Here is a 143,867-nt window from a genome sequence, read left to right as displayed (position 1 = left end):
TGTGTCTAAACCTCACTGTGATTGGAGACAGCGTGGTAAGATAGTCAAAGATTGACTCCCTGGACTCCGTTCAGAAGATTCCTAGGTTGGATGATCACTACTGGGTTATGCCATGTTTTTGCAGCCGTAGAAGGCAGGCATGTAAGATATGAACAATATACGATCGATACTTGTCGACAACAGTTACATTACAAAAAGAAATGTTGATGCTGGTTAGTAGTTATTCTGTGTCTTATGAAGCTATTATTTAACACTGTAGATAGTTTAGTTCTATAGTTTAGTCATAACACAGAAATATAACATTTATTTCCATTGTTTACTGCAGAACTAAAACCAGGTCAATGATTTTAATGTCAATGTTCATGTCTATTTAAGTAGACCAAGATAAAGCTACTAATAGAAGAGTTTATTAAACACAGTAAGTTATAAATAAATAAATAATAGCATTTTTGCTAATAATTCTTGCTGTAATTGTAATTCCATTAGAACGTCCCTGTTTCCTGTTTCTTGGAAAACCACAAGTAAAAGAAATCCTGTATTAGGTGATCAAGTCTAGTGTTTTTAATATATGTCCTGGAATTGTATTTATTCTTAATTTATGATAGGTTAGTTTAAATATTTGTACAATTTATGTATCCAGAGTTCATCAACATTATCCAGGTATTCTGGGCAAACTTTCTCGCCAAGCTGGAAGTGACTGTAAGGATATTCTGAGCAATAATGATGAGAACTCCTTGTCTTTCAGAGTATTCAGACTCTGTGTGTGGTGTAAGAGCTCCAGGTTTACTACAGAAATGACTTAGTCCTGCGGCTTTCTAATAGAACCCCTGAGAAGGAAAGCACCGGATTTTAGACTTGTTTCCTTAAACAATGAAAAACCCATTTGGATAATCAGTCCCTGGCCAAGCCTTGTCTTTCTATACAATCATGCCTGATGTGCTAAAACAACTTCTAAACATCTGGAAGAGGAGTGGGATTTAACCTTTTCTCTCTTTCTATATATGTATAAACATTATTTTTGGCATTTCATGTATTTTGTTTCTTTTCTGCTTGTCCTTCTCAACTTACCGATCACACTATCTGTATTCGCTCTCCATCTCTCCCACACACACATACACATGTGTGTATTCTGACACACGTATCTCTCTAAGAGTCTTGATGACAGACTAAACGCTTTCACTCCTGAGACAGAAGGAGCTGAGGAGCAGAATTGCTTGTCTCAGGTTTCCCCTGCAGTGTGTGCTGGGAGGTGAGCCAGCTCCGTTATATCATTCTCTGTGTTTCCAGTGGGTTTTCTTCCCCCCTCCCCATCCCCCCCAACTCTGATTATTAAATAACATGGTTTCCTCTCTGCTACTGTGTCTCACCCCCATCATTGTGGCTGATATTCACTGGTACTGCTGAGGCGGTGTTTTCCATTCTCTCCCACAGAGAGTTCTGGAAGAACTGTGCTTTTCTGTTTGTACCATGCTGATTGCCTAATAATTGCCTTGTAAAAAAAAAAGTGAGTTTTTTAAATAATTATTTTGCGATAAGTCTAGACTTATAGGCCTAATACTCAGGGTAAATTCGATTTTGTTTGTCAGGTTTTAATTCCAAGTCATGCCACAGTTTTAGACAGGAAAAAATACAGCAAAGGCCTGCTGCAGTAAACGGAGCAGCGGCAGCTACAGCCCATTTTCCAAAATCTGGTCCGGGTCAGGTGCAGTGGCTCCTGTAAAAGCTGCAGCATGGTGGCTCCCTAACTCATTGTTTTACCATCAGGCCAGGAATCACGTGATCCACTTTGAAGTGACAGAAGCAGTGTCTCTAGATGTGTCTGGTCTGCAGAAAAAAAAACCCAGACCAACAGTACTTCCCAGTTTTACACCAGCCTTACTACACACACACACACACACACGCATATACAGAGCAATGTTATTTATTTATTTATTCTTTTACACTTGGTTGAGATGGCTGTTTAATGTGAACTAGGTTTACTGAGGGTGTCTCTCACAGCAAGGTCACCTGAGGTAAACAGTGAGGGGATGTCATTATGCATTAGCGTTGTTTTCTTGCCGCTTTTTGACAGCTTACTTTGGCGCTGCCATTTATGGTGTGTGTGACAGGAGTTTTTAAAGCACCTCCACAGACTTTCACTTAGCATGACTTCAGTTTTCATTTCAGGAAGAAAAAAAAAAAAGGCGGGGCAAAAGAAAGAGAGAAACGTGAGAAACTCTGCACCAGAGAGACTGATGTAAATGACAGAAAGAAGAAGTCTCGCTTTTATGGGGATGAGGAAATAAGTTCCACTTTTAATCTGCGTGCAGTCTAAAAATAGGCTCCTCTTCTCTGTTGGCTGCCCACTGGGTCATTCAAGTTAAACGAGTCTGGTCTTCTCTAAGAGGGAGAGACTATATGCATGTGTGTGAGTGACTATGAGTGTGTTCACTCACTCGGAGACAGTAGGAGGAAACAAAGCAGCCAGGGAGAAGCTGAAAGGCAAAAAGCAAGTGTTTGTAACATCTTGTTAGTGGTGATTGCTGTCAGAGCAAGCTTTTCATACAGAAAGATGGATGTTCATTTTGGAGTTTCTCCAGAGCTTAGTAGCTTGATAAAACACCTTTTGCCCTGAAGTCCTAAAGGCTTTTGTGAGCCTACAGCAGCAATAAAAACAGCTAGTGCTTAGAAACATGCAATAACACAGAGAGGTTTACTGGACCATTGGTGTGGCAGAGCACTTTTTCTCACTTTCTTTGACTATCTCTTTCTCTCTCTCTGTCAGACACACACAGAGAGAGAGAGAGAGAGACACACACACACATCTCTATTACTGTCAGCTTTTTTCAAGGTTTTCTCTGTTGTTCTTGTCTCCTTTTTTCATTTATAGACTTTCCTGGTGTTCTCTTTTTCAACAAGTGGATAAATGGAAAAGACAGGAGTGCCATTGTTTATTTTCAGAATGGGTGGAGCAGCCATATGCCACAGGATTTCACATGGCATTAATGGAAAAGGCCTGAGGTCTGAGACATACTTCTAACCCCCAACCCCCCCCCGCCCAAAAAAAAGGTTCGAGGGAAACATACCTTTGAAAGAATCTATAGCAAGGCTTCCTGGCCCCTGGCAACTTCACCTCAGAAAGTTGCAGAGACCCTGATGACCCTTAGAGCTCAGTCTCCATGTACAGACATGAGCAGCTCTGGGAAGATAATGGGCTTTAATGGCCTTTCTCCATTCCTCTTCTTTCCACTGAACTGCACAGTAGCAATGCTAACCACTTTTCCTCTGAGCCCAGAAATTCCATCATCAGCAGGAGCTGCTGAAGACAACACCACACCTCCTCATTTCTTTCTTTTCCACTTTCACCTTTTCTTTTACTCCATCCTTCTTGTAGTTCCAGCAATTACATTCCACTCAGATATTTGTTCAGACAACCTAAAATGCAGTGGGTTACCTGCCAAGGACACAATTACGCAGTACACCATTACTTTACATAGAATCAGATAAGCACTGCTGATAAATGGGTTTAAGAGCTTTCAGGCAGTAGTATAGAATACCAGAGGTATGCTAACACAAAACCCACCCACCCCCACCACCTATATCCTCTCCAGAAGGTCAGCGGTGCCTCTTTAATTCCAGCATGACATCACTTTTCCCACTCCGACCAGAGGCTGTGTTCTTTTACAAGGAAAGATCAGCTGGAGTGGCTGGATAGAGGGATTGCATCACCAATTGGCACTGATTATACAACTTCATGGGCTGGCAGCAAGTATGCAGCTCACAAGTCATACATTTGTCAACACAGTCTTAGACAATGAAACAAGTCCTTGTCTGGCAAAAGCACACACCTAGAACCCTTCAGCACAGCCATCATCTGCAACATCTGAGTTTCTTTTCAAAGCAACGACTTTTTAGAGTTTATCAAGCGGATAGGTTTTGTCTTGAGAAATTCTTTCCATCCACTTTGCACTAACCCCTTTAAGGGCCACAGAGGAGATGTCATTTTTATGTTTTCTGAGGTGCTTTTGCTTTTTTCACATTTTAGAAAGCTTTTATAGGCTTGTATATCATTTTCATCTCCTTCAGAAAAACCTCTCTAAACAGATTCTTAAAAAGACAACCTCTTCACCTTGAAAATCTAAAGAAATGCAAAACAATAACAGAAAACCCTTAATAAGGGTGCTATTAGAAGTCAAATCCATGCTATACTTAATATCCATTCTAAATGCTACAGCATGCCTGAAAGTACAGTTAGCAGCTGGTCGAGCCAGTGCGAGAGAACAATAATTCAGAGACTTAAAAGCTTGGCAACCCTAAGGAATTTGTTCTGCGTGTTTGTGTTTATGAGTTTGTGTCTTTTAGTTTATTTGTGAGTGTGTGCTTGTGAGAAAGCAGCTCATTCAGAGTGCGTGCCCAACCGTGGGCAAACCCAGGCTCCACCCTTGTCCAGTTAACAGTAGCCTGCCTCAGCGCTTTATGGTCATGGGATTTAAACTCTGCCAACCTAAATGGAAGGGCATGCAGCAAACCATGGGTGAGGCTGCACTGTAGCCACTAGCAGGGGTAAGAATGGTTTTTCAGCAAGGCGGAGAGCAGCGGTAGAAGAAGAAGAAGCTGAGATGGAAAGGAGCACAGACCCTGGCTTTTCACTACAGCTAGTCCCTCTAATGGCCTATGACAGCGTTTCCGATCTCAGGAGGCCCACAGCCAAATGGTTTATTCATCAGAGGCTCTCTCGGGTGCTACAGTGGTATGGTCGGTTCACATGCATGAGAGAGAGGCGTAAATTACACCTTATATTCCCCATCTCATGCTCTCATTCCTAGCTTTGTTTGGATGAATGAGTGAGCTGGCTTTCTTTTGCAAAGGTCTCTACAGGAAATCACTGAGGTAGCACAGTCGATGAAACCACACCAAGTTTTATTTTGGTCCCTTAAGAAAGTTTGTAAAGACAAGGTCAAATTCAGATTTAGGGTTTTGATAACGTTAGTGATGAAAGATGAAACAGTCATATGGAGTCATATTTTCAGACCTTTTTTTTTTTTTTTGTCTACAAGCCATTGCTGCAGCTTTACATTTGTTTGCCTTGGTTATGATATTCCTGTAACCTTTGGAAAACGTGACCTCTACTCTCCTATATTTCAAACTTTCCTTTCCGCTTTCTTACTTACCAAGGCCTCTCTCTTTTCTTTCTTTACTATTCCTGGTGTGGTAGATGGAGAGATTACAGAGGAATGTAGGGGTACTGTTTCCTCATTTTAAACATAGACAGGCTCTTCACAGCAAACACGCAGACACAAAGCTTCTTTTCACCAACATTTCCTTTTTGTTGTATACCTACCACGGTGAACTGAGTCTAAGTTGATGGACATTCGATCACATGATCTTGTAGTACCAGTGCTATTGAACAACACATACAAACAGTACAGTATAGTATTACCCGGCAGCTGAGTGGGATAGCTTGGTACACAAAAAGAATACTTTTTAATATGGCTTGCAAGTCAAGAATTTGAAATTTTCTCTGGGTTCTCTTTTTGGCAAGTGGCTCAAAGCAACCATTTGAATATTGGTATCTTTGTAAATGTTTTTGTTTTAGCATTTATTATTCTATTTTGTATATCTAAACAGGAAATCTACCATGGACCTTATATTTGCACCACAAGATCATTTAATTAGGTAGATATTCTACGATTTGCACGGTTTATGAACATAGAACAGATGGTCTGACTCTGTCAGAGGTAATCAGAGTTGTGTGCCATTTTCCAACTGTCTGCTGGAGACAAGTGCTCGAGCAGATCTGCTTGTGTCCAGCTGTAAAAATAGGAATGGAGAAAAGGGAAAGTATGATTCATGAGCAGAGGGATAGAGTTAAAGTATGCATTACAGATTTTTTTTGGTTGTTGTTGTTGTAGAAGTAATCAGACTTCTTTCTCTGAAGCCCCAATCTTTATCACTAAATGATACCTAGACAGACTTTCTCTCTGGTGCTGTCCCATGAACTGGAGTATCTACAAAGCATCCATGTTGCAGGCTGGTAAAGACAGGTGATATGAGATGCTGCTGTTATTTCAAGATTTTGATCTTATTTTGGATATAACTGGCTGAATTAGGAATGTGAATACAAAACATATAAACCAGTTAAGAACCAGTACCACATGATGCGATCTGTGAGAATTATACAATATATGAAATGTGTTGCACATTCTAAATGTTATGAAGGTTGACATCTGCAATTATATGAGGTTTGCTATCCTGTTATCCACATATGAGAAACTGTCACTCAGGCTTGATCTCTACTTGTTTCAGAAGGGGGCAGTATTTTGTGGGCAAGAGTTTGTTTTCTCTGTCAGTTCTATATAAACCTTCTATTAAGTACCCTTGAAAGGCTACATTTTCTATAAGACCCAGATTAGTAAAAAAGCAAAGCTTCCAAGGTACACAGCCCTGTGTGCCATACTTTGGCTTGGCAGAGCATTTCACCCCACACACAGGCCACAGAGGCCAGCCGGACAGAGGACACTTTCTCCAGCCGGTCATCAGGTCCATGCTCACTGTTCCCAAACAGAGATGCACCCACAGGGGGCACAGACCACGTCTCGCCCCTGGGCACCTAGACACACATTCAGTACAGGCTCCTGTTTGTCATCAACCAAATGGTCCTGAAGGAATGCAGAAAGATGTCCAGCAGGGCTAACAGTGGAATATGTGGAGGGTAAACAAGAGATGTGCTGAATTAATTTACTCTTGATCTGAGTTTTGTGGCTCTATTTGTACTACAGTGACCCCAATGAAATGTGGTTCAGGTTTCTTGATTTTGTGAGTATGGTTACTGATGATCTAAAAACCACAGTCAATTCAAATTGAATGAGCCACTTTTAAAATGTGCCTAATGAGGATCTGGAAGTAATGGGAGTCATGTCTTTATGGGGCATGAGTAATGCAAGGGCAATGTCAAGGCAGACCTAGAGTGAGCTCTGGTTCACTGTGGCTATGGCCAGTCCCTTCTGAATACAGTTTCGAATGTGAAGGGCTGTCAGGATGGATAATCAATAAAGTGGATTAGTACCAGTTCTGTGTCAGACAGTCAGAGTTGGTTCTCTGTAGCAGGGCTTGAAGCTATGAATGGCCCTTGCAATGGCCCGTACAGAGCGTCATTCTTCTCACGCTGATGCAGGACTGACGTTCGAGGGGAGTTGGGTGTAGGCTGGATGTTTTCCCATTCCCCCAGGTAGCAGCAGCCGTATCAGGTGCTCTTTTAATGAGTTTAAAGCTGAATGAGGGAGTGTCCAGTGATCATTAAAAGTGTCATAGGACAGTAGTGAAAACAAAAGTGCAGGTAGAAGTTCTTACACTACTTTCATAAGATGAATGAAAGAGAGATGAAAAATAGGTCCAGACCTCAGTCTATCCTGTCATTAATGCACCAAGGTTTGTTTGTCTTTGTAGTTATTCACCCACTTTGCCATTTCCCCAGGAATCTTAAATAGCCCTGGCTTCTTGTCCCACGTTGAAAAGGGCCTCTGCATAAATACAGCTCTTGATGGTGCCTCAATCTCACATGCCTTGTCCCATGCACTGTGGTCAGCACCATGTGGTGATCCTGGATTCCAGGAATAGCACCTTAATACCTTCATCCTCCCCCCATATCTGCCACTTTGCCCCTCTGTTTATGTGTCCTTTTCAAATGTTACTGGGATAGCCGCAGTCCACCATCGAAGCTAACTTTGTGACATTGTCCCAGTCATTAGTTCCTCCGAGATCCTGCTCTTCACAGGAATCTGCTGGCAGCTCTAGGCATCTAATGAGCCTAGTAATACAGCTTATTAACTCTGTAGGATCTCTAAAACACACACACATGCACGCATCTACACATGAGTGTGTGAATGAGAGGCCTTAGATGTCCAGCAGGATAGAGAAAAGCAAGCATTAGCTCTCTCATTGATCTCAGGCTTTTCACAGGGGGATATTTGTGAATTTGAAAAATAAAGTCATCCTGGAGCAGCAGAGGAAGATGAATAGGGTTCTGTGCTGGGCTGCTGGGTGGACTGAACCCCTCTGTTTTGGGTTGTTTTTCCCCTCCATCAGAGCGGGTACACTAGGCTGCCTGTGCAGAGAGGGGGCGGAAGCAGGACGTGGATGTGTAAAGTGATCTGCAGACCCGCACAGAGCCCCTTTTCAGCGCCGGCTGTTCGCCACGCTGCTGCGACACATCAGGCAGTCCTTCGTCCACATAAACAGCAGCTCACATCAGGGACATCCCAGCATGCACCAGCACCCCGCCGCCAGCCTCAAAGCCTCACCATAAGAGTGAAAGCTATTCACCAGAGGGACTGGCAAACTCACTGACCAAATTTTAGACCACTGAAATACAGCAATTCAGTGTAAAAACAACCCTCAGGCATTTTCCAAATGCTGAAATGATTACATTAATTATGCTTATTATTTTCATTCATCATAATTCCTCAGGTGGGAGGGTGAATTAAGAAAGCTGAGCTTCAAGCTGTTTCTCACTCAGGACGATATCTGCGTTCTCTCCAGGTCTGACAGCTCCTTCCTCTTCTGAAGGCTCCCTTCTGCTACTGTCATTCCCTTGATCAAAATCTTTCAGCATTCTGGGTGTCAGGGCAATGTGAAATCATTACATTTCAGCAGAGGGGGACTCTTCCAGGTACAGTAGTAGGCTATTATCCTGGGGTTGTTTAAAAATGCTTCTACAGAGAGGTGACCATGGGTTGGGTAATTAGTCTGTGCCACAGTGGAATCCACAGCACTGCCTCCATCAGTTTCCCTTCATTTTTGTTTTAATTGCTTTAGATATTTCCAAACCATTACCATAAAGTGGTTTGAACAGGATGCATACCACGTGGGCTCCCACAGCACAATATAAACAATCACAATAAAAGGATATAGTTAGAATCAGAGAGCAGTGGGTGCAGAAAAGGCACTGGCTTGGTGCTGAATGTGTGAGCCCTTTGTGAGAGTGAGTCTACTTGTTATTGTTTCCACTGGTGACTGTAGGTTCTTGTCTGAGGTGCCTTTATGCTGCCTCTGTGAGAAATATGCTAAACGCACACGTACGTGAAAATATGTGGGTTTGGTTTGTTGTTAAAGAACTATAGAGTTCAGTGAAGTTTAAAGTTTTGAGTAGAAATAAGAATTGAATTTTTCTGTCTCGGGTTCCTCTCAGGCAGAAGAATCATTGATTTACATTTTGGGTTTTTTGTTCTTTTTTTTTGTGCCAATAGCAGTGTTAAGAGACTGTACACTTGTATTTTACTGTCTGACTCACAAATAGCACATTATGTACTGATAGACTTAAAAAGGCTGAGTTATAATTGAGTCATTTGGACATTTCCTTAGACTATTTAAAGTTACTGTGATTTAGGAAAATGCTAGTACAACGTGACTCACGCATTCAGTGCCTGGAATTCCCTTCTGCTTTTGGCTGGCCAACTACTGCTTTTGGCCTTGCAGGAAAAACTTAAATAGAATGTGCCAAATAAATGAAATAATGATGTGACTGCAGTGAACCACTCATCGTATTGATGGCCAAAGGCTGTTTTGAAACAACAAAAATTACATTAATACCAATTTATTCCAGAAAAGTTAATATCCAGTCCTCCTTTATTTATATATATATATATATATATATATATATATATATATATATATATATATATATATATATATATATATATATATATTCTTAATTGCCTTTAAACTGCACACATATACTTAATGACTTAATGTGTCCTCTTTTTAAACTTTGCACTCTTGCCCCTGGTTTTTAACCTTGCACCATTGATGAGATCACTGCTTTCAGAGTCTTCTTTTCACCTCGTAGTTCTGCTTACTTTTACAGTTGCAATAGCAGAGACCTGACCTGTCTGAGCCCATTCGCCCCTCCCCAAGCCCATTCCAGCTCTCGCTGCTCTGCCCGATGCTATCACCTCACTGTGAATAAGGAAACAAGAGAGAATGGGGATTAAAGTATCCCTGTTCATGCATTATATTTAAGCAGCAATTCTTTTGGGACTGGAACATATGAGAGAGCCTGAAAGAAAGAGAGGTAAGAGGTTAGGTAGACAGGCTGAGCATTAATCAGATGATCCTGTCAACTTAATGGGAAATGTCTGACTTCCAGCCCATCATTCCTTTCATCTCTGCTTTTGACAGAATATCACAGGGCCTCTTTGTGTGGGTTTGAAAGTGTGTGCATGTGTTTACATTAATCACAGTAAAGCTTCCCAGTAAAGCCCTGATGAGTTTGGTATTAGAAGCTACATTAGCAAATGTGTACAGATATTGAAACATATGCAAAAACAATTGAAATGTAGCAATATAATGTTTTTAAAATCTACATGTGAAGGTAATTACTTATGTTGACAGACATTTGTGAAATATAAAGAAAGGAACTGGAAGTAGAGTGCAAGGCCAGAGTTCTTCAACCTGCAGGCAGGAAGTCCATAAGAGTGAGCCCAGGGTGCCTCCTCCCCATATATCACCATATACCTGCCACTCAAGCCGACATCGTCACACCAACACCCCCCACACACATTCAGTATAGAACTAAATTAAACCAATATTTCATGTGATTTTCCTTTGTCTTTAAAATAGTTCTGTCTGTCTCTGTGTGCTTGGTCCTCAGAGCTAAGTTAATCAGATATAACTTCTAATCACAATTCAGAAATAATTCCTGAGTGACATAATTGGCCTTTGCTGAGCTCTTTCTCAGATGATACGCGCAAACAGCAAAGCCATATGGACAGGGACGCTAGGGCGCAGTTTGGCAGTGAGACTTAGGCCATCATTTTAGCTTAGACTATCCCTAAATGAACTCCATAGTACGCTTTTAGTGAAACAGAGTGAGAGAATCAGCGTTCTTCCTTCACACAGTGCTGGACTGATGTCGGCTTTGGAGGCTGCTGAGAGGATATGGAAAGAAATGGAAGTAAACACCGGCCTTAGCCAAGCTCCTAGAACCCACATATCATCGATCAGAGCCAAGCTTCTAGAACTTTTTCATGTCCTATGACAGATGGTGCCTCTTTTTTTCTCTCTCTCTCTCACACAGAAAGTCTCTTACTGAGAGCAAATAAATGCAAATCAGGGGCCAAGATCCAGGTCCTGCAATGGATGAGTCTGATTTTAACTTTGAATTAAAGGCCTATGGCAAGATAAATTGTCAGCTATTAAGATGGATTTCAGCGAAGAAAAGGCTTGCATATAAAATATTACTGAACAGAAGATGATGAACATATGAAAGTGATGAATGAGCTAGTTAGGTAATGTAATAAATTGCACTTAGTACAAGGCAAAAAATCTGATTCATTCTGCTTGTTTCAGCTGACTGGCCTCATTGTCTGCGTCCAACACATTCTGGACCATATATGGGTTGAAGAAAAGATTTTCCGTCCATACATTTGTACTGTTTGAAATCGCAACTAACAGTCTGCTCCAGGCTAGAGCATGTATATGATACTAAGCTTTTCGTGGAAAAACATTACACAGAAGACTAATTACTTAAACTAAGATAATCATAGTTATTAAGAGGTTAAAACAAAACAACTGCCATTTCTTTAAAATATCCTGTCAATTGAGTCATCCCTTGTTATAAGATCATTTTCTTCCTGCTTGCTCAGGTCCTGAGTAATATTCCATGAGCCTGTAGGCATTTGGGAAATTGTGTCAAAAGTGGGAAAAAATTACTTTTTAAATGCCCCGAAACAAAGATTCCATCATGTTTGTGGAATGAGGTGGTTAGCAATATGGAAACAGACTGGGTCAAAAATGTACTGGTAATAAAAACTGTCTGAAGGAAAGGAAAAGGGGAAACTTAGGAGGGGGTACGGGGAGCTTCTGGAATTACACACCCCCATCCCACACACACACACATACACACACACACACACACACACACATACACACACACACGCACACATACACACACACACGCACACATACACATTCATTTTGTCTTACTATACTAACTCTCCTGGTGAGGACCCTCTACTGCCAAATTATAATTATTAATGTAAATGATTCTATTCTCATATCTTACTCAAACACAAACTTTAAACTCTGTAACCAAATGGAAAGCTTTGGCTTTGTTTGTTGTTGTTCTTGTTTTTTTAATAAAAGCTACAGTTTTCATTAAAAAAATAAGTTTTCATTGAAAGCCAAATGTCCTCACAAAAGTAAAAAAATATCAGATATTTGGTCCCCAAAGGGATATAGAAGCATGCCCACACACACACACACACACACACAAACACACACACATTCTAACCACATTTTTGGGAAGGAGGGTGTTTCTACCCTGTGGTGGCATGTGGATTACCATCCAGGTTCCTTAAATTGCATCCCAAAATAGGCCTATAACCTCTGATAAAAACCTCATTCAGAGGTCCGGCAGAAAGCTAAGTAAACTTCTCATGCACATTTTGCGCAAAGTGATATAAATGGACTGCTTTGCCACTTCAGCTCTTTTTAATATCTATATATCAAAAATGGCAGATTAGACAAATTTCTTTCCACTGCCCCAGAATTAATCTTTTATTTTCACTTTTAGAAGAATTGGCTGAGGCCAGGCACAGTTTGCCACCCGCTGCTGACATTTCTCAAGTCAAATATTCTTGAAAGGCAATTTGCTTGGATAATAGATGTTTCCTAAAATAAAATGAAGTTCGGTCTTCAGAAGGTTGGTTTGGCCATAGGTCTGCTGTCAACGTGCCAGGTATTTCAGGGGGTGAAATCCCTTCCCTTGGCCCATAGCGGTGTTTGGGAGTGTGAGGGACGCAGTTTGAGAGATTTAAACTGTTACCTGACCCATTCTGTCTGAGGATTGGGACACAATCTGGACACAATGTAGGCAACTTTAACCCTTCCAGTTTTACTAATCCACACACACACACTTTTTTGCTCTCATCTTTAACTTTCATCAAGGCAAATGGCATGAGAAGATAGCTCAGTGTACCAGGTGTTTGGAAATGCTGACGATGTCAGCAAGGTTACCCAGCATTCCTTACAGGTTTACAGTCGGATGAAGAGGGCCATTGTGTGTAAAGGTTTAGGCATCTTAAAGATGCAGCCTTGGTATTTGGTTGAGCTCCCATAAGTGGACAACGTTTTGCTTTTCTTCTTAATGTGGAGTCTTGTGGCACATACTGTATCCAACAAAAAACACACGTGCTTACATGTGCACTACATGTGTGTGTGAGTACTGACGGTGTATAAATGTGTAGAATTCTGTGGGTATTAGAAATGGATGCTTTAGTGTTTCAGTGTGTCAGATAAACAGGTGGGGTTATTTTTTTCTTTTTCACTGGCATTTGTGTGGTTTTGTCTCTCAATGGAAACTAAAGGATGGATCTAAATGCTTATTATTTATATTTTATAAATGCCAAGTAGTGTGTTTCAGCACTGGGTTAAACTAAACCCATATTTATCAGCACTTAGGCTGATGTAGCTACTTAAACAGAGTGAAATCACGTTCATTAGCTAATAACAAATCATTTGGGGCCCCAGGAGTTCACACCTCAAAGCTATAAAGACAATTTATGCTTCATTTAAGCCTGAATAATGGAAAAGTAAGTGCTCGGATGCCATATGCAGCATTAGATAAACAGACTGCCTGCAGAAAGATCCTTAGAAATGATGGTAGGATGATCTCAGTTGATAAATGGCAAGAGAGTCTCTAAGCATAACAAAAGCACATTTTTTGCTTTAGCTTACACTACATACAATGGGAGGGAGGGGGGTCGGGGGGTTGGTTAAGGAAAGCTCAGGAAATTGGCTTTTCACTTTAGTTCTGCTTTTTTAACTGTGAGAAAGAATAAGCAAGGGAATATGATTTAAACAGACTCACAAAACACTAACTAACACAAAGACTAGAGGGCAAAGACAGATGAAACAAGATTGCATTCACACACAGAGCTTGTTTACATTTCAGTTTGTGTACACACATATGCTCGAAAAGGAACCCCCCGTTGGCCCAGAATGGCGTCTGGGTGGTGTGTTTGGTGTGGCCATATGGAGCTGATGGTGGTGTGTGGTGCAGGCTGACTTGACACTAAGCCTGAGGAACACACAGCTTTGCCTTAATTGACTTATAAAAGTGCTTAAAATTCTATTTTATGGCACCATTTTAAGACAACGTGCATAGAGTGTGATATCAAGTCATACTTAGTAATCAAATGTGTCACAGGCACAGGCCTTTATTTGCTAGCCAAACTTCCATAAACTTTAATCTGGCTTGCGGAAAAGCAAAAACAAAAAAGATCTGACTGGCTAGATATTTAAATTTACACCAAATAGGCAGTTAGATAGAATGACAGACCTAAAGCTTTAAGATAACCTAGCTGGCAGGAAACCTGGCAGCCATGTGCTTATAGATTTGGATTAAGAAAGTCAAACTGACAGTTGTGAAGATATAAATGAGCCTGCACTCGTTGTGCTCTGACAGCTGTGGATTTGGTGCTACTTCTGATAGGCCTCTGCGATCACAGCACTGTAAGAACTCTGTGCTTTGTTGTTAGAGACAGCTTGCATCCTCTCCACCACTTTTCCAAGGGGCTGGCTGACCTGGACAAACAGTGAATGGGGTATGATATATGGATTAAGCAGGACTGTCCAGGGAGTTCCCACAGGGGAACTTGCACGCTTTCATTCTGCTTTCAGAGAAGAGCAGACATACTGCCTTTGACTGCAGCTGGAGCTGGAGAGAGGATGTGACTTTTCACAGATTGATCCAAACCCAGGCAGAGCTTAGTCTCCAAACCAATATGCTAAATACCAGAGCCGAGCTGAGGACAGGGTCCTGGAAATAGGGCTCTTTCAGAAATGCTATAAAAATCAATACAGCTTAACTTGCGGGATCTTTGCTGAAGCCATTGTCCCTGGAAGAAGTGAAATGATCTGTTTGTATTAAAATGGTTTTCACTGCTCAGGTATGTCCTTTGTATCTGTAATAATAAGGTCTTTTCTAAGCCACCGTACAGGACTGAAATCACAGCCGCTAGGATAATGGGCCATAGTTGCACATTTCAGATGCTATCTGAGCTTTACTGACAGCATTCACAGGAATTCGGCATCATACAGCAAGGTCATAATGTGAATAAAAAACTGTTTAGTAGTTTTCAGGGTTACATAATTCTTAAAAAGGGCATCTCAATAGCAGAGGTATTAATTAAATCGTTTGCCAAAATTCCCATCATTAAAGATTTTATGGCACATTTTTATACCGTTATAATCTAATTTATAAAGTCATTTACGCATCATGATATGAATTTGCAGATGCATCACATTCGTCACCATTAAAAGCATGTGCTTGTGAGAGTTGTTTAAAATTACTTCATGATTTTTGGAGAGTGGAGAGGAACAGATAAGTTTTATAACACAGAAATTTGGCTGTTTCACTACTTTGAAAGTAACCTCAGGGCTGAACTTTTTTTCCATGGCAAAAGGAGGATTTGACTAATATTGATGACATTACTTTTGAGTCAAGTACGGTCATGCTATCGTTTCTTGTAGCATCTTCCCAAATGACTCTAAAGTGTTTAAACTGTTCCTTGCTACGAACAGATTCAATTAAAATTTGATTATATTAAACATTAGCCATTTTAAATATATTTTAGACCTGAGAAGACAGGTAATATATGACACATAACACATCATTTAGGTTGAGATCTACCTAGTAGATTGATCTATCTATCTATCTATCTATCTATCTATCTATCTATCTATCTATCTATCTATCTATCTATCTATCTATCTATCTGTCTATCTATCTATCTATCTATCTATCTATCTATCTATCTATCTATCTATCTATCTATCTGTCTATCTGTCTATCTATCTGTCTATCTGTCTATCTATCTAGCGTATTCCTGCCTTGTGCCATAGTTCCCGGGGTGCACTCCAGATCCACCGTCACAATAATAAATTTATTACTGGAAAAAGAATGCTTGAGTGATATGAATGTGGAAGATGTGTGCTGCCCTATGGTCTTTTTCATCTCTGTTGTGAAATAGTCTTGATTTCTGCCTTATGTGTGCAGTCAGCTTCTTGGACCTTGGTAACTTGCCAGAAACTCACACGAATAGACCATTATACTTAACTTTATCACTAATTTAAACTTCAGCAAAAGCTGAGCCAGACAGCAGTAAGGTGGGCTTTTGGTTAACCATCATATAAATTCTGCTGCTAAATACTTATAGCATAAGCACAAACTAAGCTGCAGGAGGCCAAAGTAAACTTGGATAGAAGCAGTGTCTGAGATGTCTTAAGAATGACAAACACCTGTCCCATCTCAAAACTCACAACTTATGAGTATCACGCAATCATTCACTGCAAATGAAAATAATAAGCCTGAGATATTTTCTATGGCAAGCTAATGATTGACATGGAATGTAATGAATTCCTAGTGTTTGGCAGAGGAGCAGAAGAACAAACAGAACTAAGCCCTGGTTTAAGAAGCAGTATATTGAATCACAACAAGAGAAGAAAAAAAAAAATCACAGCATTTCACAGTTTACATTTAAAGTAAATAAAGATGGGGTCATTTTCACACCAGAATAGTTATCTGACAGTTCAAATCACTGTTGTCAGTATAAGTAAATTATTACATATACTGTCAAGAACAACTGGCAACTTTTTGAACAGCTTTCGAAGAATACCTGGCAGCATATTTTGAATAGTCGTGCTTATTGACAAGTATAGGTTTGGTGAATTATTTTTATTTTATTTTTTTGTATTTTTATTTTTTTTTTTTCAAAACTGATATAATACTGCCCTCTTATGGTGAGATATGGTTATATGGAAATATGGCTGTAGCTCCACAATTCTTGACTTTTAAAGTAAATGTTCAAGTGGCAAACACTACACATGTGTAGTACCTTTTTTTTTAGTCAAACATGTCATGTAAATTTGGTCTTAAATTTTTATTATTATTAATTTCAGTTTAATTCTGGATCAGTGTATTGTGGGTGCAACGAGAATTGACAGTCCTGACATCCTGTTTCTTTATCTTCTCTCCTCTCCCTCCAGGGGTTCAAGATGATGACAGATGATCAATTGCTTATTGATGAAATGAGGAGATAAGAGAAGATAATATAATCTCGTTCTTGCTGCTCATTGCCACTGGAGATTGTTCCAGACTACAGCAGAATGTCATTGTGTGACAGACTCCATAGATAAGGAGCAGCCTGCTGAATCAGCCACGTCGGCATCATGGCAGGAGAGGCTAAACGGACATATGCCACCAAAGAGCTGGATGCAGAGAATAACCCGGAAGAAAAGAAGCTTGCAAGTGAGCAGTTCAACGAGAAAGCGTCGAAAGGATCCCCTGAGCACTTTCAGAATGTGTGTGTGGAGTCACAGACTGTTAACAATAATACTAAGTTTGTAGAAAAGGAGAAAGACAACACTCAACAACGTGAAGCTGTTATCCGGCCACAGCAGGCAGGAAAAATTGATTTCAAGTCACTACAGAACCGTTCGAACTTTGCCAGTGATAGAACATGGCCTAATGGCAAGGTCAGTCCTCAGTCTCCCAGTGGGAAAAGTCGTATTCGGGATAAGGGGAAAAAGTCAGGAAAAGCAGAGAGTGCTAAACCACAGCAGCTGTGCAGACTGAGTACTACCAATTCACGTTCCAATCCCACAATAGGGATAGCCTATCCACAGCAGAAGCTTTCACCTCCCAAGAAGCTGGAGGCTAGCCGTGGCCCTGTATCAGGCAGCTACAGGTTTCATGTACCAAATATCCCAGAACGAGAGGCAGAACTGCAGCAGGAGGAGTTCAACCTCAACCGTTTCCAGGAGGGCTCTAACCTCATTTCTCCGAACTATACCTCACAAGTAGTGGGCTCTGCAGCAGGGGGCTCTTCTCACCAGCACCCAGCAACAACTGCACCTCAGCAGCAACCTGGTGCATTGGAGACCAACAACACGCAACCTGTCAACCAAATGCTTTTCCCTGACTTTCAGCTGAGTGGAGCTGACATGTGGCAGTCTCCTGACAGGGCTTTCAGTAATGCTAGTTTTGGGGTCCCATCACAAAAGTCTACCAATGTTGTGGAAGTGAACAAACCCAATAGCTTTGTCCCATTACCTTTTCAGTATGGATATCCATTGCTGGATAATGCAGATTCTTTTCCCTGTGATCAGAACCCACAGCCGCAAGATCTGATTGAAGCATCTTTGGGTTCTAACCAAGTGATCCAAAACTCATTCTCTTTTCAGACTTCTGGGGAGGAGCATGAGGTTGTGCAAAGCAATGCAAAACTGAGTTACGAACAGTCAGAGGACAGGCAATATTCTTTACACTCCAAACCTCCCCAGTATGTGCAGACTTCCCATGCTATACCATCATCTGTGCATTGCACAAGAAACATAGGTGATGGTGTTAGTAATAGTGATAGCAAAGAATCAAACAATCAACAACCAGAGAAGAAAAAGGGTGCTTTATCTGACAAATCAGATAATTATTGTCCAGTAGACTCTAGGGATATAGGTGCTACGGTAGGGGGCAAAAGAGGTTGCCATTCAAAAAACAGTACTTCTACTCAAAGAATTCTTGTTCAAGGCAGTGTACATCACATCAGAAATATTGCACAGAGTCAAGTTCCCCAAATACAGTTTTCAAAAAAGAATTACAACAGTTCCCCAACAAATATCATCCATGTGGGCTCGGCACCACTTGATAAAAACAACAGAGTAGCACAACCCTGGGAAGGGCCCAACAAAGCCTTCCCATTACCTTTAGATCAGAACTCCACCACGTACCCATTTCAGTGCCAACCTCCCCTTGAGCAAAGACAAAATGCAGGAATTAACAGCCGCATGCCCTGGCAACAGATCCGTCTTACTGCAGCCATGCCAAACCAAAACAGGATTGAGCTTTCCAGGCAACTTAGTAATCAGCAAATGGCTTTTTTGATAACTCCCTCTGACTGGAAAGAGGATAGCAAGTCTCAAAAAAATAGCACACAGAAAAACTCTAACGAATTTCCCAACAATAAACCTAGTGAAGCTTTTTCAAAAATGAGGCAAGACAGTGTCAAGCAGGGATGCAGTACAATATCACCATGTCAGTTTACAAATAAACTGGAATCAAGCCAAAACCAAGTTGGAGATGCCAAAAACAAGTCATTATACTTCGCTGTAAATCATGCGGTGCATGGGTCCACACCAAGGACCCCCAGTTACCCCCCATTACATGGTCCGTCTATGGAACTAATGATGGTGTCCCCGTATGATTCACCCTCACATTCACCCATGCAAAACCAAATGGCTAGCAGCACATGTTCCTCTCTTTCACCAGACTCTACTAGCCCTGCCAGCAGCAGCTCTGATGACAGCCAGAAGGCATCTCCATCTCAATTTTATAACCAGGCTCAAAGTAAGGCATCGCTAGACAACCTGAGTTCTAATCAGCATCACTACCATTCAGATGTTTCCCACAGCCTGCGGTACAACCAAGAAAAATCCAAAGACAATATTGTGAGTTTTTCTTCAAATATCAGACAGGGAAAATCTAATGTGGAAAGCGGGAAAGGTTGCTTGGACAGCTATGGAATGGAGCAGCGTCCACCACCACCATATTCAGCTCATCAGCTATTAGCTAGCTCTCTAGCCACAGCAAACCTTGACCAACTGGATGTACTTCTCACATGCAAGCAGTGTGATCAGAATTTTAACAACCTGGCTTCTTTTCTTGACCATAAGCAATACTGTGGACAGCATACATTTGCACAAAACGACTTCAAAGATATCCGGAAAGTGGAAGATACACGAAAATTTCATGCAGATCACACAAAGGCTATTTCATCTGGTACCAATTTTGCCATGTCACGGAGTTCATCTGATTTGCAGATGTCCCTGCTAGGGCTTAACAAGAATGGGGAGATAATGACTGACAGTGTAACCAAAGTTGAATCAAAAGATGATCCAATGAAACTCATGCTGCCATCTGCACCACTTCCTGACTTAGAGATGGAAGATGCTAAGTTAGACAGTCTCATTACCGAGGCATTGAATGGCCTGGGTTATCAGTCAGACAACGCAGAAATTGATAGTAGCTTTATTGATGCGTTTGCAGATGATGAGATCACCACTACGAAATGCTCATCTAGTAGACAGACTCTAAAAACCAAAGACTCTGTGATGCATGAGAGCCGGAGTAAGCATGAATTCACATCCAGTGAAAAATCATTAACACAGCAAAAGTATACCTTTGATGCTGACTTTGACTGCATTACTGCTGAAAGCAAACATGCTGATGTTACCTACAAAGAAAATAACCGGGATTCGGATGCACATAAAGAGGGTACCAGAGAGGAGACCTCTCTTGTAAAGAGGGAATCCACTTTGGAGGAATCTAACACGCGTACAGAGTGGGTAAAAGAGACACAGAAGTCGGATAAGACAGCAGATGAAAGTGAGCTTGGTCCTAGGTTTCTCCTGTCCAGAAAGTTTTCAGAAAGAGGTGGACTTAAAACTTTACAAAGCATCACTCCGTCAGTTAAAACGCCTACTCCTCAATCCCCATCTGCCACTAGGAGTTCCACACCTCAGAAGCCAATTGTGAAGGAGAGGAAAAGAAAAAGGATTAGTGGAGGGAGTTGGAGTAAGGAGCTCATTCACAAAATAGTTCAGCAGAAAAATAAGCTTCATAAGCTCAATGTAAAAGGCACTAAAAACATGCAGTTCTCACTTGTGATGGAAAGGGTCACGCCCACAGTACAGAATCCTACGTTCAGGGAGTATGATTACATCTCCGATTCAGATGAGGACTGTGAGCCTGTGAAGATATCCAGCCAGGGACGCCTTAGTCAGAGCATCCGTTGCAAGTACACATATACAAAAGAATGTAAAGGAAGAATAAGAGCAGATAAGAACAGGGAAAGTCCATGGAAGCAAGACAAGATAGAGAGTTTTGAATTGAAGAAAGCTGGAACTGTCTCCCCACCTTCAATAAATGAAATATCTGGCCATCAGAGGGTGCGAAGACGGAGCAGCAGATCTTCAACCAGCAGTGAACTCAGCACATCTGTAAGTGTCTCTAGCGAGAGCATCAGTAGCCCTAAAAGCATTGATCGCACAGATTCAGACTGTGAAAAAAGAGTGGAGATAAGGAAAAAAGACCAGGAATCCTTTGATCAGGAAAGATCTCCACAAAGAATACTAAAAGAGTCAAGTACATCATTAGCTTTGACCTTCACCAAAAACACAAAACATTATAGCACTGATAAGATTCTACTCTCTGAACTCAAAGACAGTTTTACTACGTCAAAGTGTTCAAATGTCATCAGTACAACAGAAGAGACTGCATCAGAGCACACCTTGACTAAAAGTACTGTCAGCCTTGCAAGATTCAAAACCACCAGAGTAGAGGTAGAGGAAAAAATGGACCACTATGGCTCTGAATTGCGAATTGCTGCAAACACAGAGGAGGCCACACCACTCAGCAAAGACTACAAAGATTACAAACAGGCTAGCATGCATCTCAGAAGGACTGGCATAACAATGAATTCAGTGAAGACCAAAAATGAAATCAAAAAGGATCAAGCTTCATCAAAGGGAAAAACATTACATAAGAACAAAGAGTCGCACCAAGATTCAGAATCCTCACCGACTTCCTTTGACACCTTTGGTAATGATATTTCTGCAATCAAAGAGACAAAGACTGATCCGAGTGACTTGTTCTCTGAGCCACCATCACTTTGCAGTTCACTCATGGATGAAGTGTGTTTATCTTCTGCTAAACTTAATGATGCACTCCCACAGAAGGACAGAGCCTGTCTTATGCCTTATACATTAGAACACGAACAGAGTCTTATGAAATCTCCCCTTTCATTCGATACAACATCAATGTTTGACCTGACAGTTGGTGGATTTGACAATAACCTGTACCCAGATATTCAACTAACCAAAGAAGGCTTCAGTCCAATGGAGACTGCAGCTGATAAGAAAGAGCTGTTTGAGTCATCCTTTTCACCATTACTAGAGCAGAGAGATTGGAGCCTGATGGTTGATGTGACTCCTGAACTACCAGATGAGATTGCACAGTACAAAGAGGATTCAGACATAGCAACTGATAAAAAGACCTGCTTTAATCCAGTCCCTTTCACACTGACAGAGAAAATAATGGACTACCATCCAAATCTCAATGCGTGTGTCTCTGACGATGAGCTTGAGATAAAGAGAATTGTGACAGAACTTGAGAGCCAGCTCCAGTCAGCTAAGCTAAGTAGTCCTTCTCCACTTGACAATGAGCCACCAAAACACTTGACTATGAGTAAGTTTTCACCATTAAGACTGGATGATCATGAAACTGAGAGTGATCAGAGTAGCATGGAGGTGGTTTGCCCATCAGAAAGCTTAGGACTTGCTGCACCAACCGACTCCCACTCAGAACTTTTCTCTGAACCTGACCTGCCATGGTCCAGTCCAGTTCAGTTTGGTTTAATGGGTGGACAACAGTGCCTTCACACCCCAACACACTCCACTGTGACAGACACCCCAATTCATTTAGGACCAGAAACCTTACATGTAAAGGGTGGTGCAGAACTAAATATTCTGTCCACAGAGAAATCAGCAGAACTAAGCAATGAGGAAAAATCTGGGAGCAGTGATCCTCTGGGCACAGCTACAAACAAATCAGAAGAGATGATTGAACAAGAAATATACACAGAAAACCTCAAGAAAAGCCTAGAAGTGATCTCAGATTCTTTGTCATCGGGGCTGGAATCGGCTCAATCATCTGTTCAGCAAACAGAATGCAGCAAAGAGCTGGAAAAAGAGAATGATGATAAGACAGAAAAGACTGTGTTCCCAGATGAGTCTGAAAAAGTGGACTCCAGATACGCTGTGGCAGAACTTACTGAGTGCTCATCAGATTTAAATAAAACATCGGAGGAGCCACCCAAGCTTATTTCAGCTGATATTTGTGAGTCAAATGTAAGTAACAAAACAGAAAACTCCAGTGATGTTGAGAATAATGATGTCAGTCTGCATGACAAGGACACACAGGTAAATGAGCTACAACCTGCGAGCACTTGTGTTTCAGTCAACAACTCTGAAGAATCAAAGTTGCCACCTGTTTTATTTGACCATAAAACTTGTGAACCACCAGCAGAGACACGGAAAGTTAATCCTGAACCAGAAGTTCAGAAGTCTAGAAGAACCAAAGATTTTAATTTAGAGGAATCTCCCAGCAATCCAAATGCTTTGACAACACTACCAGATGTGGTAAAAGATGAAAGCACAAAGTCCCTCCAACGAGAAAGCAGCCAAGCAAAAGAGATGTTCATAGAAACAAATGCTACCAAAGATTGCAAAACCATGCTTGAATCTGCATCAGTAAAACAAGCTGATGAAACTGAAATTGACAAAGTGGAGAGAGCAAGAGATAATGTAATGCCAGATAATGCCTCTGTCCTTGAGAGCATTAAGTCTCCTCATAGTGAAGGTGGCAAGTCACATGAAATTCTGAGAAATGACACAGACACAGTGAGCCCTCAAGAGCAATCACAAATGGACAGAGTGGCTCAGAGCTGTGGGGCCACATTGAGAATGCCATTTTCTGATGCACACAATTTATGTGGAGAGAATGCACAAATCGATGGGAATGAGGATCCAAAACTAGAATCTATACCACCAATTAGTCCATCACCACTGGTTTCTCCATATGTTCCTACAAAGAATTCATCTTTGCAAGGAGAAAAGAGTCTGTTATCAACTTGTTGGACCAATATCAACATAATTAGCCCTACTTTGATTGATGAAACGCTGAATTTTAAGAGTTCTGCAGATGTGGATGTTGCTAGGTCACTGCATACATGTGAGTCATCGAACACAGCTACAGAGATAAATAATTCATTTGCTTCCGATCTCAACTTTGCAGAAACAGCAGAAAGCAAAATATCTAGCCCCAGAACAATGTTAGCTGTGGACAGCATCTCCAAGCAACCTTTTTACGAGGCAAATGAGAAATCAGAAATATTGGATGTTACCCAAAACAAAGACCCGTTGTATGAATTCAAACTAAGCCCAATGGATTATAGCGAAACACATTTCACTAGCTGCAGCCTAAGTTCTGAAACTTTGAATAAAAATATTGATGTTCAGTCCAACATTAAGTCAAGCCCTAAAGACAGCCTCAACCTCAATGCTTGTGCACTGACTCTAAATACGCAGCTATCGTCAAATTGTCGTCTCAGCCCAATACATGTTCAAAATGAGCTTGAATTAACTACCTATGATCACTTGGTCAAACTGGACATGCCGCATTTTCATGACGCTGCAAACCAAAATGATATTAAGTACTGCTGCATTTCACCCACCAATAATCACCATGTGGAACATAGAGCTTCAGATGATACAGAACAACTCTCAAAACATCACCAAGATACTATAAGCACTTGTCACGTTCCCCTTGATTCTATTGATTACATGGACTTAAACATCAATCTTCTGAGGAAGACAGATGCTAAGAATGTGGAAAGTGAGATAACTACATTCAAGCTTGATGCATTGCCTCAGAACCCTGTTATGTCCAATGTTCAAGAAACACCAAATCCTAAAGAGCGATTACCAACCGGATCCATAAGTTTCATAAGTGTGACAAAGCCGATGATGGGACAGTGCACAAAGCAGTCAGAAGTAAAGTCCTCACCGAAAAAGGGTGGCACACAGAATGCAGTTCAAGGGAAATTTCAGTGTGAAATATGCTTGATGTACTTCCGTACTCTACCTGGACTTAAGCGACACAAAGCCATGAAGCACACCGTTAAAAGTGAAGTAATAACTGTCCAAAAGCCACCTTTGAACAGCCAAAGCTTTGTGCCACACCCTGTAGATAAGGAGCTGAAAGATAACATGAGGATCCTTGATCCAGTGGTGTTGCTGAATCCCAGCACTGATGCCACACCTGTAACACATTGCGATCTAGCAGCTCTGAATTCAGTATTTGAAGGCAAGCCAAAAGAATCACTTGTTTCCAAAAGTACAGTGAGTAATGACAAGGAGGACATGCCTCCAATAATTGAGAAAGCAAAGAAAAATAACAAAGTTAAAAGAAGTAAGAGCATGGATGTCGCCAACGAAGGGTTCATGCACAAACTAGTGAAGAAAGACCCTTTCCCAGACGAATTGCTTAGTATACTTAAAACAGACATATTACAGGCCATTTCCCCCGATTTTCCCACAATGACACAACCAGAATGTCCCAGGTCAAGTGGAAAACTGAGTACAGCTAACAGTCCTAATTATCAAGAGGTGAAAGTCACAGAAGACATTCAGTGCATAGAAAGTGCTTGCATTGATGAGCAAGAGATAACAGCTTTGCCTAAGTGCCCTGAAATGTACCACCATGCAGCTGAAGCAGACAATACCACAGCAAAGCCAGAGATTTGTGCAAGCCTAAATGCCTTAGAAAATAATGGACAGGCAAATGATACAATTTCTGGGGAATATCTTGGCATTAAAGAAATCTGTGATCCATGTGAGGATCCTTCAGTTGCGATCAAAAGTGAGACAATGACTTATCCCACAGATGAAAGCAGTTCCCACTGTGAGGGTTATAAAGATCCACCAATAAGCCCTAGTGGGCTGGGCACTGACCTCAAAGATCTCTTTGATGATGAAAACACATTCTCCCAATTATTCCCAAGGAATGATGAAATGAAAAGGAAAAAGTGTGCACGTGTTTATGGTAAAAGTAGCAAAAAGCAGAAACAAATGCTGAGCTTAGTTTCTGACTATACTGGCTCAAACACGTTTTCTGATAACAATGAGGAGTATACGAAAAAGCCAGACAACGTATTTGCTAGCAGTCTGGAAGAACATTGTGAATATGAAACTATATCACTTGATGATGCTAAAATGCTTGAAATGTGCCATAAGAGCACGCTGAAAAGTTCTCCTCAGAAAGGTTTTCCACAAGATGTCACAACAGATCATCAGGTTGGACATGAAGACACTCAAGAGGCTAGAATTGGTGACTTTTTATGCCATACAGAAGATGACATTCTACAACCTGCAGTGAACTTAAATGGATCTGAAGACAGAAATATAGACACAGGGTCAGATGCCAAGGAAAACTGTAAATCTGATGAGCCTTGCCCTCTGCAGTTGGTCTGTGTTCAAGATAATGTCCCTCGATACCCAAGCATTGACATTCAGAACTTTAACACCACATTTCAGCTCCCTGAAATGCCACTGTTTGAGTCTGAAAGAGATATGTCTGTGGTTGAGGCCATTGTGCCCAAGAAATCACCCAAGAAAACCACAGAATGCCGGAATAGAAAACGTATTGAGACTGGACTGAAGCCCAAGGACAAGCAGTACAAATGCAAAGTGTGTTTCACGTGGTTCCTCACATTAGGGGAGTTGGACTTCCACAAGCTTTCTCACAATCCTTCACCTCCTCCCACATGCTATATGTGTGTCCAGCGCAAATTTAGCTCCCGTGAGCAACTTCGAGACCATCTGAGGGAGAAGCATGTCAAGAATAAAGCAGGTGTCTGGACTTGTGGCATGTGCTTGAAGGAAATATCGGATGTGTGGATGTACAATGAACACCTGCGTGAGCATGCCACACAGTTTGCTCGAAAGGGTCAGTCTCAAAGTTCCCTGCTGGACATGCCAGGCTGCTTCATGCAGGAGAATGCTGTGAAGAACTTCATATCTTCAATCATGCAACATCAGTCGAAAAAGTCTATCAGGGGGGAGAATGCAAAATCATCTAAGGAGGAGAGGAAAGCTTCGACAGATGTCTCTGGAGTAGAGCAAAAATCCTCAGACACGTGTGAGCCTGAAACAATAAAGAGCAAAGTAGGAAGTGCTGGGGGAGGAAATAAACATAGTATATTCACACCCCTTGAAGTTCTGCCCAAAGCAGACACTACCCCGAAAAATGTTGAAATGCATCCCAACTGCAAAGATCCCTCACGGGACTGTCACCACTGCGGCAAGCAGTTTCCAAAACCATTTAAGCTTCAGCGACACTTGGTGGTTCACAATTTGCAAAAGATTTTCATGTGTCATAAATGTCCAGTCTCATATCAGCAAGCAAAAGAGCTTAAAGATCACCTGAAAAGTGAACACGAGGAGGTGGATGAACCCGATTCAAAGCACACTACCCTGTATACGTGTGAGCTCTGTGCTGATGTTATGCATGTAATTAAGAAGTCCTTCATCTGCAGTACCTGCAACTACACTTTCTCTAAAAAAGAACAGTTTGATCGTCATATGGAGAAACACCTGGCAGGTGGCAGCAAGATATTTAAGTTCAGGGGGGTGGTGAGACCCTGCAAGTCCAAAGAGGATGAGTTTGATATGCCAGCAAATAAGAAGAGGAAGATACTGCCTGAGAATTCTCAAGAAAACAGTTTGAACATTAACAGCATTCAATCCGTACACATACAACAGACCACAGACATACAGGGTCTGAAACCAGTCACAAACAACTCATGCAACAGCACTGATGAAGACAAACTGCCTACTGACACAAATAACACAAGTGTAAAAATTGAGGACGTGGTAGAAGATCTTTCTGGGGCTCTGGAGCAGCATCAGTCCCAAATGACTTCTGCTGAAAACACCCTTAACACAAAAACAACGACTAAGGAAGAAGATAATGAAGACTTGCACATGACACATACACATGACATTCCAGACACAGATACCAAAGAGGTTGGTACAGATTACAAGGCTTCTCTGAATGAGATCTGTGATGTTAAAGTTGAGGATGACTGTGGAGCAACTCAGACCACATCAAAAATGCCAATTCCAAATGAGAGTAATGTCCCCAATAACAAGATGAAAGAAGGCAACGATTTGTTAGATGCAAATGAGAAGGAGTGCAATTCAGATCTGTGCAGTTTGCAATTTCCTAATCAAACAAGTAAAAGCGTGCAAAGCAATCAAACAGAAGACCTTTTGCCTAATGTTATCAGACTGCCATCACTATCCAACGAGATAAATCACCTGAGGCGGGACCAGATAAATGAATGTGCATCTACTGGGAATGAAAATGAACAAATCATAAACAATAATGACCAGTCCATAAGTGTCCTGGGTAAAGAAAGAACATCTGTGAAATCAGAGGAAAACGTTAAACAATGCCTTGACAATAGCACAAAGTCCGAAAGCATTACAGTTACAGATGCTGCAGGTGTAAATCAAACCAAGATTTCCCTCAGCTCCGTTCCAGCTGAAGACAAGGACTGTGTGAAACTGAAAAAAAGGAAAGATCTCAAGACGTTGCCAAGTTTGCCAAGGACAGCACCCGCTGTTACACGTGAGAATCTTGGAATTGACCCAAAAGTCAAAAAGAAATTTCGGTCCAACAAATGCGAGAGAGCGGCCGGTCAACGGAAAGGCGACATCTCTGCTGACTATCCCGTGCTCACATCAGTAAAGGATGAAATGACCAGTAACAAAATTGTCTCAAAGCACAAAACAGGAACTCTGGACTTACAACCGAAGAGAGGCTCTGACAATTTTTCACCCAAGAAAGAAGAGCTTGTCCGCCATTTGAACTGGGATTGCCGAGGGAAAAAAGGTGTGCCGGGTAGAGCCATCCATTCTGCCACCTCCAAGGTGTCAGTAACCTCTATGAGCAATTCATTTAACAAATCCCGTCCCAAGCTTGGGGTCAAGTCTGTAGATACACAATCTTATCATACTGCAGAGTCACATAACAGCCTCCTTAGCAAGCTATTTGGCCAAAGACTCACTGGTTTTAAGATTCCATTAAGGAAGGACACTTCTGAATCCATTAACTGAGAATTTGATGCTACTAAGGAGGAGGGAACTACGCTATCCACTAGTTGATCAAGACATTTTCTTTTTAAAAAAAATGAGAATGAGATTGTATGCCCCTCCTCTAAGAATTGTTTTTTTTTGTTTTGTTTTTTTGTTTTTTAAATAGTCACTTTATTACCTTGTATCTTCTTGTAAATGTTTCATGTGATGGCGAGGACATGTGATAAAGTTTATAAATATGAAATGAACTAGCTGGTTTGCCAGCCAACTTTTACAAATAACTTTATTTTCTCTACCTTGAACATTAACTTACAGAGTCTGTATTTCATGAGAAAAGAAAAATAATTGAGAAAAAAAAAAAAAAAAAACAGTACTTGAAAGTTACCTGACTTTTTCAAATTATGCATGACACATTCACCACATGTTGTAGATGGGGTTTATTTTATTTTATTTTTCTCTTGTGCAACAGTACCAAATGATATTTCAATTCTGAACTACATCAATGTGCCTTTTTCTTTTTTTTTTTTCTTTTTTTTTTTGTATGCTTCGTAGAATTACGCTTTCATACTCTCTTACCTTTACTGTATTGCAGTGACATTCAATGTATTAGCTTTTGTATAAACAATAATTGGTGCTATATTATTTTTTGATTTTTATTGTAATGTGAACACAAATGTCCTCTAACTGAAGGGAACATGTAGCGGATACATTCATCAAATCATTCTTGCTGGTACTTCTATAAGTTTCTTGGGGAAATGAGAAAACAAATACTGTGCAAAAAGGGTCGATTTGTCAAAAAGTTGTCATTTGGTCTCCTCAAAAAAAAAAAAACTAAATTGTGACTAAATTCAATATAATATCTGTTTGATTTGATGAACTCAGGTGCTAACAAGGAAAACTCTTGCGCATGAACCCCTTATTAGGAATTCCTCTCATGCACTGATGTTACTACATACCAAATCCACAATCAGTTAGCTAGATGTCATCCAAATGTTTTATTATAATTACTATTATTTACTAGAACACAAAAAAGGTGCTTTATCTTGTTTATATGTATCTTATATTGTATTATATTGTAGGTAGATTATCTTTGGTGCAATGCATAATGTTCAAAAGTTCTATTTTAATAATGTGCAACAGATGAAGAGAATGAGAAAAGGGAATTGCTAAGCCTAGCGAAGGCTTCTAAGTGGTTCACAAAATGCCTCATATAAAGTTGGTTATTAAAAAATCTGCAGTCTTCCTTTGTTTCTTTGTCTTTACTAGTAGACGGAGCTGTGCGCGGCGTTGTTGACACATCCAAAACTATTTGAATAATTGCTCATTAGTGTTAATTATGGTGAGCTATATTAGCAATCGACCATGAAATCCCCCCCTCACACACACACACAAATCCAATTGTGCAAATTTACTCTGGATCTCTTAATTGCCTTTATTGAGAATAGAAATTGCAAAATGGTTACACTTCTTTCTTTCTTTCTTTTTCAGAGAGAAGATGAATATAGATGCAGTTTCACATTGTATAGATTGCTAAATCACACCTCATAACAAATGGTCTGTCATAGAAATGAGAGCATGCTATCTTCTTCATGGAGGTATTTCTACAGCAGCCAAGTAGACAAGGGTTTGGTTTTATTTACTGAATAAACAATAGCAAAGGAAGTTAAGTGCATGTGTTGATTTCACGGCTGCTACTTTAAATTATTAACAGTCTTTAAATGTTTTTACGTGAGTCAAATCTGTTGTTTTATCACAAGTTTTAAATATCCATTAATCTATTTCTTTATTATTTCATTACTTGCTCTAGACCAACAACGGTAATGATCTAGTAAAGAAATGGCATGATAATTTCCCCCAAAGAGAAATCATTAGAATTACAGAAAGGATCACAATACAAAATTAAGTGAGGAATCTTGACAAATGATCTCCCTTGACTACACGCTGAACTGGGCCGTTATTTTCAGTTGATAGTTCACTCTGTGTTTAGTGGCTTGTATCCCTACATGAGTCACATTCACTATCACATAGGAATAAAAAGCCATAAGACACAGCAGCTTATACAGGGACAGACCAGACTTCCCTGGCTTGCAAAATAGCTTGTTCTACCTGGATAGAAGGACGGGGGCACAGAGAGACAGAGTTATATATTCAAATGAACAAAATGTGTAGGAATAATAAGCAGTGGTTTTCTTTCTGTCAGGAATAGCTGGTGATTTGGGATGAGATCAAATATGGTGATATGACACTGATGAGATTTTAAAGAGAAAAATGATTATGATTTATGTGAAAAAGTGTCCACACATGATCACATACGAAGGCCAAATACTGTGTAGCTGGCATTCTCGATATGAACTATAGTCCTGAATAGTTGTCAGAATCAGGTTTATGTTTTTACACACACACGAGGAATTTAGTACCTGCTGCTGGTGACGCTCAAAAATATTTTTATTTTATATTTAAAAAGTACACTATGCATTTAATTTGCAAAAAAAAAAAAAAATGCTATATGGAAAAAATAAATAAATAAAGTCCACAATATGCAGATTATGAGACATGTTATAAATGTATATAGAGTGAGAAATAGTGTGTTATAATCATTTTATGTAAATAATGAATTTGAATTGAAATAATTAATTTATGAAATTTCATAAATTTACTATTTTCACAGCTATAAAAAAAAAAAAAAAACAGTAGAAATGTATGCGAGCTTATAACCAAAATGCAGTACAAATTGTCAGGCAGTAGTTTCAAGCATTAATGATTACTAATCAATCAAGGAAAAAGAGCAACAAAAACAAATTCAATAGTACCTCATGTATTGAACGGTACCGGCAGCAGTAATTGCACAGCTCCTTGACAGTCCTGAACTGATTATTTAATCTGTGCGGGAAATCTCCCGGGAAGCGAGGCAGCTTTGCTCTTTGAGGTGTAAAGACATTATCTGTGTGGCTGGCCCTGAAATAGCATTGGTTTTCCCAGCTGTTTGGCTGCCACTCAAGGAGGGCTGCAGATTGCGAGCAGATAGAAAGGGGTGACTGGTCAGTGGTAATGACATGTGAGCAGGGTCCACTGCCTTTCTCTGCTCTCTCCCCCTTCAACACCTCAATCCTACCAACTCCATCACTGCCCAATGCTACACGCAGCTTTGTGTTGATGGAATAAAACAGCATTCCATTACTCAGCCACAATGGGAGAGAAATTATAAAAGAGACGAAACAGCGCTGGGAAATAGGGGGAAGTGATGGATGTGGTCCTGTTTGGTTCAGGAAGAGCTGTCAGCTCCCTCTATCATAACATGGCTGGGGATAATAAGCTCCCCTATTTGGCAGGGGGGAAACCATCATGCCACCTGTTTAGGATTCATTGGGGAAGGGAGATCAAGCTTCTATCTCATATATCCACAGGTGCAGTAGCTACAGATGAGGTGACGGAATGAGGTCTCTAATCTGAAAAATGGATAGCATGCCACATGAAAGCTAGTGATGCTTAAGTAGGAGGGTTGCATTGTGTAAATCAGCATGGGTTTGTCTCTATCAAAGCTACACCATAAGCCCTTCAGAAAATGTATGAATTTATGTAGTCTTTAACAAACGTAGTCTTATAGGCCCTTGTGAGTTCTCGTCATTTTCCCACGAGGTGTAGTGAAACGTTTACAGGCTGCTTTTATTTCCGTTCTATAATTTTTTTTTAAACTGCTAAACAATAAAATATGCACCTCGCATTGAGAAACAGATCTGATCTTTTCTTCTTCCTGGGAGAGTTTTTCTTGCCTGCCAGCATGACGAGAAGCAAAGAGAGCCTTTATAAAAGCAGTAAGGCTAAGTGGTGTAACAAGTACACAAAAGACATTGCCTGTGATCTTCCAGCTGCCTCTGTGTATTCAAAGCAATCCCTACTAGGATTTACTTTAAAGGTTCAAAAGCCAGTATAAACCACATGGTTTGGGATTACCTGTAATTAACTACTGTTATTTTTTTCATTATTCCCTGTACAGATGTGCATAAGTAGCCCTTGAGAAAGAAAATGAGGAAATGCCTATTTATCTTATTCATTAGCGTCAGACAAGCAGAAACTGCCAGGCTGCCACTTCTTTAAAATTCTCCCTTTAATTTTCCAGGTACAAACAAAGAAATGATTGAGGCTGCTTCAGAGAGGAAATATAAACAAAGCAATTGGCTGTGTGGCCTCTGAGGGTCTGCTGATTGAAAGCTAGTTGCTGAACACTATCTCCATAATGAGGCGCTGCCCAAAAACCATCATCTAACATGTCTAGATTTAGATCTACACTGCTGCTTAAATTGTTTTTACAGCCCAGAAGGAACTGTGTGTTGCCTTGCAGCTCATATATAGAGAGCCAAGCATAATCAATAGTGTCGTTAATGAACTGGCCAGAGCTTTTGTCAAAGGCAGACTAGTTTAGGAGTTACTGCTCTCATAAATCTTCATGGCATGGGGTCTTCTTCTTACCAATAATTTCAAATAAAGATTAATGGAGGCACAACCTAAAAGGAACAATTACTATTACATTTGTAATACAAACAAAAGCTGTTTTAAACTATAGTGTTTGGGGACTGATAGTACTGTAGTGGCAAGTCTTCCAGCAATATATAATGTTTAATTTTTTATAGATAAAATCCTGAGACTATTAGACCTTTTGCGCAATGTATCTTCCTCCTAACTGTCATGCCCTGAAGGCCTTGCCTCCTAATGTGAATAGCAGCAGTGTGTCTTGTATCTATAGCCAGTGTGTGTGTGTGTGTGTGTGTGTGTGTGCGTGTGTGTGTGGCACAGCATGGAAGGAAATGGCATGGCCCATGGCAATGACTTCCTCATGACATATTTGATGAGCCAACCCCTGCTTTGTAAGTGACAGTGATCTGATTCAGTGTAGACATCTCAGTCGTGACTGACCTATTACATCAGTTAAAGATTGACAGCACTGAATAATTTAACAGCCATTAATGCATGGATGTGCAATGTTAACAGAAAATACAAGCAAACATTTTGACAGTGACCACAGTATTATCTCACTATGAACTGTATGGTGAAGAGGAAACATCATTTCTGTGGCAAGGAGAAAAGATTTTCAGAAACAGCTGTGTCCACACTCGTATTCAAAATACAGTGTACTGTGTAGATTCACTCGAAAATTTCACTCCTGACATTTTGAGAGATTTTTCTCTTTTTTTGAGGATTTAGGCTGAGTTAGCAAAAGCCTTTAAATTACACTCTTAAATATTTGATGAATTCAGCATTTTTGTCAGAGTGTCTACTTGAAGTTGTCAGTATAGTGACTTTCAACTATGATTTTAGTATTCTGTAGAAGCTTTCTGGATGTCCTTTGCATTTCATTTTTTGGTCTTGCCTGTTTAAGCTTAACAAAAAGAAGAAGAAAAAAAAAGACCAGGATTATGTGAAGGCAATGATCTAATAGATGCCCTAATGCTTTAATAGAGTGTATAAGAAGCTGAGGGACTGCAGAATCCCCCACAATGCAGTGAAAGATCCATCAAGGCCTTTGGATATTCAACAGTTTTCCCTACATTCCCTGCTTGTGGAATGTGTTATAGGTTTAAGAATGACTGGATGACTGATATGCTTTTTAGCATCGAATTAATTAACTAAACATTACACGCAGTAAGAAGATTAGTTGGTTTATCAGTCAGAATTACCTGGGGCAGACAGTGAAGACAGATATGCACATCAATCAATCTAGGCAGTCATGATCCTGTAAAAATAAACGTATCACTAATTCTATATAACACCACAGATTGACTATTTTTTAATATCATTAGAAATCATTTCCAGATGCATCTACTGGTAGATGGCTATAGAGTACTCACCTGTGCAAGTCCACTCCACCTGTGTCATTCCTCTTCTTCTGCTTGCATTTTTCCTGCTCCACACATCCCTGCTTTTCACCTTCCCCCCTGCTCTCTTTTTCACACTCACATAAGCATGCAAACTCTCTTTCACTCTCTCTCCATTCAGACCATTCAGACAGGGGGATGAGTTGGTGGGTCCTCCTCTGAGCGAGCCAGATATCGAGGCTCAGCTGCAGAGACTGACATCATCCTTCCAGCAGAGCAGGTTTTCCCCTCCTGTTTCTCTCTCTCTCTCTCTCTCTCTCTCTCTCTCTCTTTCTCTCTCTCTCACACTCTCTCACACTCTGACTCATTGGCTCACAGCTTTCTTCACTTCCCCCCACCCCCACCGGTGTCATCACTATGGAGTAAGAAGCCCTTCTGGTCTGAATGGAGTAGACTGGGTGCAAAACAACAGCCAGGTGTGTTTTGCAAATAGGGCTTATTTGGAACAACCTTATACATTCTTATAGAGTCTTTTTTTTTATGTCAAAATCTCTTAAAGTCTTGAGCTATTCATTCAAAAGCACATTATTCACTACAGATTATTTATTATTCAGAGTGAGTTTGATGGAAAAAGGTCTGTAGTACTGAGAGGGAGGATTCGAATAGAAGTCTAGATCCTGAGAGTTTAAAGAGGTTTTAAAAAAAATAAGAGAAGGTGTAACCACACTGAAATCTCTGCTGTCCAAGGTTCTGAAAGAGATTGTTAAAAAGACAGCAGGGACCAAGCCAAGAAGTGTAAAGGACTCTAGCAGATAACAAAAGAAGTGATTTTTTCAGAGACATTGTGGAAGTGAAAGCAGCACTGTGGCCACACGGGTGACATAGGGTGGTAGCTACCAACTTTAAAATATGCCTTGCTACTCCAAGTGTGAACGTGAACACATCTCTAAGGTCTAGTGCTTTCTTTTCAGTTCATAAATTATATCTAGCTCATGTTAAAAAAGGAATTTAAATAAACTTTATAGAAACTATGAAGCCAGTAGAGTGATTTTTCCTATACATAATTTTATAAAGCCACTACTATGTATGCTCTTACCCCCACCCTATCCCTTTGCCACTCTATATCTATACGCACACACACACACGCACAGAGTCACATATCTCTATCCCTTCTGTCGCATATCTCTATCGCCTCTCCCTCCCAGAGGAATTTCCTGTCCTCTGTCATTTAGATTTTCATTTATCATTGTAAGGTAACACTGTGGCAGCTGTTATTAAAATAGATTACCCCTGCTAAAATGGTGTAATGTGCACTGCAGCGAGCTATTCCACACAAACACACGTATAATGTATAGAAGCTCACCAAAATGCAAGTGTACATTTATGCAATTAAAGATGCATACATCATTGTGCACATTTATACAGATTACATATATCGTTTCCATAGTCTGGGGCTTGGGTGAAGGCAGAACAAAAGTGTGATGGATGTGACAGAGATGACAGTTAGATAAGACTGTTTTATCGGTTTGTTTATGTTGACAGCAGCGGCGACGGGGTTGATGTTACTAATGGATCTGCCATAGCAATGCCATTCACAACAGTAGATTCCTTTTTTTTTGTCTCTACTAGGGCTTCTCAGGAGGTTGCATTTAGAATTCCTCCTCTTGTTTCCATAGTGACACTTTTTCCTCCTTTGTACAACATCGTGTGTGTGTGTGTGTGTGTGTGTGTGTGTGTGTGTGTGCTTGTGCATGTGTGTGGGGAAAGAAAAACGAAGAGTGAGAGAGAGAGAGAGAGAGAGAGAGAGAGAGAGGCTGTGGTTTAAGTGAATTGCAATAAGGAACTTAATAGCTGTGTATATAATTAAGCACCACAATTTAACTGCTCGCTGCTATTATTTTCAATCTTGTACTGTAATCAAATCACTCCGTAAAAGCTGCACAATCATCAGCGCTGTACATTAGCTCAAACACAAACATCTTTTCCATGCACTTACCTCTTCATCTGCAAAAGAAAAATCAAATCAAACACAAACCAAAAGACATTACAGCATGATGTTAAAAAAAATAGCTGCATAAAGATGAATAGCGTCTCTTAGCCTCTCAGAGGAGGTTGCAAAGCAATTATCCAGCTAAAAATGCATCTCATCTAGACACACTACGTGCACTTAATCAATTCCAGGGCAGAGGTGGGTGGTAGAGGAATGTAATCAGCTCAGCCATTACACAGAAAGTAGCAACTCTAAGGACAGGCCCGTGGTCCACATTGCAGACTGACAGCATATAAATACTCGTTTTCTCATCATTAGGACCATTAGATGCTATTACACATTACTCTAATATAGAGCTCATCAAATCTTAGTTTTACCAGGTTGCTTCTACCTACTGCAAATTTGTCCAACAGGTGATAAAGCTGTGGTGGATGAGAATGGGTCAGGATAATGCGAGTCGTCCATGCAGGTGGTCTGCAATTAGATGGGCCATTATGAGCTGTTTTATGATTTGATTATTATACATCCTGCTGGGTCAGATTAGCACAGCACAGTTCCTCAACTGTTCACCAGAAGTCTCGATCACCAGACCGTCATTATTAATTAGATTACCATGAAGCTCATTAGGTCTTCATATACCTTTTTGTCTGAGTTTTTTTGACATGTCCATTAGATTACTTACTGTAGATTGGACTGGACTACCCCTGACTGTTAGTTAACCATTAGACATTAGACATTACCCTTTGCTAAGTCTTGTTTCCCAGTTTTTGGACACTGAATTAGCCTTGGACATTAGATTTCTCTTGGGGATTGGATTACCGCCTGATATTAGATTACATCATATTATCCTTAGAGATTACATTGTCATTGGACATTTAATAGTATTTGGACACTGTATTGCCTTTGGACATTACCCTTGAACGATGTATAACCCTTTGACATTAGATAATCCTTGGATTTTGTTTGACTCTCTAGATTACTCACTTCAATATTAGATAACACTTGACAATCTTAACAAATTATGCTTGCTGATTAGATATCATAGAAATGGAATTATTCTGGACATCAGATCATCATTGGACATTAAATTGCCCTTGGAAATTGGATTACCCTTGTATGCTGGACTGTTCTTAGACTCTGCTTCTCCCTTGGACTTTAAATTACTTTCAGCATCAAAGTGTGTATGGAGATTATTGGATTACCCTCTGATTTGAGATTAGGCCTGAACATCAAAAACATGCTCGGAGATTAGATTACAATTGGACAGTGGATTATCTTTCAACATTACAGCACCCTTACACATTATTTGAGAGTCTAGAAAGTGATTTTGGACAGTTTAAAATTGAGATATCTGATGGTGTTCCTTGTTGCTGTGGATATATTTATCATCCTGTGTTCAAACAAACCTCTGAAAATCGATCCACACCAACCTGTCAAGTCTGACTTGTCCAGGATAGTAACAGTGCGTCGACACTTTACTGAGAATTGACCCTTTGGAACAGAGAATATTGTATGTGGCATATCTGAGAGATTTTACAAAAATGAGAGAGTTGATAAGAAAGCATGTTAGGTGTCTAGTGCATAGATGACTTTTTACCCAAGCAAAGAGCCAGAGAGCAGGTGTGTTGTGCAGATTGGTGTCCAGCAGTGTGTGTGGGATGTATATAGGATTTCATTGTCTATGTGGTTGTATTATCCTCCAGAGATGAGAGAAAGGCAAGACTCAGGGGCTCTGGGCATAATGTGAAGTGTGGAGAGAGAATCTCATTAGATTTATCATTTATATCAGACGCCATCTAAAATGAAGGTATTCAGTGAATCTTATAGCAAATCACACATTCTTTAGCAGGCTCCCTTTAGAGAGAGAGAGAGAGAGAGAGACTGTGTGTGTGTGTGTCAGTGTGTCCTTGAATCGGTATTCCTTTCTTCACTTTTCTATTTTGTCTTCAATCAATTCTTGAGGTGTAACAGTAGCTATTTCTCTGTGTATAATTGGACTGGATGACAGGCACATTTGAAGTCAGCAGATGAAAGCGTCTCTTGACAATGGAGTGTCTGGCCTGTGACATGACTTGAATGAGGAAGAGGCTACACACACTCATACACTCTGTGTCTCATCTTGACAGACATGGAATAAGGTAAATGTTGGATACAATTGCACCTCACGTGGCTTTGTCAATTAAGCTCTGCACTGAACTCACAGGTGAAATTACAGAAAGTTGTTTAAACTTTCAAATGATCCAGTTATCAGCACAGAATACACCCACATACCCGGCCAATTTATTATTACCATAGGTGTACTATTACTGTCTGAACCAGGCGAGGTTTTTCAGCCCGTTGTCCATCAGGGGAAAGCTTCCCAACATAAGACCACTACTGACCAGATTTTTTCTGTGTGATGGCTCATTCTCAGTACAACACTGGCATTGGCATGTGTGTGGTGTTGCTACAACAGTATCAAGTACAGCAGCAATGATGGGAAGGGCTCAGTAATACTGATGAATTGAAGACAATCTGCCAACCAAAAATACCAGGCCAACATAACTGTGGCCAGAAAGTGACAGTAATGATTAACTAGAGGAAGATTATTACAAATTGAGAATGGAAAAAAAAAAAAAGATCTATAGTTTTTAATTATACACATACAAGCAGGATTAAGACGATATATCTGTTTACTGTTAGCAAGAATTAAGTACAGAGACGCGCAAAACTGTTTTCTGATTAAAAACAGCCTGACAAAATACATTCAACATCCTATCTGTGCCATCCACAGTCCTCTAATTTTGAGCAAAACAACTACCTCATCTTTAAGAGCAGGAAAGCTTTCCAAAAGACCAAAAACAGTTTTGTCTATCTCTGTATTTGCTGTTCGCTTTGTCACTAAGGTAACCAGCATTACCCAAACATCCCCACTCCACTGCCAGCCACTTGCATTAAAAGCATAATTTCCCCCCATGGATGTGCATGCACACAGATACACACACACATACACACACACACACACACACTCAAAGCATCTCTCTATCCCCACAAGCCATGCTAGAGGTAAACATCCTCAGTAATTTATGCATTCACACAGTGGCAGTAAGGAGAATGAGAGACATTAACAGCTAAGTAAGCTCCTAGTTCTACAGTTCCTCTGAAGTACCATGTCTCAGCAAAACCACAATGCGTGGACTATTATAAAATAAAGGTATTGATTGGACTATTGGATTTTCTATCCAGCTTATTGCCACAGCATACTGAAGGGAAAGTCTATATATTAGATATGGGTTAGTATGGAGGTGTGCTGCGTTCAAAGGCAATATTTTAAAATGACAGCTGCTGATGAATGAAAACAATATAAAAAATTTTTAGATGATACAATAACAATGAATATTTCATTTCTATTCTAATTCCCAGCTCAGTATGGCCAGCATTCATCTCTGAATATGTAGGGGATATAACTCGATGGGTTGTGCTATTAAAAAAGTAATACATGTTGGGGTTGTGTGATATGGTCATACAGCTAAAATCTCATTCTTTTCATATAACTGCATGCCCTAAAGACTCAAACCACAGCAATTTGCTAATGATTACAAATTTCTAATTATAAACAAACGACATCATGTCTGTTATCCATTTACATAGTCGCATTTAGGCTTATGGAAAGTCATAAGCGAAACCAGTTTCTGTTATCACTTACACTAGTCATCCTCTCTTTTTTCTCTTAATCATTTTAAAAATGCACATTGTCTCATTACTGAGAAACCACAGAGCTATCAGTCCTAAAGACTTTCCCATGGCAGAAAATGTAGTCTCTGGAGACTCCCTCCAAAAAAAAAAAAAAAGATGTTCTTCTCAAAGAAAAATTCCCCATATCTCTGATTACATATGTTTATGTGGTTCAGCCCTCATACAATTTCCTGTATAATTCTTTAATATAAACCTGTGATTTATAGCTGGCACTTGTAGCTGGCACGATTGTCAGTCATTTTAGAAAATTAATGAATACCTTCTGACCAGTGTGAAGAGAATTCACAGGCACTGTGGTATAATTTGATATAATGAACATGTTCATAGAGAGGCCAGTGATTAAATGGTGTTCTGAAGACTCTGTACTCTTCAGTCAGTTGTTGTATTAAATAACACACTAAGCTCACATTTCACTAATTTAATATTTAGTTATAGCAGTTGGTGGAATTTATTGACTCAGGCATATTCATGGCTCAGTTCATTTACAGTATTTTTTATAAGGCACTAAAAGCCACGAATGGTATAAATGGCAGTTATTCTGTGGTGTAATGGTATTGTAGCACCTCTGAGTCAGATTTCAGTAGAGTGAAAAGAGAGAAGCATTCAGTGAGGATGAGTTGATTCACTTCAGCAAGATTTCTCAACTAAAACTAGAGAGAAAGAGAGAGAGAGAGAGAGAGAGAGAGAGAGAGAGGCAACACCCTGAAACATTAGGGGTGCTCTGCAGACTGGAGCTTGGTTGCCCCTTGGCTCTTTGTTTGGTGTGTGAGCAGGAGGATGTACATAAATGGCCAACATAGAGGGAGGTGATCATAGAGCCCAGAGGAGTAGAGGCTGACCATGGCACCAGCCGGAGGAAGCCTGATGGTGATGGATGTGGTAATAAAAGGCTGGTTGTTCTGCTGGCTGCCTGGGATGAATGTGTTATGTATCACCCGTGTGAGACTGCTCAGAGCAGGAGGATTGGGCAAAGGTGAATGTCATGTCTATGCGCACATGCAGATACAGTATGAACTCACATGTGCACACACACACACACACATATATACAGTCCTCAGTTGTGAGTTCACCTAAGCATGGAGCAAATAAAGCAAACAGGTTCAAATGAGGATTGACATCAGCCACAGCACACTCATCAATTATTCAGGTTAACTAAGACTGGAGGGCTTTGAGGAGTACAAAGCAACTGGTTATGATTGACAGACTGTTTGCTTTGACTTTGAGATTAATCATGTTTGACAAAAAAAACCCTCTTTGAACTTATGCTATGTGTGAGCATAAACAGAACATCTGTATAATCTCTACTGGATATGAATTTCAACATTATTTTACATTGGGGTGTGACAGTACATGTGGAACAAGTTACCTTTACATTAAGCTGTACTGCTTAAAAATATGAATTTCTCTTGCATGCACGCCCTCTTAAATACAACGGGTTTGAGAAAATTGGATTTCTACTATGCTCTTGCTAAACTACCACAGAATAAGAGCAATCCTCATAAAATTGTTCTAGTGGTTTCCCTAAGCACGAGTTGCTGCACCACTGCTGCAGTGTTATACAGCACTTAATATGATCATCTCTGAAAATCCAGTCTTGTAAGAAATCGTATGAGTGTTTGAGCTCTAGCCAGCATTTTTCTGTTGTGAAGAAGAAATCACAAGGACACAGTGCTTGATGTAATGTTATCAGAGAACTCGAGCTGGTAATTATTCCAAGATACTCTTAGCAGTGTTTGCTGAATGGACTGTGAGGCTGTCAGTGGTCCAGTATACAGCAGTTCTTAGTTGGTATGTGGGTCAGTTCTGTTTTATGCACATTAACTTGAGAGATTCTTGAAATAAAGTTGTGTCAACAGCAGAGTATTTACAAGCGAATTTATGGGAGCTTATCACTAGAGTGGACCAAGAACTGACCCTTGGGGAACTCCTGCAATGAAGCTGTGGTGTGATGAAATTGTCCTCTCTGTAAAAAAAAAAAAAAAAAAAAACTGCATTGCTAAGCAATGTTTTTGACAGCTTGTCTTCCTGAGTAATATATTTCACCACATTTCTGCTCTCAGGCTGATCAGGCAGCAGAGAATGTATAACACACGGTAAACAAACGCAGATACACTTGTGACAATTTGTTTCGTGGTTCGAAGTGAAAGTGCATCAGGAAATCTGTGCGAGCGTTCCTCTGCACGCTATCGCCCAGCCTCTTCAGACGAAATGTATTTTAATATTTTCCTACTCATACTCACACACCCACACAATTCAGGAGGCAATAAAATAATTAGGGCCATCTACAAAGGCAACAAATAGATTTTACAAATTAACCCATATTAATGCTCCTCAAAGAAAATAAGCACAGCTAGACAAGGCACTAATAAAGCAGCAGGTATTAAATAAAATGTAGCACATAAGTATAATACTGTGCATAAATAAAGGGGCACTAAAATAAAAAATCACCTTTTTTTAATACTGAAAGTTCATTAATTATTAATAACTCTAATTTGCTCTTCAATTCTCCTGTATTCATTTTGTTACTGTTGTTGTTGGTGCTGTTTTATTATTTTTATTTATTTATTTATTTATTTATTTATTTATTTATTTATTTATTTATTTATTTATTTATTTATTTATTTGCCCTAGTTCTATGTCTGCATGACTGCCAAGGTGAACTCAATTGATTTCTTTTTGCTGTAGATGTTTTGAAATCACATGTTTGTCAGATATATATTTTTCATTGTGACAAACCTCTATGAAAGAGTGAGGGCAAAAGGGTACTGTGTAAAATCACGGTATTTTATTTAAAGATTTAATATGCAGCTGAGTGTGTTGAGTGTTTGTATCCCCCCCAGCGTATGAGGAGAATTCTAAACAGCTAAAAATGCAATATGCATTAACAAGACATGCGTTAAATGTTTGAAAAGAATATAAAATAAGAGGTCAGTGTTTTTTTTTCCCCATGTATCTTGTTCTTTTAGACCTGTACTGAAGTTTGAGTTGTAGAAGATGACTACACCATCAGTCAAAAGTGTGAACAACTATACTCTCCACAGTCTCAAAGAAGGTTCGAATTTGTTTCTAAGACAAATGCATGCAATGAAAATAATCTATTTCTGAATCAAAATGTATTTTTACTGAAAATTAAATCGTTTGCTCAAATAAATCGTGAGGACTGCAGCCTATTTGGGAAATTTATGAAATGCTTCTGGGGTGAAAAACCTTCATAAAGGTGATTTAGGTGCCAAGAGTGTGCACAGATTCATCGTGATGATTCTTATGAATTGAAAATCTAAAATACTTTGCATTTGTGTTTACTGGCTGTTTTTATTTGATTCTAAAATATTAGGAATTAAAAATGAAGTAAACACTTGTATGAGCAGGTGAGTCCAGAAGTCTACACTGGTAGTGAATGTCAGTAGCCAGATTTTTAGCTATACTGCTCAATTATACAACAATCAGACAAGTCTGTCTCAGTTTTGAGGTTTGAGCTTTTATGATTTCAATTACTGAAAAACTATGATGTTGAGTTATATCATTAGTGTTTCATTATTTCATTACTGGATTGATAGAAGCTGCATTCGCTTCTGTTAAAAAAGCACTCCTTGAATATAAGTAGTTGCATAGTCAGTTTTGTGTTGTCTAGTTTTACAGCATTTAATTGAAGCTTGCAGACGTCTCATTACTGCCATGCACAAAGTTAGAATCTACCTTAAGCTGCATGAACGGAAGCAAAAGTATGGCTCATTAGGGACTGAACATTTACTAACAAGGTCAGGACCCGGGTGAGACCAGGCACAGTTCAGTCTGCAAAATAATGGAGAGAGAGAGAGAGAGAGAGAGAGAGAAATTGAGTTGAGTATGCTTTGGCATTTCTCTACTGTGAATCTGGCTGTTATCACTTTTTGAACATTGCCCATTTCTAGCCTCTCTCTGCCCACCAGAGTCCCTGAAAATAGGGATTGGTTTTAGGTAGAATGTATGTGTGTGTGTGTGTGTGTGAGAGAGAGAGAGAGAGAGAGAGAGAGAGAGAGAGAGAGTGAGAATGGTTTTTATCAAACCTACATGCTCTTTATGTCGTCCCCAGATTACAGCGCTGTGGAGAGTGTGACTGACAGAGACTGGCCTAAGCTGGCCTTGGGGAAAGGAGGTGGGGGGCCGACAGAGATTTGCACTGACTGCTCAAGCTTCTATTACCCTTACTATTCTGTCATACTAGGAACAAAGCGCGTGGCACACTGGGGGAAAAAAAGCCTCAGTCTGCATAATTTAATATTATTAATATTCTCTATCTTTGGCTTTCCTTCTTCTCCTCTCTCTCTCTCTGGCATAAGGAGGTGTCTTTTGTTCCAGATAAGGGTTAATGAGTTTTTAAGCAAATGGTGCTAGGGAACTCTACAAAACTCTAAACTTGTTAAACACAACAGAAATAACTTAGAAATACACAAATAAATAATAGGAATAATTGAAATTTAAAATATTTATGTCAAACACTTTCAATTCAATCTATAGGTTATCTACATCACAAAAATATCAATAGTTATCAACAGTCTGTCATGTTACAATACAGTGTAAGTGTTAGAACGGTAGTATTCACATCTACATGCTAAATAGCTTAAAACAGCCCCTTCATGGCAGACCAGACAGTTGTTGGTGAGCAAATAGGACAGATAGATTGAATGTAAGTTAAAGTAAATAACACTTATTATTTGGTCGCATTGCTGACACCCCACTGTCATCACTAAACTCTTGCATTCTTCATTTGTGATGATTTTCCAGGCTTGCACCGCACAGCTTCTTTCAGTTGTTGTTTGTTTTGGGAGGTTTCTCCCTTCAGTCTGCTCATCAGGGGGTGAAATGCTGCTCAATTGAGTTAAGGTGTGATGATTGACTTGGCCAGTCTAAAACCTACCAATTTTCCCCTGAAGTCAGTGTGTTGGCGGTGTGTTTTGGGTCATTATCTTGCTGCGTGATAATGATATATAATGAATGAAATATATCCAATTAGATTGGATATATTTCTGTGTAAATTTGCATACAGAATGTTTCTGTAGACTTCTGAATTCTTTCTGCTTCTACCATCGTGAGATATCAATAAAGATCATTAATAATGATTAGTGAGTCTGTACCAGAAGCATCCATGCAAGCCCAAGTCATGACACTACCTCCATCATGCAGCAGGGAGCTTGTACGTTTTAGATCATGAACAGATCTTGTCTTTCTCCACACTTTGCCCATTGCATCCCTTTGGTAGAGACATTTTGTGCCCATTTGTATTTCTTTGCTAATTCCAGTCTTGCCATCTGTTCCTTCCATCTGAAACCTTCACCCCTGACTTGTGGAGGTTGTTAGTGACTGTTGTGGGTTTTTTTTTTCTTCTTTAAACATCTCAATGTTTGTCAACTACTGTTGTTTTTTTGGCAGAGCTTTCTAATGTCAGCTTGTTAATACACCAGTGATTTCGTTCTTTTTCTGGACATTCCAAATTCTTTGTCCAGTGCTTGTGCAATGGTGATTTATCCTCTTTACTCAGCTTCAAACTTGCATGCTCTTCTCCCATAGACAGATCTCAATTGTCTTTATCAACAAATCCAAGGGCTCAAAGCAAAGGGGAGACATTCAGAGCTCTTAATTCTCTAAATAACAGGAGACAAGAGACACCTGTCAGTTCCTATATTTCTGACTACCTGGATAAATGGGTGGGGAAAAAACAAAAAGTGCCATGTTCTTCTTGAAAACATGTAGATTTAAATATCAGGAAATTAACGATGATATTAATATAATAATGTGATATACAGTATTATCTGTCTAGTTTACAGCCAAAAACAATAATAAAACTGACCATGCCATTCCAATTCTTTCAGGGGGAAAGACAAAAAAATTGTTGACCATATTGAGCTTGGATAGCTTGTACATTTTTGTCATAAATCCCCCTTTGGCTTATACATAAAAATGTGTTGATGTTTGAAGCAAAAATGCAGCTTATCTTATTTACACAGAGCTCCATATTAAACTGGATCGAGTATACTGACTTGACTTTACCTTTTCTCTAACATACCATTTAAATCTGGACTACGACTCTTTCTAAAATAGGAACAAGCGCATAAATATATATAATATACAATAATGCTAAAATAAATACTAAACTGAGCGCCAACTCAGCAAAATAACCTGACACAAAACAGTGACCCCTATTCATCATTCCAACCTTAATAAAACAAATGTATATTGCAGCATACTAACATTTACTACAGCCTTCCTTAAATTGGTTCCAACTCAAGAAGAGATTTTTCCGATAAGTGCAAAAGATTTATCACACGGAATAAAACGTGCCTTACTTAATGTTAAACCTAATTTGGAACACTGCCTTACCAACATGTATAAAGATGGATTCTGCAGCCAAATCATGTCCTAAATTTCATTTTATATGGAGAATTTAATTACGCCTCCAACCTTTGAAGGATGATACAGTGCCATAGATTAAATCAGGGAATATCCAGGAGTGTGTGGAGTTTTAATTTCATAAAAGAGATAAAGGATGAGGGACTGCGTGGTTATAATGGGAGAAGGGCGCACTCTAGTGGGCTGCAATGGAATTTCAGGTTAATGTCTGACCAAAAAATAAATAAATATTTAGGAGCGTCTCATCTCGTGAGCTAATTTGTCAAAATGATTTAACAACCTTTAATTTTAACTCGCACACAATGATGTTTAATTAAGAGTTAAATGCTCACCGATTTCCAGTGTACTCCTTCAAATCAATTTAAAGACAGGAAAAGACATTTTCATCCACGTTAAGAAAAAAAAAGGAGTCGTCATGCTCAGAAGTCAATTAGAGAAAAGAAAGTCTATTTCAGCTCTATTAAAGTGACATTTATTAACAAAAAAACAAAACAAAAAAAACACCTAAAGCACAATTTACAAAATATGCATCTTTCTGTATCACAACTGTACAAAGGTTGTTAAAATACACTCCAGGTATACATGAAGTATTTTAAGAACTTTCTCCATTGGCACACCACAAACAAAAGAGAGAGAGAGAGAGAGAGAGAGAGAGAGAGAGAGAGAGAGAGAGCGAGAGAGAGAGAGAGAGCGAGAGAGCGAGAGACAAAATAAGAGTGCGATGGGGAGAGACACCAAAAAAAAAAAAAAAAGACGGCTAAATTGATTACAGCGAGAAATCAAGTTACCATATCTTAATGGGACAGAGGTAACAGAACAGCTTAAAACAGCCTTTACCTGGATTAACATTGCATAATAACAGTTATCCTGAAGTTTTTTTTATTTATTTTAATGTGTTTGCCTCTTTAAAGATGCAGCATTAGTAATAGACCAGGCCATTTCATTCATATAATATGATGGAATAAATGAAAAAGCACTGATTAAGGATCTGTGATTACAAGAGAGAGAGAGAGAAAAAAACAAAACGATAAATACGAAAAGGCAACGCTGTTTTTAACAGATCTCTGAAATTACATTTGTTTTTGTCGGCATTGACCTTCATTTTGTTTTACACACCAGCCTTTTGGGTTTAAATTAACAAGAAAAAGGCAGAAGTGTTGGGCTGTCAGTTGTGTCTCCCTACAACGGCATTTATGCAGCTGTTTGAGGCATAAGTCATGTGTTGGCCTTTGTTTAATTTTTCTGATCAGTAGAGAAACAATATTCAATACTATTACTGAAATTATTCTTAGTGGTTGGTTATATTTTGATTTAAAAAAAAAAGCATTTGGCTGGACACAACAGGGGAAAAAAAAAAATCACATACTGCGGAACAGACTCATCCTTAAAAAGCCTCTGCTGGATGCTCAAACATTACAACTTCAATAATCACAAACTATAAGAAGAAGACTGGGAAACCCACCATCTAGACCGATTTTTACTCTAGTGTAGCATTTAGTCTTAAATTCTAGCTATTATCATTAATCACTATGCTAATTCAATGTGGACAATCATTAAATTAAACAGAACACTGTGTAAGAAACGTCTCCAAAGGAAAAAAAAATAATAAACCAAAACACTCGACTGGGTAAGGATTTTCCCACCCGGAAAACAGGGCCCTGTTTTAAACACAGTATTTAAACATTTCCTTGCCTTTCTAAGGAAATTACACAAAGAACAGCATGCAAATGAAAACGCTGATCGGGGTTAAAGAGGTTACCATCCACACACATTATCAAAGTTGACTACAATGGACGTTCACATGCAGGTTAATATAAATCTGACATCCCAGATAGGCAAACCATCTGTTACACAGTGGTGGAGATATCAAAATATTACCCCAAATAGTGTTGGTCCTACATAGGAATATCATATAAGGATATATACTGTTCATTACATCATATAACCAAATCAGATTGAAGAATGATGGGGTCAATCCTGTACAATATTAAATGAAATAAATTGAATATGGAACAGGAACTTACTTATATGCAAAGTTCACTGTGCTATTAGTATTATGTGTGGCAAACTGCAATATTCAACTGGATGTCCTTTCATTTATACTGCACAAAACACTCCTCCACAGATCTAACTCGTACTGAAACATTCATTAATCCTTAGGATTCTGCAGCACAGAAAGCTAGTTGCTTCTATTCTCTGTCCATCTGCTAAACCACAAGCTCTAGGTGAGTATGGAGGAAAAATACCCAGAGAAAAATGTATCTAATCTATCGGCAACACAATTTCATTGTTGGCTGTAATTCGGCATTACAAAGTAATTCAGGACCAACACATTGGGGCATCTGGCACTAGACAAGGAAGAGCTTGTTTGTAAGATAGCAAATGAAGGAAAATAGGGATCCATTCTGTACTCTGAAGAGGCTAATAATTTAGTGTAATGTACAAAATGCAGTTCCTTAATATTTCAGCTGTTCAGAGTCGATACTGAAACGGAGGCATTATTCACATTAGTATACACTTTGTCTTGGACTTCTTCTTTTTCTTCTTGCCTTCCTTGCTCATCTTCTCCTTGTGCTTCCGGATTTCCCGAACTAAAGTATAAAAGGCATCATCTACCCCCTTTAAAAGAAAAAAAAAAGGAAAAGATTTTTTAAATGCATACTGAAACATAACAGAATAATGTACTTCTAGCACCAAGTGACAGAAAGAAGAAAAATCAACATTGCAGGAGCCATGCCTTTCAGCTCCAGATAGAAGTTGCCCAAGATTAACTGCTAATATGCAGAAAAGGTTGGACCTCGATCCCGAGGACCACCACTGATTGGTTACAGAGAAAAGTGACCAATTAGACGGAGACCAGAGAAGCTCACAGCAGGCCCAGAGAGGGCCAGAGCTCAGCCCGAACTTACCCCACTCACATCACAACACATTTTTTAAGCTTGATGCACCTTGGCGTCTCTTCTTCTTTGCTGAGTTTTTTCAGTCTGTATTGCCTGATCTCCCGGACCAGAGTGTAAAAGGCATCCTCCACTCTCTGCAGTGCAAAACACAACTCCCTTCAACATCAAGGGACGCACAATGGCCGATACACAGCAGTGCAATGGAATAGGGAGTGTGGATAATTTAGGCTCCAGCATACCACTGGGTGTCACTAAAGTCAAATTCTAACCAAACAGCAAGCGTCGCATCCGCGGCACACGCACTCTACATGTGCTACCTGCATGACAGCTATTGCCTAAACTACAACAAATAATTGTCAATGAATCATGGAGGACAGGAAACAGCTGTAAAAAAGCTCTAAAAAAGCTGTAGAAAACAGTGTCACAGTAAACATATAGCCTATGCTTTTTTTCCCCCCTTCTGCATCGTTTCCACACAAACACCTTGCTATGAAACCCTTGGCATTTTAAATAAATGTTTTAAAGCATACAGAAAGTGAAAGCAGTCTACGCTTTACGTTTACACACCCAAGTGAGAAATAACTAGAGAAGGCAAATAAAATGGGGGAAAAAAAGCATTATGCTTGGGTTTGCATTTTATGCATATCTAAGTGAAAATTATAAGTGGAAGAATTTCTGTTGCAATCAGTGATAATTTGCTTGTGTCAAATACCACTAGCACCTGACAAGCCAATTAAAGCAATTAATGGCTATTTAAAAGCATTGAGTACTCCGCATGAAGCAGAGTTCAGCTCATTAATGTTGAATTCGAAGCACTGAATAATCACCTCGGAGAATATTTTTATGTAGAATATTAAAAAAAAAAAATCAAGCAGATTTATGCAACCCAAGACAGATCAATATCCAATTATACTAAATCATCAGTTCAGCTTATAGGTCAAGAAACAGCATGTTGCAATTCTGTATGCAATGTAAGACTGCTCTGATGCCAGGTAGCGCATGCAGGGATGACCAGAAGCAAAAAGGGTGAACACACTGAATTAGTACATTTTATCCCCATTAGGAGTTGTTATTTAAGCACTGCAGAGAGACAGCCACAAGAAAGGAATAGCATAGAAACACCAAGCAGACCTGATTAACACCTCCCATGATCACAACTATTCAGCACTGACATTTACAAGGCTGACCCAAGTGCTGCCCTTTTCTAATGAAACAAACCAACTCCACAGGCTAGGTGCCTCAAGAAGCTCAGAATATGCACAACACTGTCAGATTTCACTAATCATCTCCTTGAACAAAAACCTATTTAGTGAAATCCGGCATTGTAATCATGAAGGACATTTAAATGGAAACCTTCTGGTTATTATTTTCACAGTATATCCATTATTATGTAACAGTACATGATGAAAATAATGGTCACTAATGTTGTGGTTTGTGTACATACTTTGACTTGTAGATCACTGACATTATCTACACACGCACAGAGCATTACTGATCGTGTTTTACATACTCGCAACGTGTCACTGATCGTGCTAAGGAATGTGCGACAGGTTTTAATAGGGTGAAAAATTGTGGTAATGGATTAGTGACACTGTGGGAACTTGTTAAAAATAGGAAGGTAGGAAATAGCATATGTGGAATGTGGAAAATGCATAATGTGGAAACTGTTTTCTGCAGTACACGTTTATACATCAGTCATGGCCATCAGTCTTATCAGATAAGAAGTCAATATTCTGTGATTGCTGCAGTGATATTTAATAGCACAGGCATGAACTATTAAATCATCCCAATATGAATAAATGACAAAGACTGAATAAGGTATAAATACTTCTTGTGAGAAATGTACTTTTTATGATGCTCCTAGGTTTTCAAAACTAAAACATTTGTGGGCTCAGACGTATAAAGATGTAAGCAAGTTAAATGCAGGCTTCTATTATGTATGGCATGTCTATAATGCAAATTTCACAAGATTCATAGAATGCTAAATATTTCTTGAAATCGGTGTAATTGTGCAATGGGTTGATGGTAACTCAAGTGGTTAAGGCTCTGGGTTGTTGATTGGAAGCTCAGGGTTCATGCCCTAGCACTGCCAAGCTTCCACTTTCGGGCCCTTGAGCACCCAGCTCCAGGGGTGCTGCATCATGGTTTACCCTGCTCTCTGGCCCCAACCCTTCATGTATGGGGATATGCAAAGAAAGATTGTCACTGTGCAGTAATGTGTGTGTCACAAATAAATGCTTAACTTAAATCAGCAGGCATATGGTCTTCTGTGAATATGAGCGCTTGGTGCATGACTGTGGCAGGAGTTTCCGAACTGCACACCCTGCTAAACTATGAACTAAACCAAAAAAGAATGCTTCTGTAATGCTTATTAAATTCACCAAGGCAGGATTAAAGTAGATCATTTATAAAAGATTTAAACACTCTTATCAGAATTGACCGACACTTGATCTCATAATTAAATCCCATTTAAACCCATGGCAGTAAAGACAGGCATGTGCTGCAAACAAAAAGAGCACTGGTGTTATAGAACAACGAAGGGTTTTTCAAAGTCACTGCCAATGGAAGGTTAAATAGGCAGAAAGTTTTTTAAGGACTATGAGGATGCATACTTTGTTATCCAAGAGTCACCATCTTTACAAACGTATCCCTTAACTAATTATCTTTAACAAATGTACCCTCTTACAAGTTTCTGTGATTCATGTGAATGGTAATTGTAGGTTTTCATGGCTTCATGGCCATCTTCTCATCATTTTAGCTCTTACTTTTTACTTTCATACGCAGAATGAATTCCAGAGTAAACTGAATGGATAATAGTCATATGAATTTCTTCCAATTCCTGCTAGACTTCCATGGAAATCCTATATTATATATATATATATATATATATATATATATATATATATATATATATATATATATATATATATATATATATATATATATATATATATATATATGTAAAATATAAATATTTTTCCTATTTATGCTTTTTTTTTTAAATCTCCCAGACTTACAATGTATTAAATATTGTTGTATTTCACAGTTATCAGTTCACGCATACCTGTCTCGTTTTTGCTGAGGTCTCGATGAAAGGAATTCCATAGCTACGTGCTAAATCCTGAGCCTGCTTGGTATCCACTGTGCGGGATGGCAGGTCACACTTATTTCCCACCAGCACCATGGGAACATCCTCGGAGTCTTTCACTCTCTTTATCTGCTCTCTGAAAAACCACACAAACATTCAAGATGATGGTGAGGTAAAGCAGCATGGGAAGAATCAATTATCATACAAAAACAACAATTAATTATCTCTCCGTATCCATGCTGAGGAACTCAATCTCCATTATACATAATTGCCCTCACCTGTAGTGGTGAATGTCCTCAAAAGACTTGGTGTTATTAATGGCAAAGACACAGAGGAAGCCCTCCCCTGTCCTCATGTACTGATCTCTCATGGCGCTGTACTCCTCCTGACCTGCTGTGTCCAGGATGTCCAACAAACATGTCTCTCCATCAATCACCACCTGCTTCCTGTACGAGTCCTACACAAGTATGACATCAGCCAATATGTCAGTGGCCATTTCAACATAGTGTAATCATACATATAGATATGTGTTACACATCTGCCATCTCATACTATCTAACACTAATAACTTTTTTTTAGTAGGGTTGTTACCATGTCAGAGTTTGTCACAGCATACAATCGGACAGCTACCTTGCTATTGACTTTTACAGAATACATTTTGGTCTGTTACCATCTCTCCATTCAAGTTTCTTTTCTTCTACCCGTGCAAGTTCCGTACTCCAGTGGCTAATTTCTGTGTCTGACTGCGACTCCCAGAAATTTCACAACACCCTCCCTCTGGACTCACCCTAAATCATACTACAGCAACCTCAGTTTTCTCAGAGCAGTGAAAGCAACTGCACTGAAAACATTTTGGCAGTGGAAACCTTTACTATTGTAAACACAATGCATTACTACTTCTGCATCAATGTAATAAATTTGGCAATGTGATTCCATGGAAAAAATTTTTTAATAAAAAAAGTGTGTGTTTGTGTATACATACACACAGACACGCACATATATGTATATCCACACACACACACACATGTACATAATACTGTGAAACCAGGGTATTTTCAGGCTAGGTTATGAACTATAAGTCTATTGAAACTTTAAACTGTATACAATTATCTCACTGACATTGTGATCACTCAGCTCCTGCGTGCCACTAAACCTAATTTCATCATTAAGAAAACAAAAAAGCTGGCATTCTATAATTATTTAATCAAAAGCAAGTGCTGACACATGTGCATACTGTGACCATAATAGGCCCAGACCAGGAAGCTAGCAGCCAGTGCATGAAACCAGAAAAACCAGCTTATATTGTGTCTCTTACACACCAATTTTCTTTCTTTCTTTTATTTTTATTTTTTTAACTTTGGATAACTTTCTCTTAGTGAGACAAATCCATGCACATTTTACCTCTATAGTAGGGTCATATTCATCTACAAAGTGGTTCTGGATGAGCTGGATGGTGAGAGCACTTTTTCCAACGCCTCCAGCTCCGACCACCACCAGCTTATATTCCGTCATTCTTCACCTGGATGGAACACACACAATACACCACAGTCAACAACTATTCACATTTACACGTCATAATTCTTAGATCATTCAAAATCCCACCCTTTCCCAGAGTCAGCTGTCCAAGTTAAGCGTAGATGGGAGAAAATGATCATTAAACACAACTTTCCTGACAATACAAAGCATACCACTATGATGCTCTCCATCTATATAATGTCTTCTCCATCGTATATTGTAATACTGTGACATTCACAACAACCTGTGCCATACTGAAGACAGCTTTGATCATTTTACCAATCAGAATTATGATGCAAGTACTTCTGTCCTGAACACACAACCCGATACTATGACTTAATCAAGCACAAAGGTGTTTTAGTGGTGAATCACTCCAACACAAACACACGTCTGGGTTAAAATAGCAGCCACACTCTGACTGACTGTAACCCTGTTACCTGGACAGAGTGCTGATGGTTATACACAGAACAATATTTGTAATATACGAATATATTTGTAAGACATGAATAACACTTAATGCTCATTTTGATCTGAATTAAGACAAGTTTAAGAAAAAAATGAAGCCTCGTGCAGTCAGTGCAGTTATCTGCACCCAACATTCATTCATTCATTTCAAAAGTGTTGATAAAGTTACCAGGACAGTTACATACCCTACACACATGCTATACAAAATACATGGCACAGGTTATGGTCTTGGAAAACCCACGTACTGACAAAGTTTCTCTGACAGATGATACATTATAACCGCTGTTCAGCATGCAGAATGATTACAGCACATACGGAACTTTGAACACGCGCGCGCGCACGCACCCGTAGGCCTAACTCGGGCGTAGCGTAACTTAACAAACCCCTAATGCAAACGACACAAAATCATGTATTTTTCAATCCCAAATCCACTGCTACACAAGCTAAAGCGAGAAAACATTTCGACAGACAGTAGGTAACTGTGCTGCCGGAGTGTGCCTGAAGAAGTCCCCGCCATACCGCATAGCGCTGCATTGCAGGGCCCAAACGGACCGGGGCGTACTTCATTACGCTTACATTACACATTATCTTTAACAACTAAAAAAAAAAAGCTTCCAGATTAGTCAAAGTAATATTGCGGTCGTGCATACGATCACTAGTAACCGAGGGCATTTTGTATGAATTCAGCCTCTTCCTTTTTGTTACCTTTGGCGTTGCAAGTTCCGCGTCCAAGCCACGAAAAAGGCGAATAAAGTTAAGAGCAACCTATAGTCCTCTCCTTAGACCCGATCTTGCCATTTTCATAATAGGAACCGCTGCAAGAACTCTACGAGCCGGATATCGCACATTTATTCACGCTTATAAACGCTTCATTCCGCGGACAGTACGGCGAGAGATATATACATATATAAATATATTTCCTCCTCGTTCACTCCTCTCCCTCTTGCTCGGCCTGTTCCGTGCACTCGCCTGTACGGAGGTCGCTCTTTACATAAATATGGGCGGATACGGTGGAGCCAGCGTAGCGCCGAGATCACTTACCCAGCCACCAATGCACAATGTTTTTTTTTCTCTTTCTCTCTCTCTCTCTCTCACTCTCTCAGTAGGTGTCTGTACTTCTTATATATGAGCTGAAAGATGCCTAAAATACGTACATTAGCTGTGCAACCGGTTTCTCTTCAGCGTCAGCTTGCATCATTTTAATGATGAGCCTTGCCTACGGGGAGCTGTGCTTATAAACAGTCCAAATCAATAGTCTATCAATAACACATGATAACCACACATTAATATATACTGTATATAATACAGAACACTCTCTCTCTCTCTCAGATTTTAGTCTATTATGTTAAACAGTGTACTATAATAAGGATGTATTTGCTAATGTAATGTAGCCTGCATCTAGTGTATTATGAACCGGCTTTTCACATGATCCTCAGAAATCCGCAGCACAGCACTGAGTCCCTCTCTGTTTAAATAGGTCCTAAATATAACCGGGACGCGCTGAACATACGTCAGAGCCATGCAAGGATCTGATTGGTTCATTGCCCTTGTCGATCCTTCAGGCATCGAGGCGCATTTGTTCCGCCCCCGACCAGTAGGTGACATTAACAAAAATGGTTTTAACCTACATGTCTTTTAGTCGGACTGGTTTAAAATAACTACCACATGAGCTATTTCTAGTTGCGCAACTTTTTTGGCAGACACGATTTCACCTCGCAGATTCTCATAAACAATCTCCCAGTATAAACTTAAGAAATATAGACATCTAAATAATAAAGACTACTTGTTTTCGGTGAACATTTTTGAATGGAAAGATATGTGTCCTTTATAAATCTCTGGCATCTAATTTGGACAAGAAGAATGAACGGAAACAGAACAGAAAACGGAGAACGGGAACGGAACAGAAAACCCACATCTACTTATTATTATTAGTAGTAGTAGTAGTAGTAATCAATCTAATATTATTATTAACAACAACAATAATAAAAAATAAACAAATAACAGTAATAATAATAATAATAATAATAATAATATATAATATATATATTTATAATTAATTATATAATAATAATAATAATAATGATAATTATTATAAATTATATAATAATAATAATAATAATAATAATAATAATAATAATAATTATTATTATTATTATTATTATTATTATTATTATTATTATTAACAATAAATGCTTCTTTAGCTATCCAATATATTTGATCTCTTATCATGACTTATTGACAGTACACATAAAGGGTCTTATCTATAATTATTATTATTGTTGTTGTTGTTGTTGTTGTTGTTGCAGATGCTCTTTTACACTAAACAATTACAGAGGAGCAATACCAGTGTAAAGCACTAGGTGTCAGTATATCCATTAACCTGAACCCAGTTGCTAAAAATGGCATGTTGTGCATGAAGTGCATATCTTTATTTCTTCTTGGACGGGTTGAAGTTTATTTACTCTTGACTGATTTATGCTCTTATTTACACCCATTCCCAAGCACAGTGTCCATGTCAATACTCAGTGTTTGTGAGAAGATGAAAATTCACACACACTCATAGCATTGCATGAGCTTTACTGCTGCATTAGGTTGCAGCTTGATATTCTAGACTACATGTCCTCACACATATTCAGTCCCACACGGGGGTGATGATGGTGAATGTGAGAGTAGATCAGAGTAGATCTCTCCTCTGGTTTCTGCCTGCTCTCACATTTTGCGTCAGGTTTTTTTTTTCCTTCTGAGCTGCTTACACAGACCCTAGTGCAGCTTTAAAATCCCCCAGAATGCACCGCGCTGTCCCGGAGCCGTTGCCATGTTAGAGCAGTATGGGGGAGTTTCCCGCAGAATGCGCCGTTACACAGCATGAAAACTTTTCCCTCTGCTCGTCAGTCCGCTCGGTTCATTCTGTCTCCTGCTACAGGAAAGCATCCGTGTTTGTTTACAAAGCCTTTATAACGCATATCCCCATCCAGCGTGAGTGTTAATAGGCAGGAAGATGAACAAAACTGCGTTCCGTTGTCCATTTGTTCAGCAAACTTCAGACGCGGTAACGTCAGGTCTGGGGAAAACGGTCAGGACGGGTTGTTTTCTTCAGGATACGGATTGAAAGGTAAGGCAAAAACGACCTTGATTATTATTAAATCCGCGTGAAAGATAATAGATGAGGGCCGCTGATGGACAGAGACGTGTTGTGTCCAGTGTGGACTAAAAAAATATATAGAATAATCTTGTCGCTATTGCTCAGTTTGACGGCACACTCCAGGCAAAAACAAGCTGAGATCAACTGGAGCCTGAAGACAAGCTGAGATTGAGCCGGGATTAACCCACTGCTCACATTTCACTACAGTGTGCTGAGGAAATAACTCACATCAATGAGGTTTACTCGTGTTTATGTAAATATATATATATATATATATATATATATATATATATATATATATATATATATATATACAAATATTTCACTTCAATGAAGATTTAACTCAACAGATGAACTATTGAGTGTGAGAAATAAATATAAACAACGAAATAACAGACACCAAACAAGGCAACAAATGTCTGAACATAATCAGATCATGTTTATTTATTAAATATTTATCAGAAAACATTGATTGTCAACATACTATAATTAGGCAGTTTATATCTAGACAGCTTAATGTTTTCTTCTTCCTCTTCTTCTTCTAATTCTTCTTCTTCTTCTTCTTCTTCTTATTATTATTATTATTATTATTATTATGGTAAATGGTGTCTATGTATTATTCTGAACCGAACCCCGAAATTAGACAGGAGATTTTTTTTTTTTTTAAAGTAACTACTAAAACAGATGAGCTCAGAGAATATTAATATTAACCATATGGAGAAAGCTGGCCACCTTAATATTTTTGTCGGACAGCACTTTTACTCCCTCCCGAAGGCCAGTTCTCTTGCTCTTCACAATCATGGCAAAAGAACAAAGCGAGCATTATGTGCAGCTCAATGTGCCATCCAGATGTTAGCACGTCTGCCAGTGCTGACCTCCATGTTGGGGGGGGGGTCCTTGAGTTTATTAAAACATCCCGGGCCAGGATGGTACTCCGACGAAAATACTCCGAAAAAGGTTTACAAGGACTCAGGCAGCCATAGTTGCTGTGCACTTAAATACCACAGAAGGTACGTTGTTCTTCTTTGTGAAAGTCTTGGAAAGGAAACGCTGTTTGAGATGTATTTCTTCTTTTTTTTATTGTCCGAGGCCTATTTTGCCTCTTAATGATCTGATTTTCCTAACAGAAGAAAGAAAAAAGACATATTCAGCAGTGGAACTGAACTAAAAGTTCACACAGTTAACTAAAGTAAGGGGGTGCTTACTTGCTACTCTAAATGAAATGTTGCAAGGCAAGCACCTTAAAATGCCAATAATATAATACAGTTCTGCTATTATTCTACTATTATTCCAAAAGTTATATATCATCTAGCAGGTTAATAAAGTGTTGGATGTTAATCTAGTGGTGTAACTAATATAAATAATTCATACTTATTGATATACCCACTTTTGAGATTTCACATTGAACCCTTGTTCCTTGACTACTCTCACTAAAATCCAAGAGCCCTCAGGTTATTGTTTTACAGGGCTATGTGAGGGGGGCTGTTTTCCTTCCTCTCTCCACACACACTGGGATTTTGCTGCACACACAGTACTTATTGAGAGAGAGCGATAGAAGGTTTCTGCTTTTCATTCTCTCTCTGTCAGCTATTTGCAACCACATACATGCATAATATTTGAAAGTGTCATCAGTTTCGATTGACCTTCCCAGTTCATCTGAGTCAAAATACTCTCATAATCTTCGGGTGGATTTGTGTTTCTGTTGTCGTTCGCATTAAGGCATAAACACAGATGGTAGCTACTTTACATGGTGCTTCTTGTATACACCTAAGAATGTATGCATGCCAAAAGCAGTGTATGGTGTATTTAAAAAGACTAAAATTTCTAAATTCTCAAATTTGAGGGTTGTGTAAAACAATACACGTAATTGACAGACTTAATATCTTATTCCCTTGAGGCTTAATACTTGTATCAGCTTGATACCATTTACACCGCTTTCATTTACCGTCACACATTCTAAACTATCAGCTTGTGATGAGCAGGATTGTAGCTAGTGTATTGCTAGTGTTGCTGTTCACATCAAGGGAAGGGTAGTGGGAATAGGAATACTTATCTGAATCATGGCTCATAGAATGCATGTGGTTTGGAATGTGCAGCCTCAATGTTATCAGTGCCTATGGTGCAAGATCAAGGCCAGTGTTTCCTGATTAAAATCCCGCATCCATTGGGGCATGTACATTCCCAACAATGATTAATATACAGGAAAGACATGTCTTTTTAATTTGTTATTTAAATTCTGCTTAGCTACATGTGTTCGTTTCTCGTCTTGCTTCACGTGCATATGATTAGATTGACAAGCAAAGCTAAGTTCATCACCTTTTCTTTTGTGCCCTTTTTCCAGTAGAGGGAAAAGCAGTCAGATTTAGAGAACACACATGCTGTGTGTGTGTGTCAGTGTGTGTGAGAGAGTGTGTGAGTGAGAGTGAGTGAGTGTAAGTGTGTGGATCCATTTCAGACGAGGCCTGCAACCAATTACTCCAGAGTGCATAAATTGTTAGTAATTACATGTAGCATGGCAGCTAAGGCAGACACTAGCAGAATTAAAAGTTCAGCAGGAAACAGGAGAATCAGTGCTTCAGGAGTTCACTTGTTATATATATATATATATATATATATATATATATATATATATATATTTATATATGTATATGTGTTATAAATGTATACTTTTATATATATATATAAGTGTCCCTTCTTTGCGAGAAGGTAAAATTGGTCTGTCATTCATTTCTAATTTGGTTCTTTCCTGTCATGACTTAAGCCTCTTGTCTCTTGCAGGACTTCCTATGTCCTTTGTGTCCTTTTCTGGCAAACAAGGTTAGTGTGATTTGTAGGCAAACGGATAATGAAAGCGATCCATTGAAAGGATCATTCTGAAAGAATGCTTTTCCTTTACATAATGCCTTGGAGATATAATGTATATACACTATAATTTACCAAGGAAATGTTCCCATTGTACGCATTGTACAGTCAGTCAGCCCTGATTATTATGCTCAGTTATGCACAGTTAACTTGTCGTTCCATGTATTTGCTGTACTGTTTATATACTGTAGTACAATTTGCACCATACATCTGTAGGCATGATATTTCACCCCACCGCGTTCTTGTTATCGCAATATAGAACAGATTGGGTTATCTTGCCTGTGGTGTTTATTTTAAGAAGTGGCATACACCGTATCAGAGTATAGGGGTGGTCTGCTCAGTAAGGTTTAGCAAGAGATCTGAGTTTCTGATCATGAATTCATGAGTGAGTTTTTTGTCACCTTCTAAGGCTTGTCTAAGGCTTTTCCCTCTCACTTCCTGACAGGCAAAAAAGAACTCTTTAGGCTTTAGTGTGCTTAAGAAAGGGCCAGCGACAAGGCATTGAATGATTTTGTTTAAACTGTTTGTAAATGAAGGTTGTTTTAGTGTGCCGAAACCCAAGACTGTGAAGGGATTTCTTCAGGAGTGAGATTTCTGTATATCGGTGTATAACCCTATAGTTCTGCTTTTAAAACTGCATTTTAGCCTTAGTTTTAAAAAAGAAATACAATTTTTTTTGAAAAAATGCAAAAAGAATTTTACTAGCAGATTGCAGTGTAATGAAAGCATGTCTGGATGTTATTAGTTGTTGTTTTCTTCTTGACATTACTGTTACTCAAACACAATAGACTGTAGTCGGTTTTGGGGGAGTGGTTGTTGTTGTTGTTTGTTTTTTTCTTTCTAATTTAGCTATCTTGGGAAGTCACTTGATAATCAGTGTAGACTTCGTGAAAAGAAACCCTGAAAGTAAAAACAAAGCATTTAAAATATGCCCACTATAGAAGAAATCGTCAGAAACCAACATTGATTGTAGGGACTAATGTAAGAGAAGGATTTGTTTAATACTATAAATTAAAGCATATTGCATTATGTGTAAAGACTATAGAGCTGTAAAGCTGCTTTGTGACAAAGACCACTGTTAAAAGTGCTGTTGAACTGTATTGATTCCCAAATTGTTGCCTGGAATTTTTAGAAAAGAAAACTGTAATCCTACAGTTAAACCTATCCCTGCGTAAACTAGCTTAAACAGTCACATACACTGTTTGCATGATGAAACTTTTTCTTTTGGGTAATTTTCTGATAGTGAATAAATATAACAGTCTCTTGAACATTTTATTTGCAGGGACCTTCATCCATACCAAAATAAATGATTCACACACTAAAACATAACATTAACATCTAGATTTTTAAGCAAAATGTAAAGGAAAATGTGATCCATCATTGTAGCACATCACATGTAGCAATTCTATTTAAGTCAACTATTAAAATCAGTATAATAATGAATTCGTCAGATTCCTACCCCCAGACCTAATCAGGAGGGCCAGATTGTCTTTGCATTGGTTCTGGACCTGTGCTCCAAGTCAGGGTAGCAGAAGGCCATGTTCACAGCATGGGAAGGTCACAACAAAGAGCCAGGAAAGCTAATGGCTTAGTATCCTTTTAGAGCCAGACTCTCTTTAGAAAAGCATATACTGGCGGCGATGCTCCAGAGAAGTCTTAATGAAGGATGAGAGCACTCTAACTCACATAAAAAATGGTTACATAAAAATACCACTTGCATGAATAGAGAATGGGTGAATTTGGAAGGTTGTTCTGCCCTTCCATCTTGTTATTCACTTTCTGGTTACAATGAGGCCACGGTTTTGTTTTGTTTTTTTCTACAGCAATATAGATATAGAATTTTCAACTTAATTATCATTTTACCTTAATTGATATCAGCTCAGAAGTATGTTTTGGGTGATGGTGTGCTATATGCAGTGGCCACATTCGGTTGCGTCTTCACTTTGCTTATGTTTTAGACAGGATCCATGTTACTTAGAGTAGGGTAATCTCAGAGTGGTTCCTCAGCATCCAAGACCAAGACCATATGGCATTGGACACCAACACAGGCATTTATGCCAATACCAGCTCCTACATGTGAGAATATGTGAAATCATGACTCAAAATGAATGGCATGGAAAAGATTTCTGCTCTCGGAGATAAACAAGCAATTGGGCTTTTAGAGGAAATATTGGAGATATATATTTACCGCCCAGTTTATTAGGAGCAATTGTACACCTGCACATTCATGCAGTTATCCAATCAGCCAATCACATCACATCAGCACGATGCATAAAATACTACAGGTCAAGAGCTTCAGTTAATGTTCACATCATATTTCAGAATGGGAGAAAAAGTGTGAACTCTGCGACTTTAACTGTGGCGTGGTTGATGGTGACAGATGGGCTGGTTCCAGTCTTTCAGAAATTGTTGATCTGGGATTTTCACACATCTTGTTAACGAGAGAGATAAGAATGATTTAAACTAGTCTGAACTGACCTGAACTGTAGTAACTCTTAGAAGATAAGCACTCTTTACAAACAGTAGTGAGCAGAAAAGCATCTCATGCTGCCCATTAAACCTTGAGGTGGATGAGCTTCAACAGCACACCAGATCAGGTTAGACTCCTGTCAGCCAAGAAGAGGAATCGGAGACTACCATGGGCACAGACTCACCCATGATGAGCTAAACAGTTAACTGGAAAAAGTCTGGGTGATTTATTTTTTCCCCCCTAAGATTCAGCTGTGCAGTTTGAGCGAGTCTGTGCCCATGATGGCTCCAGATTCCTGTTCTTAGCTGGCAGGAACGAAACCCACTGCGGTCTTCTGCTGTTGTAGCCCAGCCACCTCAAGATTCAATGTTTTGTGCCTGCTGAGATGCTTTTTTTCCTCACCATGGTTATAAGAGTAGAAACATTGTGTGTGCATAACTGTTAGATGCAAAGCTACTGTATTGCAATCATCTTGTAGCATTGTTCATAATAATAACAATAATAATAATAATGTTCTATAAGGCATATTATTTTCATGTGCTCTGATATGTCTTTTTCCAGTTATTCCCAAACGAACTGGAATAAAGTATCTAAATGTACTCAGCAGAAACGTTTTCCTTTTTGCGAAGAGAGACATTTTGATCAAAGTCATCCTCTGTAGTCTAAACAATTGAGTAATTCAGTGAGTTGCCTAATAAGAAATCAGGAGCTCACCCCGGCTGTCTTCATAAACTTCCTGTACTCTGCAAACAATTCTGAATAGTTCAGTTATTAACTCAGTTTAAGCAGTAATGTTGGAGTCTCCACACATTAAAGTGGTATTTTTGTTACATCATGCAACCTTGCATTGTCTTTATCAGCAGAAGGCTCAGTGATGGATTGGGATCTGTGGCATATTATTAGCAGAGTATTGCATTTCTTCGAATGGAGCCCATGGAGGCGTTCTGTGGTCTTTGGCTGACAGAAATGATCTACTTTTCCATTCCAGTGCCCCGCACACAAAGTAAATTAGCTGTGTCCCATTTGGAGAGGCAACTGTTCAAAGCTTCATTCTTTTGTGAAATAATGAATAAATGAAAGGACTGTTTGTAACGACATTAATCGGGGGGAATTGAGGTGGAGAGAATGATGACTCTGTCAGAAAAAAACCCTTTGGTCTATTCTCACCTACTAATAGACACAAAAGATGGGTAAGATATACACACAAAGTCTGCATTTTTACCAATTATTACTGTGCGGCTTGTGTGAAGCATGAATTTTGTAAATAAATTGGAAGAAATAGCAATTTAATAAAATGCATGTTACTTGTGCGTTGAAATTACAATGAGTTGCCCAAGAACTCAGTCTTACAGTTATTTATGTAAATATTACAGAAAAAAAGTGTAATCCCTTGTGACCAAATGTTGTCTTCACAAATAATAATAAATGAAATCTTTTTATCAGCAGTTGCCACGATTATACATTTTGTAAAGATACATAAATAAATAAATCCTTCAAATGCATATGATGCATTAGACTGCTCAAAGCTATATATATATATATATATATATATATAAGTGTATAGCTTTGAGCTGTCTAATGGGTGTGTGTGTGTGTGTGTGTGTGTGTTTTTTTTAAGGGTACTACTTGTATTTTTATGCACAAAATCAAAACCCTGGCTCAAACCCATACCTTTGTAGCCTAGAAATACTTGTGAGTGGGAGGCAGAGAGTGTTGAGTCCAGCTGGTCCCATAATTCCCAGTGTGGCCATCTCCACAATACAAAACTTGCACTGATTTATGCCTAAAGTGTGTGCTGCATTAAAACGTCACATTCAGGTTTTCATTCCATTGTTCTGAGACACATTATGTAAAGGTGACTAAAAGCTAGTTGCCATACAAAAGCCTTCTTTTGTTGCTAAAACCTGGGGGGATATTCTTAGGAAGGAAACATGTCCATCTGAAAGCATACAGGGGGCTCTTGCTAGAAGCATGGACATTTCCTTTGGCAAAGCTTTCCTGATAGTAGAGGCAGTGACTCACAGGGTCGTGATTCTAGAGTCTGTGGCCAGATGGAGTTTTTTTTTTTTTTTTTTCCCCCTCCTTTGACAATTAACGGACTTTCATTTGAACAACAAACGAGGTTAGAAGAATCCATTGGCAAAGGAAGTTCTTGAGCACTCCAGTATCACCTGCATATTAGAGTTAAACATGGTATGATTTGAGAAATGAAAGGGAACAGAACAGAACTCTCTTTTAGTGGTCTTGTTACAATTGTCCTCTGTTGCTAAGTTCTAAAAAAAAAAAAGAGAGAGAGAGAGACACAGCTATGTTTGTAGTCCTCTAATGTATGTGTGGTGCTTTACATGTGGGTGCATGAGCAGTATTGAGTGCTTTCCTGTCTGTGTCCAGTGTGGCCCTGTTGACCGGTGCTAATCGCAGCTGCAGTCTGCGGGAATGAAGGAGCAGAGCTAGAGGCCCAACTCTGCACCGCCTGTGTCAGGATGGAGCTGAAGGTTTGGGTGGATGGAATCCAGCGAGTGGTCTGTGGAGTCACAGAGGCCACCACCTGTCAGGAAGTGGTCATTGCACTAGCTCAAGCAATAGGTAAGCAGCATCAACTTCAGTGAAAAATATCATTGAAATATTCACGTGAATTTCAGAGTTTCTTATTATTTGTTTGCTAAAATTTGTTTACCATGTTTTCTTTAATGAGAGTATACACTCGAGCTGGCTTGGACTCCCTAAGTATGTGTAAAATTCGATCCATCAGATTATTGTTTGAGCCTGATGTTTCAGTAGAAGAGATTAGCCATGAGAAAAATCTGACCATTTGTATAAAGCAGTTTCTGTAGTCAGTATCATAAATTTTCTTACATTTAAATAGGGGCCAAGAAATAATTCAGTATCATGAATATTAAACATTCAAGATATTGAACATTTACTTTCTTTGTTTTAACTATTTCAAACTTCTGAAACCTTCTGTTTGAGCTTGAGAAAGAGGTTCAGACTGTTTACCCTGAAATGCAGTTTGACTGATTTAAACTTCTTTACTTCATTGTCTGAGCCCTTTTCTGAGCTTTCTCAAAAGAGTGTGTAATCTTTAGCGCCCCCCTCACTTTAGCAAGAAATATACTAAGGCTGAAAAAGTGCCTGATGAGATGGAAACTCTGAGTCATGATCCTACCAAAAAAGAAGAAGAAGGGACTCTTAAGCTTTCCGTCAGGGTTAATACTTGATTTCTTTCCGTTATTACCATGAAGTTTTACATGCTTTCTTATTTAACTCTTTGATAACTTTTCAATTTCAGCAACTGCTTATCACTTTTCCATGATGGGCAACATTAATTTTAGGCCAAGGTCAACTGAATATATAACATATTTAAAAAAAATATATATTTCATGATCTCTTAACTTAACTTACAGGTCGCACTGGACGCTACACACTTATCGAGAAATGGAGAGATTCTGAGCGACACTTGGCTCCTCATGAGAGCCCTGTGGCCTCATTAAACACTTGGGGTCAGTATGCTGGTGATGTTCAGTTCATTCTGCACCGTACTGGCCCTTCCCTCACAGAGCGCCCTCCATCTGAGGGGCCCCCTGTCTCCCGGGGCCCTGAGCGTGGCCTGCACCGCCAGAGCCTCCCTATTATGGCTAAGCTCCGAGCCCAGGGTGAGCGATCTCTCCGCCGCCGTGAACCACGCCGCAAATCCCTCACCTTTACTGGGGCGCCACGTGGCCTTAGAGACATACTTAATGGAACCAGAACTGGAGACAGAGACTCCAAGCGCTGTGTTGTTCTGATGAACAGTGCCCCCCAAAGCCTGTCCACATCTCCTAGGCTACCTTCTAGTCGTGTGGAAGAACTGACCCGCCTTGTGAGGCTGCAGAGGGAGTCTCTGACTGTTCTGGAGCGCCGAACAGAGGCATGCGATACAGAGCTGCAGGCATGGAGCCAAAAGAGACCAAGCAGCGAGGACTCCTGGGCAGTCATGACTGAGGAGATGGTGCGGCTAGAGCAGCAGCTGTGTCGGAACCAGGTGGAGGTGGAGGAGGAGGAGTTTTGGGCCAGCGAGCTACAGATTGAGCTCGAGAGTGAGAGACAGCTGGAGGACCGGCTACAGGAGGTGCGCACTCGGCTCCGAGCCTGCGAGACTGAGCTGGAGCAGAGGCTGAGCCGTCTGCATGGCATGGAAGCTGGGCTGGAGGCCCAGCGGCAGCAGGAGCAGACAAGGGAAAACCAGCTGTGGAGTGAAGGAGAAGTGAAGGCCAGGCTACAGACGGTGAAGGCTGAACTCAAGGCTCAGGCTCAGCACACAGCACAGCTGGAAAACAGCTGCAGAGCTGTGGAGAGGTCACTGAGTCAGTCTAGTAAGAGACTACAGGTAGGTTAGATGGATAAGATATTTATGTTGAAGATACATTAGGCAATCACAAAGCAATTCTCCTTTCTTTGTCTAGCTCCCTTTTTGACTCTTTTCAAATCAACATTGAATAAAACGTCTACAGGAACAAGACAGTAGTAGATGACCAAACTAGCTTAGAAACTGTGATGCAGAAAATGGAATGGTTTTGTTAATTTAATGAAATAACATTTTGGGAAGATAATTAAGTAAATAAGTATTCCTTTCCCTAATACATTATTGCAGTTAATTATGTCATATTATCCTATTAGTTTTGTTATAAAATTGTATCTTAACAATGTTGTTAAAAATGGGTTCAGCATGTAAACTTCATCACTGTAACCAAATGTGTTACATTGTGCTTTACAAATTTTAACAATACTATATTGCCAAAATGAGGCATCCAAGACGGCCTCAAACTCTGCTACTTAACAAAGATGCCTATTTAAAAATGGACAGTACTTTACAGAACAATAGTTTTCTCTCTGTTTTTGACACCTGGTCAAAAATCCATCTTGTAAAGTTTTCAGTATTTTAATAATTTACATTTAAAGAACTTTAAATGTTGAGCTATAAATGTGGATTATATTGCCTTTATCTCGCTGCCTTGGATTACAAAACGTTGACGGCCCGTATCTCGCTCTGTATCGGAGTTTCTTACAGAACCTTATCATATCAAGTTCACAAGTTGATTTATGAAATCCCATAGAACTACTTGAGAGACTCTGAAGTAAACACAGAAACTGTAATTAGGCATATATCCGGTCTTTACTGCCTCACACAGCAGATGTACATGTTTTTCCCAGGAGAGTCAGTTTGAGCTTGAGCAGCTAACTAAAGAGCTGAGGCAGGTGAATCTTCAGCAGTTCATCCAGCAGACTGGCACTAAAGTGACCGTGCTGCCTGTGGAGCCCAGTGACGTGGAGGCCAGCGTCCCCCCTGTGCCTAAGGAACCAGGTACTCTGCTTACTACTACATCCTTTCCTCCCTGTCCTAGACACTTTCCAAAAACTTCCAAGTAAACTTTTTTCCAGAGACTTTCATAATAAAGGCTTACACCAACCATCTTTGAGTTATTTTTAACAAGTTAGAAATAACGGTAGCAAAAAGCACAATTGTTCATCTCTGTGGGCAGTAACTCCCTGTGTGTTCATGCATCACACACATTATTTTGGCTCTAACAGTAAGACTTGGAGGCTTTCTGAACCCCTACTGAGAGCTACATGTGTTCCACCCACCTCCATTCAGTGTTGGTTACTGTGGCAACAACTGCCTGGAGATGCCCTGAGTACTGTTACTCACCTTAGTATCCAGCGGCAGCATGTGGGGTGGACTACGACTTTAACAAGGTGCTGAGGCATGCACGCTGTAGTGCTACGCTAGTGCCATTTGAAAATAACACAATAGCAATAAGTGTGAAGTCTGACTACAGCTTCAACCAAGTTGGAAAAGTTTTTTTTTTTTTTTTTTTTTTAAGTAAACAAAGTTTTTTATAAAAATAATTTATTTATAAGTATTAAAGGAATCGTACAGTAATCCACTACAGAATTTTATTTACATATAGAAGAGTTCTCTACTGCATTGTTATTGCTGTCTTCTGGCTATTGTTTGCAAGACATCCATTATAATCCATTATAACAGTTGGTTTGATTTTTATAACAGAATAAACATCACTGAATTTTACATTAAGAAGCATTTAGAGAGTTCTACTTAGCATCCATCCTGGCTGATACTGATTGTAAATGGACTATAAAATATCTTTTCGATTTTACAGCAATGACTGGTTCGCTGAAGCGCCCAGGCCCGGCTCATTCTTTGGGAGTTAACTTGCGGGTGCTACACAGCCCCATCACCTCAGCCCTCAACCCTGAGGGCATCTATGTCTGAGGAACAAAGGAACAGCTGAAACCACCTTTACACATCTGCTGAAAAACATCAGTATTTTTCAACAAGCTCATGTGATTTCACAAAAACACTAAGTGATGCATCAAGACATAGTCATAGGAAGTGACTTGTTGGTTAAGGCTAGTAGTTATGTTTGTCTTTGCAATGTTGGACAGCTGATGGAACAACAGTAAGAAGCATGAAGGAGCAATGAAGGTATACGTTATTTTAGTAACAGTAAACTGGAAATATACCTCAACCCAAGACTCGCCTGTTAGCTGTCATTTCTGCTATTAACTCTAATGAACGCTGATATAAGAATGTTTATTTCCTGTATGGAGACTGTGGAGCAACAGGCCTGTATAAGGAAGGACATATTAGGGATGAGTTATTTCAGAAATGTGAATATATTTTTGCAGAGCTGTTTAATTGTTAATTCATCCACAAAGTGAGTTGTTCACATAAGCAACATGACACATGCACCTTTCTGTCTTTACTGTGGCATCATATTTTATGCTGAGGTTTATATTTTGCCACAGTTGGTATTATATTTCTTTGCGTACTCCACATTTAGATTTTTTTTTTAGCGATGTTGAGCCAAAGATGCCTGCTAATATGTATATTTTTGGTAGCCATAATCCAACTGCTTGGATGCAGTTTTATAGCAATACATCTCTGGCTATATAATTAGCTATTTTTTTGTCATGTTTACCCTTTAGGTTTTACTAATATATAGCTTATGCAAGACAATTTGCCATGCACATGTGTAAAACTGAGCTTTGGGGTAAACTTTGCAGTATTACAGTATATTATGCTTGACAAATCATAGATTGGGCTCTGTCAATTAACCAGTTTATAACTGTTATAATTGTAACCAGTGCCTTAAGTCTTTAATGAAGCATTAACATGATCAAATCTAGATCAAAATGGGGAGCTCCCAAGTCTGTTTATATGTGAAATAGATGGTGATGGTGAACTAACATGCATCTTTTTGTTTTATATAAATACCACATTGGCTGTGTTTGAAATCCCTTTGTTTGTTTACTCGTTTATTTTACTCTCTTTGTCCATACTGCCACACACATCACTGAATGGGGGTTGAGTGTGTGAATCATAGCATCAACCAATTTCAGAAACTTCAGGCATGCTAGCATAATGTTTTATGTAAAGGAATGAAGGCTCAATGCTCTCTGGTGCCATCTTATTAAATGGCATTGTATATAGACTATAAATCAAATATGTACTGTAAATGATAAACTATATGAACTAGATAGAAGTTTAGCTTGGGCAGCAGTGTTCTTCACTACACGTCGGTGCATGAGATTGATCGGGATTCCAGACACAGCCATCATTTCTTTGTGCTCACTGCTGCATTTTTATGCATTTAATGTGCTTGTGAACAGTGTCAATTTTTAGTTTCTTTAATTATTTTTTTTTTCTACTTTGAAACTGTATTTTAATAAAGTGGTAAAGCCATGCATATGTAAATTATACATATTGCTTATGAAGCTCTTTCTGTTTTATTGCACTGCATTTCAACATTAAAAATCAAATTAACACAAACATGTTTAATCTCTTCACTCTGAATATTCATTCTGTTTCCTGATACCAGACTTGGCACCTATTTCATACCAAATGTTAAACTCTAATAATTACCTAGAACTCTAATCCTGCACACGAGTATCTAACTGTTCATTCTCACGAAACTAGACACACCTTCTCTGCAGTTCATGATCCCACAGTATGTGGGTTGCACAGTACTTAAGATGTAGTTGGCCCTGAGGAGTTCCTGCCAAGCAGTAAGCCTCATTTACATCCAGATTCATTTCTAGGAGTGTTTCAGGGCACATACCGTCATGTGGCTGGTACAGAGCGGGCTACCTTCACATCTGATTTTTTTGTCATTTCCCAAAACTGCACTGCAAATCAGGTTATATGATGGGCTAGTAAAGAGTAACTCGATCAAAGCGAATCTATCCCCCACACTCAGAACCTGGCAATGCTGAGCTGCACTGTAAACACATCACAAATGTCATCTCTGTTGGTGGACAGGAACATATATTCATCTTTCGTTTGGAGGTTCATTATGTAATCTGCTCAGGTTCCAAATTTGTCATTAAGAAGGAATAAAATTAGATGGGAAATGAATACTGTAGTTTTCTGACTGAAAATACATCAGGTACCATATCCTAAAGGTCCTATCTTACAATAAATCTTTGCAGGGTGATTTATCTTACGTGTGTGTTTCACAATTCTCTGCAAAGTGCTTCACCCTAAACACTATAAAATGCCGTATACATTTCTTATTGGCTGTTTGCACTTCCTGTATGATAAAGTCAAAGGAATGTTACCAAGAAACTAAACAAATAGTAAACCGATTTCAAACTGATTACCAGTATCAGGGTTGATAATGGCATCAAATACCAGGTAGGTTTTGGAATAGATTTTGCATGTTTTTCACTCAGTTCAGTACAGTGAGCTGACAGATCATCGATCATGCAGTCAAGGTCTCTTGAAACACAGCACAATCATGACTCCTTTGTTTTGTTTAACTTGGCAATCAAGAGAGTATTAAGGTCATTCAGTCTTGCAGTGTGGTACCTTGATATAGGTAAAGGCTGTGATTTTTGAGAATGGACCAGAAACTGAACAAGTGCCAAAAGGTAACTCTAGCTCTGACAGGACATATTAACCAGCAGAACAGAAGCATCCAGAAAAAAACTTTATAAACTTGACAAATAAATAACTAAAGCGAATGCAGTTCATACTGATGTGATTTGTATTATAATGACGCATTTAAATATGCAGAGAAGCTGCAGGGCTGTGATGCTGTCTCGCTATCACTGAGTACAAGGCAAAAGAATTTTCTCCAGATGGGATTCGGGTCTTTTGCAGGTTACCTTTCACACACACATTCATATAGGGCCAATTTAGTGTAGCAAATTCATGTACCTGCCTGTTTTTTGGGAGTTGTGGGGAAAGCAACATGAACACAGGGAGAACATGCAAAACTCCAGATGGGGAGCAACTCAAACTCAGGATAGAGTCCAGGGCACTGGAGCTCCGGAGATAACAGTGCTACCCACTGCCCTGGTTGTTCCTCCTTTAGTAAATTTAATATTAGACCCACATGAACATAAACACATAACTTTATGGATGACACTTAATAGTGGTATTATCCATTGTCCTGTCTGTCACAATTTTAGACTTCTGTATAATTCTTAGAAGAAATGTTACTAATCTGTACCTTTCTTTGTTGCTGGCGTGGTACCAAATGATTTATATCTTTAATATATATCTTTCACCTAAAAAATATGGATATAGTGTACTCTTAAAAATATTTAAAGTACATAAATGGACCACAGTAGCAGACATAAAACCTTAAAGACACACTACATGCAACGATCTGGGGACAAAAGGGATGTAGGGTAGTGATGGGACAAAACCAGAAGACAACAAAAGTTGGTTAAAACCAATGTCCCCAAAAAAGTCCCTAAAATATTATGGTAAGAGAACCTGCATCATCGAACAAGCTTGTCATACTGTTGAGTGCGCTGGTGTGTGGTTTGGGATGCAGCAAACCACAGGAAGCAAAGTGACTCAAACCAGAGCCTCTTCTGTGCTTTGCTGCTGGAACAAATGGATGACAAGTGACACAAATTTTAATGGGGGATAGGGAGCCTGGGAGAATGGAGACATTTTTTTTCTAGGAAACAGTGGGAACGAGGGGGACAGGGAGAGACGAGGAAGGCAGGCGTCACAATTTTTTTCTGTCAGACAGGAGGAGGCAGGGGAACTGGGGGATACACAGTATAGATAGAAGGAGACTTGTGGAGCCAGGGGGACAAGGGGAGACAGGAAAAGACAGGTGATGACAGCAAGACAGGAGGACAGGGGAGACAATGAGACAGGTGGTACTAACATTTATAGGGAGACCAGACAAGGCAACACAAGAAGAAACGGGGAGACAGGGAGACAGGTGCTGTAAATATTTCTGGTTGATCAAAAATACTGCAGTTTCACCAGAAGCAAGATTATTGAAGAATCAAGAGAATAAGAGCCAGGGTAATGGAAAAACAGTTGTGCACAAAGACAGCCCGGGTACTCCATAGTCTAAACATAAGTTTTATACCGACTGTTATATAGATGTATACCATAGGCTAAGCCTAACATTACCCTAGCTTAACCTAAAAATAGACCTTAACAGGATCCAACATGACTGTAGTTTCTGTTACCTGGGCCTGTTTCAGGGTTTTAGAAACACACAGGCAACAACAGAGAATCAAGGCATAAGATGTAATGAGTGAAATTCACAATGGCTCAAACACATTTAATAATCCACAGAGCATATTACACCATTACTACTAAAAGTAAATGTGGTGTCAGTTTCTGCAAAGAAAAAGAAAAGCTTAAAATTATTAGGCCTGTAGGTTAGCATTGTGTTGTTCACCATTTTTATACCAAATACATTCTGTTTAATTACAGTTCACAAATCCACAGGAGCTGGCCACATCTAAACAAATGTGTGACTTATCAGGGCAGGTCAATGAACCAAAATGTTGTGAGGAACAGATTTTACTGCCACAAATACAGATAATGTTACTCCGGGCTTAAGATAAGATCAGGGTCTCATGTCAGGAAGGAGATAAATCAATGAACAACAACTGTTGAACCTGGCAGGCAATTCACTATAAGTAGTGTTGATGCACAACCAAAAAGTGCCTGAGGGGCTGGAACTAAAAAAAAAATCATTAACTGTTTGCCAAAAGATTAATTGATAGTATCAGGAATGCAAGCAGCTATTGGGTGGGCTGTAAACTTTGTATTGGCTTTAAGACCCACCCTTCAAATGGCTCAAGTTCAATTGTAAGACTACATAATGCTCTCACAGCACCCAACTTTACCTTTGAGTGTTTCTGACAACATGTGATTAGCGCTCTTTACTCCTCCCAGTAGGCGGGACCCAAGTTAGGCAGGGAAAGACAGTAGAAACTCTTTGCAGAGGCAATTTCTATAAATTTCTATGGTTTGTGAATTTAATCCATTGAATTAAAGTCAGCATAGGTGTCTGTTCCAAAATAAACCCAAGCTGTTCCTGTGTTTGTTACAAAATACTGATATCTTGTGTGTGCATGTGTGTTTTGCAGAAGGAACAAAAAAGCCATATTCAAAGCTTCTGAGTGCTACGAGACAATCAAGAGCTGGATACATCAGGTTTCCCCTTACTCCTCTGGCCTTAATTTGCACCTCAACGCTGCCTGCTGTCGATGCAATCAGCAAACAAATCTTCCAGAGTTCACAGGATCTCAGCACCAGTGAATGCAAATAAATCACAATCACTAGTCGCACATTGTACAATAACTCTTATATGGCTACTGGTCTTAGAGGTAGTTTGTTCAAAAAGCCCAAGTCTCCTTAAAATCTTATACACCTACCTCACTCAGCATATACACGTTAGCAACATACACTATATTGCCAAATATTTTGGGAAGCCCCTGCAAAGCATTGAATTCAGGTGTTGTTTTTCAGGGGTGGGTCTTGGCCCCTTAGTTCCAGTGAAAGGAACTCTGAATGCTTCAGCATACCAAGACATTTTGGACAATTTCATGCTCCCAACTTTGTGGGAACCGTTTGGTGATGACCCCTTCCTGTTCAACATGACTGCACACCAGTGCACAAAGCAAGGTCCATAAAGACATGGATGAGCGAGTTTGGTGTGGAGAAACTTGACTAGCCTGTCCTGACCTCAACCCGATAGAACACCTTTGGGATGAATTAGAGCGAGCCAGACCTTCTCGTTCAACATCTGTGCCTGACCTCATGAATGCACTTCTAGAGAAATGGTCAAAAATTCCCATAAACACACTCCTAAACCTTGTGGAAAGCCTTTCCAAAAGAGCTGAAGCTGTTATAGCTGCAAAGGGCGGGCCAACTCCATAATAAATTCATGTGCATGTAAAGACAGACATCACAAAACTTTTGGCAATGTAGTGTATCAGTTAAATCCACAACTAAAGATCAAGGTTACAATCAGTGTATTGAGTGTGCAGGTACTGATAATATTAGTAAGGCACAGGAAATCCTCTAAATATATAATGGGGAAACTAAAATTTGTTTAGTTTCTAGTTGTCTAGTTTATTCTTATTATATTGAGTTGCCACAGTTCTGTGTTAGGCTCTGATGTTGATAAGGGAAACACATTTCACACTTGTTTGCATTAAATCAGAACACTCTGTTCCCATGCTTAGAGGACTGCATTCCTCACCCAGTGAGTGTCTCTACAGGCATCTCTTGGGCAGGGCATGCCATATCTGACAGTCTCTGACAAATGATTGCAATTATTAATGCCTGTGCACCAGTGTCTTTCAAAACACTGCATGCATGGATAAACAAAATCACAGTAAACTGAACTGAAATGATTAAATCATGGAAAATAAGAAAGAAATACACAGGTAATGCTAATTTATAGAGGGATAGAGGCAATCATTGTATGAATTAAATTTGAGTAAACAATTATTTTTCACGTAAGTTCAAACCCAAAACCCAGGTCAAACAAACTAAGCAGAAGGACAAGCTTCAGTGTAAATATTATACTTTAGTTGTTGTGAAATTGAATGATGTCAGGGATTTGTACAGTGTCCTGTGCACCCCAATGAAGTTCAGAAATCGGAGCCAATCGATACAATGATAAACATATTCGTATTCACAACTGCTGTGAAAAACACACCACACTCACTAAATCTGAAAAATCAGATCAACTCAACACTTATTTCAATGTAATGTTTCACCACTATTTGTTTCTGAGCTCCATACTGCAATTCCATACTCCCTATATAGGTGCACTATATAGTGTATGCTAGTATAGTACCTTTTAACTATTTAGTGCACTTGAATTCAGCCTATAAAGTACACTAGCCTGGTGGAAATTTCCACGTACTGAATGGTGGCGAACAGAGACACCTGGCGGCCGAGAGTGGAACTGCATGGCAGGAGATTTTTCACGCTTAAGAGGGGTGAAAGAGTTGAGGTTTCGTGTGTAAACATTGAAAGTATACATCACATGCAAATAAAAACCGGATTAAAGACCTGTGTCGCTTCGGGCTTTTTGGCGTGCCCAAGTCATTTCATTTCCACAGCAAAATATCTGCGTTAAAAGAATAGCTCGTTAAAAGTATATACTTATGAGTCACGTATGTTGCAGTCAAAGTTCACTCTCACCGCCTGGTTATGTAACACCGTTGTTTAATGAGAGCTCAGATCAGACAGAGTGCCTGAAACGAGCTCTGCAGCTGTACCTGCAGCCATGAGGACCTTCACTGTGCTTCTCTGGAGTTTATTAGGAGCTAATGTTATAATCTCAGCGACAGCCAATGATGGTAAGAAAACTTTCTATTGTATACTTCCTGTTTGAGGTTGTGATGTCACCAAGCTTATGATATAAACTCAAGATTCACCCTTTGTTCTTCTCACACATTTCTGCCACAGTTTGACTTATAAACAAATTTAACATGTAAAGCAGGCCACCTTTTATAAATGTATGAAATTTTAAAATCAAACTTTTTAAAACTGTACATTATTCTCTTCCTGTCATTTAATATGACTTGTAGTCTACTTCCCAGTTTCTGTGGTTTTGTGCCTTGCATGCTTGACAGGATTTGTAAAAATGGACACCCACTAAACATGTCTAATCTTTTAACAGCCCCAATTGTGCAGACTAAACATGGAGCTTTAAAAGGTGAGTTGATGAGAGCTAAAGGGAAGGACACAGTTATCCACAGCTACCTGGGTGTGCCGTTTGCGAAGCCACCTGTGGGACCATTAAGACTCTCAGCCCCACAACCTGCAGAACAATGGCAAGGAGTGAGAGACGCAACAAAGCAGCCATACATGTAAGATGATAAGGCAGTCACAGCATTTTGGCCAACAACGTTGTTCCAGTGCCAGCTCATGTAAATAATTCCTGCTTTTTTTTTTAAAGCCTGAGCTACACGTGAAGCATAACTAACAAAATAAATGACACTGCCCTTGTCATAGAGTCACTTTGGTTTCAGAAGAATGAGATTTTTTAAGCTGTCACTGTGCTTTGATTACATTTATTCCAGGTGTGTGCAAAACAGGGAGCTACTTGTGAATTTAACTAAACAATTTTCCATGACCTTGGAAGTTCCTGAAATGTCAGAGGACTGCCTTTACCTCAACATTTATACACCCGCTAAACCAAGTGAAGAAGCCAAACTGCCTGTAAGTCTGAAGTTACATTAACATCATTTGCGGTTGCCCTTTCACAGTATGACTTGGAGCATGGAACAGGATTTTGTGTTTTGTTTCACCTCACTATAAACATAAAGACAGATTTTTGTGTATGCGTATAAAATTTATAGATAGATATAGTTCTTCATTTGACCAGTTGTTGCCACCACAATAAACGTAGCAACTTATTGCTTATAGGTCATCAATGAATACATGCAAAATGCAAAATTTTATACTTGGGACTAAAAAAAAATGGTTAGCTTTGTTAATGTGATCATAGAGCATACTTTCTCTTTCAGTAATGCTGATTCATTATGTATAGATTGCATGTGAAAAAGCTTTGCATTGCTGGTGTGCCACAGGTCATGGTTTGGATCCATGGTGGAGGCTTTTCATGTGGCTCAGGTTCCATTTTTGATGGACACGCACTGGCAGCCTATCAGAATGTTGTTGTAGTGCTAATCCAGTACAGGCTTGGCTTACTTGGATTTTTCAGGTGAATATAACTCCTTTATTTTCCTGCACCTGCTTAAAGAGAGTATAAGATTGTACACCCCCACCTTTCTATGTTTTTTTAAGTAAAAAAGGGTATATGTTCCTCTAATACAGAATTCACATACATTTGAAAAGGCTGCTCTATCTTGCAACAAGAAAAGAAAACCCAAGACAAAATAAAAAGAATAATCGCTTTAATTATACAAACAGCAGGAAGTAAAATATTTGTTTCATGCAAAGTCTGAGGGTCTAAGAGCATCTGAAAGAGGATAAATGCAGTTATAAAATATAGGCACAAAAGTTATTAGGAATATTTATAGCACATTTAGAAAGGCAGGTGCACATTTTTAAGCTGATGTACTTAAAAAAGAATTAAAAATAGATTAATGAACAAATTAATTAATAATAGATTAATGCTTTCTTGGTATACTATACTTTTCTTTAGTCTTCTACATGTTATGTAAATTTAGTTGTAATAAAAACTGATAGCAGTAAATTTCAGAAAGTAAATCAGACATTTTAAAATTCACAAACAGGAGTTTTATATTGATATAATCCTGATGTGAAGTTATTTTATATCAATTGTTTACAGTACATATTTGAAATAGTACATTTGACAGTAACATTAAGTGAAAGGGAACTGAAAGAAACTTAAAATGCATTACATTATGCATAGACTCAGGACTTCTTTTGTGTTTTTCTTTATGCTGAGCAGAATTTCAGTTGTTTTATTCCTAATTTTAGCACAGGAGACGAACATGCTCCAGGAAACTACGGCCTTTTGGATCAGGTGGCTGCTCTTCAGTGGGTTCAGGAGAATATCCACAGCTTTGGAGGTGATCCTGGATCAGTTACCATCTTTGGAGAGTCTGCAGGAGGGGCCAGTGTGTCTTACCATGTAGGGATATAATGCCTGGCCACAATCAGAACACACAATGAGCCACTGTTTAAATGTATTTCTATATATACATTTAAAATATAATGAAAAAATCTTTTATTCTATCTTTTTTGGACAGATATTGTCGCCATTGTCTGCTGGCCTCTTCCAATATGCCATAGCAGAGAGTGGCACTGCTAAAATGGATGCTCTTTTTACTACCAGCCCTTTATCAATGGCTCAGGTAAAGAGCTCTTTGCTGACTGCTCACTACATTCTATCTGAAACTGATCAGGCCTGGGTGTCTTATGAAACATACAGAAAATCCACAAAAGAAGTGATAAGCAGTAATACAGAATGTAATGAACAAGAAAGAGGGTGATTATCTATTCTATTATCCATTTTCCCCCCAGAATAAATTTGGAGGAGAAACAAAAAAATAGATAGACCAAGTGCACATTGTACCAAGAGCATACAGATTACACAATATGTCAGACCACAAAGTATGCAGTTTACCATTTATTTTTTGATTTAAACAAAATGATTGCAACTTTTCTGTTAAGTATTTAAAGATAAATATAATGCAAAAATAGAGCTGGATGTCACCCTCTATGAGTGTGTGTAATAGTTCTAAATGTCATAAATGTATGAGATCATATTAATGCATAGTTATACATAGTTCAGCCCATATTTTTTTATTTGCCTTCTATCACTACAACTAGCCAAAGATTATCATGACATTTTTATTACTGGATATTCATTTTAGATCACAATATATGTCAACTAAACATAATCATTGTTTTTCTCCTTAGGCTGTGGTTAATGTATCTGGGTGTGACGCTTCCAGCTCAAAGCAGATTGTTGACTGTGTTATGCAACTGTCAGAGGAGGACCTTTTGACGATTGCTAAAAGGGTATATCTAGGATAAACTACTGTAAAACTATTGAAATTACTCATAGTTAAACTTAATTGGTGGTGCTAAAATCATATTTTTTTTCCTAGGTTGACTTATATTTTAAAGTGACACAGGATGGACGATTCTTTCCTAAAAGTGTGGATGAACTTCTGCAAAACAAAGAGTTCAGCAAAGTGCCATTAATTACAGGGATAACTAATGATGAAGGAGGTGTTGGACTCCTTAGTGTATGTGACACATTAAATATATATGTCACACGTATAATAATAAAATATATTATTTTAACTCACGTAATTATTGATCATATCAGTAACTAAAATGTATCCCATAGTTCCTTGCTCCACCTGGATGGACTGAAGGAATGGACAGAGAATATGTGGTGTCATTTATGCCTTTCTTTTTTCCTGATGTAAGTAAAGAACCGAATATGATTCTATACAAACTGTACAAACCTGCAAGTAGAAAGCATTCTGAAAACGAAACATTTGTGACATTAAATATGCATGTATGTATAAATATATAGTTGAGTGCAAAGGTTTGCATTCCTTTAGTCCAAAATGAAGAAAAGAAATGTATATTTTTATATTTATAGGCTGTTTTAAACTTTTTTATTACACTGAACAAACTAGTTAAATAGAATGGGTTTAGATATTATTTGTGAGGGGAAAAAATGTAAAAGCTTACAGCATGGTAAAATGTCTAAAAGGACTAGATTTATTGATGGTGGAGGCTTCCCAGTTGTTGGTGTTGCTGTTGCTGTCAGTGGTTGAACTCAGCTTTACATACCTCCACATAAACTACATTAATACAATACTGCAATGTATTAATTTCTCCGTTCATGTATTTCCTTCAGCCGAGTGATCAATGGCTTCATGGAATAGTAGTGAATGAGTACATGGGAACCACGAATGATCGGATTCAAATCCGAGATGGCTTCAGAGAGATGTGTGGAGACATTTTGTTTAACGCTCCTGCTCGTAAAGTAGCAAAACTACATAAAGGTAATACGGATCCAATAACAGTAAATAAGTAGTGAATAATTTGCTTGAATTTTGTTTAATTAATATTTATAATTGTTAGATTCTGGAGCACCAGTTTTCATGTATGAATTCCAGCACACTTATAATGAATTCCAGAAAAAGAGGCCAAGTTTTACAGGAAGTGACCATGGAGATGAGCTCATCTTTGTTTTTGGTGTATGTTTTTTAAATGGTCACATTAAGGTAGATGGTAAGTTGACAAAAATCGTTACTTTTTTAAAAAAAACCATACATTCACTTAATTATCAGGACTTGAAAAAAATCTCAAATATCGTTCTCTCTCTCTCTCTGTCTCTCTCTCTCTGTCTCTCTCTGTCTCTGTCTCTCTCTCAGGTCAGTTCACAGAAGAAGAGAATAAACTTTGTAGAACTATGATGGCCTACTGGGGGAACTTTGCTCGCACTGGGTGAGTAAATACTTTGTCTGCCAACTCATAAGAGAAACTGTAAATCTGTAGGACAGAGAGGAATGTTACTTGTTAAAGCACATCACTGAACTAAGTCCTTATTATTTAAAAAAAAAATTAAATTAGCTAAAATGATTATTTTTTGCTGTTTAACAGTTAATCACAAAATATAAAGTTACATTGTGTGATCACAAAGTACACCATTAGTTGAAAGCCTGCACTTTTGTTAAAGGATAACCTCTAGACCTATAGATGCACTTATTACTTACACAATTTTCTCTGTGTCTGACCATGGACAGGTCTCCAAACGGACCAGGCCTGACCCCATGGCCTGAGTTTGGAGCTGAAGCTGAGTATCTGAGCATTGGCCTGGAACAAAAGCCTGAAAAGAACTTGAAGGAAAAGCACTATTCATTTATATCCCAGACTCTGCCACGGTTAAGGAATGAGAAAAAAAATGGTACAGTATCTCTAATGGTTTAAAATCACAGTCTGCCAAGGCCTTTTTTCAAGTTTACTTGAACAAGTTATTTTGCCATGTATTCTAAATTTTACTGCCTGGCATTTTTAACAGGCCCAGTTGTGCAGACTAAATATGGAGCTCTAAAAGGTGAGATTGTGACGGCTATAGGGAAGGACACGGTTGTTTACAGCTACCTGGGTGTACCGTTTGCAAAGCCACCTGTGGGACCTTTAAGATTCACTGCAGCCCAACCTGCAGAAGAATGGAAAGGAGTAAGAGATGCCACAAAACAGCCATACATGTAAGACTTCATATTCCAATTAATTTTATTTTTAAGTAAGGACATGTGTAAGCATTGTTACTTTAAATACACTACCAGTCAAAAGTTTGGACACACCTTTTAATTCAGTGTTTTTTGTTTAGTGATTTATTTTCTACATTCTAGAACAATACTGGAGATTTCAAAACTATGAAATAACACACATGGACTTAAGTAATCCATATGTAATGACAACAAAAAACAGTCAGTTGTTATTTTAAGACACGAAGGTCAGGTGTTTTGGAATAGTTCTTGCAAGAACAGTATTGTCAAGTGCATTTGCAAAACCCATCAAGCACCATGATGAAACTGGCTCACATGAAGACCATCCCAGGAAAGCAAGACCAAAACTTACCTCTGCTGCAGAGGAGAAGTTCATTTAGAGTTACCAGCCTCAGAAATCACCAATTAACAGCACCTCAGATTAGAGCCGTTATGAAGGCTTTACAGAGCATCAGTAGCAGACATATCTCAATATCAACTGTTCAAAGGACATTATTATGTATTTTGGCCACCTTTATCATTGTTTTACAATGTAGAGAGAAATAAACATCAGGAAAGAGCATGGAATTAGAAGGTGTGTTCAAACTTTTGACTGGTAGTGTATATGATTGTCCAACAGCTTGCATTTGATCAGGCACCATCAGTTATGCTGCAATTAATATTCATCAATTAAGGGGTCACAAAACTTTGTAGCCAGGAGCTACAAAGTTTTTTAACAGTAAAATAACTTCTCTTTAACAGTAAAATAACTTCCATGTGTCTCCTCAATACAGATGGATGTATTGAGTAATATTTACATTAAATGAGAGGACACATTAGGTCCATGTTGACATTATTTATACTTGTTTGAGGTTGGATTAAACCTATTTATTTTATGTGATATTTCAAAGAAGCTAAGAACTATAAGAATTATTTTATTAATTATTTCTTTCAGACCCATAGTTATACATTACTGACCCCTGCATTAAATTTGCAACAAATGCATTATATTTTGTTATTGAAGTGGATCATGCAACATGCAAACCCACTAGGTGATAAATAATCCACTAGGTGCTGTGTGAATTCATTCTATCTCAAACAATGCTGCTGATGTTTTCAGGTGTATACAAAACAGGGATGCAAGTGTTGAGCTCTTCCGCAATTTATCAATCAGTGTGGAATTTCCTGAAGTGTCAGAAGACTGCCTGTACCTCAACATTTACACTCCAGCAAAACCTGGTGAAGAAGCCAAACTACCTGTAAGCTACAAATGACTGTTCAACTTTCACATATTTATCAGTCACACCTGATTAGATATAAAAAACCCTTGTCTCTGCCTGATAAGATGGAGATGTTATGCACTATGTACAGTTGGTTAAAATTCGCCTAGTCATCGTTACATTCTACAAAATATACACTTCTTATCTGTGTTCTTTAGGTCATGGTTTGGATTCATGGTGGAGGACTGAGCATCGGTTCTGCATCTGTCTACGATGGATCAGTTTTGTCTGCCTACCAGAATGTAGTTGTTGTGCTTATCCAGTACAGGCTGGGTTTGTTCGGATTCTTTAGGTAATTCTGTGAGGCAGATATATAGTAGAGTAACTGATTCACCAGATTCAAAGGAGCAGCTCATATGTTTTAGATCCTGGAGGTGTCTTGCCGTTTGTTGCCGATCCCTCTGTTAAAAGGTTACCTCTGCCTGGTGATGATGCATATTAGGGAAACAAGGCTTAGCTTGTTAAGGTGGAACTAATTATTGCACTTTTTAAATGCAATGCATGGTAATATAGTAATAAAACATCCATACATCTGTTCATAATGGCATAATTGTCATAGCCATGTACAAACATCACCTTTAAAGTCTATTCTTCACATTTAAAGGTTGAACTTAACTCAAGGTTGCTGTAAATATCTGGCAGGAGAGGTAATAAGATGCATTTTGTAACATAGTAAATATACTTAAAACTATAAATGATTAGATATCTTTGAAATGATGTAATCATAAACCTAGAACATGTTTTCAACAGTCGAAACTACATCTTTAATCCCTTTTATTAATTACCTTTCCTGAAGTGCATCACAGTTCTTCAGTGTTCATTGTACTGCAGTGTATTCTATAAGATTAAAAAATGACATGGTAATTTCACAACGGGTCCGTGGTATAAAACTTGATAATGACACAATAACCAGTTTGTTACATGTTAATAAGTAACATACATAATGCCATTTTGGATATTTATACATGGATTGTGTGTACATTCTGTGTTTTTCTGTTTTAGCACAGGGGATGAACATGCTCCAGGAAACTATGGCCTTTTGGATCAGGTGGCTGCTCTTCAGTGGGTTCAGGAGAACATCCACAGCTTTGGAGGTGATCCTGGATCAGTCACCATCTTTGGAGAGTCTGCAGGAGGGGCCAGTGTGTCTTTTTTGGTGAGGACCTGGAGTGTACATGACATGTATACCGTCACATATCAGTTTTCAGAGCTACACAACCTGGGACACTTTTTTCTAACCTTATTTCTGTCAAAGATCTAAGTTATTTGGTATTGTGCCTCATTAGATAGAGGATATGGTAGATGTCTAGGATGTCTGATCTTGAGGTGCTGATACTGCAAATGAATAAATATGAATATTGTAAATACTTTTGCTCATTGTTGAGTTTAAATAATTGTGGAATTATGTTATCAGTTCTTCATTATTCACTACCATAAATGGGACTGAGTTTGTTTTTCTGCTTATGTTGAAGCTTCTCTCTCCATTGTCTACTGGACTGTTCCATCGTGCAATTGCAGAAAGTGGCACTGCAATAATGAAAGGCATTGTGAAGGATCCCTTACCAACAGCCCAGGTTAACTTGAGTCCTAATTCCTTTAAATAAGCCATGTTATCATTTTGACATCTTTTGACATTTATTTGTGTCTCATTTTAGCTTGTGGCTAACATCTCAGGCTGTGACATCAGTAGCACACGAAAAATTGCGGAGTGCATTAAGCGCTGGCCGACAGAGGATGTGATAGCACTTTCGAAAGAGGTGAGCAGTTTGGAGATCATTATTTTAAAACGTAGAAATAAAAAAGAGTCTTTGTAAATGAAAAGGTTCTGATAAACATGTCTCTGTGTGTTGCAGAGGATGTTTTTGCCGTTTGTAGTGACAGTAGATAAGGTATTTCTTCCCAAGCCTGTGGAGGAGCTTCTAGAGAACCAGGAGTTCCATAAAGTACCACTCATGACTGGTGTGACCAGTGATGAGTTTGGTTGGTTGCTACCTCGTGTGAGTAAATCCTACAGTGTGCATTCTACAGATGTACCTTACAGTTTAACCTTTAGCTATTTTCACTTTTTCTTCTGAAATTAGTTTAGTATGCAGAACAGCATGCACTACTGATAATGAAAAGCATTATTTGCCCTATTATTATATGGATATTAAAATAATACTTAAAACTGAAGTGAAGATACAGGGATGATGTGTTCCCACAGATATTCACACCTTCAGGATGGGTCGATGGGATGGATAAAGAGCAAGTACTTTCAGTAATGGCTATTTTAAACCCTGATGTAAGAATTTGTTAAAAACGTATTAACAAATGTATAGCATCAGATCTATGAATTGTATTAGACTAATGTTTTGCTTTCTTCTTTTCTGTCAAGCCCCGTAATCAGTGGATTAATGAACTGGTGATAGAGGAGTACGTGGGTTCTTCTGCTGACCCAATCAAAATTCGGGATGCTTATAAAGAGATGATGGGAGATATGATCTTTAACATTCCTGCCCTGACACTGGCTAAATTGCATAAAGGTGCAGAATTCCTAGTTTGTATATTTATGTTTTTATACTAAATCAATATATATATCACATATCACGTTTTTAATAATTTTGAAACAGCACAGCTCTGACAGTAGTGCCACCTGTAAATGACCTCAAATCACAAATGGATATTAATATCTTAATTCTTTATTGGATCTATAGTAACATTTAATCTATAAGGGCTTGTATGACAGTTGTTCCATATAATTTAAACCTCATCATAAACATATCTTCTAAGAAAATAGTTAACTTTCTGCCAGGCTTCAAGAGGACATAATGTTTTGAAGGATATCGGCTATAACATACAGTCACCAAGTGCTTTATTAGGAATAATATACTAAGAATGGCTAGGGCTTCCCTCTGCTCTCAAATTCATTTCACAAGATTTGAAAACATTCTTTCGAGACTCTGGTCCATGTTGACATGATCATACACTTTCAAATCTCCTGCATACCAAAGGTGTTCTATTGGATTCAGATCTGGTGACTGGCCACTGAAAAACACTGGGCTTATTGTCATGTTTTGCTTTGACATAGTGCTGGTTCATGCTGGTTGTAGCCATTAGAAGATGGGTAAATTGTGGCAGTGAAGGAATGCACATGGTCAGCAACAATACTCAAAACATTTAAATAGCCTTCAAGTGATGATTGGTTAGTTTTAATGGACCAAAGTGTGCCAAGAAAACATTCCCCACATCATTACACCTCCTCCACCAGCCTGGACTGTTGACACAAGGCAGATTGGGTTCATGGATTAATGCTGTCAGTGCCAAATTCTCCCCCTACCATCTGTGTATTTCAGCTGAAATCAAGATTCATTAGACCATGCTACACTTTTCCAGCCTTCACCTGTGCAGATTTGGTGAGCCTTCATTCACTGTATCTTTCTGTTCTTGGCTGCCAGAAGTGGAACCCTTCTGCTGTTGTAGCCCATCAGCCTTAAGCTTCTATGTGATGTGCATTCTGAGACGCTTTTCTGCTCACCACAATTGTACAAAGTGGTTATTTCTGTCCAGAGAACTGCAGCTCACAGGATGGTTTTTGTTTATTCTGTGACTGTTGTGTGTGAAATTCCCAGGCTATCAGCAGTATCTGCATCTGCATGATTTCATGTATTGTATTGCTGCCACACAGTTGAAGATTAGACAATTGCATGATAGTGTCTTTTTTAATAATAAAATGATCAGTGAGTGTAATAAATAAAATTGATTTCTTTTGTGGATATTAAAAGTAAAACAATCTATATATGCAGATATATCCAGATTCTGAAGCATTTATAGGAACTTTAATCCAGACTGCATCACATCATCCCATCGCTGATCATTTTCCTATAAGAACACTATCCAGTGATTTCTAGAGTGTTGAATCCACATTGTCGCAAATCCCTCAATTTTATTCTTATCTCACAGCTGCTGGTGCTCCAGTTTATCTGTATGAGTTCCAGCATCCACCCAGCATCATTCAAGTTACCAGGCCCAGCTTTGTCGGATCCGATCATGGAGATGAACTTATCTTCATTTTTGGCTTGTGCTTCGGGAATGCCCACTTGAAGACAACCGGTAAGGAAAGAATATTTTTATCTGTATACACACAGCAGTCAGTGATCTGCAGTCCTATGTAGATTTTTTTTGGTCCTTGTATATTGCACTTGATGTAATGTAATGTAAAATAAACTCAATTACAACTACCAGAGTTGTAGAAAATACAAAATTATTTTATTACTTGAAATTATTCTTAAGTAAAAGTTACAAAAGTGTCCACCCTAAAATATTTTAGTATCACGCATTAACTAAATTAATTTTACTAAAATATACAGCAAAAAAAAAAAAAATTGTAACAATTTAAGTCAAGGGATTTTTTTATCCTAATTTATGGAGAACAAGTTAAATTGGATTGGTAGCTGAGTAAAAGGGGCAAAAATCTTTAGTGTTACAAATACTCGGGTATAGAAACACTACATTTTCATTAATTGTATTCTTTCATCATATGAAAAAGTTCTTTCTTATAAAAATGTTACTGTGCAAGAGCACAAAGCATTATTTTTTCAATTTTCAATTATACATAATAAGCAATTTCTAAAAATGCCTTCTGCCTCAGACAATAAAAATGCTTTCACTGTCACTGCTTATTTTCTGTTATAAGAATAGATGAATCATTAGGGTAATAGCTAAAAATATGTTTGTATGAATATTCTGCTTGTTTTATTGTTTACAGCCTCATTGACAAAGGAAGAAAATGAGCTGTGTAGGACAGTCATGGCTTACTGGGGTAACTTTGCTCGTACTGGGTGAGTAAAATGCTGCAATGATTCTAATGATCTATTTATTGTTATTATTATTATTGCCATTGCTAATATTTCATACATTATAAATTATGGGCAGGTCTCCAAATGGACCAGGCCTGACACCATGGCCTGAGTTTGAAGCTGAAGCTGAGTATCTGGGCATTGGCCTGGAACAGAAGCCTGGCAAGAATTTTAAGTCTGAGCATTACATCTTCATGACTGAGAAGCTTCCAGAGTTGGTGGCTGCTGCTGAGGAGAAAAATGAGCATGCTGAGCTGTAGCTGATGATTATATAGTCCATCTCTCAACGGTTCTTAAATGGGTGCCCCAAAGGGATCAACTAAAGTATCTATAAAAAAGTCTTCAAAATTTTTTAAAAGGGAAACAGAACAGCTGATCATACAAATAACCCTCAAAGAACTAAATGAATTAAATGAGGCAGAAACTCATATATTCAGATTCCATAAATCTTATTGCTTTATTGAAGAGACAGCTGTGTATTTGAGGTGTTATTTATCTAACAATTGAGGTGCTCTAAATGTAAGCATGAACCATTTGGTGGAGAGGGAAAGTCTTCATTAACTATAGATCAAAATCTCACTTAAGCCATTATTTCAGAAGGTTTAGTGACATGAACTTTACATCATGTTTTGTGAAACTGATAAAATGATGAAACTGAACTAAACGATTAAAAAAAAAGTGTTTAAAAAATGGGTGAAGTGTGATGCTGAAATAATTCAGAGACGCACAGAGTTAAAGTTTATTCTAATTTATTGGGAAGAGATGAACATGTAAGCTTCAAAGCTCCCTGAAGTCATGTGATGATGTTTTACATTAGACATCTGATTCTCAGAAAATCAACCTGATGAATATACTCGACTTGGAACAGTGGAGAGGTCACACGACAAACAGGCGGTATGCTTAGCATATGCAAATATGTGCACAATGACCCATAAACAAAGCTGAAATATATTAATTAAATACTTTCCACTTTACATATCATTTATTTTACATTATAATGGTTAGTTTTTGCAAAGCTGCAGTTCAATACAAAAGTACACACAGATGGCTAGTCTGTGGTCAATGCCTATGCTGTCTAGGAAAGAGCACTTTGAGGGGAGTTGCTGCACAGCTTTGTGATCGAACCTTATCAAAACACAAGGAAGCATTTGTATTTTGTAATATCTGTTGGTCTGCTGGAGGAAAAGGGTCTTGGAAATTAAAATCTTCCATGCTCCAATATATAATGTTGGAAAAGCATGCCAATATAGATGTTATTAAAGACGCCCAACGACTCTTTTGACTAGATGTGGAAAAGTGTCACTGGTCACTCTGAGCACCACAAATCTCTGGATCTTTCCAGTGAATCTGCTGAAGGCAGGACAAGGGCTGAGTTTTTGATTAATGGAAGCTAAGGCAGGCCCATTCCACCAGTCAGCCAATGCACATTTACCTTTATACAATTTCAACAATACATTTTTTTTCCTGACAGAGAAAAGCTAAATTTGAGAAGACTACAATCAGAACATTCACTACTTGCAATATGTGATTTAAATTAGTATGACATTTTTATGTATTTTAAGCATATTATTCAAGGGAATAGATACTTAGGTGTGGCACCTGAGATACAAAGCAATAAAACGAAGGATTGCCAATTGAGTGAATTCACCCACATTAGAGAAATGCATTAGTACATTAGTGCATGCACATTCTTCACAATATATGTTCATACAATAAGATCTTAGATCTGTTTTCAGGTAAGGCTGATTTGCTTGCGCTTGATGGGTTTATCACCTACCTGTCGGTTTTATGATACCAGCAAAAAGTTCATAATACTAACCAGGTAATAAATAAATAATTCAGAAATCAGATTTAAACAAAGTTTCATCTATTATTAAAGTAGTTTAACAGGAAAAAAATGTTTCATATCCAAAATTTTCTGCTTTGCATTGGAGCTACAAGGCTAATGTAGCTAAATAATAATGGAAATCTTGTTCTATAAATACAGGCTCAAATCTCCATATGCTTGCTTAAATGCGATTCTGCGTAATGTCATATATAAATAAAACGTCTTTCTATTAGGCAATTACATTTAAGTAGAATCTTACTTATATATTATATCATCTACATAACTTGCTAGTTTTCCAGTAGAACCTTTCAACTTTGGGACAAAATGATATGGAAAAAAACAATTGCACTACCTACTGATTGTCCAAGATTATTGACCCCATAACATCACAGTGTTCTTGTTTTTATAAATTAAATGAAATCACATATACTTAAATCATAAGTACATGCTGCACTTCTTAAGAATGGGATCTGATAAATATATATATTCTTTGTTCGAGGGCATTTCATAAAAGAATTCAGGTGAAAAATGCTCCCATTACTTGTTAGCTACATTAGCCTTTTTGCTGTAATGCAAAACTAAAGAAGCAAATGCGAGACACTCAGCTTATTTAGGCTGATAAATTACAAATAGGGATAAGTGGAAACTATGTAAATCAGAGTTTGTTTGGCTTAAATTTGCCTTAAATATGTACCACAGGCTACGGTATATATGTGTTAAAATTGTTTAAATAAAATCAATGCAAAACATAAGTCAAAAATCATCACCATGGGCAATGCTGACCTTAATAAAAGCAACAAAAACAGCAGGGCAGACTTTTAAAAAGAATAAAATCAGACAATAATAGACATTATATTACCACAATTAAAAGTTACCACCAACCAAACAGCTAAAAACCCATAATTGTAGAGACAGCTCATTATAGAACTTAACATCACTTATAACTTAAGTCACTTCAACAGTACAGGAAGCTACAATTTTCTAAGACTAGTCTCGGGATAAATAATACTAATGATACAGAGGCACACTCAATTTGTTCTGGAGTATATGGGTGAAATGTATCCTCATCTTAATCATCTCCAGGTTACAAAAATAAATTAATTAAAAAGCTGATAAGAAAGCATCCGTGTATAATACAACCTATCTGAACTTACAGCTGCAAACATACCTGTGTGGCAGGTTTTTCCTTGTGCATGTATGAAATTACTGGGAGGTTTCTTCAGGTTGTGTGGGGATGTGAGGGACTGAGAATGTAATCCAGATTTTAAAGCATATAGCAAAGAAATGGGCAGGTCCAATCCTGAAAGACCACAGCATTACATACGTTTATCTAACTCACCTAGCTTGACTTATCAGTGGATTGAATATTAGTGCACAAGTCGAGCCAGGCAAATTAGAGACGTGCCCCAGCAGGTCTGGAACTGCCGATTCTTTTTAGTATGCGTAAAATAAGAAGCAAGGCGGAAAAGGCTGCCTATCAGGATGTCCAGGACTGCATGTTACGAAGCATGGCCTCAAAGCGCTCCATGTTGGGAGCCTGAGCATGTTCCAGCTGGTCTGTCAAGCGGCTGTACAGACTGAAAGACTTCAGCTCAAGCCAGATGAACCCAAACCGATCGTCATCAAAAAGGACGAACAGGCCAGGGGTGCGCTCTGGACTCGTGAAGCCATGACCCGCTATCAGACCTGTTCCATAGAAACTGAAACACATTCAGAAGTTAATGCCTAGAGACTATCTTCTCCATATGTGTTAGTCATTTGTCAAATGACAGAAATCCTAGCAGACGTAGTTTTCTATCAGTTCACAAAACTGAGGCTCCCCTAGATCGTCAGCTTTATTTTTATAAACATGATGTCATTAAATCTTATACTTAACAATAACTTATGTCCCATGACAATTTGCAAGACAATCCTGAACCTCACAGTAGCTGTGTCAGATGTGTAAACTGCGACACAAATAACACAAAGTACTTACCATATCTTGCATGATCGTGGGTAGACCTCATTGCGGGCCATGACCCCTAAAGGCAGGACAAAGGGCTGAGGTTCACCCTGACTGTTAGAAGCTCCAGCACTCCCTGCATCCTCGCCTCCAGAGCCAGAGGCAGCATCAGAGCCCTCTGCCACTGAAGTACCCACAGTGGGGGCAACTATGCCTGGGGAACCCCTCTGAATTTCCTCATGTACTCCCATCACCAAGCGAGAAAGCTCATCAATATTTCGCTGGTGCTCCAAGTCAGGCAGCTGCACTGACCGACTCAGGTCTATGTCTAAGGTCAGCTGACCTGCTGGTACATTAGGGTCACCCTAAGAAGCAAACAGTGATTAGTCAAATTTTCATTCCCATAGTACATCACACTATACAGTGGCCAATTAGATTCCACAATACATGGTCATAGATGCTTCGGCCCACTTTTACCACACAAAGTAGCTTAACTAAACAGAAGCCCAATATAATCTGGAGAAAAAAAAAGACAGGTAGAAAGACACTTTAGATAAGTAAATCTGCATAACCAGAGCAATAAAGCACAGTGACTTACAGTAAGTTTGGTGGCTTTGGCCCGAGAGCCATGGAAGCTCAGCATAATGATCTCCAGGCCATGGCTGCCGTATGTACCTTTAAAGAGGCCCGGCTGCAGCAGGTCTGAAGGGAGGCACGGGGGCAAGTAGATCCGCCGATACGTCAGGCAATTACTAGAAACACAACATGCTCAACTGATACACTCAATAAAGAGGTAGCATTTTATTGTATTTTGTATTCTAAGTAATACTTTTTGTACATTTAATATACAGTCTTTAAGTGTACACTCTTTAAATTAGTATAAGCCAATGTATTAGGATTTAGTAGTCCATACATCCATACAAAAATATTCATTCTTCAATGACAGAATCAACGGATGATGACCCTACAGTTATAGTTTTGGATATGATATTGAATATTATTTATTGTTTGGTTGCTTTTTCTGAAAACTAAACTTTGACTAAATAATAATTCACTGCAATACTCAAAACATAGGATGACATGTAGCAACATTTATCTACAGAAACTTTTCTGCTGTCATATAAGTAATCATTGCTTTATACAATGCATGCTCTTTGTATAACCAATTTTTAAAATACTAAAAACTAAAAATACAAAATAGGAAATGTTGGTTTGCTCAACCTGATAATGTCCAGGACTGTTGTTGCATCAGGTGATAAACTGAAAATCTAGTACGTTTTTTAAATGTATTAATATATGAAGAAACAATATTTTTAATGGCGTACACATTAAAACATTTAAACAAAGATTATACTGTATCTGTACCTCAAATAAACTAATGTGTTAATATTACTACTGTCATAGAAGAAAATACTTATAAATTAATATTGACTGTGTTATAGTAATTATTTATGAAAATAAATGTTTGGATATGACTAATTTCTTGTAAACCAGGTCACAAAAACAAAGTGCTACAGGTATGTGTAAGTTAATTGATACAGGTGAAGAATAATATACAGCACACTTACTCATACTGGCTGGTGTAGATAAACTTCATGAGAATCAACTCCTGCATGTGTTCATGAAAAATATCCTCTAGTGTCCGTCCCCATTCCTCCTCCAACCATGTGCGGAACTCCTGCACACACACACACTATTTAAATATTGTCATCATGGCCTACTGTCTGAAACCTAGTGCTCATACTAATAATTTAAATGAAATTATTCAAGCCATAATCCTTCTCAACATCCCCAAGCCTTTTTAACAGTAAAGGTAAATCTATTTGTAAGGCTGGTTGGTCCCCTACCTCTTGTCTACCCCCTGGCATTCGATGGTGATCTGTTTGGTTGCACTTGGTGGAGAACTCGTCTTTTTTTACTGTCTGCAAAACACAAGCACAACAAGTAACATCACTCTTTGTCTTTAGAACATCAGTTTGAAGATAATAGAAGAGATTGCTTTGCTTTAGAATATAAAGTCTATCTAACCTGGATGTCCCCTTTGTGAGGCCCCTTGTGGCCGTACATGCACTCCACAGTGGCTTTGTTACGCTCCCACATGTGGATGCGGAAAAGAGGACGCCGCCGCATGGGATCCTCCACACGTGGATCATGGGGCGGCAGATACATCCAGCCAATGATGAACAATCCATCCACCTACCCAAGCCAATTACAGAACACAGCTGCCTCATATACAGATACTAAGTGTGTATAAATAGGAGAGGGGTGATTAAAGGTTAAGTGAATTCATGTGAAAGTGATGAATGAGACTTACCACTACGTTTAGCAGACCACCGTAGGGGCCTATGTCTGGCTGCCAAAGACCCAAAATGTGTCTGTATGGATGGAGCACTACAGCACAAAAAAAATAAATAAATAAACTTATAGGAGGTTACAAAGAGGAGTGTCAACTGTCATGCAACAGCAACAAATCAATAGAAAAATGGGCTGACTGCAGAGCATTCATGGTGCTGTAAGCTCTATGTCGTTTTCAGGTGCTCTGTTTTAGTAGTTTATGTGTATCCAGAGATTTGTTACTACAAACGATAGAAATTTAATTCAGTTAAACAGACTTTAATAATAAACACCATTAACTTGTTAATTTTCACTCAGCAAGTAAGTAGTGTGGATGCAAGCAGGAGTTAATACTAATATAACCACTTCAAACCATGACATCAGGTTAGGTTTTGCAGGCCAGTGTGTGTCCTTTCCCCACACATGCAGGACACAGCAGTGTGAGGAAAGGTGCCATTTTATGCTGTTATTACATCAACCCTCTCCCCCACGGCACACAACCCTCAACCAGACAGATCCCAGAATTGCAGCAGCCTCTACATGACCACTTTCTAACAAAGCATATCCTGATGAACCACCACAATCAGTGCTCACACCTAGCAGTACATACAGTATGTGTATACGTCCCGGTAGTCCATGTGTTCATAATCGGGTAGGAGCTTCATAAAACGGCCCGACTTCACCCTAGGGTTCACACCTGGAAGTGTGGGCCAACCAGAGGAGGACAGGAGAGGCAAAAAGCAAAAAAGAGGACAACAGCTGACCACTGATGCAAGCTACATTGTTTTCTGTATGTAAGTGTGTGTATATGTGTGTGTGTGTGTGTGTGTGTGTGTGTGTGTGTGTGTGTGAAGGAAAAAGGACATACTGTATATTCCACAATATGAAAATGACAAAAAAAAGCTTATTGTGCTTATATTTAGTTTTACATCAGTACATATGTGATTACAACACACAAGGCTTTTCACATGTTTCTCTGTGCTGAGGAAAGAAAACCTTTTTTTTAAAGTTCTTTAAAATACACTTTCTTTAAAGAGCAATTGCTGTTTATGTGAAATACATTTTTGCAGAATTATTTCAAAATCATTTGTAAATTTCTCTCTCAACCCGCATTAATTGTACTTTCAGAGACTTTGCCACTTTCTCAGAGAGAAATAATTTTAGGTTGTGCATTAGGAAGGTATTATGAAGGAAATTCACACCCAAGGAAGCCAACAAACTAAACTAAAAAATATATTTTATTATTTGTTTTCAGCAAATTGTGTTTACAAAAACTGAACCAGTACAACTTCTGTTGTGCCTTATCCAGTCTCATGCATTGTGTAAATAAAGTCAGATGAAGATAGCGCATCAGACCAGAGACAAGGGCTAAGAGACAGTACTTTGGAAAGGTTTTGCTAAAATTTCTACTCATTTATCCTCACTGGTCTGATTAGTAAACTGACAAAATGGTTTTTTAAGTACTCTTGACCAAATCTCAGACAAAACATCAATACCTGTAATGTCTTGTTACTATATTGCTCCAGTGTTGAATGCTCCATAAAATCTACTTTGGTTAGAATTTCTCTCATGTCTGCCTCCTGCTATGGCCCTTAGTGTTGGATTGTAATAGCAATAATTCAATTCACTTTACTGACAAATCAACAACTGCCCTTAGTTTTCTCAGTAAATGGGTTTTCTCAGTACAGTGAAATGTGTCTGTGAAAAGATGCTGTATACAGACATTAGGTTGAAAGAAATCTAAGGAGTAGTAGACTGAGGAGAATGTTTTTTATTCCCTGGATCAATTACTGAAGGAAAAAATAACAAAAAAACACAAATCCTCAACACAAAAAGTAAAGTAGGCCTTAATCATACATGCTCAAAGGCAGTCGGTGTTGATGCAGAGAGGGGCCATTAGGTGTGGACACTGCAGCATTAACATTAGAGCGCAGCAGAAGGCCATTAAGAGACGAGTGCATATAGTCTAGACAAAGCTGAAAGCTTATACTATGCCAGAAGAAGAAGAAGAAGAAGAAGAAGAAGAAGAAGAAGAAGAAGAAGAAGAAGAAGAAGAAGAAGAAAGAAGCCTACAGGGTGGATGCAGCATGCAAAATACATAAACTTGTATGGGTTAAAACCAAATCCAACGTATTTTTTACATTACAGACATAAGTAGCAGACAGCTAATGTACAGTAAAGCTGGATAATGTGTTGTTTTGTTTGTCAGTCATTATCATAATCACCATAATATCACAAAAGCTGACAAACTGCAAATAACCCATCTAATATACTACAGGGTGTCCCATACATAGGGGAAATTAACACAGTTTAGAAAAATGTATTCCAAAATTTGGCATACATAGTTTATATTATATCTTTTCTTTAATGTGTACCTTCCACAAAAGAAGAATGTATTGAAATTCCAATGCTGGATCAGGAGCTGTTGCAAGATTGTGATGGATTTAACCACAGAACATGGCAAACACAAATTTTTGCCAAAATGGGAGCCACCGTTGGAAGAGATGACTGTGTGTTTTTACAAAGAAATGGAAATCATGTAGGGGATCTTTTAGGAATGCTGTTGCATTTTGTGAAAGTGTGTTCATTTCCCCATGTATGGAGATTTTTGGGACACACTGTATAATATATTTGTTTGTATTGATTCATTATGAAATTTCACAAACGAATGCAGGCCAATTAAAATATATGACAATATGAAGATCCTTACGTTTTACATAAAGCTCCCGGCTGGACATCCCCGCCACCTCCATCTTCCGCAGGTCATCCTTCATTCCAAACTCTGAAGAAGAGATTAACAAAAGGACATAAAAAATATTAGTTTCCTAAGTGTACATTAAAATATATATAATACATATTAATTAGTAATTAAAGTGCTGTTGCGAGCTACTTGCAGATTTATTTTAACCTGGTTGTGTAGACATTCAGTGTATCTGCAGTACTCACAGAGCAGTATTACTAATTAGAAATAAAAGTAAAGCTATACAATAGTCTACCGGTTGGATCGTGGCCAGAGTGTTTTTAACTCCCAGGACATAATTAAATGCTGTCATCTCTTCAATGGTGCAGATGTATTATGAGAATAAATATATTGTGCACATCAGTGTGACTGTTGGTTGTTCTGCTGTCTGCCTGCATCAGTGATGGCTCTGTGCACCCACAAGACATTACACATGAACTAGCCGAGTAACCGTAGCTAAAATAGAGTGTAAACAAACAAACCAATCTGATCACTGTCAATATCTTTTTAGTGCCAACTGAGTTCTATTATTTAATCTGTTTATGTTGTTGACCATCCTGCCAAACACATAAGGCACTATCCAAAACATAGACCATTAAACACAGATTAAACACCAAAGATAAACAGACTCTCCGCTCTCATCCAATATAACCATTGCTATAAATTGCTTTCCTGACATTCTTACACTCTTACTCCTCCCTGAATGGATCCCCTCCGTCACCATGTACTCTGAAGAAGACATATGATATTTGACATATCTAAGCTGGCATGTGATGAACTTGCACAAATTTCCAACCCTTCATTCCCGACACAGTGCTGATTGTGAATTACATTTCTATGACTGGCAGGGTGACTCATAGCAGCTCAGGAACATTATCTTAATGAGTCTCTATTCATTATATTCAAAAATTCAATGAATTTTTCTGGAAAATGATTTGCAAGCCAAATGGGTAAGCTGGTGTGTTGTTTTTAATGTAAACAATATTTGTCTATTTGCAGTATTTGTTGATTATACATACACATGGGCTGTTACAATTCAAATGGAGTAGCTTACATTAAATTAACTAGACAGATGTAGGACCAGAAATAAACACCTACAGTAAAGGCATATGAAATATAAATAAAATCTGTACGTGGCACAGCATGTTTCATCAGTTCTAGGGTTAGATCCTGATCTTGGATTGTTGTTTTTCCTCTGATTTCTCACGTTTCCTCCCACCTTCCCAAAACATATTTCTCCCAGGTGTGAATATATGTGTGATGCAAAATGCAACTGGTGTACTAACCAGGGTTGTATTCACACCTCACATTCAGTGTTCCCAGGATAGGCCTGGGATCCACTGTTACCCTGACCAGAATAAAGTGGTTACTAAAGATCAGTGTATCTGCTCTATGTTGGTCATTACTAATTATTGTTTACTACTAATTGTTTTGAAAATTATTTGCTGCTGTTTTGTAAATATTACAATATATTTAGAAATGGTAGTCATTGTTTTGAAGGGGAAGTCATATTTTGAGTGGGAGTATTGACAGATCTGGCAACCATACTCAGATGTTCCAGTTAATGTTTAGCACAATCTACAGTGTCTTAATATCCAGAAGGGACTTTTTTAAATATATATAATTGGATCAAACGCCGATCTTTGATCTGTCGCATTAAAATTATATTTATATTGAGACTATTAGGATAGCAAAGAGATAGGCCGAGTAGAAACCGTCTCCACTGAGGGCAACAGACAGATCTGGATCAAAACTATTTATAAACAGCGTCACATAATGTGGTTTAAATGAGCGGACAAGGTCTCGGGTTTTTAATCTATATTATCGGAAGAATATGTGCGTTTGTTTACCCTCTACACAGCGTCTTCTCCATATAGTCTCAGTGCTGAGGATGTGTCTGAATTTCTTGCAGACCAGGGCCAGGTTGGGCAGCGCCGTGCCGGGCAGAGCAGAGAAGATCTCTAACAGAAGCTCGGGCGGTAAATCCAGTAGAGATCGCGGCTGAGGAGGCGCAGCTGCAGCCCAGGCCGTGTCTTCTTCGTCCTCCGAGCCCGCGACACTGCGACCAGCCGAGGCGTCGTCGCACACAGCGCCACGGCCTTTCTGACCGCCGCTGAGGGCACGCGCTTTGCTTTTACCTACAATCTTCTCCTCCTCCTCTTCTTCGTCCATGTCCACCTCAGAGTCGCTCTCCTGGTCGCGCTGGCCGTGTCTCTGTCTCCGCCTGCACCGCCGCGACTGACCCACCCCACATAGCCTGGCACACACCGCCATCTGAGCTCAGCGCCAACTGTCCACCATTACTTTACGTTACATCAGCTGTCTGAGAGACTGGTCACTCCGCTTTCCCGGTCCACTAACTGTCCTTACCGTCGAGTCGTGTCTGTTTCCTTTCCCAACTGTATTCCGTCAGGCCCCGCCTCTAGGTCCGCCTCCTGTGTTATGATTGGCTATTCCTAGCGCTCACGAGCAGCTCGTTGATGGCTCAGAGCACTGCTTATAAACATGAGCCAATCCTGTTACAGGGAAGAAACGGGTGCGGACCGAAATTCCATTTCAGTTCAATTATAAATAAATATATATAGAAGCGAAGGTGGAAGAAAACGTAAGAGCAACCAGATTCAAAAGGGAGCCCATCATCTTGCTGGGTAGCGTGAATATAAATCTAGTAAAAAACAAAACAAAAAAAAACAACAAAAAAAACCCTGTACTGTAGGTTCAAGCAGTTTTGATTTTTGATCTTTTTGGATTTCCGGAGCGTTTTATCTGTAAGTCTGTACTATCCGCTGTATAATAAATGAGACATGAGTATAGTTTTAGCAAATGCAATCATCATTAGGCTTTAGGGTGTCCATGTGATATCCTCAGCAACCTCTCAACAAACTTCACAGGTGATGGAGATATCAGGCAGAATTTGTGTATCAGGGAGGGCCAGACAGGACCTAAAGGCAGGCAGAGAGAGAGAGTGAGAGAGTGAGAGTGAGAGTATGCTCTTATTCTTTAGGAATTTACGAGGATGGAAATCGAGCCTTATTTAAAAAGCTTATCTGTCTTCAGCTATAGCACTAATTATGCATCACATGAAAAGGTCACCACTGATGACTTTTATATGTCCTTGCGATAATTTGAGATGGTTAACTTTAAATAAGTTCTTTGGAACTGCACAAACCTGTAATGGTTAGGATGGATTAGCCTAATTATTGGTGGCTTTGTAGAATACACTTTTATGTTATGTTTGTAACACTATTAATAGATCCACAGATTCCTTTTTTGATTGACAAAATAATTTATTCAGTGGCCTAACAATTGTAATTTCTACGTAAAGGTTTCTCAAAATGTACCTTCTATGCTTGGAATTTGTAATGTTGTTGTTCTTTCAGCTGCCCCCTGTTTGGGGTCGCCACAGTGGATCATTTGGTCCGATTTGGCACAGGTTTTACACCGGATGCCCTTCCTGACACAACCCTCGAATTTAATCCGGGCTTTGGACAGGCACTGAGAGTTAACTCTTCAGTGGCTGGGTTAGCGCCCTGCTCGGGAATCGTACCTGGGCCACGCCAATGGGAGCGCGGGACCCAAATAGTTGAAACTGACAGTAAGATAATGTTACAGGAAAATTAGTAGTTATATTTTTTTTAAAAAAATCACATTTATAATGAGTACTGTATGTATGTTTCTTGCCAGAAGCCTTAGAAGGTGCAGAGCGTTTGGGTGGCATAATAGGGCTTGCAGAAAAACCGTAAAAATACAGCGTACACAGAACAAACCAAACACACGAGACAGTGACACGCGAAAAACTGACTCGTTCCTCCAGCCGTACTAAATTTTGATTTTCAGCATCGCCGCACCACGCTTTTCTAAACAACGCTGTGTTCTTTGTCACTTGAGTAAATACTCTGATTAGTATTTTATGTATTATTAACATTTCATTTTATTAATGCTTATATTTTGTAATTAATAATTATATTTTTATTAATAAATTACCTTATTTCAGCATAAAAACAATTCACTATAAGGTCTGCGGATACCGCGATATACCGGGAAAATCCGCAAAAAAGATTGTTATGTTCCAAATAACAAACCTCGATACTGTATATACAAATTGTTGTTCTTTCGGTTGCTCGCTGTTTGGGGTCACCACAGTGGATCATTTGGTCCACATGTTTCGAGTTGGCACAGATTTTACGCCGGATGTCCTTCCTGAAGCAACCCTCGACTTTAATCCGGGTTTGGGACCTGCACTGAGTCAACTCTTCAGTGGCCGGTTAGCGCCCTGCCCGGGATTCGAACCCGAACTGACACAGGCACTAGGCAAGGGTAAGTAACCTCATTAGACACACAAAAGCCAAGGACCCCTTAAAAATACAAATTATATGCGATATATACAAATTATTAATGCAAAATAACCTATGCAGAAAATGTAAATGTCAATTATTCTTACCTATATTGTACCCCTAATGTACTCTATTAATCTGCAAGGGGAAATTTGGTGTCACAAAAGTCACAACGCTATAGCATCAGGGAGGTTTAGGCCTTAACACAAGAGTAGCACAAGACATCAAGCACACAATAAACTCACAACATACCACAAGGGTTAGGGTTAGAAAGAATAATTAGAAAGAATAAATAGAAATATACTTAACACTTCAAGTTATTTACAGACAAATTTCTGTACAGATAGTGACAAGTGTGTAATAGCTTTGTGTACTTTTGTAGGTGTATAATAAGATGACATGGGCACCAGGGCTATAGCAACGTGGTTCAGCATTCTTTACTTTTTTTTCCTACTTAAGTCAATCATTGATGATGTTACACAGATATGGATAGCAAACTCATACGAAATACGTTACATAATGAGTGGTATTGGAGGATTTTGAACAGTAGCTGATGATGTGAAAAAGTGTCACACCGAGCCAGCCAGGAGTCGAACCTAGAATCTTCTGATCCGTAGTCAGACGCGTTATCCATTGCGCCACTGGCCCGATACAGAAGTGCATTGAAATGGAGCTGATTATAGTCCTTACACCTAAATTTGTGACTTGGTCAAAGTCATTTCGGTCATCCCAGGAATCCACTTGTCCTCAGATCACCAACATGAGTTCAATAACCTTATTAAAGCAGCGATTTCAACAGCGTGCCTTTTTTTAAGTCTAGTGTTTAAGTTTGCAATAAAACGTTCTTTTTTATATTTAGGGCAACCTGTATACCAGTGGATGTATCAGAGCCATTCCGCATTTTATTAAAGTGCAATAACGGTTTTATTATTAGAGAGATTCGCATTTATATTTTTATTGAAAATCACGCAAGATTCGAACCATCCATCAGGAGGCAGCCGTTACTCACGCGCTCTTTCATTACGTTCTGCTATTTTCTGGACGTGTGGGACGATTGGTCAGGAGAGGCGGGGTTAACGGAATGGACCAATGAGAATCCGTTATACAGTTTACGTATGAGGAAGTTAAACGGCAGCTCCTCTGGCGGGAGTTTCAGTTGCTGTAGAGAAAGAAGATTTCCGTCTCTGTGGATGCGATAGGAACGAACTAATAAACACAGGAAAGGTAATGTTCGTGTTATGGGATCTGTAACAAATAATTTATGCACAACAGTAGTGTTTGTAGACGTTTAAATCACTTTAAGCTTGAAAACACGAGTGTTTAGCTCTGTGGTTGTACGGTATAGCTTTTCTGAACAGCAACATAATATAGAAATAAACAAGTAAGATAACTTCAGTTAAATACTTGTTAATGTGTAATTCTACATAACCTAACCAATAGCACTGAGGAGTATGATTATTTTGTTTGTGTTGTTATCATCCTGTATGTAACACACACCGAGTTGTCTAGTTATACACTATATTGCCAAAAGTTTTGGGACACCCCTCCATATCATTTTTTTCAGGGGTGGGTCTTGGTCCCTTAATTCCAGTGAAAGGAACTCCTAATGCTTCAGGATACCGAAACATTTTGGACAATTTCATGCTCCCAACTTTGTGGGAACAGTTTGGGGATGACCCCTTCCTGTTCCAACATGACTGCGCACAAAGCAAGGTCCATAAAGACATGGAACATCTTTGGGATTAATTAGAGCGGAGACTTTGAGCCTTTCCAAGCAAGGTCCATGAAAATGTGGATGAATGAGTTTGGTGTGGAGGAACCTGACTGGCCTGTACAGAGTCCTGACCTCAACCTGATAGAACACCTTTGCGATGATTTATAGATAGATAGATAGATAGATAGATAGATAGATAGATAGATAGATAGATAGATAGATAGATACATAGATACATACATACTTTATTCATCCCAAAGCGAGCCAGACCTTTTCATCCAGCATCAGTGCCTGACCTCGCAAATATGCTTCTAATGGAATGGTCAAAAATTCCCATAATCACACTCTTAAGCCTTGTGGAAAGCCTTCCCAGAAGATTTGAAGCTGTTTTAGCTGCAAAGGGAGGGCTAACTCCATATTACATTCATGTGCATGTAAAGGCAGACGTCCCAGTTTTGGAATGGCTCAGAGTCTCTGCTCTAATTCATCCCAAAGATGTTCCATGTCTTTATGGACCTTGCTTTGTGCACTGGTGCGCAGTCATGTTGAACATGAAGGGGTCATCCCCAAACTGTTCCCACAAAGTTGGGAGCATGAAAATGTCCAAAATATCTTGGTATACTGAAGTATTAAGAGTTCCTTTCACTGGAACTAAGAGGCCAAGACCCACCCCTGAAAAACAACACCTGAATTCAATGATTTGGAGGATTATCCCAAAACATTTGGCAATATAGTGTATGTCACTCGTTTAGGGACACAAATATGAATTTGCCAACATAGAATTATGTCACACTCTGAATGTCACCCCTATTATATTCCTACATTACACAGGGAATAAAATTTTTCGTGCATTATACTGTACTTTAATTGCTGCTTTTGTATTTCATATTATCAGTGTACAATGACATGTTGGAGAACTTTGATGCTACATCAGTTATTATATTATAACAATTATTTCAATATGTTCACAGAGCGTAATATACATTTAATATGAAAGCAGCTATTGACAAGATTTTGTCCTTATCGGAGGGAGATGGTTTAAAGGAGCTTCAGCATCACCTCACTTCTCTGTCTGATGATCAGGTGTGTGTTTGAAAAATCATGTAGAAAAACTAGATAAGAATCTTGGAAAAGTGCAAGTTACTTGTGATTATATTGCTGCGCTGAAATGTTGCACTGATTTATCTCAATGAACAAGGGGCAGAGAGGAGCTTTTTCAGCTTTTCCGTAATACATTGTTGAGTGTGAAAATGCAAAGGAATTGTTTACCTATTTAGTTATAATTTATTTTTAGATTTTGCTGTTAATTTTCCTTTAAATAGTGTTGTGTATTGCATTATTTAATATTTAATATTTTGGAAATGGAAATGTGTACCACTTTCCGAATCCTGTGATTGATTTACATGAATAATGAAGCTTTGCAAAGTAATTGGATTTTTTTGGGACATAACAGAAATTAGTGTATATAATTTTAAGATCACCTTTTCTGCAGTTGACTGCACTGATCACAAATGCTGCCCTGAAAGGAAAGGATACAGTGGCCTTGATCAAAGCTATATTCAAAGGTAATTTGCATAACACCCACTTTGACATGCATTGCTTTTCCTAAAAATTAACCATTGTTTCCATGTACGTCTCATTTAAGGCTCACCAGGGAGTAGTTCAGATGGGGCCAGTCGCAGGCTGTGTGTATATAAACACTGCATTCCTCTCTGTGAATCGGGAGACCTGCAGACAGAAGTGGCTTCAGATATTATCGGGTTGCTAATGTTAGAGGTAAAAAAAAAAAAACAGGTCTTAAAGTTCTATTAGAGTCTTTTTTCTTTAGAAGAAAGCATTGTGTCACCATTAAGGTCTAAAATACAATCATGTCCTCATGTATGTGCTTGGAGGGAATCATTTATTTTCTTTTCCACTCTGTGTTTTAGACACATGCTCTACCTGGCCCTGCATTGGCAACATTATCATCTTTATATGTGGATACAATAAAAGGGGGTGAAATGGGTAGTGGTAAATCACTGGAGCTCTTCCCTACCATCCTCACTGCCTTGGCAGCTACAGAGACTTTAGCTTATGGCAAAGGTGTTTTTTTTTCCCCCTCACAACAAATCTCAGTGTTTTTTACTTTGTCTGTTAACATTTTGTTATATCACTCATTACCGTACTCTGTTCTGACCCCTTGTATTTAGGAGAGTTAAGTGGAGAGGAATACAAGAAGCAGCTGATCAATAGCCTTTGTTCAAGCAGGTACCAAAACGAAGTATAAGGAAATGAAATATAATGACATGTATAATGGATTGATCACAATTAGTTAAGTAGGCTCTTTTCAGTCACTATGGTCAGGCTGTGGCTAGGATGGCCTGAGCTCTCTAGTAATTACAGAAACATTTGATTAGGTTATGTGCAGAATTTACTACTCTCCTGTATACTTTAGCTGCCAGAATAAAAATAAATGCTGAAATTGTTTCCATTTTATCACCAAGGGATATCAAGTTAAAAATGATTGGGAACTATAAATGATTGGTAGCTGTCATTGCTTTTTTTTTTGAGTGTAAATTAAATGATACTGGCAGTACATATTACATATAGTTTTGCAATGTGTTTTCTTTACAGGTGGGACCCACAGTGTGTGATTCACCTTACCACCATGTTCAGGTTAGAAAGAACCCCCATTGTATTTTCCTCTGTAATGGACCTGAGTCCACATTACCATGAGGTTTTAAATTATATTAACTCTGTTTGCATTCTTTGTGCTGTGGCTGTGTACCTCTTTAACTGAATATGTTTCCTTTGTTTTTCTGTCTTTCTAAGGGATGTTCCCTTATCTCCAGAGGAGCTACAGTTTCTGATTGAGAAGGTCCTCAGGATGTTCCATAAGTTGGACCTGCAAGAGATTCCTCCTCTTATTTATCAGCTGCTGCTTCTGTCTGCGAAGGTCTGCTGATCTCACATGCCTGCCTTTCATATTAAACAGTGCACTATGTTTAAATGAGTATGTAAGGAAAAGGGGATGTCCTCAAAAGAGATGTTGCCAGGTTGAAAGAAAAAGTAAGAAAGAAAACGCACATGCTTAGGATTTAACTTATCCTACTAGTTAATGTAAGGTAATGTAAGGTAAGTGAACCTGTATTCTTTTTTTTTAAATGATTAGGAAAGTTTTGTCTGAGATTTTTCTGAGAAAATGCCTTTAGTGGAAATTGATTTGCCTTAATGATTGTCTGATAAAATAGATAGCCAAATAGATCTCTACATAAAGTTGTGTGTCTTTCTTGAGCAGGGCTGTAAAAAGCTGTTACTGGAAGGAATTATTAACTACTTTCGAGAGCAGGACCTTTGCCAGAAAGAGGAGCAGAGCAAAGGAGAGTAAGTAAGATCTTTTATACTGCATTTGTTTGTGTGTGGGTGGATTCATCTTGAAACTGCATTTTTGTGATGTTATTGTTGTTGATTTTGAGTCTATATTGTCTTTCATTGATCCAAGTATTATACCGATGCTAAATGTGTTATCAGGAATAAGGATGTTGAGGTACAGACCATCCCACAGGACCAGCTGAGACATGTGGAAGGAACTGCTATTTTGCACATTGTATTTGCAGTTCGGCTTGACCATGAGCTTGGCAGGGAGTTCCTAAAAAGCCTTAAAGTAAACATCTTTTCAAAGTTTCCATGCAATCTTTAAATTTATTCTCAAAGATTCAGTTTGTCTGTACCTAAAATGTGTGCCGGTTGCATTATTATACCCACAAACCTGGTGAGAATTAGATTCTGATCTCATCTAGAAATGCAGATGCCACAAAAAAATGTCATGTTTCATTGTATTCGTCTCTGTAGGTATCTCAGGGTCAGCCGCTGTGTCCTTTCAGCATTGCTCTGCTGCTTTCTGTGGCTCGTATTCAGCGCTACGAAGAACAAGTATGAGACCGGGCACCTTCAGGAATGATTAGCAAACACTGTATTAATGCATGTGGCTTTAATCTTTGTCTCTTATCTACTGCCTAGGTGTTTGAGTTCTTGAAAGGTGCAATCATTAAGAATTTCAAGGATGAGCAAGCACAGCAAGGTTCTAAGTTTCTGCAGGACCTACTACCCTCCTGCCACAGTATCTCTCACATGATTACGGACACAGTCAGAAACAGGTCAGCAGGAGCACATCTCGTGTCTCTTTTACTGTCCCTGTTAATACAACAGTGAAGAAATTTCTAATTGGGTTTTTTGGGATAGTGTCAGTTTATATTCTAGGTCATATGAGTGTTGGAATAGTGTTTGGCTTTTATGGTCCCAAATGTTTGCCGGTATTAAAAATGAGCGCTGCTGCTGTTTGATCTTAGACTTAAGTTAGATGAACAGATATCTTTTATCTGTTTTTATCCGTTTTAGCAAATAACACACAGATTTTAATGTCTTCTTATTTGGCTCTTTTGTCTGCAGTGTGTTTGGCTGGGATCATGTCACACAGAGCCTGGTGCAGTTAGGTTTCATCCTTATGGATTTGTTTGGACCAAAGGCTGGACCTTTTGGGAAGACCATTGAAATTCCCACTGCTACAGCTAAAACGCCTTCTCAATTAGCATGTAAACTCGGTGGGCAAGTTCTTCTAGAGTGCTTCAAGGTCAGATTTGTTATGTTTTGCTAATAAGATTGAAATTCTATTGAAAACATTTATTTTAAAAGCTAAGGTTTCCCCTTCAGATGCATGAGCCGATCAGGGGAGAAATCCTGGAGCAAGTCCTGAATCGATTAGTTACTAAGACGGCTTCACCAGTTACACATTTTATTGGTACCGTATTAAGCATCATAGTCCTCATCCAAAGATTCACAAGTAATAGAAATATGTCTACAGTGTTTTCTAATTCATAATCATTTATCTCTCTGTTCCAGACCTGCTTTCCAACATTGTGATATCTGCTCCCATGATCCTCCTGGAGTCCTCCTCAAAAGTGACAGAAACGTTTGACCAGTTATCTTACCTGCCTCTTACCACAGTGCAGGGACTACTCAAAGCAGTGCAGGTAACCTTTTTTTTTTAAAGAGCTTTGTTGTACATTAGCTACTGAGACATTTAAAATATATCCATGGCATTTGTGAGCGAGTTAACAATGCTACTTTCTATACATGGTCTGTGATGTTTCTTCTTTTCAGCCACTGCTCAAGGTCAGTATGAGCTTAAAGGATGCCCTAATTTTGGTGCTAAGGAAAGCCATGTTCTCCAGGTAATAATCTAATTTACGTTACTATTTTGAATATTTCATGGTGCATTCTATTTCTGCCATTTGGAATCTGATTGGATGCTGTTTGTATAGTATCTATACTGTTATATAGATATAAATATTTAAATATACCATAATATTTCTGAGACTTGTCATATTCAGAAGCTCTCTTACTAACTAGAGCATAATTAATACATTATTACTCTTTGTAGCCAGTTGGATGGACGAAAATCTGCTGTGGCTGGCTTCCTCTTGCTGCTGAAGAACTTCCGGGTCTTGGGAAGTTTAGCCTCCAGTCAGTCCAGCCAGGCACTGACCTCCAGCCAGGTAACCAAACTGCCAATCATTTATAGTGCTTATGACCTGCATTGCAGTTGTTGACGTCCTTCATGATTAGTACAGAAAATACAAGTGTTTCTTCAGTGGTCATTGATAGACAGCATTTCCAATATGTCAATATCTTACTTTTTCATTTCATTACGTTTCATTATGTGTTTGGTTGAATTTTGTGTATTGTGTTCCTCAGGTCCAGGCAGATATCCACTCACGTTATAATGCTGCTGCTAATGAGGCTTTCTGTCTGGAGATCCTGAGCAGCCTTCGGCGCTGTCTCAGCCAGCAGGCGGATGTGCGTCTCATGCTTTATGAGGTCAGAGTCATCTCCTTACTTCCTCTACCTTTACTTAAGTGTCTCTGATTATCTCCTGTTCTCACAGTCACTGGTAACATTCTTGATCCAGAGATGAAAAGTGTGTTTTTTTTTTTGGTTGGGCTAGTCTGTTCAGCACATCTCACAGATGCCTGATGGGATTGAGATCTGGGGAATTTGCAAGCCATGTCAACACCTTGAACTCTTTGTTTATGTTACTTAAACCATTCCTGCAGTTATTTAAATATTTATTTATTTATTTAATTTTGTTATAGGGATTCCATGATGTACTCCGACGTAACTCTCAGTTGGCCGGGTCAATCATGCAGACACTTCTGTCACAGGTGGGTGGTTGTACTTGTATGTCTATTTTTCTGACAAGTTTAATATTTATTAACTTCTCATGATTTGGCAAATATTAGATATTAAATTGTGTATCAATGTGTATTCTATAGCTGAGGCGATACTATGAGCCTGAGCAGGACCTTTTGCCACCTGTGAAGTTGGAACCATGCATAAGTGCGCAAGGAGATCAGGTCTTCCTCCAGGAGCCCCTGGTACTGTCCTCTGTATATGAAAATTAAAGAATCTTGTGAATTGTATTAATCACTGCCAAACAAACAATTAACATCATATCAATTAAAGTCTGATCTCATTGGATAGATTCAAGTTAACTGATTCTAAATTTTAATTGTCTTGACATGTTTTAAATTAGCATTGAAGCCCAACCAGTTCAACTATGAAACAACAAATATTCACAGCTAGTTTGCAACCTTTACTTACAATGTCACATCCTGAGTATTTATGGTATAATATAAAGTGGATCCATGTTCATAAGGCCTTTTCCACTGAAAAATGCAATTACTAAAAATGCTTCAATATTTCATTTGAGGTTTAATTGATTCAATTAAATTTTCACGTAAGTTTTAATGATTAAAGATATGATATAGTGTCTGTTTACTATGACTATTTCTGGAGGAAGGTGGAGGTTAACCTTTGTTCATATATTCTTTTAATGCAGTCTTATTTAGCCTTTATTTTTTTGCTTTTTTTAAGGCTCACTTGCTCTCCTGTACCATCCACTGCCTGCTGTGGTATCAGAGTGTGAGAGATCCCTCTAGAGATGAGAGCGATGACGAAGAGGAAGACGAAGAAGGGTTCCAGGATGAACTCCGTGTAATTCTGGAGAGTACAACTAGACGCATGATTAAATGTGAGCTGGAGGACTTTGAGCTGGTATGTCACAGTGCTAGTGTATACCAACAGTGTCATTTTTCGTTTATAAAGCTTTAGGAAGTGTTCCTACAGACTATTCAAACTGTGAAACTTGTCTGAGCAGCCCACAAAAAACTTCATCTTCCTCTCTCAAAGGATAAGTCTGCAGAGTTCTCCATGGCATCCAGCGTTGGGGTGAAGAATAATGTCTATGCCGTGCTGGTGATGGGAGTTTATGAGGTTCTCGTAGAATACAACTTCATCACAGGCAACTACAGGTAATCATAAGCATGTGTTTAAAAGTGTCATGGATCTTGCTAGGATGGCTCACCCCTGTTAATTTATGCTTCAGTGTCCAGTTCCACCAACACAGCCTAAGGCCTTTGGGTATGTTTATTCATTGGACTTGGGTAGCAGGGTTTCTGCAGAATAGTCTTCTTATATGAAGCATATGTTATTGTTCCATGTATTTTTGAAGCAGTGGCGCTAGTAAGACAAATTTTAGTTGTAGAAATGTGTTTGGAGCAGTTTCATAAGTCTGCTATTAGCTATGACCCAATTAAGACTAATACAATGCCTATTTTTATGTGTGTCTTGTGCAGCAAAAGCCGTTTTCAGGATGTCCTGGAGCTTTTCAATCGTTACCACAAACTGGCTGAGATCTTGAGGGAGAAGTCAGGAAAAGGCCGGACACCCTCTAGTAAAACTCCTCGCAGTCTGCTGTCTGTGGGATTTGTTTCGACACTACTGACTGCTCTCTTCCGGTATGTAGCACTAAGCACATGTTTTATTGAGTATGGTTTTGAGCTTGTCATGAATGTTAACAGGCCACTTTAAAAATGAGGAGTATACCATGGCTTGCAGATTAGATGGTGACCAAGGATATTCTCTTTAAACATGTCTGTTCCCTCATTATGGATTGTGGTGGCTCTATTCTGAACAGTTCAACACTCTGTGTTCTCCTGTGTAGAGACAGTACTCAGAGTCATGAGGAGAGCTTGTCAGTGCTGCGCTCCAGTGGAGAGTTTCTTCGCTACAGTGTAAGTGTCGCCCTGCAGAAGGTTCAACAGCTGGAGGAGACGGGCTACACGGATGGACCTGATGGCCAGAACTCTGACAAGACATTCCGCCATCTCTGTGAAATCACTAGGTCTCTTCCCATGTAAAACAAATATAATTTGAGTGGAGGGCAAGTAAGACAGACATTTTGTTAATGTTACCATCATGTCTTTTTTTTTTTCAGTGTGCTGATGTGGCGATACACCAACATCCCATCATCTGTGGACGATGCTGGGAAGAAGGACAAGAGTTACAGCGTGTCTCTGCTGTGTCTGGAGGGTTTACTGCGCATCTTTAGCACCATGCAACAACAATACCCTACCAAAGTGTCCAACTTCCTATGCTCTCTGGGTAGGTGACTTTGCAGTGAGGGAAAATATTCAATGTGATTATCCATGTTACAGTCTGCGACAGTAAATTTGTCTGAATTTGAATACTTTTTTGTGTGTAAATTTGAAGTGCACTGAAAATGATGCATATCAAATAACACTTTATTTTATATAAGGAATAGAAGCATTCCCTCTCACTGTATTTCTGGACTGACTGACAGCTTGTTCAATTGTGTAATTCAGACAGACATTAATGCTGCATCTTCTATAGTGTGAGTAATTGAAGTGTTTCTCTGTTCCTTTCAGATGTTTGCAGACAGGACGAGGAGGAGGAGGATGGTGCGCCTGAAACTGCCAGCTTGACAGAAAAGGCTGCCTTCTACATTCGGCAATTTCAGGTAGAAATTTTTTTAATGGACCAGTTAGTGTTACAGTTAGTGTATGCTGCTCAGACTTTGCATGATATAGGTTGGTAAGAGGCAAGAAAGAAACAAGGAACAAACAGTATTGCAGTTTGGACTAAATTCTTCTAATCACACACAAATTCTAAGAAAAAAGTAAAGCGCCAAATCTAACCATGTGTGTGAGAACAGCGTGCCCTGTTCAGCCAACTGAGTGGAGGAGAGGAAGACTTCAGCAGCAAAGAGGCCCAGCTGCTGGTCAGCATCCTGAGTGTACTGTCCCGCCTGCTGGAGCCCAACTCCCAACAGGTGCTCATTTACAAGTTACTTACACTTGCATGTTATTAGGTTTTTTTCCCCTGTATAGAGGCTCTTAAATTGATATTCTGTATATGCAATTCTCAGTTTCTCCAGATGGTTACATGGACAGTAAAGATTTGCAAAGAGACCAGCTTTGGTAAGCCTTGCTTATACCTCTGTGTGTGTGTGTGTGTGTGTGTATATAATAACTCATGTGGTGTAACATCTCTACTTTCCTTTCAACTGTTGGATGTGCAGGCAGATATGCTACCCCACACGGAATGAACAGAGTATTTCATGTGTCTTTAAACAAAAATAACTTTCTTCAAAATTCTGCCATTTAGGGAATTAATTTAGAAGAATCCTCAACTTTATATGATCTCAATTTGGAAGGCTTATTACTTCCCTTATTGATAATGTGATCTCTTTTTCTCTCTTGCAGAGGACATATCCTTCAATAAGGGTCTTTTGTCTCTGCTCTTCAGTCTACATGTCCTTTATAAAAGTCCTGTGTCACTGCTGTGGGAGCTCTGTCAGGACATTCACAGTCAGCTAGGGGACATAGACCAGGTACAGTATCTGTGTCTCTGCCTGTCAAACACGCACACAGAACTGGACTGAACTGGACTGATGACACACACACCCCTAAAAAAAGTACTTCAGCATTTTTTTTTACTTAACCTGTACCATCATCTGTAGCACGTGTGACTGTGACAGATGAAAGCTTTGCCACATCGATAATGGGAGGAAAACAGTACATGACTTTTTTGTGACCTAGGTGAAGATGTTGTGAGACGCAGGGATGGTGGGTTTATAGGAGAGGTGGACCAAGTTAAATCCAAGTAGAATAATATTATTTCTGTGGCTGATGTTAATGTAAACATAGAGGAAAACCATCGACTGGCAGGTCAGCACAAACGTGATGGAAAAATACAGATAGGGACCTAAAAGGGTTAAAGGGCTTGAAGCAGTGGAGAAGATTTTAAGAAGAAAAGATTTAAAACCAAATTAAAATAAACCAATCCTAACCAAAATACATAAACTGACTCAACTTAATTCAAATTAAACTAAAGAATAGTTTTACCACATTATTCTTATAAGCAACTAGTGAAAACAACTAAAGTAAAGAAGGATAGCATCCTTTCCTTAAGTTAGGGTAAAAATCTTCAGGATTTTAAGTGATTGCCAGGTAACCATCATGAACCGCACATGAACAACAACCAAATAACAAGTAATAAAAACCAATAGATGGAACATGTAGGTTCTAGAGTTATGCAAGTTAACATATAAGTAATAAAAAATGTTCTTGGTTTAAATAAATTCTGAAGTACAACTAGTAAAGCCAGGTAGATCAGCAACTAACACCTGTTAAACTACAACACGTGACACATAGGCTGTATGAAGGTCACGTCAAAACAATCCTAAAAAATAGATGAAGACCAGTAAGGTGGGGTACTTGGGCTAGAGTGTATATATACTGGGGGATTTGTGAAGGGGGTCGTACTTGACTGCATCGATTCATGGATCTGTGTATTTGAGTGCCGTTTTCAGTGATATTGTTTTAATAATGCCAGGTTGCTTCTTCTCATTCAAGCCTGGAGGAGTTCTTTGATTTCTTTGGCTTTTCCTGCATTTTTTATCTGAACTTTAAGATTTTGTAAAATATTGGTAATTGAAAAAGGCTTTAGAACCACCTTGAAATGTCCACTCAGAGAGGGGCTCTGAGTTCCGACACAGTACTGTAATTCAGTGTAAGACAAATGCTTTTTGTTTATTTTTTGCTGCAGAAGGTTTTTCTACACTCTCTTCTTGCCTGTGCTTACTGTAGTTTCACATCACATCGTGTTTACTACTGATAATGAGGTCTACTAAATGATAATGTTTTTTGTTATCCCTGTTTCTCTCTGTGCAGGATGTGGAGGTGGAGAAGCAGTCTCACTTTGCCATTGTAAGCATGAAGACAGCAGCATCCACCACAGTGAGTTCTTTAAGCTCATTTTTCACTTCATAACCAGCGATTTGTTTTTTTTTTTTTTACTGGTTTATCTACACACCTTTACAATCCCTGAGACATTAATCTGATTGATGAAATGACTCTATCTCTAGCTTTTAGTGTTGTCTCAGGTGGGGAGGGTATTGGATGAGGTGGACTGGTTGATTGCCAAGAAAAAAGGCCAGATAGCATCTGAAAGAAAAACAACAGGTGTGACCTTTTTTAAATTGGTATTAGAAATACTATGTAGTATAACTTAAAAAGGCTGTAAAATTGGTGACACACTTGGTAACGCCCTTTAATTCTTGAAGGCAAGCTGTATGTATGCACTGTGTGTGTGTGGCAGGAGGCACCTCACAGTCATCAGCCCAGCAGGACTCTGTGGAAAAAGCAGTGACTCTGCAATTGGGCACACTGCTGACAGCTCTGAATGAGCTTGTGCAAACAGCTCTGCCTCCTGGTGCCTGCACAGATGCCCTGCTGCGAGAGCTCAGCCGAACCTACGCCATTCTCACCACCCTCATCAAATACGTGAGAGCCACACCTAGCAATACACAGACTTCCCACAATAGCATTTGAATACATTACATTAAATTAATAAAACTAGAAACCCATGAATTCAGAAGCACAGTAGTGAAACAGTCAACTAACTAAGGGCTGCCAAAATAAACTGTTCTTCTTTTACCTGTCAGATGTGCTGCACGGAATGAACAGATCTTTAATGTGGCGTGAAATAAAAGAAAAATTACTAAAATTACATATCTCATAATAGATCATCTCATTCATCCTAAACATGTTCACGTGATGCCAGTTTGAGAAGCCTATTACAGCTCTTATTACTTGTGTAGTGTGATCAGTTTCTTTAAATCGGGTTTAACATTTGTGAATGCTGAACTGGAATTTCTCACATATCACACAAATGTAACATTTCCTCTTCCTGCTGTAGTATATCCAGTTGTGTGTAGCTCATCCTGGTCAACTGCCTGCTCGTCTGGAGAAATTGGTGAGGAACCCTGATTATAATAATGGATGTAAAACATAAGGGGGAGTCTAGCTTTAGAATTTATCAAAGAGCATGAGTAAAAATTTCAGTGTCTAAGCACAATGGTCCTTTCACCCACGTTTACATAATGTAAGGTGCGTGTGTGTATCTGTGTCCATAAAGGTGAAGCTATCAGGCTCTCACCTCACCCCTCAGTGCTATTCGTTCATCACATATGTACAAGTAAGTTTCTGTCTTCTTTTTGTTTGCTCAGTGTGCGGCTCGTGCTAAATGTTCATGTTACATTTATCTGGTGATTTCACTACAGAGTGGTGAGATAAATGGAGGAGTAAATGAGAAGAAGAAGAAAAGAAAAGAGGAGGAAGCAGTTGTGGCTGCCTCTGTAAGGATTTTTACTTTTCTGAAATTCCTATATTTATCTAGTACATTCTCAGCCCTTACGTAATGCTCTCTTTTAAACCATATTGCTTTAGGCTAAGGTTCTTCGTGACAGCAAACCTATACCCACTCTGATCTTCAATATTGAACAATATGAGAAGTTTCTAATTGTTCTCTCCAAGAAGTCAAAGGTAAACTGTCAAATCTTTGATACTGTTAAAAAAGAAATAACTGTAAAAGCAGAATAGGGAAATTGAAAACAATAAATACAAAAATTAACTCAGAAATGTTTAATAACTCAGGATGCTGTGTGTTCTTCAGGTTAATCTGATGCAGTATATGAAGCTGAGCACTTCTCGGGACTTTCGGATCAATACTGCCACTCTGGAAGCTGCATTACAGGAGCAGCAGCATGAGAGCCAGCAGGTTTTGGTTTACTTATGCTCTTTTACATTTACAAAGCTTTAGGCTTATTATTTAGTAGCTACGTGGAAAGCAATGCTAGATGATTAAGCTTATATTACAAGGTAATTATAAAAAAAGTGGGAATGTGGAACCATTCAGCTGGATAACCTACATTACAGGTGATGTTCATAACACAGCAGAGAGACAGCCTAATCTTAAAACAAAACACTTCAGCAGATACATCAAGATATTTCTATTATTTCTAAACTTTTCTAGGACACATCACCACTGTCAACAAATACGAGTAACAAAATAAACCCTTGTAAAGGATACTGTAACACTCTTCTTGTAAGAGTTTTGAAATACAACTAAATACAACAACTTTTGAAAGTTGAACACTTGAATTGCTGTAATAATTAAGATATTTCTCAAAACATTTACACACTGGAAAGAAACCTTTTGGTATTTAACAGCTTGATGCATGCTGAGAAACAGCTTTTCCTGTTCTTATGATCTGCTATCTTTCTTTTGTTAGACTGACACTCAAGCGTCTGTGGAGAGCCAGGCTCCCAAGAAGAAGAGAAGAAAGCAGTGAAAAAAGATATTTGCACTTTGGATTTTCCTCTGGATCCTCAGTCACCACGCTGTGCATGTTCAGCAGTTGGCCTCGTCCAGTGGTTTCTCCTGCTTTATACTGGAGAGATTAGACTATCTTCCCTTGGCCAAAGACCCTTTAGTAATCTCAAGGATCTGATAAATATCCAAGGCCTCACCTGTTTAAAAAAAATAATACATATTTAATTTTGTTCATTCACGTTAATGTTTGGTCTTATTTCCAGAAACCACTTGTAATACACTAGATGTACTTTACAATCTTTGAACACATTTTTCTAAAAAAATAAATAAAAATAATACATTTCTAAAAAAACATTCAGAAAAGAACCGGCTTCTATCAAAAGTTTTCATCTCATGCATTATGTAAAGAAACTAATATTTGAAGCTGCTTAGTTAGGGTTGGGTTAATAAATTTTGAAATGTTATAAAATGTTTGATATTTTTTGCCAATTAGTTATGATAGCAACTGTCATTTATCTATTTTTTTTTTTTAACTGGTGAGTTCAATTAGAGGCCTTACTCGAGGCCCGACAGTGGCAGCTTGGTATTTCTGAAAAACTGAATACATGACCTTTCAATGAGTGGTTCAACATCTTAACCACTGGACCTAATTTACACAGGAACAAGCACCTTTCTATGTTAGTGTGCAAGAGCAATGTAAATGTGTTAATCATACCTTGTGCTAGTCCAAATCGGCGCTCCAGTCCGGTAGGATTAGATGGAGTTACACAGTCCATATTGACCTCTTTCCGTAAGCACTTGTCAATATCTACAGCACTGAAGAAAGCCACAGACTGAGGGAGATCATTCATGCCCAGTTTATAGGCAAAAATACAGCTGTGGAGACATGGTAAGCACCTGAGTCAGTGTTCCTCCTGCCATCAGGTATACAAGAGCCTTAAATAACATGTATGAAATTTAGCTTGGACCAGATAAAAAAAAAAAATCATTATCAGTAGAAACAGTACAGTACTGACCGGGTAAGTAGGTTAGTGATTTGTAGTGCAAGTGCTGCTCTATAGCGGTCTTCACTCTTTACTAGGTAGCGCACTTCATCATGAATGCTGATACAGAAGCGGCCATCTATATCATACTCTTCCATCAACCACTTCATGGCCACCAGCATCAGGTGAAGGTAGTCCACTGCTGAACTCTGTACCACCCAGTTCACCCTGCTGGTAATGAACTAAAAATACACACTTACTAAACATACTATTTATTTTCATACGTGTGTATATATGCTCTCATTTCCCCTTACCATCAATAAAGTCTTATTTTGTCTTACACATTAGAAAGGCTTATAAAAAAAAAAAGCCTTACTTATTGCAAAACTCAGCTTGAACCTTTTTGCCTACAGAGCTGCATGTTTAGGGTTAATGTTCCTTGCATGCAGCAGAGGGCTCCAAAAATAAAAAAGCAGTCTAGTGTCAGAAATTTGTCTCTCATAAACAGCTAAATCTATTAATTAGTAAAGGGATCTTATGCTTGTGGTTTAGAAATTAAAATACCTCATCTTTGACAGCATCTGGCTCCAGGGCTCGGGAGATTCTACAGCCCAACACAGGGGTGGCTGGCTGCTTTGAGTGAGCAATGCTCTCCAGCTTGTTGAACATCTCGGATTCAGTACCTCCAGTCCACACACGTCGTCCATAAATATTCCACTTCTTTTTATTCTGAGATCTAAAAGAACAAGTAATTGCAGATATTCAGCACAAGCTATGCACATGGCATTTAATAAGAAATAAGTATGATCCATCCAGCTCAAAATCAAAGTAAGCTATGGACAAAAATAAAAGCTCTGAAATAAGTACTTAAGCTTTGTCAGCACTGGTTTTATGACACTGAGATTCTTAAGAGTAGAGGTGAGTAGAGATCTCACCTCTGGCCGAGCAGTTTTGAAATCCGCCGTAACTCTTCTCTGGACAAAGTCCCATCTTCATCCCTCTTCACATCCATACCTAGTTCCTTAATTAACCATTCTCCATCCTCTGAGAGATGATACCTGTTTCAAATTAATAATTCATTTTTCAGATAAACATGTCATTATTAAGACGGGTTTAAATAATGAAGTCAGCTGTTCGTACCTGCGCAGTCCTTTAGTGAGAGCATACATCTGACATGCTTTGCTGGCTGCCTCAGTTTGGCTGAGTCGATGGTTGAACTGCATAAGCAGGCGCTCAGCAAATGGCTGGCCAGCACCGTAGATGCGGCCATAGTTGAATACTTTAGCGTGCTCCCTGCTGATGCCCACAGCATCTGCAGTGCGGCTGTGCAGGTCTGTGCCCTGACTCTTCTTCCCCTGCAAGGTCATCCACCCAAACGCTGTGCAACCTGAAAGGCACAAATAAAACTCCTATTTGTTCAAATATACATCATGCTGAAACAAGACATCAAATATTTTTATTTTTCTTGAGTGTCAAAAAGACACAGGATATTTGACTGGTAAGTAAGGTATGGCTGGACTTTTGTCCACACTTGAGATTTGCCTACATGTTGCATGCACATGCATTTTTCTGCCAAGACATTTAAGGCTGGAGTAACAACTGGATACTAAACACCACTTAACACTGGTAGAACAAATGTCACTGCATTTTGGCCATTTACAGAAACACATACTTGTCTTTGAAATGATTAATTATTATTGCACAATTAAATTAGCACCCTGAAGTAATAAAGTCAGGTTTTTATTTTAAATCTAAAATATGGCTACTGTAAAAGTAGCTTTTCAAGTGACTGAGATGATATCAGGTTGGGCTACAGTTCTGACAAAAAGTTTCAAAACTCTCAGAAAATGCTGACCTGGGAAATCCACATCTGACAATAATAATATAACATATTGACAAATTGCTAAATTAGGCACTTGGCTTTGGCTGCCTTATATCATCTTTGGCTCAGGATGAGCAAATCAATATGGCATCTTCTCTCACCGTGCATGCCAGCAAAGTGAGATTCTCCAAGCACAGCGGCAATCCACAATTCCTGAGAGTCAACGTCTGATCCAACCAGGTGATAACCAGGAGGCACCTGAACCATAGCTTTCAGTTCACTGCCTACACGATCCCGCTGCAAAAAAACATTAAGATGCATAAACTTTCAGGGGATCATTATATAAAAGCCTCAGTTAAAGCATCATTTCCGTGTTCTTCTTCCTTCGGTGTATCGTAGCTGACTTTAGGTAAGGACACGTTAATATTGCAGTGTAGATGTCCCAGACTAAACTCCAGACAACCTTGATGTGGTTATTCAAGGGCCCTAAAAGCCTCAGGGATCTTAAATTGGTGATTGCCTCATAATTAGACTCATATTAATTTTGGGGTCATACAATATGCATGCACAAAGTTTGAATAATTTGTCATTTCATGCACTATATTTACTTCACCTGAATCTTTCCCATTTTTGACGCAAGGTCAATGAGACTATTAAGGAGAACCAGCAACTTAGCAAACCTCTCCCACTGAACAAACCTTTGTACAATTTTAGTGAAATAATAATAATAATAATTTTAAAAAGGTTTTGCAAAATAGTATTTACCATGATCCTAAAATGTATTGTATTATCACAGATATTGGACAGATTCAGTACATAATATTTATAAGAATTGACTAAATTGACTGTTTTTTGAGCAGTATATTATACTAATTTTACTAGTTCTACTAATTTTTCATTCACACTTTGATAAATATTTAAAAGATGTCTGAAACCTCTGGACCTAATGAAAGCAAAACGTAATTTTGTAGACTATTTTCATGTTCACCCTTTTGCTCTAAGCATTTTCTTCGCTGCTGTATCATTTTTTTTTTTTTTCAGATTTGCTCAACATATTCACATAGCGTTTGGTCTTTCTGGACACCCTGTAGTAGAATATATGGACAAGACTCAGCTTGACTTTTTCTTTTTTACCCGTGCATTACTGGCGGTAAGCCATGTCGGTTCCACAGCTCTGCGGGTAACTGTCCCAGCAGTAATAACCTGCGGTATAATGGCACCATATTTCCCCTCCTCACTGTAGTCCTTATGTCTGTGTAGATCAAAAAATGATTTTAGAGATGCAACCACAACATAATTACTGGACCGTACAAAACAATCCTGACATACCTGATAACAGTGCGAGGAAGTTCTCCCCTCCTTAGCCAGACAACCATCTGAGAACTACACAGCCAAAGGAAAAAAAATCAATAGTAAGTACACAATAGTCTACATCGATAATACCTGACCACAGGGAATTTCGCAAGAACGTTCCTGACAGAGCACTCTAGAGTGTACCTGATGCGTTTGTGGGCGTTTCTCCAGAATGAGATCATTTTGTTGATCTCCAGTGCACGTGCTGCATTGGTTTCTCCTCTGCCAGCTTGGAGGGTTCCATCCTCCATTTTAGACAGAAAATCTTTAGAGAAGGGGCTGCCCACATTATTCTCATTCCCATCCTGACACATAAGATCAAGGTCACTCTCCACAAGGTTACACATGCAGAGTGGGGTTTTATATAATTCATATAATAAAATTTGGAAAAGGGGTGTTTCAAGTCACCTTATGAGGAAGCTTGAAGAACCAGCATCCAGGAATGTTGACATCATTGTATGGTCCATTACCATGATGATAGGGACACTCATGATCTCCACAGTCCAGATTCTGTGATAACAAATAGACATAAACATGGGAAATGTTTACTCTCTATATTTAGAAATGACTACTTAAAATGAGAATAAAACACAGTAGATCGTTATTAAGATCCTCCTTTTCATGATGTTAACAATCTCAAGGGAAAAAGTCAGTCTTGTCATTGTAGTAAATGGAAACTGACCGAAGTCTTTTTGGCCCTCGTTGTCTTTGGCAATGTCTCATCTTCAGAAACGACCTCTAGCCGACTCAGTTCTTCCACCTAGAAGACCGCAAACACACACACACACAGCACATCTTTATTTGGAAAAAAAAAAGGTAGTGTCCAGTAGAGTTTATGATAAATCTTTGTGGTAAAGTTAATGTAAATGGTTTAATTATATGTTCCCAGGTTTAGTCCAGAGGTTACTGTCTGTCACCTCCCAAAAATATTCAGTTTATATTATAGGTATATTAGTCACTCTACACACCTCCCCTAAAAGTGAATGGAGGTGTGATGCCCACAATGGACTTGCATCTCATTTAGATTCTTACTGTTTGCCACACACTGCTGTCAGTCAGCATAAGGTCATCTGAGGGCAGACTGTCCAAACACTGGGGCTGTTCCTTCCCTTTCTGTTCACAATATTCTTTGTAGAGGTTCTCAATTGCCCTAGAGATGGCAAACACAAAAACAAATATTAACAGTAATTACATTTCAAACCCATAATACTAAAAAGCAATTAAAATTAAAAAAACATTAAAACTAAAATTGAACAGTCATTAAATAAAGTAAGAATTTTATAGTGAAATATTATAGTAAAATAATCATATGTCAAGAAATGTTATCAGTCTACAACCAAAAACATGTCCTACCAACTAAATGTTATATATTCAGCTAAAAATTATATTTAAATTGTTTTGCCCTACAAAACAATATCAAACAATTGTATTTATCTTACTAATTTGGATACACTCACAAAATTGCTGAGTAAAAAGCATAGATTGTATCATTTCATTGTACCTGTAGGGACATACAGGTCCTTCAGTGTCCTCTGTGGTCTCCAGGTTGTCTTTGCGTCCTGGGACAAGGTAGCCCCAGCCATGTTTCTCTGTATAATGCAGAGGAAAACCATCCCATGTCAAGCCCATCAGCTTGGGTGTCACTCTCATCTGTAGGCTGATCAGAGTGGCTCCAGGAGACCAGTCCTCTTCCTCCGACATCTTCACACACAGTTTCCGGTACCAGCTAAAAGACAGAAATGTCAAGAGGTTAAGAAATGGCAGGAGCAAACACAAAACGTGTTATGTCTGTACTCACGCTGGGTGTGCAGGCATGTGCTGTCTCCTCTTAGGCAGGCAGCTCACAGTACCCTTTAGCCACTCCACAAGCTCATTGTTGGGCTCCTTCATCCCTTCCTCTTCCTCTGGAGGTCCTGGATCTGCAGAGATTCATAATGCTAGTTTCAGTAAATGGTATGTAATATGAATATAGCACAATACTATTAGTGTTACTAAAAGTACAGCTTCACACAGGATCACACTAACACATATCACCAAAGAACAAAATATGAATAGCAAAAAAACAAATGGTTTAATGGTTTGCGCATATTGTACTCTATAGCTAAATATCTTACCCTCATCCCAGTCTTTCCTCAGGTTGCCAGATGCTGCTGCTGCTGCTTTTTCAGCCTCCTGTTTCGCCTTCTTTTTTTTGCTCATAGTCATTTTGTTCTGTTTAAACTGTTGAACATCCCACTCTAAGTCCCAAAGCCAAGGGTCCTCCTTGTACCTTACGTTATAAGTTATGCATGACTGTTTAGCTCATGACATTTAAGCACACATATACATATATTAATTTTTGAACACATAAAGGATCCTTTTATAAACTGTGCATAATTAAACACTTATTGGAAGCCCAACGCTGGCCAGTACCTTTCATCCTGCAGTAACTGACATGCATCATCTGCAAGAATCATCAAAGATTTTTTCATTTCCCTTTGAAGCTCCTCATACGTGTCCTGGGCATCCTCTAAATACCGGTCCCAGGTCTGATTGACCGGCAAGTAGCAAACACCCATCTCCAACATTCCTGCAAAAGTCACTGGATGAGGACACCTAAAGCAATACGTAAAGAAAAAGTTGGTTAACAGATTAAACTGTGACAGCTGATTCACGGGGAAAGATATGTGCAGAGTATATGTGGAATATCATACCTTTCCATGAAAAGGGACAGTTGTTGAATAAACACCTCATGAGTGGCCAGTACATCCATTGCACAATACTGCATCAGCTCCTACAGGCATTAAAAGGTGTAAATCAATAAAATCATATAGTATGTTTGTAAATGCATTGTTTTCTAAGAACCATTGATGGCTTTGTTTCAGAGCATGTGCACATACATCGATTAGGCATAACATTATGACCAATGATAGGCGACGTGAATAACACTGATTATCTCCTCATCATGGCACCTGTTAGTGGGTGGGATATATTAGACAGCAAGTGAACATTTTGTCCTCAGAGTCGATGTGTTAGAAGCAGGAAAAATTGGCAAGTGTAAGGATTTGAGTGAGTTTGACAAGGGCCAAATTGTGATGGCTAGACGACTGGATCAGAGCATCTCCAAAACTGCAGCTCTTGTGGGGTGTTCCCGGTCTGCAGTGATCAGTATCTATGAAAAGCAGTACAAGGAAGGAACAGTGGTTATTGGGGCGACAGGGTCATGGGTGGCCAAGGCTCATTGATGCACGTGGGGAGCGAAAGCTGGCCCGTGTGATCCGATCCAACAGACGAGCTACTGTTGCTGAAATTGCTGAAAAAGTTAATGCTGGTTCTGACAGAAAGGTGTCAGAACACACAGTGCATGATGGGTCAGGGCTGTTTTGGCAACAAAAGGAGGACCAACACAATATGTTATGCCTGGCCAGTGTATGTATAATGCTGGTTATATATAAAACATGGCTGTCTGTTCTTTTACCTGGAAATTGCTCCTAATGTCACTCATGCTCCCCTTCACAAAAATATTTCTGGCCTCTTTTTCCAGAGGATCCCCTCCAACATAGAGAGCATGGACATCAGCTAGGTTATTTATACTGCTTATGTTGACCCAGTCCCAAGAACCGATCTAGAAACAGCACACAAAAACAGATACAACATATAATAAGTGAAATAATTAATCTAAAGCATGCATCAAGCATTAATATGAATGTATATGTAAATACTTTTTTTAAGTCTTGAATATTTAAATATAAATAATTACAATTATCATTCCATCAATTAATGTGCAAGTTCAGTGCATGGTAACAAGGGCTGGTACAAGCAAAATTTAAATCTGTGTCAATTATTTGAAAGTTCACAAACCACTGGGCCCTCAGGGCGGTGTCTAAGCTTCTTCATGTGCTGCTTGACTTCATGCAGTCCTTGTTTCTTGCCATACCTGCTGGCCATCCAGAGGGACCGCTGAAAACCTGTCAGTCCTGAGATAGCCATGTGGAGGCTCAGCGTATCCAGGAAACGCATCTTGGAGCCCTGATCATAAGCAGCATAAACTGAATTATTAGATAATGAATATTTATAACCCTGCATAGATTGTAGCTGTAATCCATACATAAAGATAATCCAAAGAGATCTGGACCAAAGGGACACAGATCAAAAGGATCAGTCAAAAAAATGATGGAGATTGTGTAAAATGTGGAAATTTAGTATTTGGTACATAAAACCTACAGCAGATGTGTACCTTTATAAGGTACTGCTCTTTAATGTGCGCTCGGTCAAAGCTGACATTGTGCCCCACTACGAGTCTCTCTTGCCAGTGTCCACCTGGAGGTCTGCTGGAGTTGGCTGAGGTCTCCAGAGGAATCAGGTCTGCTAGTGTCAACTGACTGGACCAGCTGTACCGCTCCTCAATCAGCCTTTTACTGCACCACGAATACCTAGGGCATGCATTATACAATTCAAAATACAATTGTGTGCTGAATACATTAAATTACATTTTTTCAAGAAAAAAACATTTTTTTTTTAGTTTTATAGATGTACATAATACAGGTTAAAATGGAGGTGTCCAATCGTATCCTCCAAGGGGCAGTATGGTTTTCCTTTAAATCTTGCCATACCTGATATCAGCTGTTTAATCAGTTTGTCTTTTATTAAAATAGCATGTATGGGTCCTGTCTGTTTGCAATTTAAAAAAAACTGCACCCACACTTGTGCTTTTGTGGATACGATTTAAAAGACCCCCTAGTTAGATTCTACATCTCACCAAGCATTTGGAGAAACGGCCGCTGCCAGTGTAGGACAGTGGCCCTCAGCCATGCAGACTTCCACATCAAACACCAGAGCATTCTCCTCTGGAAAATCCACCTTTGTATGTTCGCCACCCGGCCCAATGTACTTAACCCAGCCCACTTCCCATGCCCACTGTGAGGGCATTTCGGGTAGTTCTGTTTGCTGCAGCTGACTGGCTGCCTCCAAATAAGGCAGGGTTTGCTTTTGTGCAAGCTTACAGAAGTGTTCATCAATGTTTTTGCCATACATATTTGGCAACTTCAGTTCCACATTACTCAACAGTGATGCTTCCTTTCCCCAGAGATTATGCATCTCCAAATGTCTGATGCTTTGCTCTATGTCCTGACTTGAGTATTCTACAGATGAGGAGCGAAAAATTTGTTCGTGCAGATTCCTGGAGAGCATCTGGATGTTGAGAGGGTTCATACGGGTCTCAGTGGAACGCTCCTGCACTTTGGGTTCACCTGCAGCTGAGCACCTTCGCCTCTGTAGAGCAGCTGAAGGGCATCGCCACCTCCTCCGAGGAGACACCAGACGGAGCATCTTTCCTCAGTATGCTTTAGGATTGTTCAGATCCTGGATGAGCAAAAACAAATAAACAAATAAACAAATAAACAAATAAATAAACAAACAAATAACAGAACCAACTGTACACATTTAAACATCACGATTAACTATTCCTAGAAGCCTTTGATCATATCTTCAAAGCAGCAACAAAAGGATAGAGTTACCGAACAGCATCAGAGTGAAAATTCACAGGATCACACTGACCATAAGCATCAACATAACAGACTTCTTTAGAGCATGCGTTGTGATCACGCTGTAAACTTCAACACGCAGTGAGTTTATATTCGCAACTATGATTCACAAATATCACCAAACTACCACGTTAATGAAAACATAGGAAATGAAACATCCTTGAATTTCTCACCAGAGTTTTAGTGACCCTAACGTGTTCAGGTCATGTTTTAACTGTAACCTGCGACTCGTGAACATTACCCAACAAGGAGTAAGAAGCCATTTTGCCTGACACTGAAACTGCTCCATTTCCTACACAGCGACACCACATGGCTAAGAGTGGTAACTATCCCTGAACATTTTGGTAAATATTAATAATAATTATTACAAACCTTTTTTTTTTTTTTTACACTGTAACAAGCTAACTAACTGCAATGTAGCATAAATAAGTCACTCTTTGTTTGCAAATCGAATTGTAATGTAAGTCGGGTATATCTGTTTGAATGCCGGGTTCTCGCACTAACCGTCGCAGGCCTCGTGGCCTAATGGATAAGGCGTCTGACTTCGGATCAGAAGATTGCAGGTTCGAGTCCTGCCGGGGTCGTTCTTTTCCTTCTTTTTTTTTTGGCTTTTTCCTTCAGGGGTCGCCACAGCGAATCATCTCTCTCCACCTATCCCTGTCTTCTGCATCCTCAACACTTGCACCCACTAGCTTCATATCCTCATTTAATACATCCATACATACAATTTATTACAATCTTTTCCTTAAAGCTAGACATAGAAAACTAAATAAATATATCAGAAACTTATCTGATGAACATTTTTACATTTACATTTTTAGTCTTGGTTTTGTGTGAAAGTCAGACGTGTTCAATGTCTTTGCATATCTCGGCACTTATATTTTGTTATTGTCCTTTGCATAATTTTTTAGTTTTGTGGTTCACTAACACTTAAATCACATAATCATATCGTTACAGATCTTTGCAATTTTTGGAGTTTTGTTCTGAATAAGGATCTGCCAAATCGCCAAAAATGTAAAGGTAGATGTAAAGGTGCATCTCAAAAAAATTCTATATTTTTTTCAAGTTACTTCAGAAAATAAAAAAGTGTATATATTGTTGACTCATTACATGTAAACTAAAATGTTCCAAGAGTTTTATTTTATTTAATTTAAATTGTTATAATTGTGGCCTACAGCTCAAAAACTATGAAAAATTGTAACTCAAAAAATAATAATACTTCATTTCAACTTTGAACAAATCACTTTTTATGCAGTATAAATACCGTAAAATCATGGGGAAGACTGCTGACTTGATGGTTGTCCAGAGGACACTCTCCATAAGGATGGTAAGCCACAGAAGATGCTTGAAAGGGCTGGATGTTCACATAGTGCTGTATTAAAGCATATTCATGGAAAGTTCACTGGAAGGGCAAAGTGTGGTAGGAAAAGGTGCACAAGCAACAGGGATGACCGTAGCCTTGAGAAGATTGTCAAGCAAAGCCAATTCAAGAATGTGGGGGAGCTTCACAAGGAGTAGACTGAGGCTGGAGTCAGTGCATCGAGAGCCACCAAACAAAGACGTGTCCAGGAAATGGGCTACAAGTGTCACATTCCTAGTGTCAAGCCACTCCTGAACGAGAGGAAATTTCAGAAGCGTCTTACCTGGGTTAAGGAGAAGAAGAACTGCAGGATTACTCAGTGGTCCAAAGTGCTCTTTTCAGATGAAAGTTAATTTTGCATTTCATTCGGAAATTCAGAGAAAGAGAGGAGAGGCACAGAATCCAAGCTGCTTGAAGTCCAGTGTGAAGTGTCCACAGTCAGTGAGGATTTTGGGATGCCAGGTCATCTGCTGGTGTTGGTCCACTATGTTTTGTTGAGTTCAAAGTCAATGCAGCCATCTACCAAGGGATTTTAGAGCACTTCATGCTTCCTTCTGCTGACAAGCTTTATGGAGATGCTGATTTCCTTTTCTTTGGCCTCTGTCCGCAGTGCCAAAACTGCTCAGAACTGGTTTGCTGACTGTGGTATTACAATACAGATGAGCTGAAGTACGCTATCAAAGCAAGCTGGGCTTCCATTACACCTCAGCTGTGCCACAGGCGGATTGCCTCCATGCCACTCTGCATTGATGCATTTATGCAATAAGTGCATAAATGAACATACTTTACTAAGAAGTTAGATTTTTCTGTATTATAAACCATTTCTTTGATAATCTTATTATTCTACTATTTTGAGATACTGGATGTTTCATGAGTTGTGAGCCATAATTATCTAAATTAAAAGAAGAAAGGCTTGAAATATTTCAGTTAATGTGTGATAAATCTAAAATATATATGAAATTGTGGGGAAAAAAGGAATGTTTCTTTGATATTCAAATATTTTTAGATGCACCTGTGTATAAACGTCTACATGTGAAGATTATATTCTATTAGATCATGTTCTTTAATAGGAAGGTGCAGTAGTTAGATATCACCGCCAGGAGTCAGGGTCGTCCTACACACTAACATTGACCATTTAGCTCCTAGTGAGAGGAAAACCTGCGGTAGACATGTAAATGGGGTTGCCATGAATCAAAGGCTCCATGTGCAAACATGATACTTTTGTTTATCATAAATCACAGTTTGCAACAGATAATCAGAATTGGCAATATTTTTCACTATTATTTAAGAGCAAATAATTCAAATCCTTCCATGATTTACTCACGCCTTTAATCAACACACCCAAATAAAGTGTCTGTATTTACTGCCATATATTCTATAAAACACCAGACTTATGGGTATGAAAATGATCGACCCAGATTCCTCTGGTCTTCATTAGTCTTCAAATAGTAAAATTAAATGGAAAATAAATGAAAGTCACTAGAAAATATACACTAGATCAATATTACTATTTTGGATCCATTATATATTTTTTATTAAATGGTTTTTACTCATTTTTTTAGAGTCACCAAAAAAGAATTAATAAAAACATATATATATATATAAAAAAAAAACTCTTAACCCTTAGCCCAGAATGTATACACATATGATGAAACATTCTTCCACTCATTCAGTTAAAGAAACACTAATCAAAGGTTTTTAAAGGAGCAACAAAATGACTTTGGCTGTCCTTTTTGGGGTTTTGAAGTCACTGAAGACTATGGTAATTCATGTTTTTATACAGACCAATTTTCAGTAAAAAATAAGACCCCACTGTCCCATATGAGAATCGATGGACCCAATCACTAAATGTTGATCAGCTATAAACTAGAAAAAAGTGATGTCATGATCTAAAGACACTGGGATCTTATATGGTTATAGTATCACTCTGGCTTCTGGCACTGTTATTTTTTGTAGAATTGTTCTATAATCATACAGCATTTATAGTGTTCAGAATATCCATTCATAAAATTGTATGAAACTTTACCTTTCCTTGTATACAGGAAATGTGGATAAATTATACATGATTTAAGGTCCATAATAGATCATAGAGTGAAGCTACAGGCACATCTCTGGGTTAAAGGTGTGTGCTTGATGGTAACACCCCAGCATCCAAGAAAGACACAGATTAGTACCTTTTTTCTGAGATTGAATATGGAATAAAAGAAATTTGATATGGGTTAAGAAGTATTGTTTTGCTATAATTCAATATATTTCGATTTCTTATCAGGTTTATTGAATGGAGAAACTGTTACCAAATTTCCTTTATTAAATGGGCAGAAGCAAGATCCATAGACTCTCCTGAAGCTTTCCCAGTAAATGGGCCCTTGTCTTAGATCAGACCGCCTATTTTCTCTCAGGCTGTGTGTGTGTGTCTACGGGGGACGCTTTAAACAAACCGCTGGCAGTGTGTGCAATAGCAAACCCTGCAGCCGAGGACACGTTCATTCGTTAAATCACCATGCTTAAGAACTTAGGCACGTCTTAGAGCGCGTGAAAAGGCCGGCCAGGCCCTGAGCCATGCTATTCATGTCCTCAGAGAGAAAGGTTAAAAGGTCAGAATAGTTCACAAGCCCCGACACCATTCTTATGCTAACTTATCAAACACACTACATCCTCAGCAGCACACAGGCAGTCTGGCTCGCAGAAACAAGCAGGTCTTGTTCACTCTCTGCAGCATGTCGGAGACCTCTGGTGAAATATCCAAACATTTGGTTTAACACACTAAAGGATTTACACTCAATAGGGTCTAAATAATCCGTTAAAATGTCCCGTACCGAAAAATCACGTGACAATTACACAGGGTTTTCATGTTTGAATAGTTGCTTTTACATATTTCCATACGTTTATTATTATTATTATTTCATTCATTTATTCTCATTTGATTTTTTTTTTACATGTAGGGTGTGTGGTTTAATGATGTGATTTTCTGACAGATGTCTATTCACATGGTGTCGCATGCGGTCATTTGAATTCATGAAACAGCATTGCTGAATGCACTTTCACATGTTTTTTTGTTGTTGTTTTTTTCATGTGATCACATATTCCTTGCATAATGACATGTAAAAAAAAAAATTATAATCACATAAGCTAGTCTACCATGATCAATTCTTAGGAAAGTTAGAATAAAACATAAGAATCGAAATTTAGTTTTAGTCTCCACGACATATAAAGGTATACCGACCAAATGATTGGTGTGATCAGTGTTCTGTTCTGAAGTACTGTACGAAAAAGCACCATACGTATTTTTTTTATGTTACAGTACAGTGTAATTTAATTGAAACATAATTTAATTTAAGTAGTAATGCTCGTAAGCTAAAATATTAGGACTGGACTACTTACATTTATCTATCTATCTATCTATCTATCTATCTATCTATCTATCTATCTATCTATCTATCTATCTATCTATATGTCTGTCGGTCTGTCTGTCTGTCTGCGTTTCAATATCACAACACTGTCTGTACTGTTCTACTCTGCTGTGCAGGCTATGGGCTAGATCTGTAGAGTTTATTAACTTGTAGTTGGACACCACATGTTTATTTAGTGACCTTGTAAAAGAAGCAACCATATTGGTCACGAGGGAATTAAAAGGAAATCACCGCTTAATTAGTGGTCCTTAACCTCTGACTTTAACCTTTGACCGACGCGCAGCCTTTTGGCCTGGTTTATTGTCCTCTAGGGGACTGGCCGGGGCACGGCCACCAACCAGGCCCTGTCCAAAATAACACGAGCGTCACTACAGCTTCATTCAGCCCGGGTGAATGTCAAACATGGTCAATGCGCTGTCCGTTTAGAAGATCAGACCCCAAGGGAGTCAGGGTCAATACAGGACACTAAGTTATAGGCTGATAAATCTAACGAACCTAGCTCGATGTGATTCGACATATTCTTTAAAAAAATAAAATAACACACACACATATATATATATGTATATATATATATATATATATATATATATATATATATATATATATATATATATATATATATATATATAGTCACTGGATTAGATATTTTAAATATAATTAGCCTACACATTATGTCAATAATTAATAGGATATTGCGAATATGAGCGTCCTTTATAACTATCTGTTAATTCTGTAATCTGCATAGCTGTGTTATCATAAGAGCTGACAATATACTATTGGATAAAAAATAAAGCTGCCAGGACCATATTTTTGTTGGTGCAACAGAAAACAAAATTATTTTATATAATCAGTCAAATAATATTTTTCCATCCTGCAGTGTTATTGTAACATTTAAATTATTTTATACAAAGTAGGCTACTTGATTCCAGGAAATGGCACATCAGCGTTGGGGGAAAGAAAAATATCAGGAAATCATTCAAAAGAAAGAAAAATAAGTTGTAGCAATAGAAAACAACTGTGAAATACCGTCTCGTTTACAGGACTATGTGATGTAGCTGGGAAACTGAGTTGCAGGCAATGCTTCCTAATAGTCGTTGAAGCTTATTTCCCTGTAGTCTAGGTCTCTGTTTAAGGGGTTTGTTAAATAAAGGGAGCCAACATACTGAAGGTAGGCATTGCTACAGTTTGTTGACATGAAAATATTTTTATTTTCTTAAAGTGAGTTTGTAATGTCATTCGTTTTTATCCGTTTGCATTCACAGGCTAGAAACCTTTTAGCGACTAATTAAAGCTTTAATTAACACATTTTCACACCCTTTCGTGTATCCAGCAGACCTCTGAAAAAAACGCATGCAAAGCTCATCTCACTTTATTTTCTACATTACCTAATCGTAAAAACCCAATAAATTTAATATTTAAAAAGTTCTATACGTTTTTGAGGGACGTATTGTTTTAGACTGTATTACATTCAGTTCCTAAAACGGTTCAATATTTTAATTGTTTATTCTAATTTTTCAATTACGCGTTTTGAAATTGTGCTTTTTAAAAAAATATATATTTTCAGTCCACACAATGGATTATTTTAGAAAATCGTTTTGTCTAGGCGTTATTACAGTGTTGTTCGCTGTCCAAGGTGCTGACTAAAGTTCGTTAAATTTCCTGTTATTATATAATCTCTAGCCGGCACTAGGTTCCCACTGAGGTGAGAAGTGACCCTGTTAGTGCAAAAACATTTTCACACAGCTGTCCTAAACAGTGTGTCTGAATTTCCAGTTGGCTATATGTCTCATACAGAATTCACAGACAATGGTTTCCGAAATAGCTTTTATTCATATAAATGATATATGTTAAACAAAGTGAACCATAGACACAATGTATAATGCCTTTGTTTTTGCAGAACAAAGAAATCACAGTCTAATAAACAGGATACAAACTCAAAGTAACACAATAAACCAAGAGTTCATACATGTATACAGAGTGTGTTAATATATGCAGGTTACTGTCTATATATATATATATATATATATATATATATATATATATATATATATATATATATATATATATATATATATATATATAAATTTAAAAAAACATTTTCTTAATACAAATATTATAATTCTATCCTTGGAGAGAAAAATGCCCATATTGCATCATGTTTTTCAGTGTCCTCTGTTGCAGTTAACACACCAAGAGTGCTCTGAAAAAAAGGAAAGTAACAGAAAGGTAGAGTGTTATTGTAAATGTTTACATTTACAATAGTTTCATTTCATAAAACAAGAAGAATGAAATAATAATAAAATGATAATAATAATAATAATAATAATAATAATAATAATAATTATTATTATTATTATTATTATTATTATTATTATTAAACTTTGACATATCACACTGTATATATGTACATAAACATTACTGTAAAGTAATAGTAATAGTGGCTTAATGTATCATGCCCAACTATTTTTTTTTCTTTATTACAATAAGTCTTTGTAAATAGTGTCAACTCTGTCACAGTTTTAAAATGATACAAAGATGATCCAGTTCCTTTCATCACTGTAGGCGAGCAGATCAGACTCTTTCTGTCAGTTTCACCCCCATCTCCCATGCAAACACAGCCTTTCTCTTTCCTGTCTGCCCAGCACAGTGTTTGTCCTTTTTTCTTTTGGTTGGTCTCTGATATCTGTTTTTTTCCACCAGTCTTTGGACTCCATGCAGCTTATGCAAATCGCTTTTCTTTTATTTCTCTGTCCCCTCCCAGCAGCATGCAGGACTAGAATGGATGGTGAAAACATGCATGAAGCCTTCACGGACACACAGACAACCAGACACACAGACACACACATGCATGCATGTATGTTTCTGCACATAGTCTGTGCAGCAAATTGGTATTGCTTGGTTTAGTTTCAAATATCACTTGTATAGCTACACAATTATGCAATTAATGTCCCCTACATCCACTTTTCATTTTCAGATGTAAAGCTAAGTAATTAACTGCATTCAGTAGACACACACACACAGAGCAAGATAGAGAGAGAGAGAAATAGAGAGAGAGAGAGAGAGAGAGAGAGAGAGAGTAGTGAATACTTTTCTGTCTGAGATGGCTAAAAAACAGAGATGCTCTAGGGTGATCCTAAAGCACACTTTGCACTTGGGATGAGTGCTGCACAAACAGGGGTTCGAATGTGGCTTTAGACAGCCGGTTGAGACTATGGCTAGACTGGAGCTGTGGGAGGGGGGCGTCTCAGAGGGGGTACTGTGGGTTAGGGGGTGTCTGATGAACCCGAGGCTCTGACATTCCCAGGCTCTGGGGCTGTGCCCAGCTGCGGAGGAGTGGAGGGGGGCACACATCTTGAGATGGCCTTGACAGCACTGCCTTTTCACAGCCACATTACTGAGGCAGCCAGCCTCCCTCCCATAGCAACCTCCACACAGGTCAGAGGGTGAACAGCTCTCCCTCGGAGAGGGACGACAGAGAAAGATGGAGAGAGAAAGGGGTATACGACTACAGACAGGCTACAGACAGGATGCTTCTACAGCAATGAACTTGAACTTGATGGATAGCTTAAAGTTTTTTTTCACATGCATATCAAATGCAGAATTGCAGCTCTACAGGGAGTTTTATTTTCAATAATATTTTTCAACGTTGTAAGGGTTGGCAATTATATACTATTATTATATATTATTTTGTAATGATTAAACACTGTTAACTATTAAATCCCATTTTAATAGGTTTAATGATAGTAAATGTGTGTCAAATGTATGCAATTTGACAAATCTAGTTCAATTTAAAATTCTAAAGCAATATTAACAGCACATAATAAATCCAACTGTACATCAAATTATTGTATTGCTGTGTCATATTTCTACACAATTTCTTGCACGTGTCCCATAAATCTTAATTTTCAGAATAATTTTTTATTAAGATAGAAAAAAGCAAAACTTCATCTCCACCATTCCATATAGTCCTGTTTTGTCCAGTACAGCAGAATTATATACTCTGGTTAACACAGACCCTTATTCCCATTTTACTCTTAGAGGATAACCTCTGCCTATGTGACTTTAATGCAGACAACTCCTAATCTGTAAAGCCTAGACTAGAAGAACGTCTCTATCTTCCTTGGAGATACTTAAGACATTCTTTGTGAGAGATTAGTCTCAGCTAAAGATTAAGCTTGACCTACATTGGATGTCATCCAAGGCTCTGAATGGCATATAAGAGTGGTTTAATACTCCTGCCAAACCGTGTATGTCCTCTTTTGTCAATCCACATTTGCACAAAGTGAAGAGGCCTGGCTATATGTGCCACATGCAATAATAAATTTATAAGGATTTCATCTTCATGATAAAAACTTTCCACACTTCAGATGACCATGGACTCAAAAAGATGCCCTGGTGTGTGTGTGTGTGTGTAAAATCATGTAAAATACAGCATCCACATGTTCAGTATGGATACCTGCAGTTTGGTATGTCTGTCAAAATCATCAATTCATAATGATTTGAGTGATCTCCTGTTGTTATTCTTGAGCTTTTCCTCTTTTCTTTTTGAGGATTTACTGTACTTCATTAACGAGAGCTAGAAGCTTTCGTCCTGTGACACACAAGTCTTACTGTTTGATCCCACAGGCACTTGACCTAAATTTGCACTAAATGTGTGCACTTGATTTACGTGATCTGGATATTAATATGTATAAGACCATATGCAACCCTGCTCTAAAATTTATAACAAATGAGCAATATGTTCACAAATATTATTTACTGCCAAATCAATTAAAAAAACCCCTGAAATTTAACACCACACTATTTGGAAAGTAAATGAGTAAAACTAATCATAGTAAATATTTAAAAAAAAAAAAAAAAAAATCAAAGGTACGTGCATATGCCATGCTGCCACCACACAACAGGGCTCATTTTTACAGTAGCGGGAAGAGAGAACTAAACATGGCGCCTCATCTTGCCATCATCACATGCCTCCCCCTCCCCTTCATCCTCCTAAACACACTAACCAACTCATCTTTTCGATTCACACTGCCTCTGTCACCTTTTTCTGCTCTGTTTTCATTCTAAACTATGGCAGATTAACACCATCCAGTTCATCTTATGTGCACAGGGACATTTTCTATAACATCCTATCTCTGGGTATTTGCCTTTTTTGATTGGTGGTTTCTACCCTCTGAATAGTTAAAACTGCAGAAAAAGGCCACAACTGAATAGAATATATGTTGATAATCAACATGTTTAATTAAAATCCATAAACATACACTCACACTAAAATGTACAAATAATTAAGCTTTGCTTAAATTATTCTACAACACAAAATGAAACATAAATGACTGCAATATGCTGTAAGTGTGTAATAAATCTTTACTACTGTAATTGTAAATGCCACGTCTTGCTACAGCCGTAATGTACATTTTAGATATTGGACAAAGGGCCACAGACCTGTTTCACGTATGCCACCACAACCAACAACATCTCCATCTGTACCAGACAAGCATTAGCAATGAGTAGACCAATTAACATGATCAGGGGGCCTACAGCCTGCTCCTGTTTATTTGCCTGTATGCACACACACACGCAGTCACACACAAAAGCTCCCCAATCTGCATACCAGTCTAATGTCTTTGGCATCTGGTCCTGTCTAGTCTGCTCCGGGCTTTCCCACCCTGCCCCCCTTCAAGCGATGGTGTAGAAGTACCAGTCCTGACAATGGTGGGAACGGTGCTTTAGGAGGGAGGGGGCCTCCAATGAGCGAGGAAAGATGCGAGTGGGGCAGAATAATAATGGCAGACACCACGTTCTGTTCATTAAGGCATGCTGCTGCAGCTGCCGACCCCATGGCAGCCCATGGGCCGATCTTACTCTCACGTCCATTCAAGATGGAGACTAGAGTGCCAGGGGCATGGGGTGCCATTTTAGCCATTTCAACTGTGGCTAGTGAGCAATAAGAAGAGGGACCAAATGTGTCACAGCATTGCTGTTTGTCACTGTAAAGCAATTATTAAAAACATGCACTAAAACATAAAATATATGTTACAAACACCTGGCAAAAGGATTTTTGGTATTTATTACCCTTAAGCAGGTTTATGTGCACAAGAATTTCATGCTCTAAAAATATTATTTTTATCAAGTTTAGAATTTTATTACTATTGATAAAAAAGCAATGAATTGCAAGTTGTACTTGCGCATAACAAGTGCAAATAAAAAGAGCATTTTGCAGAGCTATTTGTTCATTCATTTTTGTTCATTCATTTTTGTTCATTCATTGGTTCTTTAGTTCACTTATTCAACTAGTTGACATTTCTACAGGCAATGAAGGTTTGGAATGAAGGAGGGAATGAAGAACAGTGAAACCAGGAGAATGGCGCAGAGAGCAAAGTCTATGGGAAGTGCCTCTGGGATGCTGCCTCTCCCATTGACACACTGAAGCTTTGGCCTTTTCTTTCCTTTCAGTGCAACTATGTCAAGAGGATCTTTGCTCAGCCCCACTCATTAGCAGTGCTAGTTGCTTTATTGTCTCCTCTCTATTTTCCTCTCATTATCCATCCCTGACTGCAAACAAAACTATTTGCTTTAAGAAAAAGAAGTGAGTTGTTAAATTGTGTACTGCACATGCAACTTTCCCACTGCTCTGTTCCAAAAATGATTCCATCCCTCTTGGATGATGTTTCATTATGTGAATCATTCATAAAATCTGCAAATGTCAAATATTAAAAGCCTATTACAGAGGACCAGAATAATAATTTCTTATCCACAAATCTTGCTCTCCAGTTGTATTTAAATGTTACAGTAGTGTTTTACCTATGAAAAATGGCACTGGTTCTTGTAAAAACATTGTACATTTCATTTTGCCCAGTATAGTTTGAATAGAGGCAGTGTAATAAAAGGCTGACAGCTACTCACAGCGTTTTCTATTTAAACATCAGGTAATAGACTATAAAATACAATTTTTAGTTAAGCTGCAGTGTATTGGTAGCTGTGTAGTAACAACAAAAATCTTAAAGACCCGCGTTCGATGTTAATTCACGATGGTGATCCTAACAAAAGAAGATGGCAGCCTCTACTGCAATCGGTGCCAGCTCATTTGTTTTCTTTACCTCCCCTCCTCCACTCTGTTAATTAGTATAGTAAAATCAGATAGGCAAAGAGCTGAGCCGGACTGGTTTAGCTCTCAAATGAACCCATGAACATGCTCATACACACACACACACACACACAGGAATAGAAAAGGCTATGATGCAACTCACCTCGTATGCCAGTCCAGCCATCTTAGCTGTTTCAGTGAGATCTCCCTCAAGATGGCCTCCCTGCCTTCCTCGTTCGTCGTGCCAAGGCTCCAGGGACATGATGGGGCTTCATCGCCGGTGGCGCGGGCATGGTGCCCCATATCCCCCAGATGGCACCGGAGATCTTTTGGCATGACGAGAAATATGGCAGTCAGGGACAAAGGCGTCTTCCTCCCAGCATCTATGTATCTGTCACGTCTTCTGTCCAGCATGCTGCCTAAGTTCATGACACTGTACTTTATTATGGCATGTTGTAGACTGGAACAAGGCTCTGAACAGGAACAGAGAAAGAGAGGAAATGAAAATTAAGCATTGAAAAATACTCATTGTTATTATCGCCAAGCTGGTACCATGGCAACCACTAACGGGTTTGCAGCACAGACACGATAAAGCAAGTTCTGCACACGCTGTAAACATAAGCTCATCTAGTATAGGAGACATTAGAGCATACCTCCATTTTACTATTGGAGCCATACAATTTCATTAAAATAAAACAAACAAATCAATTAATTAATTAATTAACCTGAATACAAAAAAAACATGCTCCACAACAATGCAAAACCACTGTGAATTCACTGTTATATAAAAGCGATCATAATCTTTTTAATATTTTCAGCTAGTATAGATAACTGCTAAGCTTGATTTTGAATAGAGTAGATAGGTGATAATTTATATGAATACAGTAGAGTGCCTCTATTCATTCTGCAGTGCAAAATGCATCCATATGTAGAGTTAAATGTTTAAGACTTCTTGCAGCCTATTTTATTTAAAATGTTATTGACAAGGTATATGTTAAACTTATACCTTGATCAGTACAAAAAGGATAAACAATAAAACATAACATTTTTACAAATTTGAGAATTAATTTTCAGATACAGTCATGCAGCTCTTTTTTTTTTTAATTCACACACAATCAAGCACAGAATCTCCAAGCATCAGAATAGGTTTTACCTTGGGAATAAAGGTCCACAAAAGTCCCAAATAACCAGCCTACCCAAACTACCCTGGCAACAAGGATCTATCCTCTATGTGCCTTTTAATATATGGAAATTAAACAGTACAGAACGGTACATAACATTTGTAAATATGTTTACCTGTCTCCCATAATGTATTCTTTTCTAATGTTAACTTTCTAATCAGCTCAACAATGAAGCTGTTAGAAGAGGTTTTTCATTTTTATAATTTTACACAAAATGCTTTTTCATTCAAGTAAAAATGTCTGTTGGCATACCTTTTATACATATCCTTAATTCACTCGGTTTGGGAGATTCACACGAGATGGGTGCGAGTTTGAGATTAATTTCTACTTTCGGTTATCTAGCTTTATGACATGTTTTTATACTCATACAGCTAGATAACCAAAGACAGAAACCAACCCCTCTCCATGCTTACTGCTGTTTCTGCCCGAGTGAGACGAAATATTGAAGATGAGGAGTCACATATCTGAAAGGAAAACAGAGATATATGAATAAAGAAGAAAGTTAATTAGCGACACAAGATTTCTAAAAAAAGCATTCCAGGTAGTCTGTGTAAATTAAATAAATTAAAACTCAGAACTGATATTCAGACAATTAGCTCTCAAGGGATAAATGTTTGAACCAGTATTGTAAAATTCTTCCCTTTTTACATCTTAGCATGATGATCTGATTTCAATAATTTATACATTTGTAATACATAATTTTTTTTTTTTGTAATAATTTAAAATTTTAAACATTGCAATATCACATTTATCTTCACATAAAGACTAATCTTGGTTAGTTTTAATGGATTTTTCAAAAACAGAAACCTCACAGTGCAGATAGAGTCACACATTAAATAATTATAGTACAACAACAACACCAATAATAATAATAATAATAATAATAATAATAATAATAATAATAATAATAAAGTTTTATTTTTATGTTATAGCTGGGCTTCAAACTGTCCAACATTATATTTGAAAGATATCAGACATATTATTACAAACATAAATATATCACATCATGAAATCATCTGTGATGTAAAATGCAATTCTATTATTATTTAATAAATATTACTATTATTAAAAAACAAGACAGTGTCCTAACAAGACAGCAATACTAAAGTCCTGTAATTATGCTGAATGTAAGCCGTGTGTGTACATGGTGTGTGTACCATTAATGTGTGTACATGGTGTGTGTGTGTGTAGAGGATGTGTGTAAGGTGAGTGTGCACATGTAGGCCTCACTCTGTACACTAAACTATAAACTCACACATAGTCTATGCTACGTTACAACTGTGCCTTCATTAAATTATATCTCACTATAATCACTAACCAAAGCCAACTGTCTTCTAGCAGATGTTCTTCTAGAAATTGACCAAAATTTATTCAGCTATTTAAGTGCCAGTCATTCAAATTATACTCAGATTTACTAAGTAGGGCAATATCTGCATATAAATTGTTAGATGACATCGAATCAAGAGGAAGGCATTAGAAAGGCATTATTCAAGTCATATCTGTGTTACATGAGTTTAGGCTGTTATATAATGGTGTAAGTATAGGCGGGTAAGTAACCTATTATAGATTGCAGTCAAACTTGGAGGTGATAGTGTATAGGCTGTGACATAATAAGTTTGTTTTGTTTTTTGGGGTTTTTTTTGTGGAAAAAAAATACAAATACATACCTAACTTTTCAAGAGTAAAACATGTATGACCAGGATTTAAAACCACAATATGAATAATCAATTTGCCATGAGAAATAGTAGTTCAACAAATAGACTAAGCAATGCTTAATGGGTAAAAATGAATAAGTGGAAGTTGGTGAAGAAAAAAAGATACTCTATAAGACCCTTGGATGTAGTGTCCACCCTGGTCCTCGTTCATTGCTGAAGAGGTCGGCCGTGTAATTGAGAAACATCACAAACATATCCGTATATTTCCCATAAACCCAATCCCGAATTAATCATCAACCATAAACTCAATCTTTCCAAGAAGGAAAAATCACAGCCAGTACACGTTCACGCGCTTACTTTACACAATATAATATTAACATATATTATCTATAATAAAATATGGAGGTTTCCGCATGCATTAGCGTCTAATTCAAGAAATGTTTGCTATATAAAAAAAAGACTAATTTGCTGCACAAATTATTTTCAGCTAGAAAATAATACCTCTGGACTCCGTTGGCTTAAAATCAGCTCTGAGTTATAACGCAGCATCTTCAGCATCTTCAACAAACGTGTAGACGAGGTGTTGCAGCCAGTCAGTCGGTAGCTCCACGCGTCTCTCTCTCTCTCTCTCTCTCTCTCTCTCTCTCTATCTATCTATCTATCTATATCTATCTTTGTCTTCATGTACAAATATATATATATATATATATATATATATATATATATATATATATATATATATATATATATATATATATATATATATAAACTGTGTGCTAATCCTAGCCTATAAGCACGAGCTGGAAGGTAAAGTTTTTGTATTTTCTTGACTTGTTCAGCTGTATAGACTATCTAAAGCCGGTCCTGTACGGTCTTCATGCAGAAATAGATTTTACTGATGATGATCTAACGATGTTGATGTCCGACCCTCCGCCTGCTCTTCTGCACCTCGCGCACCACCGACCACCGCTTTTCTTCCACTGGTCGCTAGCGTCTGCAGTGACGTCACCCCGTCTCGGTAAGCGCCGTCGTTCAGATTGACCAATGACAGTGCGAGGACGCAGCGGAGGAACGGCGCGCGCGCGTTACGGGGGTAGAGTAGGTGTGGTTAGAAGATAAGTCGCTAAGGATGGATGAACTGAACATACTACCTGTTACATTTCGGCTCCTAAATAACATATAACCACTTTAATCGTTCTATTTTCATAGCATTTAATGCTGTAATATCATAAAGCTGACGAAGAAGATATTTAGCTCTCCATTCAGCTTCAAATTTCCATTTAAAAATAATTTAAACCATCTTACATAATGTGAATTCACAACTGTGCATACCCATATTGACATTTTCATATGTAAATTTCATATAACTCCACTTAGATCAAGATCTAATTTGTTTACAATTGAAATGTTAATTTACACGTTATATACACACTTTGCTGAATAATGACTAACCAAGTTGTATATGTAGGTCGTGTATAATAATGCAAAGAATTCACAAATCTACAATAATTTAAAAAACACACACACACCAAAAGAACAAATAAAAAAATAAAACAAACAAAAAACAAACAAAATAAAAACTGCTGATGTAAGATGCACAGACAAACTCGCAGTCGTCTGCAACCTGCAAATAGTAGATTAGACAAATGTAGATCCCTCCCTCCATGTGAATACTCAGATTGGTACAATGCTTATTATTTTATAGTTTGACCAAAAAGCTATTTTGAAAAAATCGTTAGTGAAAATTTTAAAGATCTAAAAAATTTTTTTGCTTTCTCCAGTGAAATATAATAATAATAATAATAATAATAATAATAATAATAATAATAATAAAGAAATGCTTGTGTATATTCTTTTGTGCAAATTCTTCTATTTGTTTAAGGAACACAGCAAAGTCGCTCTCAGAGATGAGATGAATATATAACACAAGTTATTTTCAACGGTGAACGATATAAAAAATGTTTTATATAGGTCAAGAGTGCTAACATTTCATTTCAAGTAATAATGATTTTTTTTATTGTACTATGAAATCTTCTTCTTCTTCTTCTTCTTCTTCTTCTTCTTCTTCTTCTTCTTCTTCTTATTATTATTATTGTTATTAGCATTATTATTATTATTAAATAGTTCATATCGGGATATTTTCAATACAAATTAGAATAGCTTAAATAGTTTATTTCAATAACTTCAAGGGCACTCAGTAACTTAGTAAGCTGTCTTAAATACCCTGTAATATTTAAAAAAACTAAATCATGTCATGAATAATATTTAATATGCTTTTCGTTTTGATGATTACATGCTGCTCCATACAATACTTTAATCGCTTTTTTTTACATTTTGTATAAAAAAACTTTTTTTTTTCCGATGATTTCTTGTTATGTCTTTACCCAGTGATGTGATCCTTTCGTATTTCTTTTCGTTTTATCGTATAAAACTCGATTACAGTTCATATCGAACAATATGCATGGGCAAGTTTCACAAAACATCGCAGCTTTTTTGGTGATCTTAACTTTTCGGTGCTTTTTTAATGATCTTAACTTTGCGACACTCAGTCATTTCTAGCTAAAGGAAAACGCCAGTGATTAGGAGCCTCAGATCTGTGCACCTTCACTAATTAGATGCGATTCATTTGACTGGCAAAGCTAGACGCTGACATTAAGAAAGGAAACCCAGCACACTGTGGAAATATTCCTAAAAATGTAAGAAATCCGTCTACTACACTATACGTACCCTATACATTATAAGTATAATCACTATAATAACTTAAAACAAGAAAATCCTGATATCTATATCGTATTTTGGAAAGAACCCAGATAAGAAACCTTAATATTGGGATAAATACCCA

General features: G+C 38.5%; 7 protein-coding genes, 1 long non-coding RNA gene and 2 other non-coding genes across 24 annotated transcripts in view; 5 read left to right on the top strand and 5 right to left on the bottom strand.

Moving 5' to 3' along the window:
* Positions 1–31,276, top strand: part of LOC131364441 (zinc finger protein 469) — a 205,590-nt gene extending 174,314 nt beyond the window's left edge. For all 7 annotated transcript variants that reach the window (XM_058407593.1, XM_058407590.1, XM_058407591.1 and 4 more), the window contains one exon: positions 17,026–31,276. In XM_058407593.1, the coding sequence (XP_058263576.1) occupies positions 17,209–28,773 (11,565 nt within the window). In that variant the 5' untranslated portion in view covers positions 17,026–17,208 and the 3' untranslated portion in view covers positions 28,774–31,276. The remainder of the gene's footprint in view (positions 1–17,025) is intronic.
* Positions 31,277–47,130: 15,854 nt separating this feature from the next.
* kras (v-Ki-ras2 Kirsten rat sarcoma viral oncogene homolog) lies at positions 47,131–56,058 on the bottom strand. Of its 6 annotated transcripts, none has more exons than XM_058408177.1 (6): positions 55,797–56,058; positions 54,064–54,181; positions 52,941–53,119; positions 52,639–52,798; positions 49,584–49,708; positions 47,131–49,293 (listed from the first exon to the last, which is right to left on the bottom strand). In XM_058408177.1, the coding sequence occupies exons 2-5, from the start codon at positions 54,172–54,174 to the stop codon at positions 49,589–49,591; spliced, it is 570 nt and encodes a 189-aa protein (XP_058264160.1). In that variant the 5' UTR covers positions 54,175–54,181; positions 55,797–56,058; the 3' UTR covers positions 47,131–49,293; positions 49,584–49,588. The 6 variants fall into 6 exon arrangements, with proteins under 6 accessions (XP_058264160.1, XP_058264159.1, XP_058264158.1 ...); XM_058408176.1 differs by having other exon boundaries at positions 55,684–56,057; XM_058408175.1 differs by lacking the exon at positions 55,797–56,058 and adding an exon at positions 55,348–55,656.
* Positions 56,059–57,432: 1,374 nt separating this feature from the next.
* Positions 57,433–70,877, top strand: LOC131364931 (ras association domain-containing protein 8). Of its 2 annotated transcripts, XM_058408415.1 has the most exons (6): positions 57,433–57,754; positions 60,563–60,601; positions 65,508–65,702; positions 66,521–67,482; positions 68,307–68,457; positions 69,275–70,877. In XM_058408415.1, the coding sequence occupies exons 3-6, from the start codon at positions 65,600–65,602 to the stop codon at positions 69,385–69,387; spliced, it is 1,329 nt and encodes a 442-aa protein (XP_058264398.1). In that variant the 5' UTR covers positions 57,433–57,754; positions 60,563–60,601; positions 65,508–65,599; the 3' UTR covers positions 69,388–70,877. The 2 variants fall into 2 exon arrangements, with proteins under 2 accessions (XP_058264398.1, XP_058264397.1); XM_058408414.1 differs by lacking the exon at positions 60,563–60,601.
* A 5,612-nt stretch (positions 70,878–76,489) lies between these two features.
* On the top strand, positions 76,490–88,938 carry ces2b (carboxylesterase 2b). Its single transcript, XM_058407831.1, has 25 exons — positions 76,490–76,760; positions 77,084–77,273; positions 77,487–77,625; positions 77,997–78,130; positions 78,874–79,027; positions 79,146–79,250; positions 79,819–79,920; positions 80,010–80,150; positions 80,255–80,332; positions 80,777–80,924; positions 81,004–81,153; positions 81,297–81,369; positions 81,669–81,829; positions 81,944–82,133; positions 83,254–83,392; positions 83,572–83,705; positions 84,416–84,569; positions 84,886–84,987; positions 85,069–85,170; positions 85,267–85,410; positions 85,617–85,694; positions 85,788–85,935; positions 87,353–87,502; positions 88,158–88,230; positions 88,325–88,938. The coding sequence occupies exons 1-25, from the start codon at positions 76,688–76,690 to the stop codon at positions 88,506–88,508; spliced, it is 3,246 nt and encodes a 1,081-aa protein (XP_058263814.1). The 5' UTR covers positions 76,490–76,687; the 3' UTR covers positions 88,509–88,938.
* Positions 88,939–88,980: 42 nt separating this feature from the next.
* On the bottom strand, positions 88,981–99,526 carry fbxo31 (F-box protein 31). Of its 2 annotated transcripts, XM_058407832.1 has the most exons (10): positions 98,943–99,526; positions 97,063–97,134; positions 94,963–95,049; positions 94,333–94,409; positions 94,047–94,214; positions 93,866–93,940; positions 93,587–93,696; positions 92,617–92,770; positions 92,052–92,383; positions 88,981–91,776 (listed from the first exon to the last, which is right to left on the bottom strand). In XM_058407832.1, exons 1-10 carry the CDS (start codon positions 99,364–99,366, stop codon positions 91,554–91,556), a joined length of 1,722 nt encoding a protein of 573 aa, XP_058263815.1. In that variant the 5' UTR covers positions 99,367–99,526; the 3' UTR covers positions 88,981–91,553. The 2 variants fall into 2 exon arrangements, with proteins under 2 accessions (XP_058263815.1, XP_058263816.1); XM_058407833.1 differs by lacking the exon at positions 94,963–95,049 and having other exon boundaries at positions 98,943–99,525.
* A 2,475-nt stretch (positions 99,527–102,001) lies between these two features.
* Positions 102,002–102,074, bottom strand: trnar-acg (transfer RNA arginine (anticodon ACG)). The gene has a single exon. It is a non-coding gene; the product is annotated as a tRNA-Arg (tRNA).
* A 432-nt stretch (positions 102,075–102,506) lies between these two features.
* fanci (FA complementation group I) lies at positions 102,507–116,753 on the top strand. 2 transcript variants are annotated; one of them, XM_058408624.1, is made up of 38 exons: positions 102,507–102,650; positions 104,112–104,223; positions 104,633–104,705; positions 104,786–104,916; positions 105,069–105,222; positions 105,330–105,387; positions 105,754–105,795; positions 105,952–106,075; positions 106,418–106,503; positions 106,651–106,783; positions 106,972–107,052; positions 107,140–107,276; positions 107,569–107,749; positions 107,830–107,917; positions 108,019–108,149; positions 108,280–108,350; positions 108,560–108,674; positions 108,874–108,996; positions 109,272–109,340; positions 109,452–109,553; positions 110,053–110,232; positions 110,368–110,489; positions 110,814–110,975; positions 111,182–111,361; positions 111,455–111,621; positions 111,906–111,997; positions 112,193–112,309; positions 112,406–112,457; positions 112,743–112,870; positions 114,213–114,278; positions 114,407–114,503; positions 114,640–114,824; positions 115,240–115,296; positions 115,459–115,518; positions 115,604–115,678; positions 115,770–115,865; positions 115,996–116,100; positions 116,615–116,753. In XM_058408624.1, the coding sequence occupies exons 2-38, from the start codon at positions 104,131–104,133 to the stop codon at positions 116,672–116,674; spliced, it is 3,993 nt and encodes a 1,330-aa protein (XP_058264607.1). In that variant the 5' UTR covers positions 102,507–102,650; positions 104,112–104,130; the 3' UTR covers positions 116,675–116,753. The 2 variants fall into 2 exon arrangements, with proteins under 2 accessions (XP_058264607.1, XP_058264608.1); XM_058408625.1 differs by lacking the exons at positions 115,240–115,296; positions 115,459–115,518; positions 115,604–115,678; ... (1 more) ...; positions 115,996–116,100; positions 116,615–116,753 and having other exon boundaries at positions 114,605–114,818.
* polg (polymerase (DNA directed), gamma) lies at positions 115,950–126,637 on the bottom strand. The gene is made up of 23 exons (XM_058408627.1): positions 126,509–126,637; positions 125,552–126,153; positions 125,030–125,225; positions 124,654–124,821; positions 124,271–124,417; positions 123,507–123,586; positions 123,226–123,408; positions 122,928–123,082; positions 122,612–122,732; positions 122,315–122,539; positions 121,846–121,963; positions 121,496–121,573; positions 121,222–121,323; positions 120,958–121,118; positions 120,790–120,843; positions 120,595–120,712; positions 119,622–119,757; positions 118,779–119,025; positions 118,574–118,696; positions 118,203–118,374; positions 117,672–117,880; positions 117,371–117,531; positions 115,950–116,852 (listed from the first exon to the last, which is right to left on the bottom strand). Exons 2-23 carry the CDS (start codon positions 126,118–126,120, stop codon positions 116,788–116,790), a joined length of 3,588 nt encoding a protein of 1,195 aa, XP_058264610.1. The 5' UTR covers positions 126,121–126,153; positions 126,509–126,637; the 3' UTR covers positions 115,950–116,787.
* Positions 126,638–126,846: 209 nt separating this feature from the next.
* Positions 126,847–126,919, top strand: trnar-ucg (transfer RNA arginine (anticodon UCG)). Its single transcript has one exon. It is a non-coding gene; the product is annotated as a tRNA-Arg (tRNA).
* Positions 126,920–133,200: 6,281 nt separating this feature from the next.
* Positions 133,201–141,659, bottom strand: LOC131364518 (uncharacterized). Its single transcript, XR_009206491.1, has 4 exons — positions 141,527–141,659; positions 139,623–139,834; positions 138,353–138,662; positions 133,201–133,305 (listed from the first exon to the last, which is right to left on the bottom strand). It is a non-coding gene; the product is annotated as an uncharacterized LOC131364518 (long non-coding RNA).
* Positions 141,660–143,867: the final 2,208 nt, after the last annotated feature.

The sequence above is a fragment of the Hemibagrus wyckioides genome, linkage group LG14 (assembly GCF_019097595.1).
Source record: "Hemibagrus wyckioides isolate EC202008001 linkage group LG14, SWU_Hwy_1.0, whole genome shotgun sequence".
Lineage (NCBI taxonomy): Eukaryota > Metazoa > Chordata > Actinopteri > Siluriformes > Bagridae > Hemibagrus > Hemibagrus wyckioides.
This window is presented reverse-complemented; position numbering and strand designations above follow the sequence as displayed.

Excerpts from the sequence above, each read along its gene's own strand:
- polg (XM_058408627.1), bottom strand. The coding sequence starts at position 126,120 with ATGCTCCGTCTGGTGTCTCCTCGGAGGAGGTGGCGATGCCCTTCAGCT. Across the intron at positions 122,733-122,927 it reads GAGGAAAGACTGGGATGAGG|ATCCAGGACCTCCAGAGGAA; the intron begins GTAAGATATTTA and ends GAATCTCTGCAG. Across the intron at positions 119,026-119,621 it reads TCACTTTGCTGGCATGCACG|GTTGCACAGCGTTTGGGTGG; the intron begins GTGAGAGAAGAT and ends TGTGCCTTTCAG.
- kras (XM_058408177.1), bottom strand. The coding sequence starts at position 54,174 with ATGACGGAATATAAGCTGGTGGTGGTCGGAGCTGGAGGCGTTGGAAAA. Across the intron at positions 53,120-54,063 it reads AATATGACCCTACTATAGAG|GACTCGTACAGGAAGCAGGT; the intron begins GTAAAATGTGCA and ends ATACTTGTGTAG. Across the intron at positions 49,709-52,638 it reads CCTCAGCAAAAACGAGACAG|AGAGTGGAGGATGCCTTTTA; the intron begins GTATGCGTGAAC and ends TTTGCACTGCAG.
- fanci (XM_058408624.1), top strand. The coding sequence starts at position 104,131 with ATGAAAGCAGCTATTGACAAGATTTTGTCCTTATCGGAGGGAGATGGT. Across the intron at positions 107,750-107,829 it reads TTCTTCTAGAGTGCTTCAAG|ATGCATGAGCCGATCAGGGG; the intron begins GTCAGATTTGTT and ends TTTCCCCTTCAG. Across the intron at positions 110,976-111,181 it reads CTACTGACTGCTCTCTTCCG|AGACAGTACTCAGAGTCATG; the intron begins GTATGTAGCACT and ends TCTCCTGTGTAG.
- fbxo31 (XM_058407832.1), bottom strand. The coding sequence starts at position 99,366 with ATGGCGGTGTGTGCCAGGCTATGTGGGGTGGGTCAGTCGCGGCGGTGC. Across the intron at positions 94,410-94,962 it reads CCGGGACGTATACACATACT|TGCTCCATCCATACAGACAC; the intron begins GTATGTACTGCT and ends TTTGTGCTGTAG. Across the intron at positions 92,384-92,616 it reads CCAAAGCCACCAAACTTACT|GGTGACCCTAATGTACCAGC; the intron begins GTAAGTCACTGT and ends TTTGCTTCTTAG.
- LOC131364931 (XM_058408414.1), top strand. The coding sequence starts at position 65,600 with ATGGAGCTGAAGGTTTGGGTGGATGGAATCCAGCGAGTGGTCTGTGGA. Across the intron at positions 65,703-66,520 it reads TGCACTAGCTCAAGCAATAG|GTCGCACTGGACGCTACACA; the intron begins GTAAGCAGCATC and ends CTTAACTTACAG. Across the intron at positions 68,458-69,274 it reads CCCTGTGCCTAAGGAACCAG|CAATGACTGGTTCGCTGAAG; the intron begins GTACTCTGCTTA and ends TCGATTTTACAG.
- ces2b (XM_058407831.1), top strand. The coding sequence starts at position 76,688 with ATGAGGACCTTCACTGTGCTTCTCTGGAGTTTATTAGGAGCTAATGTT. Across the intron at positions 80,333-80,776 it reads TGCCTTTCTTTTTTCCTGAT|CCGAGTGATCAATGGCTTCA; the intron begins GTAAGTAAAGAA and ends TATTTCCTTCAG. Across the intron at positions 81,154-81,296 it reads TGGTCACATTAAGGTAGATG|GTCAGTTCACAGAAGAAGAG; the intron begins GTAAGTTGACAA and ends TCTCTCTCTCAG.